Consider the following 144179-nt stretch of genomic DNA (forward strand, 5'->3'; position numbering starts at 1 on the left):
CAGGGTGATTGATATAAGTGTGCCAGCCGTTTTATTCGAAAACTATAAGAGATATCAAAAAAAGTTAAATGGTAAGTGCCTTGGATTTTTTATTTAAAAAATTGTAGTCAAGTCAAAAAAATTATTTTAGCCGCCATTTTTCCAATATGGCCGCCAACTTTGATTTTTCTTATAGAACACCCTGTATTTTATGATGTATTCTGGTAGAAAATGTAATTTTAAGACGATTTTATTATTGTGATTTTTTTCATAAACCTAACCGTTTCAAAGATAATAATGGTTAAAGTTTTGAAATTTCTGCATGAGAAAGAGTTTCGATAAAGGCCTAAGCAAGCATGCCAGCTGTTTTATTCGAAAACCATTCAAAATTTCACAACTTAAACCATTATTATCTTTGAAACGGTTAGGTTTATGAAAAAAATCACAAGAATAAAATCATCTTAAAATTACATTTTCTACCAGAATACATCATAAAATACAGGGTGTTCCGTAAGAAAAATCAAAGTTGGCGGCCATATTGGAAAAATGGTGGCTAAAATAATTTTTTTGACTTGACTACAATTTTTTAAATAAAAAGTCCAAGGCACTTACCATTTAACTTTTTTTGATATCTCTTATGGTTTTCGAATAAAACGGCTGGCACACTTATATCAATCACCCTGTATACTAGATAAATAGGTTTTATCAATCATGTTTAAATAACAGCCTATAATTTTTAAATTCTTTAATTGAAAATGAAATGAAGTTTGAAAAGTACCTATTAAAATATGTAAAAAAATATGTTTATTGTACAGGTAAAGCATAGCAATTAAATAATTCTTCTTATAAAGAATTGTTTTTAAATATAATACAATTTTTTATAATTTCATAGTAGTTATTACATTATGAATATTGAATTACTTGAATAGGTAAATTCATAATGCATAAGTTACCGATGACGTTAATTGTGATAGTTGTGATATTAGATACAGTGATGGAACACCTTTTTAACATATAATAATAATGCAAATATTTTTTTGTTGTTTTTTTCAGTTATTTGAGCAAATTTTTAGTAGTTGAACTATTTAAGAGGGGGATGAGAAATTAATCATGTAACAATAATTATAATAACATTAGCAATGTTAATTAATTCATCTATATTCAAATACCAGTATCCTCCTCAACTCCCAGAAAATCAATTCAACAACTTGATGCCTAAACATAATCATAGTATCAAAAATATGAAGTTAAATAAAATATGAAATTAATCATATAACAATAATTATAATAACATTAGCAATGTTAATTAATTCATCTATATTCAAATACCAGTATCCTCCTCAACTCCCAGAAAATCAATTCAACAACTTTATGCCTAAACATAATCATAGTATCAAAAATATGAAGTATTGCAACCATTGCAACTGTCCGCTCCTCTTTGACTGATTGAAAACATGTAATGTCAACAACCACAGATAGCTCAGAGGTAAGGTAAGAGGTTCACAATCTGGAGGTCCCGGGTTCAAGGGTGGGGGAAGATAATTTTGATTCTAGTTTTTTCTCAAAATTTGTTTTTATGAACTATTTAATCAAAATGCTCAACTGATATATATGCATTTCATACAAACTCTTTATTATTTCGTGTTTATGTAGGATATGCCCATGGGATGGTTGGTCCTATGTGAAAACTAATTTTAACTTGTTGCAAAGTCAATTTTAAAATTGTTGTAAAAGCAGTTTTTAAATTGTTGTAAAATTGTTGCAATATAGTTGTAAAACAATTTTTGAACTATTTTAAATTTTGCCGGTTGTCAACTATACTCATATTAATAACAGTTTTAATATAAGTTGAAAATTGATATCAAAACAATTTTTTTCTCGTTTTTCTGCTACTTGTGTCAAACAGATCGCGGTATATAGTGAGTTAAATAGTGTTTTTGCTGGACAATATTCTTTCCCCAGAACTGATTACAAACGAGTTTTAATTATGATTTTGTATTGATCAATATTGACCAAATGTTGTTTTGTTAAAAATAATTGGTTAGTCATGACATAATGATTCATCCAGCGGAGAGGAAACTTTTCAACTTAGTTGTGTGGGATGCTGCTATCTTTCATCAGCAATCAGCGCTGTTCATTATTGTACTTGGCTAACCTGCCTTTTTCCCAAATGAATCCTAAAATACTCCCACATATTTAAGAAAACATTATAAAATAAGTTTTTAAAAAGAAGTTCTTACTAAGTTTAATTTAATATTAATGCTGTCTTTTTTCAGACATGAATCGCATACTACTCTCGTATATTCATGTACAAATTTTATTTAGAAATCCTTCATTTCTTCAGCTTCTTAAGATGTTGAAATATTTTTGAAATAGTATAATAAAGAATAGTTTCTCCAATTTAGTAGTTGGACAAATGAGAAAAGGGTAAATTTAAACATTTTGTTACAAATTTTTCAAAAGAAGTTCTCATAAAAGGAATTGATTCAATTCGAAGGACAAAATATGGCAAAGCATTTCTCTTTCAACTTAATATTTGGACATGTGAGACAAGGGGCTTTGATTCAATGAAGTTTAATCAACAAAGTGTACGTTAAAGTTGATATTTAACCAACAACCAAATTAATTACAAATGTAAGTAACTAATAATAAAACAAATTATTATCTATGAAGGGAATCCAATAAAACAAAAAACAACCCCGCCGCAGCAAACCTGCAGACTAAGCGAATTTCCATTAACCTGATTGGATTTACACTAAAATGCCTCCATAAAAATAGCACATTTATTTCCTATTTAAATAGAATTAGTTTAACGAGTACTTAGGTTTGCTGCAACAGGGAGGGTAAAAAAGATTTTTTCATAAAATAATAATAGTTTAGTAAGAAATAAAAGTATTTTCCAAAATCGATCAAAATATGTTCATAAACAAGCAAACTACAACAGTTGACTTATTCTCCATAAGAATAACATAGGAATTTTAAAATTAAAATTTTTTTGAATTTTCTCAGTAACCATTAGGCGCATAATAACGCTTCAATATACTAAATTATTTGTTTTTTTAAGCTCTACAGAATGGTTTGAAAAGAAATTGTGAAATTTTGTGTTTTTAGGGTCAAAAATGGGAAAACCCTATTTTTACCCCATAAAACCCCCCATAAACCCCCGTTCCCATAGTCCGATCATGCTGGTTCGCGAACTCATTCAAGTTTATCCCGCCTTACACCTTCAAACCAAATTTTATCAAAATCGGACAAAAATTACTCAAGTTATCGTGCGAATGGACACACGTATATATATCTATATATATATATATATATATATATATATATAGATATATAACAATTTGAACGAATGGTGTTTTAGGCCTCTAGGGACATCAAAATGAAAAAGTAAATCGGTCCCGGGCTTAGGTCTTACCATGAGACCTACGGTAATAGCTACTTCCCTATAGGGAAATTCGCTAAAACAACAATCAGTATTCAATTTAATCTATTTCAAATTTCTTTATTTTATTTTATACAAAATGAAAAATACTTAGGCATTCATATTACTAATTTTGTTCATTAAACTGGCTTTTGGGATTCGTCTGAATAAAATTTGTCCAAAAACTTTTTGCTTAGTAAACGTAATGTGAGGGAAATTTTAATATACTGTATGTCAGACCAAACATTTTCAGCTTCACCATATATTTATATACTGTACCTTACACAGAATGTACAGCTTCACCATATATTTATATACTGTACCTACACAGAATGTAAAGCTTCAACCATATATTTTTATACTATCTACAAGAATGCACAGCTGTACCATATACAGTATTTATATACTGTACCTTACAAAGAATGTACAGCTTCAACCATATGAAATGAAATGAAATGGAATAATATTTAATTTCCCATTAATTATATACATATAATTACATTGTATTTTTTTTTCTATACTTAAATATATTTATATGCTGTACCTAAACAGAATGTACACCTTCACCATATATTTATATACTGTTCCTTGCACATAATGTACAGATTCACCATATATTTATATATGCTGTACATTACACAGACTGTACAGTTTCATCATAATATTTATATACTGTATCTTGTACAGAATGTACAGCTTCACCTTATATTTTATTACTGTACCTTGTCCAGCATGTACAGCTTCGCTATATATTTTATTACTGTACCTTGTCCAGAATGTACAGTTTCACCATAATATTCATATACTGTACTTAGACAAGATGTGCAGCTTCACCATAATATTCATATACTGTACCTACACGGAATGTACAGCTTCACCAAATTTGTATATATTGTACCTTGCACAGAATGTACAGCTTCACCATAATATTTATATACTGTACCTACACGGAATGTACAGCTTCACCAAATTTGTATATATTGTACCTTGCACAGAATGTGCAGCTTCACCATAATATTTATATAATTTACCTTGCACAGAATGAGCAGCTTCATCATAATATTTATATAATGTACCTTGCACAGAATGTGCAGCTTCATCATAATAATACTATACCTTACAAGCGAGAGAAGGGTTTGATAGGTCTATTTCCTTCCTTCTGTATGTCATATGTAGAATATGGGCCCGTGAGTTTAGCGTGTGCTTCCCAACATTTTAGTTTGTTATAGAATAACTGAAATTCACAAGTAGCTCAAAAAGAGATCGTATATCCCGACTTAAGCAACAATCAATTGAAACAGATGTTTTAACACATTTATATTTGTCATAACATATTAGTTCATTTCATTGAGGAATTCGATGCACAACTCCGAGATTCGATTGACAATACATACAATAGATGAGATGAATCATTCAGAATAAGAAGAATAACAATCATGATTATCCTACAACTAAAGTGGAAACTTCATTATATTGAATTTGACATAACTCCCGCCCATTCACGTCGTGTCGTGTCCCGTAGGCCTACAGTTTTCAGTATTTTCTAGCCTTAAATGTTCTTATTTATGTCCGTGTACGTGTTTGTGTTTTTTTTATTTATTTATCTGTTGACGACCTTCGAATAAAGCGAGAAGACATCCCAACTGCCTGAAGATGACTCAAAATGACCGTTGAAATGAGTTGAAACCGGTAGCAACTCAGCTACAAACAAGATCGCATAAATGCTGGTATTTTACACCAATTTATAGTAAAGTGGAAAGTTCGTTTGGACTTCAAAAATTTTTCGAGATCTCAAGTGTTGTTCAGAAGACAAAAAACATCACATGACAGTTATAAACAGCTTTGGATCGATTTCAATATTTATATTTGAAAATTCAAAACTAATTTTTAATCTAGTAAAAAACAATAGAGAATTGTGTTCCTAAAAAGTATTATATATAATTTAAAGTTCTAAAAAATATAATTATTTAGCCTATTTTGGTCTGTTTTAGCGAATTTCCCCATAGGGAAGTAGCTATTACCGTAGGTGGCATGGTAAGACCTAGGGCCGGGACCAATTTACTTTTTCATTTTGATGTCCCCAGAGGCCAAAACACCATTCGTTCAAATTTTTATATATTACATATTATGTATAATATACGTTCATTTGAAAACTTTTCATATCTGTTGTGTGCAAAGGTAAGGCTTTTAACACTGGTTTGATCTAATTTCTCCCTAATTTGGACATGAAAAATGCAATAACATTATTTTCAATTTTGAAAAATGCCCCAAAATGGCCCAATTTGGGGGGTAGGGGCGCTTTTTGAGAAATTTTCAAATGTAAACATGGGTTGTGTGATACATCAATTTAAAGGTCTAATCACCCCGATCATTTTAATGCAAAAAATTAATTATGTTTAACCGTATTTACAGGGTGTGTCAAAACGTTTTAAAAAAGGACTTTGAAGTTAACCCTATTACCCTAACTACTGAATGGAGCAGCGCCACATTTTTTCCAAGCCTATTCTTGAGCTACTCTTTAAGATAACTTGTAGTAAGGGCATTTTCCATGTTATTTTCTAATTTAAAAAATCTCAAATTTGAAGAATAAAAGAAAGCTGAAAACTCAAAATTCTGAAATAGCAAGGTATAACAAATTTCATATAATGTGAATGGTCCTTTTTAAACAAACATTTTACGTTTTAAGTTTTCTTTCCATCTCTTACCATTTAAAAATTACAGTGGAAAAACAGAATTTTCTATGGTCAATGGTACTACAGAAAGCGGCCCACTTTTGGGTTTATGTCATCAGCTATAAGACTTGATTTTCACAAAGTTAAACATAATAACTTGTTTGTCTATCAATAATCATGCTTTGTTTCCTTTAGTTAATGCACCATTAAATTAAATTATATATGTCATTAAATTTGTTTGTTAATTTTGTCTATGTGTTACGTTTTTGGACCATAGCAACCATTTAGATTAGTTTTATGTCACATCTTAAAATTATTATTTCCTTCCTCGTAGAGCTGTTCTCATTATTAAAAATCCGGAAATACCAAATGAACAAAATAAATAGGCTACCAATTAAGTATTCAAGCCATGATTTCAACAGGTTATGGTGGGTTATAACACAGCTCCCCTTCCTCATAGAAACTTCTAACTTTTAATGCAGACCTACAAAATGTAAAAAATTAAATCAATAAACAAATAATTTGTTTACATATTTTTGTAAAAGATTAGGGAAGCTAACACACCTCAAAATGTTTGTTTCCTTCCTCGTAGAATTGTTTTCACAAAGAATCAACTAAAATGTTAATAAAGATTTAAATTAACTACGTTTTTACACATTGCAAATTCCATCATGACCCAAACGATGCTACGTTTCTGAGAAATACGCGAAACGCAGTCAGTTTAGAAGCGTGGCTTAACAGACTCGGGTTATGTTTGTGTTGTGTGTACCCGGAAACTGTTGTTGGATGAATAGTGATACACATGGACTCTGGTTCTGACGCACTTGGTGATGTTAAGCCACATCAGACGATGGAGAACACGACCATCATCAGCCATCAAATGCCAGACGTCTACCCGACGTGGCCATCATATTAATCTATCAGCGACACTGACGTGTAGCCAACAGGATAGGCTTTTAGATTACAAAATATAATTTGCTACATAAATAAACAACGATTATCAAGGAAATATTCAACGTTAGTTACTACAATGTTTTGCCTGTCCTGTACCTACAGTATTTTATTACCATATCTAGGTACATTTCACCAGTATAGGTGGCATCTTCAAGGGGTCTTCTTACATCACTAATACGAATGTCTATAATATTATAAAAAAAATAATTGAACACGATGATTTAATTTAAGAAAACCTCCTAAAGATGCTATACATGCTGGTGAAATGTACATTGTGTGATAAAGAGCACTGGCAAAATAGATAATAACCAATATAATTTAAGTTCTCGAAACTGGGAAAACCTAAATAATTAATGACATTTCTGACTGATTCAAAAATATATAATTTTTGAGTAGTGGAAAAGTATACGATTGTAGTTGTTCGGTATTAATTACCATAGTCTACAGTTGTATTGAAAAGTGTCATTTTGTACACTGGGATCACTTTGGAAATCAACTGTTTTCTCACCAGTTTACTTTGTATAGGTGCATTTTGTTTACTGGAATTAATTTGCAATACAGCTGATCCATCAAAATTTTACTTTGCTTACTGCTTACTACGTTACCGCTTTTTTTCACAAATTTGCTAACTAGAATGACTCCTGACCAAATCAAAATTGTTGAGTTGAGTATATTTTGAGTTTAGATGGGGATTTTGAGTTTTTGATTTTAGGTGGTTAAGGTTAATTTTATTTTTAATTTGACGATAACATATAAAAAATGGGCTATAAGCAGATTAAATTAATTCTTAAAAGTAAAACGTTATAAATAAAAAAATCTACGTTTCAGTAAAAAAAAACAAAGTAATTATTAATTTATGAAAGATATAATAGTATGTAAAAATCTAAGACACCATTTACAGTATGTGAACGGAGGGAATTTTTTGTTTGTCGTGTTTTGAAGTTGGCAATGACATTGTTTATCCTGCCAATTCAACAATGCAGCTCAGTTATGAAACCTTCATGTTGTAATAATAACGTTTGTGTTTGTACTGTTGAACACGACTGTACTAACTTAACTTTTTATAGAATTTTGTCACGACTGAAGTAAGATTCTTTTAGCGAATTTCCCATATAGCAAATAAGCTATTGCCGTAGGTCTCGTGGTAAGACCTTGCCGAAAACTCCCACCAAAAACCGTACAAAAGCACTTTGATATACCAAATTATTTTTTAATCTTTTTAAAAAGTCTAGAGAGAAATTGGAAACTTTGTGTTTTGAGGGTCAAAAAAGAGAAAACCCATTTTTACCCCATAAAACCCCTTGTAAAACCCCGTTCCCATGGTCCGATCATGCTAGTTCGCGAACTCATTCAAGTTTACCTCGCCTTACACCTTTAAACCAAATTTCATCAAAATCGGACAAAAATTACTCAAGCCAAAAACACCGTTCGTTCACGGACGTATATATATATATATATATACAAATTTGAACGAACGGTGTTTTTGGTCTCTAGGGACATCAAAATGAAAAAGTAAATCGGTTCCGGGCCTAGGTCTTACCGTGCCACCTACGGTAACAGCTATAGGTAACAGCTCTATAGGGAAATTCACAAGAAGGAGTGAACAAAAAGGAGAAAGAGTACCACAAGGAAGACGATCACTTGGAAGACCAAGAATGAAGTTGAAAGACATCTCCAGACTGGTATCTACATTAGAAGATCCGGGAATAGAAGAGGGGATGACAGAATCCTCTCAAGGTTTCGTTGGCTACGGAGGTAAGATAAGACACAGCAAGTGATAGTATGCAATGGAAGGTGGTATGTAGCTACTGGACTTAAAACCAGAGTGTGTGAATCGGCCGTCAATATCACTTCAAGGCTTTTGAAATTTACACAATTGCTGTTTTATTGGAAAATTATCGGATTTAAAATGTATATCGTATCTGCCTATAAACGGATGAAAGAAATATGTGGTCACGTGATATGTGTTTACAAGTTGATTTTCCCCATTGAAGCTGCCAGAGTTTATCTTTAAGCGGGTACTGTTCTGAATTATATTCAGTTTTAATTGACTACTCGATTCCCGTACGTAGGACGGACCAAAAGCTCGTTAGTACAGTATTAAACATATTCATAAATTAATTTTACTTGATATTTACTTTAGAGAAAAATAAGTATTTACATTTTGAAAAGATAATATGAACTTTGACGTGAAATTAAAACTGATTAATCTTTTTTTATTACTTAGAAATTGAAAAACTTTTATATTTTTAGCCACGCGAAAGCACCTGTTACACATAGTTTAATCACGAGATTAAAATTCGTAAAATTCATAACTGTATTTTTTTTTATTGAACCTTTATGATTGAGATTAAATGCTTCTAAGGTAAAGTGGTTCAAACCCCTAAAATCTTTCTGAATAAACCGGAATCAAACCTGTCACTCTAAAACAAAACTAACTACTAGTCTATATAACACACCCCAAATAAAAAGGTCATATTTGAACAACACGAAACATTTGAATAAATAACTACGATTTTAGGAACAATTAATGTCCATGAACAAATTTGAGCAGTAATGTGATAACATGTAAAGTTGTAACATTCCTCAATACCCAGAATGATGGGGTGCAGTCTGGCGTTAAACTGTTGGTGACTAACTTTGACAATCAAGTAGCCTGTAACATGTTCCTAGGAACGTCACGTGGTTGACATTGGACAGCCTTTTCATTCTGTTCATGATATTTTCGCAGAATGCAGTATTACAAAGGGTCACAGACACATTGGTAGGCGGCTGCCAGTAGGCGGGTTCGGGCAATAGCTGTCACCCGTCATCTAAAACTGGTCAATATATCAACCTGTCACTAACAATTAATAATTCGCCTAAACAAGGAAAGTGATAGAGATATTTATTTTGCGATGTATTTGGGAAGTTTTGAAGTTGTTTCGAAGTTTGTTTCAGATACGTTGTTTTTAAAGTTGATAAACATCTGCACAGATACTTATCTGCTATCTTAACCCTATAAATTTCATTACGTTTGGTCAGGTCAAGTGATGTTAAAGCTGCTTACTATATATTTTATGAAGTATAAAGTATTTATCTAAGTAAAATTTTTGGCCAACAATGAAAAAACTGTATCAAAGCTGAATGAACACGGTTTGGAAGTTTAAACGATTCAATATTATAGTAAACAAGTACAACCAAACCAAAAAGTCTCCAAACCAAAGGAAATAACCCACAGTTTGATGTGTAAAATTGGAAACTTACTTTTAAATATAAAACATCTAAGTTAAATAAAACGAATTTCGTTGGACGGCAAAGTATCAATCTATTTTTATAACAGAAAATTTTTAATTAAAACTATCGTTGAATTCGAGTGCATATAAGCCTTTAAGTGATATGAGCTTAGTTAGTTAATCAATTTTATTGAAATAAGTAAAATCATACCAATGCCATGGTTTGAAAATCAAACAAAAGCCACCATCCGGTTCTTTCAATATTCAATATTCGTATAACGGGCAATATTTGTTTGATATCGGAGGAATTAAATCCTTCAAAATGAGTTGCTGTCACCGTTTTCATTATCACCTAAGCTTCTTTTCAAAGTTGAATCTCAGCCGCAAAATGATCAAAGGGCCAAACACGCATCGTCCTCACCAGACATGTGAGGCTCTTGTCGTAACTGTAACACACAACATACGAGTTAATTACTATTTCACTTTAAACTAATACCTTTCACTGATACAACTTATTCAAGTTATTATTGCGTACATTTTATATCACATTAAAACAATGATTCACGACTTTTCAGGATGTGGAATCTGATTTCATCCTCAATCGAGAAATCGCATAAAACCATAAAAGATTACCTAATCCCGGATAAAGATAGAAACTCACAAAAGAAAGTGTATACAGAATATTGTTCGAACAAACACTATACTACTACTTCTATTCTTTTTATGTTTTTTTTTTGTACTTCGTCATCTGACGACGAGACCAGATTCCACACACGAAAACCTCGTTTTTTACAAATCATGATAAACATCTTCCCCGATAATAACTTAATAGACCTCGGTGCCATTGCAAGTATCTTTCTACACAATGCCAACAACTTCAAACATAGAACTGTATCGAGGAAATTGAAGAAATGAGATGTCTTTAACGGCCACTTTGAAATTCGTGTTATAGACTAATTTAAACTCAAATTGTTAGATTTTTCTTTCTGCTAAACATATTGATTTAAATTCAACAATATAATCGTGATTCTTCAAATGTTTGAATCTCCTACTTGTGTCACATATATTCCGTTTAAAGATTATTATGAAATTCATTTTTATGTATGAGCATTTTTAAAAATCATATTCAAGTACGATATTTTTTTATTTAACGTTTTATTTACAAAAATAATAATGTAATTGACAGTTTTCCAGTGTAAGAAATTATTAATTTGCATTTTTCAAATCAAAGTGTGAGCTACTTCAGGACAATGAAACGTATTTATGATAGTATAAACCCCTAAATCCGACGACGACATCAATATGAATATCAATATCAAGGAAAGGTCCCAGGCCACACGCTCGAGTACACTGTTTGCTATGTGTCATGTGTATTTCGCTCAGTGAATATAATGCCAAGAAAGATTCTATCACAATTGAGAATAAAGATTATATCAAAGGGGAAAATGTCGCATATGTATTGTCACCCTTTATTGGATAAATATCTGAGGGAAGAAAATCTAAATTGAATCCTGTCAAATCTCTTTTGATATATCTCGGTTAGTTTCCTTTCTTAGCATTTTAAATGGATTAAACATGTTTTTGTACTTTTAGCGAATTTCCCCTATATGGAATAAGCTATTTGGTAATAGCTAGTGCTACGGTAAGCACTCATGGTAAGATCTGGACCCGGGACCGATTTACTTTTTCGTTTTGAGGTCCCTAGAGTCCAAAAACACCATCCGTTCAAATTTATATATATAATATATATATTTATATATGTATCCATTAGCACAATAACTCAAGCAAAAATCATCTGATTTTGATTAAATTTGGTACAAACGTGTAAACCTACATTTTTTCGAACGAGTTCGCGAACCAGCACGATCGGACTATGGGAACAGGGGTTTATTGGGGTTTTATGGGGTACAAATTGGTTTTTCCCATTTTTGACCCCAAAAACTTAAAATTTAGCAATTTTTTTCCAAACCATTTTGTAGACCTTAAAAAACAAACAATTTAGTATATTGAAGCGTTATTATGCGCCTAATGGTTACGGACAAAATTCCAAATATATGTAAATTTAAAATTCCCATGTCATTCTTATGGAGAATAAGTTGTTGTATTTTGCTTGTTTATGAACATATTTTGATCAAATTTGGAAAATTCATTCATTTCATACTTAACTATTAACATTTTACAAAAAAAACACCCCTTTACCCTCCATGTTGCAGCAAACCTAAGTACTCGTTAAACTAACTTTATTTAAATAGGGAGTAAATGTGATATGTATAAGGTGACATTTTAGTGTAAATCCAATCAGGCAAATGGAAATTCGCTTAGTCTGCAGGTTTGCTGCGGTGGGGGTATTTGTATAGTTTGGTTGAATTAAAATTGCGTTATCAATCTGCCGTATATGCTACATTACTGCCTGGCCTTAACTTAATTCGTTACTTTTTCTTAATCTAAGAAAAAAATGTGGGTGTTACGAAACGATATATTTCCACCATCCCACTAAAAATTAATGGGATTAAAAATTATTAAAAATTTAAAAATATAAGGATAGTTGATCTGGATTACTTTTGTAATGTATTGTTTCTGCCCTTAAAGGGCTTCATCCAAAATTTGTATCAAGCCTAAGCTGAGTATAGTGTCAGGAATTAAATGTTTTAAAATGTGTGCACGATTTTAGAATATCTTTTTCAATATAAAAGGGTTTGAACACGACGTTAACTTCTAATCTTAGTATTTCATCTCAAGTAATAGCACTATGTGGGTAGGAAAAGGTGGATATGTGAAAAGCATTATGCAATTGAAAAATTACTACACTTACACCAAGCTTCAAACTGAAAAGCTCTCTCCTTGCAATAAATATTTTACCACCCGTCCTCCTCTGTAAGATTTATCCGTTTGAGTATGAACCCGAACACAATCTATAATTTGGGTTTCTACTTTCGCAGATAAATATAATAGGAGGATTGCTGATAAGAGAAAGGCAAGAGCAGGAATGTAAAGGAGTTATCAGCATGGCGCAGGTTGCCTGTCTGGTGCAGTACTGATAAAGCAGTCTCACAAAACCACATCTCATGTGTTCAGCAAATGTTCAGATTGTTGTTGCCATCTTTCTCTGATCGAATGGTCCTTTCCCTACAGTCATTGAAGAAATAAAAAAAAACGCTTAGTCTGTTCCATAAAATTTGAAATATCAGATATCTTAGCCTAGAAGATTCTTAAAGATTGTGGGGTTTTCCTTTCACAATTATTCACATGGAAACTAACCTTATACTGACCATCCAAAATATAGACTAACAAGCTTTTCAGTATAACTTTTAAACTGCAATTGCAACGTACAACATTACCACAGAAAAGAAACTTAAACGCTAATTCTGGTCACCTGACTCAATTAAAATGCATCAAATTATTTGTCTTTATAATGACACGTTTTCAGGTATTCTTCGAGCATCGACCGAAATTAGGTTTTTTGTTATTTTCAAGAGGAGGTGAAGGTGAGCAAATTTAAAAATGTTTATCGATCTAATTACATGATTCAATTATCTCAAAACTTAACAGGATTCAATAGTTTTCAACAAAATATCATTGGTGACAACACTATTTATATTTTTTCCGTTATTTTATAATCATAACAACAAAACTTAAAACACTGAAAAACCAACGATAAACAAAAATGCTCTTAATAATGTTCTCGACTACGTCTCAAACTGCTTGCAAAGTCTAATTTTCTTGGTTCAAAATATATCATTCCATGATATGTGTGATGGGTTAGTTTCCCAACCAAAACATTATGAGAATTTTGTATCCGCATTGAGTTTGCAAAATCATAATTAATACTCTGTTATTCATAATTTAGTTGATAAATAGCCGTAGTAGGTAAAGCTAGTTTTCAAATAACATTAACCTGATTTTTAATACCAACCAATCGATGATTAACATTTAATCTTAAATAATGATTTCGAAATTATAATACATTGTAGGCCTATATGTTCCTTTCAATTCTACATCCAAACTTAAAGACTTCAAAGATAAACATTTAAACGATCCAAATAGATTAAAATGAGTAAAATTTATCCTTCGTGCTATTTCACTGAGTGGTCAGTTTTTATTTACAACGAAATAATTGTATACTTTAGGATGGAAATAATACATTTATTGATTCATTCATGTATTCATATTTAAAATAAAGTTAATAGAATGAAGATAGTATAGCTAAAAAACAATAAATCAAATTTTCTTTCTTCATGAGGTGCACAGATAGTATTCTAAAATAATATGTACATTGTATATATAGGATTATTATCCACAAAATAAAATAGATTATGCCCTAATGAATGGTTACAAAACTAAAATAGGTCTTTCATAATGACTAGGTAAACGTAGGTAGGTGTAGACTAGTGGAAACTTGTACTTACTTTTGTTTATTTTGAAAGTTTTACTGAATTCTTTACTTATAATTTAGCTGAGAAGCTGCTTAGAACTTTTAGTAATACTGCAACAAAAACAATAACAATGTGTTGCGGGTATAAAGTAGCTCTTTTTATCTCAAGACTTACCGGTCGATGTTTTACTATTGTTTGTTTTCGTTTCGGCCCCGATGTGGAGTGCCGTTTTCAGGGTGACTTGAATTTCACACAGGTCATCAAGTACTTGATCCTTTGGTACTTCAACCATGCGCAAACAAGTGACCCTAAAGATGGCACTCTATTGTACATAAAAGCCGAAAAGTTGGTGGACAGTGTCTTTAATTGACTTTTACACCAACGTTGCCCGAAGACCACGAACTAAAGTACATGTTCTGTATTACATTGTACATTGTCAAATACATTGCTCTGAGTGTGTTATCGGGGGAGCTAACAGCTTTTCAAAATTGCGTATATACAAGTAACCACTGTTACAGAAACTCGGGACTGCATATCATGTATTCCCTTCATCACGTGTTGTGAGTGTATCAGCACAACTGTGGCAGTACCGAGTCAGCACTTCCTGTTTGTGCCGATATAACAGTAGATGGAGGTAAACTAAAGCACTCACCAAATTCATCGAGGTTGGGTATATAATTTTGGAACAAATGATCCAAAATCGCCACCGATCTATCAACCGGAGCAAGTTTATGTGATGATGGAGGCTTCTGGAAGATGTATACTCTGATCCTTGGGGACTGGGCTACAAGATTGCAGCCCAGAAACTCAGCGCCCGATCACCACCTTCCGTCATGGAGGGCACCACCATGGGCAGGATCGTCACCATCCTGTTTCCGTCTCATCCGCAGCGGCCTTTTTTCGATTATGGTATGGTAGGGGACATTCCCTATAATAAACATAATAAATAAATAAACACCATATATTACCGCATAAATTTATATTTATATTACTTCATCTATGATTCCACTCTTTAGCATCGAAGAGTTGGAATCATCTGTTCTCTCCCTGACAAATAGAAAGGCTCCTGGTCCTGATGGGATTCCCAGTGAGGCCGTTAAGATGGTATTCTCAATCGACCCCCTGCTCCTGCTGAGAATGTACAACACATGCCTGTCCGAAGGGGTTTTCCCACCCCCTTGGAAAAAGGCTAGTCTTGTGCTACTCAGCAAGAAGAAAGGCGACCCGGATAGCCGTCATCCTACAGACCTTTTTGAATGTTGGACATGGCCGGAAAGCCTTTTGAAAACTGATCCGCTCCCGACTGACGCCTGCCGTGGAAGCTACCGTGATTTGTCTCCCCGTCAGTACAGTACGGCTTCAGAAAAGGGTGGTCAACAATCGACGCGATATCTGAGGTACACAGAGCAGTCGAACGTGGCGAGAGCTTCAAGAATGTCTCTAACTCGGCGAGATGGCTCGATATATTGAATGCGTTGAGAAACAGCTTTCGCGTACGAGCATATTTGTCGAGGCTCATCAAGGACTGCAGAACCTGCGCTGCAGAACACTTATTTACGAAACGAAAGATGGTTTGCGGACGATGAATGTCCCTTCCGGTGCCACGCAAGGTTCAAAGATTTGTGGAACGCTGCCTACGACAGCCTTCTGAGATCTGAGATGCCAGAGGAGAATGTTTTAGTTGGGTAAGCCGATGACGTTGCAGCCCTCATTGCAACACGTAACGTTGAGCTGGCCCAACTGGAGCTAAACCAAGTCATGCGCGTTGTAAATTCTTGGATGGCTTATCGTAGGTTGCCGCTCGCTCTATGCTTGACAGAGATTGTTATTCTTACGAAGAAACGGATTAAAACCATAGCCCCACTACGAGTGGGAAACGTAGTTGTCCAAACCACGCGAACTGCCAAGTAAAAGTTGAGCTGGAGGGACCAGATCTTTAGTACGGCGGACAAGGCTGCTAGGAGTGACATTACTCTTAGTAAGCTTATGTCCAATGTTGGGGGTCCTCGGTCTAGTCGTAGAAGACTCAATGTCTGCAATCCAGTCCGTGCTTCTCTAAGGTTCTGTGGTGTGGGCAGACGCGTTCAACAAGGTTGAGGCTCGCATGAGTGCAGCGGCAGGGGGTGTGTCCGAACGATGGGATATGCTCCGCCGGGAGGCTACTCAACATATTTGGGTGCTGTCAGTTGAATCGATTTGTGAGCCTTGATAAAGGGTGAGGACAACTGGGACTGCTGGTCGCATTTTGATCGGAATATCCTTCAAGTTAAAAAGAACGATCTAGATCGGATCACAGTCTAGATCGTGTAAGAGAAATGATCGGCTAGACGCTGAGTAAGCCCTTCGGGCGTAGGCAAACTCGGCCTAGTTCTGATGAAGTGTGACAAGTGTTCCCAGGCTAGTGTCCGAAGAGTAGATGAGGTTTTTCGTGAGTAGTCTTTGGGTCTTAAACCCGTTTCAGTCCCACACTGCCAGCCCCCTGTGTGCGTAAATGCATTTTCCCACCTCTCCCTGAAAAAAATGGTGGAATATGCAGTATGTAAATTAATTATAAAAACAAATCTGTATTTTTCAAACCGAAATAGATAGAAATATTTGTTAACTCCCTTAACAAAGTAGGAGGTAGGTGGTGACTTTTATCAACTAGCAACCCCTATTGAGTTACCAACCCCTCATTTTGAAGGGTTTGTCAAGAGAAATACAATGACGCAAATCCGAGGAGGATATCTCAACCCTTGTCAAAATGACAGGTATTTCAAATTCTTATTTATGTGAAAATGCATCAATTTCACAAATTCAAAATTTGGAATGTCATATAAGACCGAATGGCTAGGGGTGAGATATCTACCTCGGGTTTGCGTCACTGCATTTCTTTAGTCAAACCCTTCAAAATGAGTGATCACTCAATAGGGGTTGCTATCTGAAAAAAGTCACCCCCACCCCCACCTTTTTAGGAGAGTTAAAAATATTGTTGACGTAAAAGATTCCGGAACCTTTATTAACAATCAATGCCAAAATAGAATATTTCAACATATTTCCGTAAAAAAATTCAGACTTGTCTCCATATCTGTAAAACTGGCGCCTTTTCATATAAATAAAATTTTGGAATACCTACCATTTTGGCTAGGGAAGAGATATCTACCCCGGGTTTGCGTCATTGTATTCCTCTTGAAAACCCCTTCAAAATGATTGAGGGTTCACTCAATCGGGGTTGCTATTTTAAAAAAATCACCCCCTACCCACAACTCTGTAAGGGGGGTTAACAAATATTTTTTATGTAAACGATTGCGAAACCTTTGTTAATAATCAATACTATAAATTGAATATTCATATCTATGTCGCTTTTAAAAATAAAGATTTGTAACCATACTTAATTTACACACTGTATAAGGATAGTAGTAGTATAAGGTATTGCGCTAGTGATAGGGTGTACAACAGTTTAAAACATGTGTTGCAAAGACCGTTGTTAATGCGGCTGAAGAGTATACAAAAAAGTCATGATTTTGGAAGCATTTCACACCAATTATGCACAATATTGTGCTTAATTGGTATGACAATGCTTCCAAAATATTTGCTAACTATAGTTAGCACATATTAGTACCTCATGCGTGAAAAATCAAAAGCTTAGTGCAGTAAAGAGCATTAAAGGTTTCGCTCGCTCCACTCTAGTGTGTTTGCAGACCTTATCTCGCATCAAGGTTTCTAAATATTTGATAAAATGATGATGTTTGATAGTTGACCTAAGTATGATAATCAAGTTGCTTTCAATCTAAGTTCATGAGGTGGTTCGTCCGAAACTTCACCAGAGTTAAAAACACAATAAATTTACATTCTACAATATACATTATAAAACAGTCATGGTATTCACGGTAACAAGTCAGTTAATAGTTAGTCTTAGTAAAGTTGTTTTGGCTTAATGCATGTAATTGTCAATTTGACAAACTAAATGTGCTATTGAGTTTTAGTTACGTCTACAGTATTGACCAGCATTGTTGTGATGCGTTAGCCACTGGGATCACGGAAGGGATAGTGGAACGCTGTGCCTGCGCCGACACGGTGTCAACTACAACGTCCACGGCTTTTCTTTTTGACTCTTTGTTCAATATTAGTGTATAATTTTTGGTGTGAAATACTCGTACTTAAACTACGAGGACTTGTACTGACGTATTTATCCCATTTCTTAGTGATAAGTGTGTTGTATGCTCAACGGTAATCATCCGAATTTTCTTTTCTTTGTGCCGTAATTTGTTAGCTTTGGCTAACAATCGAATTTGGCGATCGAATAAGCTTGGTGATCGTTGTGAATCCACAGCTTCACAAACTGGAGTTCCTTGAGTGTGAAACCTGCGAGTTAAGTACTATACAAAGATCTCTCATACGAAGCACGTCAACAGCATCACGAAAAGGTGACAAATGGTCTCAATATATAGGTCTATATAATTTGAGAAAATATTGTTTTCTTAATAGCAAAAGTAACAAATTTAACAATACCAATAATTAGTAGGGCCTGTTTTTAACTATTCATAAAAATCACAAGAGTCTTTGCGGAATTTTTGATCAGTAGTTTTTAAAACATTTCTACTTATATACTAATCATTCTAACCCAAACAACAAGTTAAAAATGTAAACTAAATTCAATTAGGTAATAGTGCATTGTAAAAATTGCACACACTAATTAATTTACAATATCTCTTGAATACATTTTTCCTTAAAGCTCGGAAAGATTTTGAAAATCAATCCGTCACGATAAGAAGATAGTAGATGACACGGTGCCTACACAATGTAGCAAATGCACTTCCGTAGCTCGAAACTGGAAACTAACTTGGCTGTTGAAACTTCCAGTTTCAGCGCCACTGCCAACTGGGAACTGTTAACTCTCTATCTAGACAGACGGCGCGGCGCTGCGCTGCAAAATCCTCCCATACAACACTTAAGTTTGTACATTAGTTCAACTAATGATATATTCCGAATGTAATGAAACGAATGTTTTATAATGTTATTCAACTATCGTATCTAACAAATAATGTAAAGTTAGAATTTACCTGTACACTTTGTTACGAACTACATGAGAAATTGTGTTTACTACATTTCACAAGTTTATTACATTAAGAAATTACAGAATTTTAATGTACTGCGGTTAGCACTTACAATAGGTTTTAACTTGTGGAAGGGTGAATAGAATTACTGTATCTATATTTGTTTTGTAATTACTAAACCTAAAATAACAAATTGTTGTTGCAAGGCCAATTATTGATTTTTGATACCATAAAATCAAGGAGAAATATGTATCGTATTTTATTTAAGTAATTTGAAAATATAATTGTTTATTTATCATGATTTTGAGCTGCGTACATAATTCATTTTCAAAACTCATTTCACTTATACCACAATCATAATTCACTCACATTTAGGTAAAAAAATATGTTATCTTCTATACGAAAAGAGTAATATATGTTCGAGGGTGTGACAACAAATATGAACGAAGAACTTAGTTAATTTACAGTATATTTATTGAGTTTTAATACTTTCGTAATAGAATGGGGTATAATCTGTATTAACCCTTAGATATAAAACAAATATCAGTGGCGCAAAGAGAAACCTTTGTTACGAGCTACACGAAAAACTTTTTTACTACATTTCACAGGATTATTACATTATCAAGAAACTACACAATTTTAATGTACTGCGGTCAGCACTTACAATACATTGATATCACATATTCGTAGAATACAAATGTAATAATTTGTTTCTTATTAATCGTAAAGATATGTTCAAAGCTCATGTATTTGTTTACAATATTGGAAAAAGTTATTGGGAGTATATAATTATTGCTTTATTTGTATCAGATTAGATTTGCATTTATCTAAATTAACCTTTTTTACAAGCAAAGGCTTTCTAACCTATCAAAGACAGAGATCTTGGCAAATTTAACACATAGCACTTACATATACAGCAACTAGAAGAGGCAAATCAAATCAAATCAAATCAATCAATCTTTATTCCAAGACAACAATGTACAAAAATCATACAATGCTGTATAGGTTGCGTCAATATGTAAACACTGAATTAATCAAACATTTCAAAGGTTAAAGCAATTGTCAAAATATTCTTCTAAGCCATAAAAACAGTATTTCAATAACAAATTCTCAACAGCTATTTTAAGTTTATCTAATGGTAACTCTTGCAAATAATTTGGTAGATGATTGAATAACTTAATCAAGGAATATTTCAAGCTTTTTTGAGTAATACTATAAGTACAGTAATAATTTCTCAGTTTAGCACCGTTTTTTGGTCTTATAACACAGTGGGAAGACAATGTGATAAAGTTCTTTTTACAATACATGAAACAGTGAAAAATATTTATATAAATAAGAGGCATGACAGATAAACAACTAAAAATGGGCTTACAATGAGTTTTCGGTGGAACACCGGCAATTAATCTAAGAGCTCTCTTCTGCAAAACAAATAAAGATTTTACATATCCACAATTAGCCCAAAGAATGGTACCATAGGTAAGATGACAGTGTATGTAGCTATAGTAAACAGTAAGCAGAACTTCCATTGAAACACTTCCCTTGAACTTCCCTTGCTTTGCTGGATACGTTCCACGCACAGATCTGTAGTCTATGTGGACGGTCAAATGCAAGGTTAATAGAGGCCGCAAACCTCTTAAAAAAAAAACATTTTTTAGTTTTCTTAATATAAACATACCTTTGGATATTTTAACAGATACAAATTCTATATGTGATTCCCACTTCGTTGCTCTGAATTAAGATACCTGCAGCGCTGGGTGGCTATAATGTTCTGTTCCTATATCAGAAACATACGGGAATGGAGCTTAAATGGATGTGATATACTGATAATACACATACTGTGTCTTAAACATAGCTTATCTTACACTATACTGATGACATACACATGTGTCATACAAATAGCTTAGCTTATCTTATCATGATATATTAATAGCACAGTTTCTGTCCCTTGTACACATGAATGAATGAATGAATTAATATTTATTACGGCAGTATTGTTATACAAAAACTTATTCGATGAAAAAATAAATAAATGTGACAGTAAATTGCAAGGGAATATGTAAATTAGTTTGAATTTGGTAAACGAAGATAATTACTACTAAGAATTAAGCTAAGGCATTCTATAGACATAATCCGGTGCTGAAAAATGCAAAATAAACAAATAACCTGTTGATTAAATGAATTTGCATTCAAACAGCTCTTTAAGAATGGAAATTTACACAGACCAAATATTAACAGCTTTTGTGCAATGAGTATTTATTGTTAATGTATTTATTGTTAATGAGTATTTCCTGCTTCGATGGTTACAACATTGGTTTATTCCCCATAATATCATATTTAACACTTTTAATACTATATTTTTGTACTAGTCGTAGATATAAACGTTAATATAAATGTGTACTGAGTAAAAAAGATAGTTTAAATTTTTACAATGAATAAAATAAATCCGCCCAAATGAATTAAAACCCGTTTTAATACTCTTTGCTATGATTTCTGGTTCACGAAATTAATCTGATGCATGTCGTTTTACCTGTTCAACCAAAATTTAATATGTACCAGCTGAAATTCGACTATTTTATAAGCTTCTGATACCCTACAATGAAAATGAACAATGCCCATGAATCTCTGATATACTTTTAAGGATATACGGTACGCTGATGGTAAACTTGTGAGGAAATTCGATAATACTTAGCAATTTCTTTATAACTTATCCACATATAATATAAGTTATAAATATTATTTGGCAGCCCCAAATTTTTAAAGGTAAACACCTATCATGTGACCCCTCATTTTAAAGGTGTTATCAAGAGAAATTGAATGGTGCAAACCAGAGGTCAATATCGCAACCCTAATCAAAATGGCAGCCATAAACCCATGACCCCATAAACCCTTTAATATGAGGGGTCACATGATAGGTGTTTACATTTGAAAATTTGGGGCTGCCCCCCAAAATACCCCATTTCGGGGGCTGGGGCAAAATTGTAACTTTGATGAAAAAGTGCAATATCTTATGTTGTTAATATGTGGCGAGTTTGGTTTTCCTACTACAACGTGTTAAAAAGTTAACTGGGGGGTTCCAGACTTTTGCCCTACCCTATATAATAACATTTACCTTTTGCACACATTTTGTGCATGACCCCGTCGTCTCAAGTCATTGAAAACCATTGTAGACCTAAATAAAGTTGCATTACTGACAAAGCAAAAATTTACTAAAATTAAAAATTCTGTCTTAAAAAATTTAATCATTACAGTATTGTCATTTTTAAAGCTGAGCCATTGTATAAGGCTTGATGTTACAGTAGTTTATCTTATATTTTACAGGGTATTAGTTTACATTTGACATTTGGTTTCCTCTACCAATTAATTGACTTTTATTGAGCGATTAAATAATTGCGGTTAGACGCATCGTACAGATTTGTGATGTGCTTAAGAAAATGTTATTTTTATTCAATACTAATGAATTCCACTGATTGATCTACTCTTAGAAATCAGTTAAAGTGTAAACATAAAACGACATTAATTAACTTGTAAAAATGCAAATAAATAGTCCGACTACTCTAAAATGTGGTGTTCTGCTGTATAATGTAGTTCCAAAGGCTAAGTTTAAGGGTTTGCGAGACAAAAATTGTCTCTTTACTTTATTCTCTAGAGTCTAGATAGAGCATATTTTTTAAGAGTGTGAAGATGTTAGTTTTTATCCCGATTCACATTTAAAATATGTCTAAATAAAACAATCATGTTAAAATTAAATAAAAAATAGTACAGATTGAGCTGTAGACGAAGGTAAATACCTATTTTTAATTAATATCACAGCTCAGGGGCTAAAAATGGATTTTAATTAAAATTAAACTATTAATAATTTGGAACTCTAGTTTAACGTATAAAAACATATACCTTATTTGTTTTACCCATAAATCATCTCCATCTTCAATTTTTACCACGTTTAATTAAGTTGTAAAGCCAATTCCTCTTCGGTAGACGTACCCTCTTTATTATTAATTTAATTAACAATCATTTCCATACAGATGAAAAATAAATATTGAAAATATCTACACTAAAGTTTAATAACAAACTCGTGATAATATTTAACATCTCAGCTGTTTACCAGCATTGTTTCGAGTTGCGAATATTAAATTGTAAATATTTGTATTGTTAATATTTTTCTTACTATTTATATTGTTACTACTATTGTTATTGTTCACTATTTGTACAACTATTACTATTTTGTTTTCTGTCATTTAAAGTTGTGAATGTTTTTCATTGTAAAGTGGTTATGCCGTTGGGAAATAAAATAAAGTATTATGCCCTCTCTGGTTGTGACCATTGAGATGAATAGATTATAACTGGAGTCACTACTCCCTGTTCCCTGATTGAACATTAGAGAAAAGCGTGCCATCAAAATGGCCACTTGTTGCCGAGTTTTGTTGGTCACTTTGTCTCGGTTGGTTGGGATTGTCAAAAATAACCCCATCTGATTGGTTTGAAGTTGACAGCTACCCAACCAACCGATCACAGGCCAACATAACAACACGAGAAACTGAAAAAACCCCAGCAAAACAGTGGTACGCTTTTTATACACAGTTACGAGTGGTGACTCCAGTTATAATTATAGCTCAGTTGTTGCGAAATGATAGTCATTGGATCGCGGAACGTCGCAACAATGGGATCGACATAGGATATTTGAACAGAAACTGTATGGACCAAAAACATCAATAAAGGGACGTAACTGGATCGCTCTAACACTAATAATCTCTACGTGTGTTTTGGAATTTTTTTACAGTTGCATTAAAATAATAAAACAAATATGTATATTTTCTGGTAATTTGTTTGAATGATTAATATAGTTTCTATTTTATAATCCGTGGGATCGTCAAACTACACGCCCATTCCGATGGTGCATCGTCAAAAACTACAGAACGTCCTTGGATTTTTCTCTATACTCTTTGTTCGGCATTAGTGTATAATCTTTGGGGTAAAATAGTCTACCAGTTTGAACTGAACAGCCGTAACAATCCTATTGCTTGATAAAATACCCCAATATTAAATTTTCATTTAATCTTAAACGAAAGACGCATTTTTATAGAATAGGGGCTAGCATGGATATTGTTTTTAGCCTGAAACTAAGATATTCCTAACAGAGGAAATCATAGGAGCCTTTTTAATCATTGTGCGCAAACGTTACTCGTATTATAGTATAGGTTAACCCTATTATAACTAAGATATTCATTCATTGTGAGAACGGATGCTGATATTGACGATACGTACACAATGTTGCATGATACGGACAGGATGTTCCATGCAGGATGCTGTAACAAGATGCAAGTGCTGATGCGTAGACGACACGGACGGCGCTGCAGCGGTCAGCAATGGTCAGCATAGTTCCCAGCCTCGCCAAGATTCTTAGAACTGCTTCAGCCAGTATCCACTAACATGGTGGACCCACGCTGCAACCGGGGGATTGTGGGACAAATGGTGATCACTCTAGACTATCTTGTACGTTCGCATTCCAGAATTGTGTACAAATAGCGGTGTGTCGGTAAACCTTCTTCGATGTTTTACCAGTATCGTGTTCTGATTAAAACAGATTCACGATTCCTAACACCAGTAACACGAGTACTCAACTGAGAAGTACCTTCTTTTAAAATTAAGTTGCAAACAGTAGAATTTTTCAGGCGACGTATTATTTATGTTGTAAAACGGTATTGGTTTACTGGTACTATCCTTAAGGAGGTACCGAGATTAGCCTTCAGGTACTGACACATCAGTGTCAAAATATATTTATGAACCCACGTATTATTTTTTCGTGATACGATGTGGAGAAGGAGGTTGCCCAGTCAGCAATTAAAAGCTAATTTATCTGAAAAATCAATTCAATTTATTTATTAATAACAAAAATTCACAATACAGTGGCTGAGGATCAGCAATGAATATGTGACATGTCAATACAAGTCATTCATTATAAATCATTTACCTATAGAATGAATATCCTGATACAAGAGTATTAAAGCAAGCATTTCATATTATACCACAAATTTGGTAATTTATATCATACACCGTAAGATGCTATGAAACAGATATTTGGGTATACTTCTTTTGCAATATGCCTGATTAGCGAATTCCCCATATGGAGAATAAGCCATTAACGTAGGTCTCATGGTAAAACTATACCAGGGCCGATTTACTTTTTTGTTTTTATGTCCCCACGGGCAAAAAAACGCGATACGTTTGAATTCGTATCATATAAGGTGGTCAAAAAAGTTTTGGGACTTTAAGATATGATTTGTCATTAAAAAATAAAATAAAAATGCTTGTCCAAGAATGCACATTTACCCAAATACCCATAATTCTGTTTTGTTATACATAGACATTTTTCTGTGAATTTTTCCAACTGATATTTAGAAAACTTGGTATGTATATTAATGTTGAAAAGACCTATGCTAGAAAAACTAGGTCCAAGTTGGTCCAATTTGAAATTTCCAAATGGCGGCCGTTTTAATTTTTACAACTTAAATTCCTTAAATAGCTTAATTTAACAGCTTAATTAATAACTTAATGTAATAGCTTATTTTTTACAACTTTATTTCCTTAATAGGAAAATTTTAATTCTAAATTAAAGTGTACTTGAGGTGTCTTAATTAAATTGTCCATTTTTTGTAGTAATTTAAACATAGTAATTTAAATAAATTATGAAATTAAAACTAGGCCTATAGGGACTATGGGATGAGAATTAGTTTTATTTTTATTTTTTTACCCTCAAAATATTAAATTTAGCATATTCTGTCCAAACCATTTTCTAGAGATTAAAAACGAATAATTTGGTATCCTAAACCGTTATTGAACGACTAATGGTTACGGGGAAATAACTGAACATCTAAAACTTGTATGTTGTTCTTATGGAAATAAAGTAAACTGCTGCAGTTTGCTTGTTTAAGGATATATTTTAACAAAATTTTGCAATAGTATTCATATACTACTAAGCTACTTACATTTTTATTAAAACAAAATTTATTACCTTCCCTCTAGCAGCAAACCTACGTGCTCATTAAACCTAATGTTATTTAAGTAGGGAATAATTCTGACAATTTCAAGGAAATATTTTAGTGAAAATACAACTAGGCAGTTGGATATTCACTTAGTCTGCAGGTTTGCTGCGGCAGGGTATTTTAAAATAAAGTAGGTTCAGTTTACAAATATTATAACACACGATAATTTTCTTAAACCTGTAACAGAGGGTAGGGCTTAAAACAATCAGTAAAGCTCTGTTTTATCTGTAAAGGAAAATCTGTTTGCTTTACAAAACGTTTGCAGATAACACGGAGTTTTACCGTTATTTTCCCCTGGGATTACGTAGATAGTAGTTTTATTGAGCTAACACTGCTAACGTTGTACATAAGCATTTGACAATATGCTGCTTGAGTTCCAGTTGACGCAACTATTTCTCATAGTTTTAACAAATTCAAAATCTGAATGATAAGTGAACAAATATCAAACGTTTGATTGAAATTGCTCGGTTGTGATAATTTGATCACTTGATAGAGATGCTAAACAAAACTATATTTGTATTCATGCCATGATATTTTTCAAAATACGAGAAAATACTGGTTTCTGAGTATCTGAGTGGTTATAGTGCTCGTCAGTATCAGTTCATGATTCTGACATGCCCCAGCTATCCTTCAACTATGTCCTGGCTTTAAGAACTACCTGGTCCGAAAAACCTACACAAGGTATCTTACTCCATTATATACTCATACTTCACTTACATTCATACAAAAACACACTACGTTGCATTAGAAACTGAATATAACGTTAATGAATTGTTGTGACTAGTGGTAAATGTTATAAAGATTATAAGAATCAAAGTTAGTAGTTGTATTCTATACCAATAACTTGCAATTTTTCTACGAAAGGTGAAAGGTCCTGCAATGTGGTTTGGTGAAGGAGGGACAGGATATTCCTGCAATTTTTACGAGTCCTTGGAGCCTAGACGTTCTAACTGGTAAAACAATTAAAAAACTACAAAAAATCCTAATCCCACAGTATACTAGATATTTAAATTACAATCACTTTGGTGTTTGAAAAAATATTTTTGGACGATAAATAACTCTTCAGCAGCTGTTTGAAACTATCCAAGATGGCCGCTGGTCTCCAAGGACTCTTGGATCTCAGGAGGAGAAATGTGACTCAGCACCGAGCAAGAAAAGATGAGTAGGCATTGATGTGTCACTTACTATTCTCAACACTCTTACTACTCACACTTCAGTCAGTCAAGAATGCAATATTAAACTGTGGAGAAGAGTGAGGAAAAAGCTTAAGTATGAGAAATGTATATGCCAACTATCAAAGACTAAATGCTGTCCACACGTTTAACTGAGTTCAGGTTAAAGATTCGTGATTTTTGATGGTCCAAAACTGATCCTGGCAGTCCTTGATCATTGGACATTTAACTAATGGCCTTGGCTGAAGTAACAGCTGATAATAGCCACACATATAATCAACTACATTCTACACTCTTCACGAATTAGTATTCAGTTTAATGTATAATAACAAAATATGGTGCTGTCTTAGCGAATTGATTTAGATATTATGTAAACAGAACCGTGAATCATAATTATCAATGTTAATGTAATCATATTGTGGGTGGATGTTGAAATTTTGATTCTGAAGTCAACACTCGATCTATTTTGGTCCATCCATTTTAGATAAAAAAAATATAGTTCAGTGAGCCAGTCAAAGATGATACAGTCTTAACTTATATTTCACCCCTTAGTTTTCCCTACTTTTGATAGCTGGAGGGGTATGAAAGAGGTCATTGTTTACAGTAAGAGTTTCTTGTAGTGTATTCAAGAGAAATCAGTATTTACATCAACGCTCTGTCTGTGGCTCTTGAACTATTTTCAATTTTACTTTAGAACTCTCTACAGTTTTGACATAACGTCTAGTTTCACAAATAGGCAAGTGTGGAAGGTTTACAGGAAAGTAAGGGATGAGCTGGCATAGTGAACCACGCCCTCGCACCTGCACCCAAGCAAACGCAATGGAGGGCGTGATCCCATGTGCATGGACGAGGAGCGGCTCACAGCTCTACCTAACAACAAAAACAAAAAAAACCCGTGAAGGAAAGGTTCAAGTACAACTCGCTGTTGTGAGAGGAAAAAGCTGTAATAAACCATTTCAAAACAAAACAATAACAATAATACACGTCAAAAGTTCCTCACCCATCCTACCAGCTCGCAGCCATTTCGTTAATTAAGAAAAAATCAGTTTCAAAAAATAATTTTCTGAAAAGGGTCCTTCAAAGTTCTTTAAATATCAAATAGCGAGTGCAAAAAAAACAATAAACATTTTTAATTAAATAAATTTAAACTATGTAAAATTTAACCTTTTAGTTAAATTAGGCTAATAAAGTGATGGATCGTTTAACTTTATCATAGTTAATTAAAAACTCTCTTGCAACTTATTGGTGTTGTACACCCTAATAATTAAGTTACTATTCCTAAGATGAAGTGATAGTAAATCAATAAAGGAAAATGGATTATCAATGACAGGCCTAAAAGAGAAAGTTGTTTGTTACTGATAGTAGGGATTCCCACTACAACATGGCATTCCAGATCTACAGGAAACAGCAGTTGTTATTAGTTGCATTATTAATCGTTAGTCAAGGTAGAAAATAGCAGTTTGTTGCTTCATTTGTTTTGAGTTGTTGCTAATTAGTTTTTCCTTGGCTTTGTTATGGCTCTTAGTGAAAGTGAGAGAATTACCTTATTAATAATGCGTGGTTAAGGAGACTTAACATGGTCGTACAGTGAAGTTAAAAACCTATTTAATGATACATTTCCTAACCGAAACCCAATAGTGAGATCAACAGTTGCTAGTACAATAAACCGTTTTCTAACACATGGAACTGTATCAGACCTTCCTAGAAGTGGTTGCCCACCGAGTGCAACAAACGAGGTTTCAAGTGTGGAAGTTCTGCAATCATTTGTTGAGAATCCTCATGAAACTCTGAGAGTGACCTCAGCCAAACATGATGCGTCCCATCCGACTGTGTTAAAAGTGTTGCATAAAAGTGGCTTCAAACCATACAAATTTACATTACATCAAGAACTCATCGAAGACGATTTTGTTAGTCGTCTTGAGTTGTGTGAGACAATGATGAACAAGTTAGATTTAAAACAAATACTTCTAAATAACATTGTATTTTCAGACGAGGCGGCATTCATGTTAAATGGCCATGTAAATAAATACAACTGCCGGTTCTGGAACGATAGTAATCCACCCTGGATGATAGAAGGTCACACACAACACCCACAAAAGTTGAATGTCTCGACTGGCATCATACGAGGGAGAATTGTGAGGCCGTTTTTTATTGATGGGAATTTGGATGGAGACTCCTATCTTGCTCTACTCCAAACCCGTACTTTACCAACGCTTCAAAACATTCTTGGTGAAAACCTATTTAATATTTGGTTTCAACAAGATGGAGCGCCCCCACACTACAAGAAAACTGTTAGGGATTACCTCGATGTTACGTTCCCTCAAAGATGGATCGGAAGGAGAGGCACGATTGAATGGTCAGCTCGTTCGCCAGACTTAACCCCTTTGGATTTCTTTTTCTGGGACTTTCTTAAAGGGTTCTACAAAACAAATCCACAGGACTTGGAGGAAAGTCAATAATGGCACAGGACTTCAAGACGCGATAGACGCCTTCTATCACCGATTGGCTCACTGCTAAACAACAGAGGGAGGACACTTCTTCTGTAAGTACTAATCTAATAATTCTAATTAAATAATCCATTTTCTCCTAGATTATGCCAATAACAAAGACGAGTAGTGGCTCTTAGTTTTGCCTATCACGGAATTAAGAAATTTCCTGGGACTTTATTAATTGAACTTTAATTTGATGTGCATATCAACCTTTGCTTCCATTTAAGATTTTCTTCCAACTCCTAGTGGGCCGTCCCCCTGAAGAGTTATTATATCACTGAATATGTGTTAAAATAAAGTTTTATACCTTGTAACTTTGTACCAAGTATTGTAGCTCTATCTACATTATTTTTTAATATAATTAACTGTCTTCGGACTTTATTACCACTCTGTATATAACATTTGAATGCCATTTGCATATTTACTATGTTTGAAAACATTGACACACTTTTGGTGCAAATACCAATTCAGATTAAATTGATCTATAGTGTAAGAAAAAATCTCTTTTCAAAATTCACTGAACGAGAGAGAGTATGCATTGGTGATTGGTACGATAATAATTTATTCGTACTCTACTCAACAACGTAAAATGTACATTTTATAAGCAACCCTACTAATTGATCGTTTTATTAAAAAAAGTTATCTAGTACAGAGATTTTTCGTCTTGCTTGAGAGATCTCCTTTTTTTCTAAATAGGCAAACTCACGGCGTTAAGTTGGACTCCGTAGCACCCAACGAGCATGTGATATAAAAGTAATAAAAATATTACTCACAGAGTAACTTTTTGATATCAAATCTATAATTATAAAAACATCACATTAGTTATTGTTATATAATTTAAAAGTAAATTCTTCAAATACAATTAAAATAGTACTGTTCATGGAAGAAGGGCCAAAACTTCAACTGTGAAACATTTGAAAATTTTATCTGCACTCTAAGGCACTTAAATCACGGTTTATTCTGTGTGTGTTCAATTAAATATTTGTTGTTCACTGCAGCGACCCAATTCGAGCTCCTTGACCAATTCAATATGGCGGAACTGGTGACACTATAAGCAGAGTGGTATAGCCCACCCCCCTATTTATGTATTCGTTGGTAGCACCAGGTTACGAAATTATCAACCGAAACCCATTTGAGATTGCCGGGATTTGAACCCAACCCATTTTACAACAGGCCTGTGTTCTAACCAATAGGCTAGCCAATCCCCGATCGGTGAGGAGATGCAATATTTATGTCATTGTCTGATAATGCGTTTACAGTTTTACATTAAATTATTTTATGAAACTCTTGACGGGTTTTAAGTGCAACTGGATTGCTTATGATTCACAATGATAATAAAAAGTAAATGACAAAGAGAAGTAATGATGAAAAACATTGTTCAATGTTTAATTGAAGTTATTATCGTAAGTTGGTGCGTGATTCCTGTTTTTTTTTTTTTGTAAAATCTACAACCAATTAAGTGATATACTAGATACACAATTTAACTTTATCTGAAATGGCATTTCTAACCAAAGTTTAATTTTGTGTACAACATGAATTATGACGAAATTTATTCCAATCCCAACTTATGATGTTAATATTAACTAGCTGTTAGCCCGTCCTACGTACGGGAATCAAGTAGTTGATTAAAACTGAATATCATTCAGAACTGCTAGTTTACACGCATAAAGAAAAATTCTGGCAGTTTTAATAGGGAAAATCATATTGTAAACTAATACCACGTGACCATCTACTTCTTTCATCCGATTATAGGCCTATAAGATATGCATTTTAAATCCGATAATTTTACAATAAAACAGCAATTGTGTTGAAAAGCCTTGGCCTTGAAGTGAGATTGGCGGTCGATTCACACACACACTGGTTTTAAAGTAAAGTAAGCTACACACCACCCGTATTTGCTTATTATCAATTACCATACCTTATATTATCTCAGTGGCCACTGAAACCTTAATAGGATTTTGCCCTCCCATTCTCTTTTATCCCTTGCTCTGCTAATGTTGATCCCAGTCTAGAGAAGTCTTTTTGGTCTTCCAAGTGGTCGTCTTATTTGTGCTACTCATTGGAACACCATTCTAATATCTGTGATTATTATCTTCTCTCATTGAACCTATGCACATCCTAATTTCCCATATTCATTTATTCAAACTATGAGTTATTTAGTTGAAAAATTAAAGTGATATTTTGCCTACATCAGCGCACCCAAATGTAACCACACATGAACACACGCCAAACAAGGTTTTAGATTTTACAAAAGGAGAGTAGGTCTACTTGAAGTATCCTAGGGCAATGATAAAATTGTGTTTAATCTATGTAATCCATCTGTTTATCTCTAAATGAAACCCGTATAATAATTTGCATAGGCTTTTCTTTGAAGACTCGTGGGCAGAGCCTCGATTTGTATACGGCAATGGTCATGTATTGTCTACTTATCTCTACAAATTTTACTTATTTCCTATACTCAATGACTAAATTAAATGACCTCATAGTTCTATAGAATATTTTTATATCCATCCAGCTGTGAGTTCATTCAAATTATATTGCACTAAAACAAACCCAAGATTTTAAAGATTGCTCTTAAAAATAAATTAGATTATCAAGTATTTTACAATGAAATTATTAAGAAATATAATTATCGATATCAGATTACAATTATAATTCATTTTATTTGTCCTAACCAGTGAATGACCGAACTCTGTATCAAAGTCATCTACTTATTTTTCTAGTAAACATTTGTCATTGAAATGGTTATTGATTGGTGTTTTATTTAGACCAGAGTTACTATTTATTCCAAACGAATGTCCTTTTTGGCACTTTAAGACGTTTTTCCATCAGCTAACCATGCCTGCCTATGTTTTCCTTTTACATTAGTACATGTAAAATGTTATACAGGGTGATTGATATAAGTGTGCCAGCCGTTTTATTCGAAAACCATAAGAGATATCAAAAAAAGTTAAATGGTAAGTGCCTTGGACTTTTTATTAAACAAATTGTAGTAAAGTCGACAAAAATATTTTAGCCGCCATTTTTCCAATATGGCCGCCAACTTTGATTTTTCTTATGGAACACCCTGTATTTTATGATGTATTCTGGTAGAAAATGTAATTTTAAGACGAATTTATTCTTGTGATTTTTTTCATATACCTAACCGTTTCAAAGATAATAATGGTTTAAGTTGTGAAATGTTGAATGGTTTCCGAATAAAACAGCTGGCATGCTTGCCTTTATCGAAACTCTTTCTCATGCAGAAATTTCATAACTTTAACCATTATTATCTTTGACTTGACTACAATTTTTTAAATAAAAAATCCAAGGCACTTAACATTTAACTTTTTTTGATATCTCTTATAGTTTGCGAATAAAACGGCTGGCACACTTATATCAATCACCCTGTATACTTCTGATAATGTTTTTATATAGCATAAGGATTTTTCTTTTAAACTTTGTTAACATTTTTAAACAATATAAATCCCCCTTTTTTGTATATTACTGATTTTATAAGTGATTTACTAAACCTCCCGAAATCGGTCATTCGCTGGCATAGGACTGGTCATTCACTGGCATGACATCGGTCATTTACTGGACTCATGACTTTGGTGTATAAAAAAACAATTATTACATGCGTATTTGATCTTTTATGGACAATTTATGATATAGGGCAAACCCTTAAATAGCAACCAAGAAGTAGGTATAATAATATATACAATTAATACTCTCATTTAAGAGCATTGTTAAGTCAACAAAGAATTTTACCCTTAACCGGTCATTCAATGGGTCACCCTATACATAAATAATCTGTCATCCTCTTACCAAATAAAAATGAATGTATCAATTATTATAACATTACACATATAAATAAGTCAACACTACGCATGTCAATATTCATTTCTATCCAGATGCTGAATTTGTGTCACAAACTCTGAATGTTTACGGCTGTTGCATTAAGCAAATGGTTTTATACCAGCAAAAGCTAATATAGAATGTTAGCGTCGGCTGCTAGACTTTTAAAAGAATTAAATCTTATTTTCTAAAAAACTGAAACCCTAAACTAAAATTATGGCTTCGACATTACATAGTTCTCAAAATTATCTTTCTTTTAACACAAAAACCATGAAAATCAGAATCGTGAAATAAAAAAAACCCGTCACGTTTTAATATATATGATGTTTGAACCGTTCACTTACAAAACAAATAACAGGTAATTAATAGTGTATTACGTTACTAGTCCTGAAAATAGGTGTTTACCGAACGAGTGTGGTTGTTCCCATGCGAGACGAAATCGAGTACGGAATTACCATACGAGTCCGGTACACACATTTTAGACGAGTGACGTACGATATTTTACGCCATACTACTAAATCTGTACAAATCCTTATATACTACCACCGACTAAAGGACTAACAATCACTAGTCATGAGAGGTTATGTTTTTGTTTATAAACTAACCACTCTCACTCAATGGCAAATACAGTATAACCAGCTGGTTGGTGTCCGGTAAAACTAATTACAGTACAGTAGTACGTAATGAAACCCCATTTGATTAAACTGACAGCAAACAGCTGTTTCTGGACTAAATTCTTGCGTGAGAAGTTCGTCAAAACAGTGTAGTGTTACGTAAAAATAAAAATGCCGTAGATAAACACAATATATAATAATCAGTCCGTGCGGAAAGATAGTGTGTACGATAACCTAAACCTACATTCCACCAATATTAGAACATTTTTTGGGCAGTTTGTGTAAAACAGAAAATTATTGTTCAGTAAATGATTAGAAATATTAGCACCAGAATGTTGAAAATGAGAAAATCTCTTGTTTCATTAGAAGCGTGTACAGCATTTTATTATAATCGCGATCAATATCACAGCCAAGAGGCACTCGTTAATTAATCGTAATTACCACAAAATGCCTTGAAACAGTAATCAAGAATATTACAAACGTGGGTGGAAAATTAAATTTTACACTAGGCCTACACCATTACAGAGATAACGAACTTTAAAATGCAAAAATTTGAAAACAAAGCTAAAGTTTTAATATCAGTGTTAAGTTATTTATTAAGTCATTAATAAAATAAACCCGTGATATTCTTAGGTACAGCTAAAGTATGCGAGGTAGTATTAAAAAATTAAATTTACAATAAAGAGCAAGTTTGAGAAAATAATTTGCTAAAAGTAGTTTAGTTGTAAAGTTTTTGATTACAACTATTATGAGTGGAAAGTGTTCTTTCATAGATTATAAAGCACATAGTTTCATCATATAACCCTGCGTGGCTTTTAATTAACACATGGTTTTGTCGAAAACAAAATTACGAACTTAATATTGTATCATGTTACTTAGTATTAATATACCAATTGGACGTAGTTTTATTAATTTTCCACGATGCTAGAAGTATAAAATGATTAAAGGAAAATTAAACCGAGTTTTAACTAACCTAAACTAACTAACTGTAACTGTAACGGTTAGTTACAGAGCCAAGACTACAATTTATACAGTATTAGTTGTTGGATAAAAAAATGTGTATAATATACCAAACACTGTTGTTTTGGGATAATATAAACTGCATCAAAACAAACCTCCCCCTTCCCATCCGTTACCTCTGATGTATACGTAATTGATTTACGTTGTTATTACGACATTAATATAAATAGATCATGTAAACAAATAACATTTTGTTGTCGTCAAAATTGAGAGTGACAACACCAAGTTTAAAAATGTGCCATGAAATAATACAGTTTTCACCATTTTTTCAACAAACTCCTAACCAATTAGATTAAGTTTTTACTGGATAAAATCACTAAAATAAAAAAAAAATATTTAAAATATGAGTACTTATAAGGGATTGTTGTAAATATTCGAAAAACTTGTTTAGTTTTGAGAATGCATGGTTACAACAAAAAGCAATGCAATTGTATTTACAAGAGATAAGCCTGAGACAACTGATATTTTCCTTTTGTAATTCCATGGTTCGTTGCAAGCTACAACCTTACTTTGATAACTTGTTAGCTAACGTGGAGTTTGCAATTTCCCTATATTTAATTATTTTGTGAATTGTGTTTGTAGAAATAATATTGTAGCATAAGGCATACTTTTAACCAAACAGCTAGGTATCCCAATCAGAGATGTGATTTTTGAAATAAAGTCGGCATGATAGTTACACCAGATCAAGTTTTTAAGCAATTTACGTGGTAGTCTCTTTGCACTTGTATATAATTATTTTTCCTACAGTCACCCGACAAAGTTGGCTTCCCTGTACTGTTTATAGTACAGAAAGCTGCTAATTGCTGCATATTTATACTTTGCCGTACGGTTTATACTTTGCCGCACGGTTTATACTTTGCCGCACATCAGGATTCCAACCAAACAACACAAAACAGCGTGGTTTTATTATGCACGTAATCCGTGTACGCTTGGAAATAGGTTGGCAACACTTAAAGATAATAATACTATGAACAGCTGATTGACTATTATAACTACGATTTAACCTGTCATTTCGTGTTTATAGTTTCGGTATTTCTGAACTTTCTGGACTTTTCTTTTAAACGTTTTTAAAACATTCCTTACGGTCTTAATAAACAAGAAAATACCTTTAAAGCATTTTTTTTAGGCGCGGAAACCACTTCATATTACAAAAACATACGGAACTATATTCTCAAAAGACGGAGCACATTTCTTGCCGAGGAAAAATAGCGGAGTGATACGGACCACGGGTACTACTTTCTCCAGGGCACCATTTGTGTAATTGTGTTGCTAGCTGAACCTAAAAACGTGTTGTATAGTGTTTGAAAGACTAATTATTTATGTTTTATAGTGACTGTAGGAAAAATATAATGTGTAACACGAGTGAAAAAGGCCTTTGCTGCACTCGAGATCATTCCGCACTCGCCTGCGGCTCGTGCGTAAACATTGCTCTCGTGTGCAGCAAAGTGCCACTTTCACCACTAGTTACACAAATAACTATTTGCTTGTTTTTGCATTTGTTGTGTAATTTTTCTGGACCTTTTTGCAATTGCATTAACATCTTCTACTTTATACACTATTTGTATTTATGTTTATTTTTAGTATGTGGCCATGTATGCATGCGTCTTAATATCTATTGGTATTTGCCGTTGGAATGAAATAAATAAATAAATAGTTCTTCTTGACCTTTGATATTTTGATAACTAGGGGATTAAAAACCAGGCATTCTTAGTTAGTAATCATAATACTTTCATCACTTATCATTACCCTTAATTAGCACTCTGGCGTAATTTTATTTCACGCAGCAATTGTAATTTAATGCAATTTTACATTTAATTAGAAATAACGTAAAAACTGTAGGTTCCTCCCAATTATGGTTCCTCCAAAATGTTTTTAAGGATTGTTTATGGGTGCATTATAAATAATGTCATAATATAATTATAAGAATTACTGTTTCTTTTGGTTTGAAACAAACATGATTTGAAATCAGTGCAATTTAGACAGGTAATACCACAAAGGGTGCACTAAGGGTCGGTAAGGGATATTAATCATCCAAGAGAGAACAATTAGAACATGGGAGTACCTCACCCCCCCATCACGTAGAACAAGGGTTGGTAGTAATAAGCTTCGTGTTGACGAGCATTTCAAACGACAGACAAAATGTTCAAACAAACTTTCATTTAACAAGTGTTCATTTTGTGTAACAGGACATCAGTTTAATATGCCAAAACTTTCTTAATCCTGATTTTGTAAAAGTGGTTTGCATTGTATTATGCATTTTGTTATTAAAAAGTGTATTTACATGCTGAGTAAAATAACGTGGAGTGTGTACAGTTTTACTTCTGTTTCACAGTTTTGGAAATTGTGTTTGTAGAATTTTAGTACCATAAGGCATAATTTTAACCAAATAGCAGTCCCAATTTTCCGATTTTTCCTATACGTAAGTAATTATTACCATAGGTGGTATGGTAAGACCTAGGCCTGAAACCAATTTGGTTTTTTATTTTGATGTATCCAGAGGCCAAAAACACCATTTGTTCAAATTGTTATACCTATATGTATATATATACATTTTGCCTATGTCCGTGAACGCGATAACTTAAGTTATTTTTGTCCGATTTTGATGAAATTTGGCTTCAAGGTGTAGGGCGGGATAAACTTGAACGAGTTCGTGAACCAGCATGATCGGACCATAAGGGTTTATGGGGTAAACATTAGTTTTTTCCTATTGTTGACACTCGAAACATGAAATTTTGCAATTTATTTCCAAACCTTTTTGTAGAGCTTAAAAAACACAATTTCTTAAATTGAAGTATTTTTATGCGCTTTAATAGTTATTTTAGAAAATTCCGAAAATACTGTAAATTTAAAATTTCCATTTCAACCTCATTGAGAATTTCACATAGCTTAAAAACAAATAATTTTGTAAATTGAAGTATTTTCATGCGCTTAATAGTTATAAAATAACTGTAAATTTAAAATTTCCATTTTAATATAATGGAGGATAAGTAAACTGTTGCAGTTTGCTCGTTTATGGATGTATTTTGATTAAACTTGGCAAATTTATTTATTTCATACTAAGCTATTAATATTTTACAAGAAATACACTTTATTTATACTCCCTGTAGCAGCTAGGTACTCATTAAACCTAATGCTAGTTAAATAGATTTAAGTGAAAATCAAATCAGGCAAATGGAAATTGGCATAGTCCGCAGGTTTGCTGCGGCGGGGGTATTTTCTATATAAAGTTGGCATGATGGTTACACTAGATCAAGGCGCACACCTTTATTTCCTTTATATTTTGTGTAGATATGTCAGTTAAACTGTCGTTTGGTCCATACACTTTAGTACAAACTCGCAAATTAAGAGTTGTTCAATGCATATGTTTGTGTATATTATAATTTGCGACGAACCAGCTTGCAATAGATCAACTTACAAAGTTATTTTTTCCAAATCCCAATATATTGGAATGTGATTGAATATTTTGAAAATTTTTTCTCTGTCATTAATTCTCCAATACTTGAATTTTAAGTATTCTTCGTTTTTGAATTATGACAAATTTAGGTTAGTCGTCAGCGATAGGTGCAAATGTTTGCTTACATTGTATTTACTTACTTTTAAAATCTTATTCTATAATAAAATGCATACATTATATATATATACATATATGGACAGAAATAAAACAATACTTTATGTAAGAGTCGTGGGACGAATTCAATGATCAAAGATCGTATTTACTTTAAAATCATTAAACTATAAATCATATATATATATTTAGAAACATATTTTGGTTTAGAAAAATAATATTCACGGAAATTATTTTTTGGTATATTTTATTATTTTAGCTCAAGTTTACTTAGAACTAAATTTCGTTTTTATTTTCATTATTTAATATTCTATATGAATATTTCAACCTTGAATACAGTTTAAAATATTAAAAAAATGTTATAAAATTTTTCGTAAAATGTCCTTAAAAATGTATGTAGACTTTTAGTTCTCACAAAAGAAAAACAATATAAAGCGAATATAAAAGTTAACTTTTATATTCAGAAAAAAACGTATTTTTATAGAAAATATTGTACATTACCAGAATAATTCTTATATTAATAATGTTATGTTAATTCGTTAAAATAACAATAATGAAAGTATCTCACCGATCAATGTAATTTAACCTTTTTTTAAATACGTTCAATGAAACATCGAAATCAAAGCACATATCTGATTTTACTCGTCAATCAGACACAATAGAAGAGTAAAAAATGGTTTTTAAGAGTTTAACCTTTAAAAATACTATTCCATAAAATAGTGCAATTTTAATACAAATGTAATATGTTTGTTAGGAAAATAAAATTATTAAATTGACATACTAACATATCAATTTAATTTCGTTTACTAATGGAACATTTAATTATTCGTCAAAAGTAATGGAGCTGTAAGGGGACATTAGTTTGGTCGGTGCAATTTGCCCCGTGTACTCCGTTAGGTCAAGTAATTTTGACCACGTCGTTGCTTAATTAAATGTCTCTCATAAAAGCCAAGAGTTCGTCTGCGCAGACCCCCCAATTAAACCCATCTCAATGCCCATTGTTTAAAGTAATGCTTGTTGTAATTAATTAAATGCATCTTCTGTTTGAGGATAAAAATATACTTGCATACGTAAATCCAATTTGAGGAGTATTTACGCAAACTGTTTGATGAGTTGAACTGTTGTTTTGAGTGTTTGATGAGAGGTAAAATGAATCGGTTAGTTGAGCGCAGCGAAGCTCTTTGAGACCGGACCTTATGCAAACTATGTAATCAATTAACTCATTAACGGCTGAACATATTTAATCCAGACTCTCCAGGGTTATTTTGACAAACAGTGTTCATGCTATTAAACAAACAAATTTCCATTTTGTAATGTCTGTACAATTTAAAACGATCATAAATGGTTTTAGCATTAACCTTATGAGTTGCCATGATGGTTACGAGATAACAACGTGGATGTAAACAAAGAATCATAGCATATGCTTGTTCGGTTGTTGGCAAACTAATATACGATATAAATACAGCTCAGGTGACAACCTTTGATCAAAGAATACAGAGAAAGTATTACAGATTATTTGGAAACTACGGCTGTATGGTCTGATGCAAAACTAAAATACTATGGGGAGGGAGGTTAACAGGCCCACGACGTAGGAAGTGGGGAAGGAAGTAGTAAAGGCTGGCATTGCGGAGTGTGGTATATTTTAAGGATATTTTGTTTTCATAAATGTATAATCCTATATTCTTATATGAGCAATGTTTGCTTGTATGTATACTTGTATGTATGTTTGCACAAAGATCTTGAAAAAGGCTTCGACAATTTCCTTTAAATGTTGTAAATAATTTATTTCTAGCCTAAAAACTTAATTGACTAATGTCACTCCCTCAGGAAAATTCATATTTCACTACACAACTCATTTAAAAATTTAACATTAACAAATAAATTCAAAATAAAATGTAACATGGGTTACCAAGTAACTATGTTGGTTGAACAAAATAACAAGGAAAAATTAATCAAAAGACTTGTTACATATTGTGTTTATAACAAGCCTACCACAGTGTACTAGCAAATTACAATTTACAGTACAAAGGGAAAAACATTAGTCGTTACTATTGAGCAAAGATTACACTGAATATCAATCTATATAGGAGAAAATAGGTCCCCTATACGAGTGATTTTTACAATCGACTGTAAATTAAGATGTGTTGTGGATTGCCAGGTTAAATTTTCCATCATAATAAATTAAAATTCCACCAAAAACTTAAATAATTAGGCGCAAAATTAGTTGCAAATAAAACTAGAGTTTCCTTCATATTGCTTTTACAATCGAAATCAACTATACCGAGCCATGGCCATAGCTCGGTCCCCCGGTACTAAAAGATTATTTGTTAACTATTTTGTTCACTCCGCTCAATTGGCGGACCTGAGACAGCACGCCTTGTATTTCAAGTGGTCATAATTTTAAAAATATTTAGTGAGTTTGGTGAAAACACCTACCATTAATTTCAAGCTATAATTTTTTTAAGAATAGGAAAATGCCCGTGTCCTTTCCATTTTCCCTACTGGTTACCCCCATTTAACCTCAAAAATGAGTTAACTTATTTATTGATTTATTCTTCCAACGGTACATACCAATTTATATAACACTGTGTAGATCTTTTTTGCAAAAAATAGTTTATAAAAGCAGCACTTGACCATTAAGCATAACAAAACAATAAATAATATTTTCAGCAGCTGAGGTAATCATAATTAGACTCAATGATGTTATGTAGCCATTTAATAAGTGACTACAAACCATTTTCAAGCAGATTCTTAAGTACTATAGTTTAATTCAATAGCAAATTGTCCTATCACCTTAGTAGTTTATGTAAATCATCATCATCAATCATCAATCATCAATCATCAATCATCAATCATCAATCATTGAGATGGGGACGCCTACTAGGTGCGTATTTTAACCCAAATATGAGTTTAAAATGGTGTGTGATGATCAATGTAGCTTTGTTACTGACTAAGATCAGCTGTTTCATTAGCTAGGATCATTTATTTAAAGCCCAATGATCAGGATCAGCTGGGTCCAGTTTCGAACCATCAAAAAGCTACTGACTTTTCTCAGGATCGAACCGGCGACCTTTTGATTACTAGGCGAGCACTATAACCACTCAGCTACCCAGTCAATTTATCAATAAAACAGCTACTCATTCAGAGACTCGCTTTCTATACCTCAAGAACGGCCAAAATAATTAATTTCAACTTTAATATGAAGATTTCACTTAGGCTCATGGTGCCAAAAGAAGCTATATTAAGAAGTTTTGCATACAAACGGATTAATATAGAAAAATTAGGAAACTATACTTTTTTTGCTAAGTATAAAAAGAGCTGGGGATCTAGAATCTGGAAAACAGGTTTAAAGCTATAAACACCAGGTTTCTGACTGGAGGAATAGAAAATCTTGAAGCTGGAATTCGAGACCATACAACGTCGTTTTCCCAAGAAAATATATTTGATACAATTCAAATCAAAACATTACTAGGCTCATTATAATTGGAATGTAACTATACAAACAAATAAAAGTTTTTGTTCGAGAAAGCTTTAAAACGTAAAATTACACAAAGTTTCACTCATAAAAAATAACATTACTCCTGTGAATGGGAGTAATAGTTTTTAAGATTTGTGTATTTTTAAAAAGCAACGAAATATTCCTAATTGTTCTATTACGTTGGATGATCACGGTACGCATTATTGACAACTTTAAACAGAACAGACGCGTAGGCTACGTTCGAACAATTTGAGAACTGTTATTTTATGGAAGACTACACCGAAATATTGAGTTTCAAGATTACCTTAAGGAATAAGATGGGCGGCGAAATCTGTCTTCCAAGCAAAAACCCTTGTGATCACAGTACTTGCCTTTCTGTGCCTTCCCACGAGGATCTAATCTTTGTAAACTCGAATTGGAACTTCTATGAAATGCTCTATGAATATTATCTCATAAATACGAGTTTTGCCTTGCCATAAAATACATTCTGAAAAGCAATACATTTAAATATAATATATTTTTACTTATCGTTGATTTCTAGGTAATAGTATTAGGTAATTTGTTGTTGATTGTATGTCAGTTACTAAACTTAGTAATTAACGTATATGTCTCTGCACTGAAATAAAATTTACAACTTTTATAGAATGATTATAGACATAAGTGGTTATACAGGGTGTCTTGGAACTGTGTTGCAATTGCCTGTTATTTTCATTGCATCCAAACATAATTTAACACCATAAATATGAGCTAAAAGTGCTTCGTTACTCTCTCACAAACTATAAATAATATTTACCTAGTCTCTAATGTAACACATTCATGGTCTTGAGAACTAGTAATCTTTTTGAAAATTCAGGTTTGAAGCTGATGAAAGTACAGGGAATTTTCAAAAAAATTCTATTAGTATATTCCTTGATAATGTGTATAAATACTTTATAACATAATAAGAATTGTTTACCTAGTTTTAAAATATGTTTGCTCGTTTGATGAGCATACTAAAGTCGGCAACTTTCAATGTTATTTCCAATAAGAGTAACATCGGGGGGGGGGGGGGGATTCTAAATTTAGGGGGGTCGGAATTTTAAAAAGGCAACTTTATAGGATTTTTCCGGGGGTTTTGGACCAAGGCACAATCGTGCCAAATTTCAGATCTCTAGCTATTCCATTAGTGGGTAAACATTTGTATCACCAGTGAGTGAGCTACATATGTGGGTGTGTAGTATTTAGAAATATTTACTGGTTAAATCCTTATCCATTCTCATTATTTGTATGTATTGCTAGCCTATTTTAATTCTTACTATCTTGAGTATTTAATAAAATTCTATAAATCGTAAGCTGTATCTGTTGGATGATAAATAAATAAATCTAGTTCAATATACAATTATTGTATTGACAAGCAGTTTATAATAGTTATTTTTAAGAAATAGAACGCGTTGACCTATAAGTTTGGAACCCCTATTCAGCATGAGATTGATAGGATATAGAATGATCAGGACCCGAGTAATCCATCTTCTACCGTATTCGCAGGAACCCAAACATCCCATCACCCACGTCGATTTAAGTGTTTGTGCATCAAAAGGGATTTTTAACACTAAAAAGTTTCCCTACTCGTAAATACTTGTTAAATTTAATTTTTGAAGATGGTGAAAACTTGTTCATTGTACGAATTTAAATGCAATAATAATATGTCGGTAACTAGGATGCCAACATTTTACGTTTTATAAGAAGTATATTATGGAATAATTATAACTGAATTCATACAATTCATGTCAACACGTTGAGTTGTAGAAACATATCGTCACATAGTGTCAAGCGATTTTTATATCCATGGCAGTGTTTTTTTTTATGTAAAATACTGCTTTATGCTCAACGCCAAACTTAACTATACCCGTCACTCTCGCACCAAAGTTCCAAACAACCAATACATAAAAATATAAATAATAGTTCATACATAAAAAAAGTAATATGTGAACTGATTTCCAGAGAAATTGATTATTTAATTACTTAATACCAACTAATAGCACATCAACGGTTAATTTTTTAAGCTTACGTAATGAATTTCACTTTTAATTTATAATTTAAGCTGGGTTTTCCTAGGCGCGGAAGCGGAGAGCGGAGAGGGGAACGGGGAGAGCGGAATTTAAATTAACATGGCATTCCGCTCCGCTTCTAGGAAAACAGTAACATTAAATTGCCTAAGACAAGTGGAGTCCACTCTCCGCGTTTCTCTCTCCGCTCGCCGATTCCGCGCCTAGGAAAACCCGGCTTTAGAGTAACTATCCAGTTTCCGCAACCATGCCACTATTCACTCATGAAAGTAATATAAAGTAACGCATCGTTTTATCGATTATAAATATCTTATTCCTATGTAAACACATTCAGGTTCACTCCAAAATAATTTACAATTAATTTTAATTACCTCTTAATTAATATCACAAAAGTTAACACAATTTCAAAACTTTTAACCACTATGAGATCACTTTAGTCCAGTTTCCATGAAAAATTGCTCTCTTAAAAAAAAACGTGTTTTACGTGCATATGGTCAACATGTATAAGATATTCGTTATTGTCATGAGTTTCAAATAACATTCAGACGAACTCCAATATAATAAAATAGCTTTCCTAGAATGTTTAAGCTGGTGGTCAAAGAGGAAAGGGCATTCAAACACGTGCACCTTGGGGACTACTTAAGCGATATTTAGTGATAAGTTATCGCTATTACACTCTGGTTAAACAGATATTGAAGCAACTACAAACTAGCCTGTAGCCTATAGCCTGAGGGTCTTAATTTGACTCGGACTTCCTCTGTGGATAATACGTAAGAATTTGATTCAAATTTAATGGTGCTTTTAGAAAATGTGAACATCACGTACGTGAATATTTAACAAGCTTTACCGGTACGCAGTTTTTCAACACTCATGCGTACAAACATTCATGGGAAACTGAAAAACATTTGTAGGTATTGGAGGTTAATTAGAGGTCCCATAGAGGCGGGGAACGGCTAGAGCAACGATCATATGACTAGAGTAACAGAAGATGAAGTTTCGAGCAAAACGTTGAATTATTTGACCAACTCGCTTGGCTGCGGCGGAAGTCCTGAGCAAATTACGGACAATACTAGAACAAACTGTATTATAAACAGTGATGTGATTTTGAATGCTTAGCGTGGACGAGCCAGAGCATGTATCCCTGGTTAGTTCTGAAATACAATGATCATATTTTCCAATTGGGCTTGTTGCGGCACATGATGGTACTCCAATGTTATGGAATAATAAAAACGCCACTTTTATGTATTTTAAATAAGAACTGCTTATTAACACTTGAAATTAATTTGATATGAGTGGACTGTATAATGATGACCTAAACTAAATACGATTGCTAATTCAAACTATACTATGATGAAATACGTGGAGGGGTCTGCCTCACACGTCCTTTGAAAGTGAAACTCGATCAACACGACTATGAGTTCTGATCGACCCCACAGACCACCCTTACCCACGGTCCTAGATAACAATTGTAAAGACAGACAGAAAGGTTTACTTGATGTGACCGTATTTGTTCCTTACGCAGAAGGACGGACTCAACTGCTATGTTAAGAAGCCGACTAATTGCCCTAGCTGAACGAATGGGTGGTTGATGCGATCGTAAACAACTCTACGATTTCGGTCGTACGACACTGCGTCGGAACGACAACATTTCAACAGTGAACCATTGGATCTTATGAGCGCTCGCCCACTGTACGATAATCTCACGACTACGACAAACTGTCGTCAAGTAGTCGTCCACTGCCACTGTGATACACGACTGTCGTACGACTGTCTAACTCGCATTGGCGTGTACGATCAAATGGGCGCTCGTCCACGATACGATTTTTTGTCAGATGTTGTGTGTTCTCCCCAAGTCCTCTTCCAACAAAACTTATCAAATATATAATATAATCTTACTAACCTCAATGTAATAGCTAGCATTTCTTTAGAAGTGATGCAGTTCCTCAGTTCAGTATTTCGGTAAGCAAATGCAGCTTTTATTTTCTGGCGTAATTCATCAAAGGACGCAGCAGACATTCTGAAGTAGTTGAAAAACTTGTTATCATCACGCCGAAGTTCATCAAAAGAGTTTGGAACGATCCTGTGTGATCCCTACTTTGATTAATAGGGTGAATCCAATACTTTTACTATATTTATAAGCAATTATCTATGGTCTTTACAAACAAATTTTATCCCGTGGATTGATTTTCCAAGCCCTAAATTCTATGACCGCAGTGAAAAAGCTTTTATAGTATTAAACTTTGGGTTGCTTTTGAGATGGTGCTATTGTAATGTTTGACAATATTTGAATTTGGATAACGTAACGATCTTGTAACAACATAAATTTAAAGATGCACAATATATGAAATAAATCAAATACTCTCTTCCAACATGGATTATTTCAAGTTTTCAAGAATTAACGTTTTTATGGTTGATTCTGTGATTGCAGTAAAATGTTTATCATAATTTAACATATTTTCTTTCTAGGAGTAAAGCAAAACAAACAAATTGGAAATCTCATTAGAAACTATTGGTTTCCACTGGAGCGAGACCGATCAACGTTTGTTTGTACGTCCAGGCGGTACCAAACAACAGTCGTTTGGGATGGCAAATGAATCCTATACACTATTAGGCAATGTATGTATATCCACCTAAATCGCTTCGATCGCCATTCTGTTTACTTCAACATGTTAACCAAATGTATTGTAGATATATGAATGTTCACTGATCATTGGTTCTACATGTTAAAATACAGTGGAAATCGTGCCAAATAACTGGTATTTCAAAACATTAAAAGGTTAAACATTTCAATTTTCACTTTTTTGTTTCAATTCGACGACGTTAAAGTAAAAACCTTAAATCAAATACGTTGAATCTTCCAAAATGAACTGAAACGTCGGGCTCCTTATTAGGTATTATGTATTACCTAAATATAAATATGATATTATAAATATAAATATGTATTACCCAATTATAAAATATACATTTATTTTAGATACGTGTAGGCCTATAGTATATATGTATTATGTTATATAACATCATGCAAATAAAATGCTATAATATTACGACAATACTACTCAATCATTACGCTTTTAGCGAATTTCCCATACAGGGAAATTTAAAATTTAGGTAATAATTATAGATTTTAATTATATTTGTAACTAACTTTGCTTTGGCAATATCATGTTTTTTGCTTCGTTTTTTCAAATATAAAAACTTCCTTACATACTGCTTAGGCCAAATATACCCCAAGTGGTACTTGGCCTCCTCCAACTGAATGCACCCTTTTTATGTTTTCACTGAAAACTCAGAAAAATGTGGTTATGTGGAGTTTCATAGTGGGGCTCGAGCCTCCCCCCCCCCCCACGAACGGTCCACTACTTGTCAGGTGGACTGATGCTGCTGGTGGCGAAGGGAAGTCTGACTCCTACTTCTTGCATTTTGAGGCTGAGTAGTATGTATAGTAGAGCCAAAATGTATCAAATAGTCAAGCTCCCCCTGTAGGCTATTGTGAGCGTCGTAAACAAATTTTTTAGGTTATGTCAGATCACACAATAAGTCCCCGGGCAACGGCAATGTAACACAAACATGGCCTTCTCATCAAAATATCTTAATCCATTCCTTAGAATAATATTGAAACTTGAGCTCACAATTTATTTAAACTTGTATTTAATCTAATTTTAGAAATCTAAGTCTTAATCGATAACTGGTTGCTAATACAGTATGCCAGAAAGCGAACTTAAAATAGGTAACGAAGATCATCCATTGTAAACAAATTTGTCTTCTCACTTTATTTAAAGTGTTTGAATGTCAATACAAATTAGTCAACGTTGAAGGAAAATGGACAAGGGCAATATACAATGAGAATATTTAATGAGAAGAATCATGCGTTATCGGAGAGACAAATGCTTAAACAAGTTCATAATCAAATTATAAGGATGATATCTATAAGGAAGCTAAAACCCCTCTGTGAAATGGGCGGGTACCACCTACGTACGAAAAGATTCAATTGACTAACTTTGATATGCAGAGGAAACCTATATTCATTCACCCTACCTTAACAGGACGTTCCAGAACTTACTACTGATAGCTTGTGCATGCTTACTGGTTCAAAACCAATAGAAAATTTTAAAACTGTGTAAAAGTCCACAGTTATTTACAATTAGACAATTAGTTAGTTCATTCAATTCAAATATCCACCCTCCAAATCCTATATAAATTTGGTTTTTATAAAAAAAACTACTTTTTTAGTCCCACCTTCCTTCTTTGTACAAAACTAAAAACCAAATGACTATCAATTCAAAAATAAATTTGAAGAAAAACGTTTATACGATTTATCCATAAATAATGCCAAATATATTAGTCACAGTTGTGTAAAAAGAAAAAAACTAATCCATTAATCAACATATTATTTTTTTTTGTGTAACATTAACATCAGTTATGGCATAATACTTGTTCTGATCAATGGGTTTTACTTGCTAGCGTATTTATAAGTATTGTTGTATTAATTGGATCTTGAGGATACATTTATAAAATAAAGAACGAAACGTATAAATAAACATCTGCCGCAGCAGCTGCAACCTGTTTCCGATCAATTGGTTATAGAGGAAGAAGCAGCAAGAGTCATCTCCTTAGGAAATAGCTATTTATTATAATGTATCATAGAGTTACCGGTATTACACAGAACAAATCTAATTTCAACCGTCAAATCAAGTAAAATTTCAATTTTAAAGATCGAAACCTCAAAATTGGCCTCTTCCTAGCTTCCAGTATATATTCATTTTTTTCTTTATGCTTTATTTTACCATAAAAGTTATGTACAAAACAAACATCTGAAGCAGTCATACACCTTTAAAATCTGTAATTAAAATGTGAATTTCTTTGAGTATTGAGAATTATTATTGACTATGGTATTACATATTCAAGTTTGAAGGATGGTTCAAGGCCTGTGCTAGTGGTAGACCGTGGGTCTTCGGTCCCCAAGGTTCAAGTCCCATTAATCATCAATGTTTTCTAACTATTTTATGATAAGCTGTCTTGAGGTTTAAAGCCTGAATTAAGCTGTAGGCTCCATAACAAGAGGAAAAATAAGAGTTTCCCAGGCGAGGAGCATGATAACTTTTAAAATTCAAAACTGCCCTAATCCATTTCCAGCAGACGCAGTTTCCATTTATTCAATACATAGATTTCGTGTTGTTTTTTAAATGTATCATCCATCAAATATACAGGATAAATAATTTTTGGCAGAGTCAGAACATGTGCCGCAAGTTTTTCCCTGGCCATTAGATCTAAACTAAATACACAAAACAACAAAATATTTTTTGAACAAATTAATTTTTTTTTGAAATTATTGGCTGTTAAAATGAACTTTCATATGGAGACATTGAAATACAGTGTACGACTGCATCGCACCTTTGAAAAGATGTTAAACACAAACTTTTTAAATTAAATTCTTGAAATTCTCTTGTTTTAAACATCATAGTATTTAAAAGCTAATAAAACTGAAGAGACATTCTTTAATAATGTTGTCTCCATTCTATAAAATGTTAATTAAAGAGTATAAAATTAAAGTTGAAACTGAAAAACATACTTGTTTATTTTCATTCCAGCAAATACTTCAGCATTATAAAATCAGTTTATGTATATATATTTCTTGGAATAATAAGAAGCTAAGCTATACAATATATCTAATAAAATCCATACAAACAAAACGAAACAACGAAGTCAAAGTTATTTCAAGAGTTTGATCTCAAACAATAGAAAATGCAAAACATTCTGAAACTTTGAGAAAAAAAAACTCCTGTTAATTCCTCACCGACGCAATAATATATGTTGCTGAGTCTAGCGGTGGTCCCCATGCGATCCCCCAACCGAAAGCTGATAAAGAAACACTTAAAACCCGTATTAATACAAACTTTATATTTGATAACGATTACTTTGTGGCTAATGTGATATTAATGCAAACAAAGTCTCAAATCCTGCAGAGTTACCTTTAATCATACGTATTTAGAGTAGGTATTTAAGTGGTTGCTTGTAAAGGGTGTCCCAGTAAGAAGGCCGGATTTCAGGAGCGTCTTATCCTTATCTGTATTTCTTTAGGAATTCCCAAATTATCAGCGATGTTATCAGTATTAGGTCCCATTTGTAGTCATGAATCGCTACACGACGGATCAATGCGTGGTCATAGTTAAAGTGCACTACAAGTACGGAGAATGTTTCGCTGAAACGGTGCGGAAGCTGCGCGCTATTTTCGGCTGGAACAATGCACCAAATGAGTCATCTGTCCGAAGATTGATTTCTAAGTTTGAATAAATCGGCTCAGTTTCGGAATTTTAAAGACCAGAGTGCAGTGTGCAGTCGGGAAGGTCGCTCCCTTGAAAATATTGAGGCTGTACTTGGTAGTGTAAAGGACAATGCAAGAACATCGACTCGTCTGCGTAGTCAGCAGTTAGGCCTAGCTCGGAGCACAGTACAAATAATTTTGTTAAAAGACCTTCAAATCTTCCCTTACAAAATTCAACTCACACATGAGATCAAGCCAAGAGGTCCCGTAAAACGGCTTGAATTTGTAAACTATTCAAGAAATTGTTCACTATTGTTTGAAATCAAGATGAAAATGACATGTTTTTAAAAACTTTGCTGTTCAGCAATGAAGCACACATCCATCTAAGCAAGATCGAGCGATTTAACACCGTGTGACTACTTTCTTTGCGGATATTTAAAGTTGCTTGTTTACGCCAATGATCCTCAAACATTCCAAAATCTAAAGGAGATAATTATTCGTCCACCTAATGGAATTCAACAGGAAATGTGGGAAAAAGTTATGGAAAACTTTAGAGATGTCGGGCTTGTCAGCAGGCAGCAGGTTGGCACTTGCAAGACATAATATTCCAATCAGAGATACTATGCTTTAATATTCATGTTTCATATTGTAAATTTAGCGTGAATATATATGGTTTATTGACATTTCAAATCCGGTGCTCTTATTGGGACACCCTTTATGTGGTTGATGGAATTGATAAAATTAAATAAATAAGTGAAACTCAAAGTGGCAAAGTCATCCATCCACGGCGACAATCCGTTTAGGAGTCACTACTGGCCTAATCTCGTTTCAACAATTTGTTTCAATGGTAATCTTGAAGGCTCTGGTCTGCCCTTGCTTGGCCACTGGTCGGTTCCAGTAATGCTGAGCTTGCTGATCCCACAATAATCCCCTCCCGGCTAACCTCCCTCCAGGCGCGTCTACGCCTCTGGCTGTTTGCAGTTCTTCAGATTCTCCCGTCCTGGTAAGTCCCTTATCTTGGATTCCATTTTAATAGTTCTTAATGATTTTAATCGTTGAAAAAGTATTTTCCAGAATAGATTAGCCTTTACATACATCTTCATTTGATAAATAGAATTACATATAAATAATTATTTAAGACCTATTGACCAGTGCGTTGTTCTCGTTCTCTACAAGGGTCCTTAGTAATAATTGGTTTAAGCTAGATGATATTTTTACAGGAAATCGAGCAATATAAAGATAGAAGGTTTCAAACATTTTTTGCAAATACAAACACAGAAATATAATTTTGTTTCTATATTTGCGATTTTTGGAAACTATTTCCCTGGATAATTTCATATTTCCATTGAAAGTAATTATAAGGCGTAGCTATTAACACATTTTGAAGCATATTTCAGGAACAACGGGTGTTAAATAAGCGAGACTTTACGTTACAGTTTATGTCATGCAGTTAATTAACGTTTTATTAAACTCTAGATTGTAATTGAATTTTTTTTTCGAGAGTTTTGTTTATTATAACTTATAGATGTGCATTGTAGTTTCACAATCATTGTTTTTAGAAATTATTTTTTTATTGGTGACTGTAGAAATATTTATTCCCGTTAATGTATTTTGAAATTAAGTCGGGATTCCCGGTATAATCAAACAATCCTTTTAATCACCGTTTTTTTAGAATGTTGGTTATTGCAATTATTTCTGTTGCACTCTATGGTAATTTGTGTCGAAACTAAGGACATTTCATATTAATAGAATTACTTTAAAATAATAAATGAAAATCCTTTAACAATATCGCATAGCAAGATAGACATCTTAGTAAAAATCGTTTAAAGATTTTTTACAAATTGTACGTTAAGCTCCATATACAATTTTTGATTTTCTTTGTGTTCGTCCTATTCGGCAGTCATTTTTCTGCTATTTAGTACTCGATCATTCTAAACTTTATGTCATTTTAGATGTCATTACAAATGCCAAATACAGTAAAACGCTTTTGCCTTTTTCATAAAATCAGACATCTTTACTAATTTGAATTAGAAAAGTTCAAATGTCCACCATTTTAAAACCAAAATATACTTTTAAATACTGTTTCCTGAAAGTTAGGTTTTTAACACTTGTACCATGTCTCATAAATATATATTCAGTAGTTTTTGATCCGTTTTTCCCGATTAAAAATATAAAATGGCTGTTATCCTGTTTTCAATGTTTTTTCAATAAATGTTATTCTCATTACCTGATTCAGAGGTAATTGAGATAGGTTTCATAAAATTCTTTATAATTTCACTTGCCACGTGATCTCTAAAATTTTTTAAGTGTTATAAGGGATCAAAATAAATCTAATAAGTCTTTTGTTTACTAAGACACCTATAAAAATGTGAGTCATATTATTTTAATTCATTGATAATTAAAAACTTTAGAATAATTAATAACTCGTCCGCAGAAAACAGGGATGGGCCTTAATTTGAATTTATAAATGAACAGTTAATTCAATTTCTGAGCATATTACATCCTCTCGAAAATAAACTAGAATAATTTATTACATATTTATTTACTGGATTCAGCCCAAACTTTCGTTTTTCCTGGAGTTGGCAGACCAACCTTTTTGTAAAAAGATTGGGCACAAGTATGGACCACCCAGATTGACAACTGAGCAGTATTCTCCAGATAAGAATATTCTCGCTGTTGAAGACAGATGTGTGTAGATTGACAGATGTCTTGTATACCATGATAAGATATTGTTGACACAATGGGTGGCACAATGATTCTTGGGGCGGGATGGTGAATTACGGTGGCCGTGGACACGTACAAGCAGAATTCTTTAGGTTCCTGGTTTTACTTATTAACAATTTTTATTTTAAAGGTATTAACAGTTTTTTGCTGGCCGTGTATTTGTCAAGAGGAATATTATAAATAATTACATATATACATACAGAACGTTGAGTTCAAGTTTATAATATTTTGGTGAGCATTAAGCAAAAAGTAATAAAAAATCAACTAAACCTTGTATTCACATAATCCATTATCCATTCGGATTCGATAAATAATGCTATTAAAATTCAATAATCACGATTGAGCTGGCCAATGTATAGCACCACAGAAAAAAGTATAATTCATCACTAAGCCTAAAGCGACTCTTTTCGAATCGAGTTCTTGGAAAATTACCAAGGATCGAAAGACATTTTGACTCGTGTGATGAACTCTTTTCGTTACACTGAATGATTCTTAAGGCTAACCTATTAGTCCAGTATATATGTAAAAAATACGGGGTTGCTGAGCAAAAGGTCGGGTAGTTTTGATTTTTGGATGTTGTTAGTTATGGGTCCATAACATAAAATCCAAGTTTTCCACCTCGAGGTGCCATGGTGCGCCACGGGGCACGCCAGTTTTGTTAACGAAATACCAAAAATGTGACCATTCCTATGGGGTTTCTCTAGCCGAAAAACAGACCTTCAAAATTAAATGTACTAAAATCAATTTAGTCCAAGCAAACTAAAAAACAGACATAGATCCCTCTGTCTGTATTTTGGTTGCCTTTTCTTTTGTAAGAAAAATCAAGAAAACATTTTATGATTTATTTTTTAGTGTTGGGTAAGCAGAGTTACATACTAAAAGTTGTCTAAAATCGGTCCATAGGAAACCCCCTAAAATCATGATAAAAAATTGCGGCTTTCTCCAACATTGGGAAACTTTCGAAAAAAGGTTTCCACTTGAATTTGTTATGCACATCTTTTAAGTAATTTACTTGGTACCACCGCCGACATTTGTTGTGTGGTTAGTACTTTTCACTCAAGAACGCGTTTTTGACCACCATTTTGGATCCGCAACATTATTTTTTTACTATCGTTACCATATATACAATTTGTATATATATAATATATACAATGTAGTAATAGTGTTGTAACACATCGTTATAAACTAGACTTTCAGGCTAATTTCAATTCCAAAATATTTTTTTAAATATCTTCTTTCGTTTTAAAAATGAAAACTGACCCACATACATTTTTTATGGGCATTTCGTACTTTGAAAATTGTTTAAGATTATTTTACTTATATCTTCAGTTCGTATTAATGATTGTAGTTTGTTCTAGCCTTAAAATATCCAGTAAGGGCTTTCATTAGAGCTATTCATTCTAATCATTAAAATCAGACAAGTTAGGCACCAGCTACAAACAGTCAGAGAAAAATAGGACTTTTATTTAATTTTTAGCTAATGGTACAAAGACAAGAATAGTAAAAGCAGACAAAAATGGGGCAAATATTTGAGGCAATAACACTATATATGTAAAAGTGTTATCAAATAAATCAAATTCTCTTTAAAATTGTAAATGAAGCTGAGTTTAAAAATATTAGTAAATTATTTACATTACACCTATTGTTAAATTAAAAATGGTCACAGTTTCCTTAAGATGTCAATTATTTCCAGGCCTTCTTCATCCGAAACCAGCTCTTTAGTCGTATTTTCACAGTTATCAAACTGACATTTACATAACCTCTGGTGCACTCGAGTCCAAGATTTTCTTATAGCTGCATCGCATTGAATTGCATCGTCCGGAGCAAGCCCAAGATAGTAATATTTCAATAAAATCAGATTTATAAAAAGTTAAATTGAATATTGTGTTTGGGTTCGTAGCTCGTTTCTAACCTGCCCGTTTTTAATGATCACATCAATTGATCATTGATATTTTAAATAACTGTATTTTAGAGAGTAGTTATCAAATGCTATTATTGGTTGTAGTTTATTACCACATCGTTGTCCAGTGGATTTTAATTGTTTACTTTTGTACATTAACACAATTAATTGTAACGGACCAAAAAGTTAAATGAACTAGAAGATTGAACCTCGTAGCAAATAATATAAATGTAAAATAATGTAAAAATGATGTGGTAAGTCAATGTTAAAAGTAGTGTCACAAGAAAATTTTTCCCTACAGTCACCTAAGAAAGTGGGCTTCCTTGCACAGATTATAATTCAGAAAGCCTTACTTTGGCACACGGTTTTTACTTTGGCGCACAGTTTATACTTTAGTGCACACCAGTATTCCAACCAACAACACAAAAAGCGTGCTTTGTATTATGCACGTAATCCGTGTATGCTTTAAAATAAGTTGGCAACACTTAAAAGATAATGCGACTACGATCAGCTGTTGCAGTGTTTTCCATTTCGGTCAACGCTTGGGTTTAACCTAACCTAATACGTGTTGTATAGTGTTTGAAAGACTAATTATTTATATGGTTTATAGTAACTGTAGGAAAAATTAAATGTGTAACACTAGTGCAAACTGCCTTTGCCCACTTCTTACACAAATAACTATTTTCTACAGTTACTTGACAAAGCGGGCTTTCATGTGCTGATTATATTACGCAAAGTGGCTAATTCCTGCATTTACTTATTTTCAACACTTGTTTTACTTTGTCGCACTCATTTTACTTTGACGCATTCCAATATTTCAACTTAACAACACAAAAGTGTGATTGTATTAGGCACGTAATACGCGTTTGCTTGAAAACGAGTTTGCAATACTTAAAGGTACTACGCCTACGATCAGCTGTTTATACGTAACTTTGTTCGTCATTCCATTTGACTATTGATAAAACGACTTGACTCAAGCTATAAACCTGTTGTTTCGTGTTAAAAATAATTGTCGTCCAACGCTTGTATTTAACCTCACGTAAAACGTGTTGTATTGTGTTTGAAAAACTAACTGTTTATAAGTTAAATGTTTGGAAATATAATAATTCTACCCTCACTCATTTACCATAAATCTTAGCTTGTATTGAAAAGAGTAATTTTAAGGCTCTAGTGGTCTTCAAGTAAAGAATGCGTTTAATAATAAGAAAATTTAATCAGCACAAGTATTACAGGTTATAACGAAAGAATTTAAAAAATATTTAATAAGAATAGTTCTTTATAATTAACATTTTGTATGACTAAAGTATGCTTACAATTTTTATTTATGTAATAAGTGGGTTTTAGAACGAAGATAATTATCCTGAGATTATCTCTCGGAAGATAACGAACACAATTTTCCTCAATTTTCTTATTTTTAAGAAAAATACTTGGAAAATACTTGCAGCTTAGAAAGTTTACCTGTTGTATTTTGTACAGGACTGCATGCAAAATTAATATTTAATAACTATGCACCAGGTATAATCTTTAAATTATGACTATCTTACAATAACTACTTTTAATTTACGTGTTCAGCTTGGTAAATATTTTGTCACCAAAAAGTGTGCAGAAAATATGGGATCTGCGTATGTCTCTAAAATTTGATTTGACTAGTTATAATTCGTAGTTATTTTTATATTCTTGTAAAATAATGCATGGTTTTAAACATTCGCAGCCTTTTATGTCCTGATATGAGAACACTGACGTATTCGGTTAGGCTATTGACATAAAAAGTCCAAATTAATATTAATCTCTCATAACCATAACGAGGTGAGTAGCACAATTTCTAAATTTTAAAAGGAACTTAAAACTTTATAATATTAATGGAAATGGAGTTTTTTGACGATTTTCACAGAGGCTGTTTTACAGTTACCACCATCTGGGAAGGCCGTACTAAAAGCAATGGCTACACTTGCCCGATTCGGTCCAGTTCGGTCTGGCCCGGTACTCCAAAATGCGGAACAATGCTTCCCATGTTTTTAAATGGAGGCGGCTACACTTACCCGATTCAGTCCGGTACGGTCCTGTTCGGCACGGAACGATTCTCCAGGGAGCATTCGTCCGTATTTAGCGGAAGCGTTCGGGGCGGACCGGACCGAATCGGACAAGTGCAGCCACTCCCGAAATTCGGATGAGGATCGGGTGGTTCCGTGAGCACTCGGCTATTTCCGACGTCTCGTGGTTTCCTCGTGCCATATTTTAAACTAATTTAGAAGATGAAAAATAGATTTTTGTGTTAATATACACTGTTAAATTGAAATACCTTTTTAAATTTGTCAAGTTCTGTTAAAAATATATGACCAATGAATAATTAAATTAAGATGTAAATTATTGATGTATTATATACTTCTACTTCATTGTTTGAAATAGGAAGGGCCGAATATCACGGTCTTGAAGATTGTGTTTAAAGTTGAAGAGGTACTTATCAAGAGTAAAAAAACATTTTATATGAGAAAATATGAGATTAGTAAATATCAAATTATTTTATAACTGATTCCAAAGCTCACTGCCCTATCAAACCGTGTTATTTCAGAAGAACCTGAGAGAAGTAAGAAAAGAGTGGAAGTTTCGATTACCGTCAGCCGATCTATCAAGCAAGTCGATGTTGGTCTCAAACAAAACCCTTTCTATCAACTACTTGTCCAATTTTCGACCTAGATTTAAAATGTGAGATAGAGGTTTCTTTTGTAATACTGTAACTCTAAAACAAGTAAGGTAAATGCACCAGTAGCTGACAGTGCTCCAGAAGCTGACAGTTTGAGTTTCTTAACATTATAATGTGGTTTCTTAAAAATATTTAGACATTATTGCATTGTTAGAAGAACATATGTTTATTCTTGATTTTTTTACAAACAAATCAGTGAAATTTAGCCCATACTCGCTGAATGGTGGTGGTTTGAAAGCGACCCTGTCTGTACACATCACATTTAGTCGATTCCCTTAATGAAATTGTTAAGAAAGTAAGTTGGGTTTTTTGTCATTTCGCTAAATTTCTTAAATAGTATTAATGATTAGGCTCATTATTTTTATCAATTATACCTTTGTTGACAATTTCATGATAAAATTGGGGTGTTAGGGGTTTTGGATTTAAAATTATATCAATGTCAGGCTTTGGTACACAAAAGCCATACAAGTTCCACTAGCTGACAGGGGATATTTGTTACTTGCACAATATTAAATTGGTTTTACCCATCGAAATTTGCATGCTATTTATAATTTATGTGATCTCACATTTTTATAAAATGATTTTAATTTTTTAATTTATAAGCCAAATTATCTTAAAAATATATATTTTTTTAAATATATATAAAATTAAAATATATTTTTAATGTAAATATTTTTTATTTTAAAATATGTAAAATAAATTTTCTTAATAACGTTTTACAAGATTTTATAATTTAATTATTAAGTTAGATTTTATTCGTCTTATAAATTATAAAACCCTTATGTTTAGCAGCAAGTACATTTATAGTTCCAGTGTCAGCTACTGGGACAACTGACTGTCAGCTACTGGTACAAGCACTTTTTCCACTGTCAGCCACTGGAACACGTACAAAGGTTGAATTAAGTTTAAAAATTTTATAAGATATATTTAAAAAACCCTTTTTGTATGACAAATTTGAAAACTACACTAAATTTAGAATCACATAAAATCAGTAATATCCCTTAAGTTCCTATTTATTCAAAACCACGGATTATTAAGTGCTTATAGTTTCTTATACTGTCAGCTACTGGTGCGTTTACCTTACTTATTTATTATTTTTAGGAAATATATTGTTATTTGTGTAAGCCGGGATAAAACAACATGCAGAAACTTGAGACAGAAATGATGTATTACTTTACCTGCTAATTATTTTATTACAAAACATGCGTGTTCTTTCTGTAATAGGGGCCTAGCTCTATGCAGGTGATCAAGACCTCAGTGTTTATCATATAAAACACTCATTATGACACATAAAAATGCATAGAAAAAAAAAACAATACATTGGAGGTCACGAAGAACCACCACAAAACAAAAAACCCACAAAAAACCACTCTCGTGGTTTTGGAGGTCACGTTACTTCCTGGGATGCTTATGGGGATCACGTTATGAAAGTACGCAATTGTCTGTGAAGCAAGAATCTATTACTATAATTTGATCAATATTAGGGTGGAATACTTATAATACACTATACAAATTGAAATATTAAACAAAGTATACCAGTTATTATAAATCTAATGACACATTTTATCAGCAATACAATTATTACATTACATTTCACGTTCTTACTGAATTTAATCAATATCAGGTAATAAATATTATTTTAATTAAAACTCCAAAGTAGTTTGTGTACTATACTCGCAAAAAATGCAAAAAAATCAACCACAGTTTATTTGGGTATACTGAATTTAAAAAATCATAATTAACTGTTTCTAATGTTTATAGGCCTACCATTGAGTTTTTGGTAAACCACAAATATCCTGCACGTATAGAGACATTCAAAACTACTTAAACCTCACCGATGGCCCTCTGAGGTTATATTATTCAGGCTATATTTGTTCTCTGATGGGGGTTTGCTTAAAATTTCAAAATTGTAAACTACAAGCTGATAAAACCTCTTTAATAATTTGAGTAAATAGAGTCAATCAATAATTGCCGAACAAAATTTGTTTAAAATATGTGTAAGCTTTGGATAAAAACTTAAAATTGTAGTACACTTAAGAATGTAACAGATTTGTTCTTGACAAAGGAAATCTAAGATCCTCATGGGTTCTGGACAGTGTGATGTGTATGTGGGCTTTCTGTTACACCCAGAGGCCCGCCTACCCCTCACAACTGACCAGGAGTACCCGATTCAGCAAAATGCAACTTCTTCAGTAAACAACCTCTTCAGAGCATCTGTAAGAGATTACATCCAGAAGGCTGAGTGTCTACATCCTACACAACTGCACGTGTGTTTGGCTGCCCTACTTACTGCAGACATCACATCTATATGGACCAGCTGATGCCAAATTTGTATTAAAATATAACTACAGTAGACTACCTCTTACCCGGACACCTTATAACCGAACATCGGGGTAACCGGACTCCACTTGGAAGAAGTGGCATTTCTCTAACGGGATGATTTTTATCTGAACATCAGGTAGAAAACAGGCGGTACTGAAACGATTTTTCTCGTTTGAAAGAGTTGAGACCAGTGATCATGTGTCTGAATACTATGCTCTCAAGTGAAGTATTTGGTTCGATGGATTCCCGTTTTAGTTGACGTCGGTTTAACCCAAAAACCCGTTATCCGGACTGGCCTCATTCCTGAGGAGTCCGGATAAGAGGAAATCTACTGTAGTAGAATATGTGGAGTAATACAGTCTAAAAGTATATTTTCTTCTTGTTTTCTTTAGTTTCAGTTACTAAGTTATTGATACTAATGTTACAAGATACTATAGCTATAGTAAATAGTCTAACTTTCACTTTTCTTGGCGAACATTTTGGCCCATACGACAGAAAAAAGTTATTTTTACCACTCTTTGTCTTTTTAAACTTCGTACAACTATCAATAGTTGGATAGACCTAGTTGTAGATAAGACCACGTGGCTTTTATAGGTAACTATAACGTGTTTACAGTAGAGGTTTTGGCAAATTTGTGGTTGAACTATATCTCCTATAATATAATGATACCAAGCCCCCTTGCCTTAATGTCTTGAACATGTTTAAAGATGCTTTAAAAAAGATAAATTGAGAATCGTCAAAACTCAAGTATTTATTTTTACTTCCAGAAAGAGTGAACATTGAGGACAAATTTCCTTTGAAAATGTATATTTATGTGAATAGAGACATGTGTTCTACCTTTATCGAGTCCAACAGAACATAGAAACAATAGAACAATAGAAACATTGCACCAAGTGAAAACGGTGTTCTGTTATGCACGTAACCTCCAATTATACACATTGCAGTGGGTAAATTTCTAACGATAGAATTGATTTCTGATAAGGCTAGTCTTTTATCATAGCATTCTCATTACTTCTGAAACTATTGAGTTGCATACTAATGTTTAGCCTATTTTATGTTTGATGTTATTATTAGAGAGTTTAGTCTGAGCTAAACTGAAAAATATTAGGTGCCATGCACTATAACTATGCAAGGTATCTGCAGAGATAGTGTTGAAATAGATTGACATTTGTCCTAGTAGATCTGCTTTATTCACGCAGTGGGGGAGGCCATGCAATAGTTGATGTATTTTTACCCACAATTATCCATCATCAGGTGTTTATTCTGATGGCTATTTATACATAGATAGATTATATTTGTGATATAATGATAATCTTTTATCTTTTTTAATGATAATCTCTTAAATTTCGTTAAATTTAAGTTCTGTCATTTTATCATAGGTCATTTACAGGTTGGTATATTTTATTCTGCAAATTTATGAGAAATGTGTTTAGTCAGAAGGGATGTGATGTGTTTGTGAGCTTTCTGAACATTGACCAGACAGCCACTCGCACATCACCTGCCCTTCATCTTGTTCTTCGCAGAATACTTCAAAAATTCTTCATCTCCAACTTTGCAGTTTACTTCACCTCATACTAGTCCCAGCTAACTGGATAAATTGTAATTGCTGTAATTGTATTTAAGGTTGTTCATTTTTTATGCACGAGATAGTTTTGGTAGGATAATTAATATAAAAAAGTCATATTAGGTCATTGTATTAGGTATTTAACGTAACCATTAGGTTTTTAAGAGCATTGCTATTGGCATTTTAAATTAGATTATACATCTCCAGACATTGTGAAACTTGCGTATGTTACTGATGGAAACTATCTTCTTAACAACATAAACTTATCATCGCCAACAATGAATCCCGACGGTTCTCTTAGTGTTTGGCTCCATAAGTATAAAGATTGATTTTTCCTGATAAAATTGAAAACTGTCAGTATAGAAGTCCTAACCTTAATTAAGCCGTCAGTCTCACACCCACTTGATGTATGCAGAACATCTCTAGGGTAACTCAGCCTACGCCAACTCTTCTTATTTATGACATGCAACACTTAAAGTTTTAACTGGGTCCTTAAAAAGATATTTCGAGCAAAAAAAAAAATAAAGATTATATTATCACTCTACCTGTGTTTAAGTTTATGGTTATATATTATAAATTCATTAATTAATCATTTCACAATCACACTTTAATTATTGGCTATGGTTACTGCAAGTAACAATCTCAGTGTAAAATCTTTAGCCCCTTTTACATTTTTGAGTCCGGTTACACGTGAGTAAGCTGAGAACTGAATGTTTGTCTCCTAAACAGAGTAAATATAAACTAGTTGCCTTATTACAATGACAATAATTTTTTTTTTCTAGGACGCTAGGCACGAGCCTGGGATTGTTTTTCACATTACTTCAGGCTAGACCTAGGGGTCGCGGCATTATCACTTAGATAAAATCCATTGGTGACTTGGCGGGGATCGAACCCGGGACCTCGGGGACTGAAGTCCCGCGCTCTAATCACTACGCCAGCTCGCTCCCCAATGACAATACAATAGAATCATACTACTTGGCCAAAGTAGTTTGAAATTGTAAAATACAATATAGATATAGGTATAGATTTTGTGTAAATATTGTGTCTAATTTAAGCTTGTATACTTAGTTAGGTTGTAAATAGGTTCACTATTATCATTTTAGGTAAAAATACCCCTCTACCAGGAAATAATTCCCTAAGTGGTGAAACTTTGCACATGGGTAGTACTTGTACCCAGTAACAACATATCAAAAATCAACATTCGTGGATACTGTGCTACATCCGCCATCTTGGATTTTCACTTTTTCACCCATATTCCACTAACCGTTGGAAATACAGAAATCTAGTCCGAACATAAGTTAAAGAACACACAAAAATACATATTTTGCTCATTTACACATTTGTCCTATGTCTAACGGTTATCGAAAAAAAAATAAAAAAAATGTGCCTGTATATCAGTCAGTCTGTCTGTCAGTCTGTCAGTCTGTCTGTCTGTTTGTCTGTCTAAGCGGCTGTCACGGCTAAAGTAGTCAAATGCTTATTTCACAATTTCAGACAGCTGATCCAAACAAGTTAAATATAATGTTTTGCACAACTATGTGGTAGGGTTGGTTTATTTGTTCTAGCATGTGTCATTGATTATAGAATTAAGTAAGATTCCATAACCAATGCTGTATCAACCTAGGCTTTGTTACCGAGTTTTGAAAGAGAATATTTTATTGATATATCTTTACAGAAACAATAGAAAAACTATAAGGTGTACATGTTTTGAACTAATTTGATATTAGTTTAACAAATCTAACTGCTTGGTAGATGTTTGGATTAGGCTTTAAAATAGGTATCTTTTTTAAAAACTACATGAATTTACACTGTTTACAAATTCAAAATTACAGATTCATGGGCATAATGGGTGAATAAAAAAAATAAAATGTAAATAGCTTATGGCATGTAGTATAAGGAATTTTGTAAATATTTTATGTATTACTGTTGACATAACCAATGCATGTAAATTATGTAAATCTGCTTGAATAAATGACTTATGACTTAAGAGAATTACTGTAAGTTTGTATTATTTGATTTTTTACCGGTATACGGTTTTAAGTGATAGTAATTGTAAGTACTAACACCATTTTTTATTCAAAGGTAGCTAGCTACTACTACCTACTTATTTTTTATAGTTGTCTTTTGTTACTTCAACGATTAGAATATTTGCATTTAGGTGTACATTTATTCTAATGAAAATTAGAATGCCTTTTTTGAACTTTGTTTCATTCATGGGTTACAGATTGAATGCCCTTATGTGGGAATACTTTTATTTTATCTAGCTTGCACTTCACATTATCTTTAATACATTTCGGTAAATTTGTTTGTCTTTTGTTACACCACTAATTAAATTAAACCAAGGAAAATATCATAAATTTTAAAGTTTATTTAAAATATTGAAGATACATCAGCTGATAGATTTATTTTTGTTTTAGTTTGTTTATTTTACCTTGAGTTAACCTTTGGATTCAACCATGGATTTCTATATTGCATCAAGAGAAGTGAGAGTAAGTTTTTCTTATAATGTGCGATAGTGTTCAAACCTTTGAATTCTGTTTCAATTGTTTACTTTTAATTTCAATATCATATATTTTAAAAACACACCAATTTAATATAGTTTCAGACAAATTTTGTGTATATAATTAAGTAAAACAAGAACAATAGAGTTTGGAAGAATCCTTATGTGTTGCAACTGGGAAAAACGCATCTGTAGAGCATTTTCCTCGAGACATGGTCAATTGGTCATTGATAAAATTAATTTACATCATGCGCTTAATCATCCAGCAGTTTGCATTGCATGAGGCAGAAAAGAATCAACAAATATTTTTGTTTCTATCAGAACTACTATTATTAATCAAACCTGGTTGTTTTGGCAAAGTAAATGTGAACATCAATAACTTAAAATAAGTTAAAGTCAAGATACAGGCAAACCTCGTTAATCCAAATACCTCGTCCAAAGCATTCGAATTATCAAAATGGTCCAGTCAATGAAGGCGTTAAAATCTAGCACTCCCTGAGTATGATCAGTTAATTGTAAAGTCCCGTTTCCAAACATTTTCTGCTCAAAACATTGTTGTGAATTAAGCTCACAGCAATGTTCAAGTAAAATGTTGGAAACGCTTGAAAAATGTTTTGAGCAGTGTTGGCAAACAAAAAAGTGTTAGCAGCTATTGCAGCTCACAACATTGTTGTGAGCGTTAAAAAGTGTTGGCAGCTGTTGCAGCTCACAATATTGTTGTGAGCGTTAAAAAAGTGTTAGCAGCTGTTACAGCTCACAATATTGTTGTGAGCTGAGTTTAAAGCCGAAAGGAAACGGTGCCCAGCTGCCAACATTTGTTGTTAGCAGAATTTGCAACTTGCTCTGTGAGTAAGTGGAAATTACAGAGTAAATGCGGCCGAACGCACTTTTGGAAATTTGGTGTTGGTACATTATACAGTACTACTGTAACTGTCATTGTTTGCCAAGAAGCTGCTAACATTCCGCCAGCTGTTATGGGACTGCACGCACTATGTTTTGTAATGTAATTCGAGGGGCCACCAAGTTAGCTAGCTATTCAAAATCTCTTGTTGTCATTAGTACAAAGTTTTTAAATCTAGTCTGAAGCCTTTAATCTCTCATAAGGGAGTTGTACGCACCTTTAACGGCTCTTTAGTCAAAAAATTTTTAACCCACCATTGCGGTCGCTTTTGTACGTTTTAATAATTAATAAATTGGTGATATGCACCAGCCATTTCAACAAAATCAGCAGCAGCGGTCTCTTCACTCTTCATGATGTAGGGTGCACTGATGTAGATGTAGTACGTTTAGAGGGCAAAGCCGGTGCTCGTAGTAAGGAGGGGTTGGCTGAAGTTGCGGGAACTGCTTGGAATGGAAACAGCACGCCATCAGTGAGCTGTGCTCAAATCAACATGTTAATAGAAACGTGGCTTAATAACAACAGAACTGCATTATCGGTAAAATTAATACGATAGAAAACGGATTTGTGTAAGAAAGGAGATAATATTACAACTTAATCAATTGATTCAGGAAGTGCACTGACGTGCACGCTTTGCTTTCAAAATCATAAAATTTCCCAACAGAAGGGATCGGATTTTAGTGGCGTTCATGATACAGGGGTCTACTTGGTGTTCAGAATATCAAGATTTGTTTTTATTATATCGTAAATTATAAAATTTGTTAGTGAACAACTTACAATATCTTTAAAATTAATGGAAGATCGGTAATCCTGTAAGTGCAGGTAATTAATCAGAATTTTGTCCAGCCAGCTGCTACTGCTTTCATTGTTGCATACATTGTTTACACTCAAGTTTCGGTCTTTTGCTAGTAGCAGTGAAAATCATAGCTTATACTAACAGTGGATATGCAGTTATAGTATTTATTTACGGATCTTATGGTAGAAATTCAAGATCCTAACATGCTTTAACAAATTAAAGAGCAGCTACATCATCCCTGATGACACGTGCTATATTGTGTGGGTCTCAAAATGGAGGTCATTTTGAAAACTTTATTTGTAGTTAAAAGAACTTTTAATCAAACAAAGCACATTTAATGTTATAGCCACAGCTTTTCTGGTTAAAATTTGCAGCATGTTAAAACTATTTAAAATATTTGTAAAACATCATTAATATTTAAAACATGCCACAAAATTGTATAACTGGTGGATAGGCCTACTAGGTCAAAATCCTGTAGTTCTCAACTAAAAGAAGTCATGCGAGCTATCGTATTTTATTTTTTACCCATAAGGTTAATATCGGAATGTGAGTATGCTTATTTCCAATTAAAAATGAAAAAGAAACCTAAAATAAGGGCATTTTGGCCAGTATAAAATATTACTCAACTAGGAGAAATAATATACCAACTTATATTCTGACATGTTTCAAATTAGAATATTAATAACTAAATATTAATGTTTGTTTATTTCACCTAATTTAATTAATATTTAATATTTTACAATATTTTGGATTTTCACAAACATAATCTACATAACAGGTAGGGTACCTATATAAAAATTCATATCAGCCTATCTTGTTCTCCAAAAAATTCTAAATTTTTAATAAATAGTATATTGCAGCTTATTAGGGAGCTCTTTTCTAAGTGTGCTGATCCCTCGAATGATTAAGTTATACAGAAACTTATTTGTTATCTATTTTAGTTTATACTTTTTGTGTAACATATTGTGTTTTTTTAAATAATGCATTTTTCATTTATGCTATGTGGAATTATTTCATTCATTCATTCAATGCGATTACGACGACTCTCATTAACTGCATATCGAGTGGTAATAGTGTTTACCTTCAATCTGAGGGTTGCTGGTTCGATCATCATATGCGGAGTCAGTTCAAGACACACATACCATTTGTTATTGGAATATCGAATGATGCTACTACAGTATCTAACAACAGGTCGTCATTAGATTATATCAAGACCAAGGTTTGGTTTGGTAATAGAGGTCCGACGATAGAAGTACTAAATATTGTATGTCACCTGTCCATTTTAAAACTGTGATGCAGAGTAACATTTCGATCCCTTAAAAGCCTTTTTCAATTTAGGAAGCCAAGAATATATAAAGTGCAGCTGAAGGATAAACGTTTGTCTATTCTAAAACTCACATTTAACATCAGTTAATAAACAATCAGTTTGTTTAAATTTTATTTGACCATTATTTAAAAACTGTTCTAAGAAATGTTTTGAAGTTTAGTTACATTTACACGTTCAGTGTGTTCCTCAAACGAGATATGACCAAATTTATGAGATGTCTTAAGTCCATGTTCTTGGACAGGACCCTCTACAGCCCAGCGCTACAGCCCCCCTGAATACTTCAGTGGTCAATCAAATATATGCAAATATGTTTATTTTATAGTTATTTATAGTCTGAAGTTGGGCTATATTTATGAGGAATTCATTTTTTTTATTTGACTTGACTAATGCAAATTTTGTTTAAATAGCCCAATTAATGACTTATTGACTAATATCATAAGTATTATTGAGCAACTATGGTAGGCCTATTCCATTGCGGGAACGCTAATTATTGTCGTAGAATAAATACGAGTGGCCTATTAACATATAGGCTATTTGGAGAAAGTAGAATGAGAACGCAACTTTCACGAGTTCCCACTACACTACATCACTGATTTACCTTAGATTAATTCTGACATTTTCCTTCACTATAAGTAAAACAAGTGAAAACCCCCTCTTTATTTACCTAACAATTCTGAATGTAGTTTTAATTCATGATTTCCAGCCTATTCTAGATTTATACATTTTTCTTGTGTTTTAGGTACTTTATTACCTGAGATCAGATCCCGAAACGACTTGGGAACCTGGTTTCTACCAATCGTACCCAATAGAAATGGCTGCAACGAAATAAGTACATTTATATATTGCCAGTAAATTGTCTGCTGTGTTTAACTCAAATTGAGGTTAAGTTATAGGATGACATGGATCAAGCTCCATATAATCATAATCTTTAACGTACACCAGTTTAGATCCTATAGTAATAGTTTTGTATGTTAGCAGTTGTTTTAAGAAGCTGATGACCCCTAGCCAGTTTGCTGATGTAATGTCGCAGTACATGCTGATCAATCGCTGACTCACCGGCTGAATGGTAATACGTTTCTATTTCACTGTCTCTTGGTTCATTGCAACGACTTTTTTGTTTTTTGGTGAATGTATAATCGAAAACATACTTGTCAGAAAGCAGTTTTACATCCCGTGTTTAATTTCAGCAGTGATTGTTTTAAACATGCATTTTTGAGTATTGTAAAGATTTCTTTGGCACTAATCAAACATTAAAGATTTTCTTATGAACACGCAATTAAATATTTAATTTCGTATTTTTATATTTGGTAAATTATTATAGCAGAGAAGACAGGTTTACTTTACATTCTAGCAGACATTATTTTGTTTCGAGTAAATAAAACTTGATTATCCTCAATATAATCTTTGAAAATATTGAGACTACACGATAATTGAATATAAGTTAAATATTTATTACGTAAAACTAGTATATTATTGAATATACACTCAATAGCCTGATTCAAACCTAATTATAAATGTAGAAAATGGGTTGACGATCGTTCAATTTGCATATTATTTCAATTATGTTTAAACACTGGTGTATCTAATACTGGCCCTTGTTTAATACAGCAGAGGAGAAAACTTTCAAAAGAGAAAACCATTTTACACGAATTATTTTATTTAATTACACGCATAAGTGACCAGTTCAAGCTCCACAGCACAAACAAAAATGGATTTAAACAGCTTTCCATAACGGCAGTGATTCTCTCATAAACTCTACTGATGAAGGTAAAAACTAATAACAACTCAAATAGTTTTATAAGAAATTATTTTGGGGGATTTCCATATTAGAAATGCAACACAATTTTATAGGAATGCATTTTTTCAACTACAGCTGGTAAACAAATTAATCAATAAAATATTCTACTAAGAACAAAAACCAAATAAATACTATATTTAATGGAGGCTAATTCAATTTTAAGATATCGTAACGGATGCTCGAAATTTTGAGGTGAAATTTTTAAATATAATAAAATTAGCTGCTCAGTTTAGGTCACAAGCTTGTATGTAATTGGATGATCATACTCAATTATGGGCAATGCCATTAGTATCTGTTGTTTACCAGAATCTATCTCAAGTTACTTCCATTTTGGAGGTTATGTTTGAAATTCTCATTTGAAAACCATCGGCCTATATCTAACGTATTTTGACTATTCTAATTCATGTTTGTGTGTGTTATGCAATGTAGTTTGCGTTGTTTAAGGTTTTTGTTAGTTTACGGTACAAGCCCTGAACGGTTTACTATAGTTCGGCCGCTTAGAAAACGACCTGCGCGCTAATGCTAAACCAACGCTAGAGGAGGTCGCTTTCTAAGCGGCCAAACTATACCTAAAATCAACATTTGGTACCAAAATCCTTGCCCAATATATTGTAAGATAGCATCATTAGTTGATTGATAATCTGAAAACACATATTTTTAGTTTTTATCTAGCGGAGCGAAGGAAGGCTTTTTAGCATTGATTTAAATACAAATCTTTGTTATATCATTACGCAGCTAAAATTCCAGCAAGACTTACATGGTTATTGGCGAACCGCGGATACTTAATGAAGGAGCACATTTCAATTAGAAAAATAATAAATAAATAAAAATGCCTTAATTTCTCTCTCTGCGTCTCTCAGTACAATATAACTGTTTTACAGAGTAACTCAGATCAAATACTAACTAAAAATACAATACTATTATAATAAAAGACATCGTGTGATTAAATACAAATAATTCCCTATTTCCTAAGTATTAAAGAAATCGTTAGATTACTTTAAACCATATAAATGTAGTTATAGTTACAAATGTTTTCATTAAATACACATATCAAAAGTTCCGAAAACAATTGTAAACAAAGTGGTGAAAAAAATTTGTATAGTAATTTAGGCAGAGTTTTAAGAAAACTCAATTCAGCCAAATAGGCTTTTCGTATATTTTGAATAGCCATTCAAAACTTGGCTCAACATATACGAAGATAACATTTTTAAAATATAGTAATATCTTTGTGGTTTTCACTTAGTTCACAATCACTTTATATAATTTTTAGTAAAGTTAGTATTTTCTATAAATGTGTGTTGCTAAGAATTCGCTCGAGTAATCACAAAGCATTGTGGAACACTTTTGCAATCTCAATCTGCCTTTTCAGCGTTCAAAGCTAAACATTTTTGGAAGGGAAACAGACGATTGATAGCAATAATCTTTTACTTTAACGTCACCCGATTGTGAAAAGGCAGTGTGAATTTGGTGGGTGGAGCGTAGGGTTTTGGCGGGCGAGGGAGGGGCAGCCACTTTGACGGATACATTGAGAATAGCAGGAAATGTGTGTTTTAATAAATGGACGGATAATTCCAAGTAAAATGTTTTAGCCTTTTTCATTCTAAGTCTGTTTCGAAAGTCGTATTTTGATCGTAAGAATTTTAAATTTAAAAAAATAACAAAAGCATAGGGTTTATTCACTAAAGCTGCAGAGCTGCGACTTGTAACAGTAGGGGGTGGTGACGTAGTTAAGATAATTAGAGATTATCTTTTGTGTAGTTTAGAAACTGTGTCGGTCTGAGTTGTTCTGTGGCTTGGAAGTAGATCAATATTTGTTGTCTGATATAGATGTGAATCCAATTTTTACTTCCTATTTTTAGAGATTGTTTACTCCCGATTGTTTAAAGATCTAAAGATGGATTTTTTTTCTGACGACAATCCAAATTTTGTCCCATGTCTTTTTGTTGTTTTCATTTACAATATATATACTTACCAGCATAGTTTCTTTGTAAAATATTATTTGCAGACAAGTATGAAGAACAACATTTTCCAAACTATAATTTATAGTTTTGTGTTGCAAAAATAATTATACAATATTCATTAGATTAAATACTTTATTTAACAGCTTTTCGTCAGTATACAAGAGTTAATCCAAGAGATGCTAAAGAAACGTAGTTGTAGAGGTTAAACTTTGTCAGGATGAAATCAAAATTTAACAATTAAAAATGTTTATTCTGTTTAGTTAATATGTTTTTTTATTATATTACAGAAGTTGCATAAACTACACAGATATGCGCTAGGGTTGTTTATGTTGTAGATACTTAACAAGAGACCTTTGAAGATGAATTTGTATGGATAAATTTGTATCAGAGTCGTCAGTGAGAAGAATGCGACCGCGGGAGATGATGACGGATATCACCTAAAACTATCACGGCGTTGTCGTGATTGAGGAAGCAATGTATGTCATTTACAGTTCTCTGTATATGCATTGTTTTATTTTGTTACGCAATTTCTGTTAATCCGAACAGTTGAATAGTCAATATCAAGAACAATCATAAGGTTGTTCAGTAATTAATTTTACGTACACTACCTGTTTCCCCCGATTTTCCGGACGGCTGGACACTCTAAAAGTAGTATAACAGAGCAAAAGCTGATAAAATACCTAAACTGGAAGAAATTCTGTCGACTCAGTTTCCATCAATATTATCGACGTAATTTTTTTTAGAAAACAAGTTGATTAATACTGTTAAAGTGATATTCCTGGTTCAAATGAAAATACAATAGTTTGTTTTTGTGTTACACATAACTTTTACGAATATCTAGATACTTACGTAACTCACAATCGATTATGAGATTGATTTTGTAGTTGTAGTTGTGCAGACTCTTACTTCCAGGTTCTTTGTGGGATTTGTGTCTCTATCGCACCTGTTCTAGTGTAGATTTTATTAGTAAACCGTGTGCTGTGAGGCGGCAGGTCTGTTGATGTGCATGACACAAATAGTTTACCCATGAGCCCGACCACCTTGTAAATTTATTTAAAATATATATTTTAATGTAAGTATTAGTTTCAAATTCCACTGCATGTATTTGTTATATGGTAATTTACTAGCTAAGTTCATAGAATAAATATATATTGTTGTTACTTAGATTTATTATATATCCCTGTTAAATTAATATTAGGTTTTTTAATCCACATCTGTATTTCGTATTTACTGGGATTTAATAAACCATTACAATAATTACGTTAAATGACTCCAATATCGCATTTAAATTGCAAATAAAAGTCAAATATACGTACTTTAATATTGTGGTCTGCTCATTTACAAGAATTCTGTGACTGTTAATTTGAAATCCAAACAAAGACCTTTTAACGCGTGCCTTATAACAAGGAAGTAGGAGACAGAGATTTCCTTCTTACTACAGTACTCCAACAGGAACTGAACAAGACTCGGGGAGGACTGAATGAATGGCGGATATCGACCTAGAGTATGAATGGGCCCGGAACACGGGGTCCAAATATTATTGACCCAGCATACGCCATTCAGGCGAAGTAATTGAAACTAGGGAATAAAAAGGATAAAGAGGAGTGCAAAGGGAAGCGAGGGAAAGACGGTGGGAGGAGAGGTCGATATAGGGGGTGAAAGGGTGAGAGAGGGAGGCTGTGGCAGAGTATGCGCTGCGAACAGAGAGAGAGAGTCAGCAGTAGACTCATCAGCAGGCAGCAGCACAGCAGCAGTGGCAGTCGACGACGACCCACGAGACGAGGCGCAGTGAGCAGTGAGGCCAGGCGGTGAGTAGTGAGTACTCTCTCACATCACAGAGAACTATCTCATAGCGGTGGACATCTAGTCTGCACTACCGCTCACTTACACCACATTACTGTTGTCATTTATTGCACTTTACACTTTAAACTTTTTTTTATCCTTTAGAAAACAGTAAAAAAAAGTAATTTTTTAATATTACACATTTTAATGTATGTGTAGTAAATATTTAATCTAATATTAATTTTACTGTATAAGTCTCATTTGTGTTTGTTGTAAACTGTATGAAAATATAATTACTCATATGAAGGTAAACTATAACAACAATTTAACTGAAGAAAAAGTGCACTATAATATTTTGGTGGTTGATAATCTAAGTATTGCATTAGTAAAATATAAAATTTCTAAAATTATACCAAGGAGTAGTGTTTTAAGTAGTATAGTAGATATAATGTGTTGTAAAATTCATTTACATTGCAATTTTTTCCTCGATCAAAAGTTAATAAGAAAGCCTGAACATTTATGTAAGCGTACTACAGTATCTCACTGGTGAAACAAATAAATATTACAATCGAACTTTTGTGTTGCATCTTCTTATAAACATAACGTGTTTATATAAAATATCAAGGAAAAGAGTCCCCGCATTTCTAGGAAACGAGTAGTACGCTCACCGTAGTCAATCGCTTCTTCTCTTTCATTCATTACTTCATTTTATTTCAGTGGCTTTGGTGGTTGCTATTATTTTAACTTGATGTTTAAAACAATTTAAAGTTTGTCATCCACTTTGGATGGTGATTCTTCATAAAATTACCATTGAGAACCTCATACGTAGTTTTAAATTTTGTATTTTAAAAAGTTGATATCAGTTTATACTATCAATACATTATTATATATATTTTACGTATTTCCTGTGAATTTTAGAACATATTTTTAATGTTAATACATTTAAATTATAATTGATTGATAACGTATGCCTCCTCAAAGCATGAACAACTAAATTATCAAAAATTGGCAGTCTTTAAAATATAGTGGTTGCCACTACATCCCCAGAAATGTTTTCAATAATCCAGCTAAGTGTATTTTTTTAATTGGTGTACATATGTATATATATATATATATATATATATATATATATATATATATATAGCCTACATATAAGGTCATAAAATGAATGTTTTAAATCTTAATTTCTTTTTATTTAAATAATTTCCGTTTTACATAATTAACATTTTAAAGTTAACATTTGCTTTATCTTATAAATTCGTAATACAATTTACGAAAACAATTAAATACATTTAATATTGGTCCAACGAATCCGTATTTTTTGTTATAATGTAACCACATACAAACGGACGTCTTTGGTTCGATAACATAATAACGTTATAACATAAACAATGTTTTAACATTTGGCAGTTACATAGTTGTTGACTCATTGTTAAATAAAAAAAATTATACATTTCCCTAACTCTAGTTAAATACATTTTACTTATAAACACAGCCAGTTCAGAATAAATCACTAACAACAAATATGAGTGAATCATTTTAGAATTGATAATATGAGATTGCAGTATTTTTCTATTTCACCAGTCAATACTTCTTCGGAAATAGTGCATTGTGTAAAAGTAGGACAATTAGTAAAGTTTCCTACAAAATACACTGTAATATCCACAATTTTATACAGAATATTAATTTAAATATGACATAATAAATATGTTACAAGAAATTAATAGTATGTAAAAAGTAGTAATGCAATTTAATTGAGGCTTGGTTAGTTAAATGCAAGTAAATAAACAAACCTGACTTTGTGTTCAGAAACAGTTTGGATGTAGAGGAGTTGATTAAAGGACTGTTTGTACGGTCGGATAATACATTTGTCTTTCACTAGTCCGGAAGAGTTTCGATCCAGAAAGAAAATGGAAACACCAGAAAATTGTGTTCCTGTTGATGATCTCATGTCACTAGAAATCAAGAAAAACTTATAATACATAAATAATTAGAAAATAATTCCAAACTTTCATGTAAATCTTATTTTTATGACTAGACTCATAGTTTTAAAACGATTGTTTCTTCAAAAATTCGTATTTTAATATTTGTTATCTTTATTTGTTTGTTTGACTATACAATAATAACATTTAGGATATTTTCAATTCTTAAATCATACAAGTTTTACAACTCTCGATAATGTTTGCAAATACACTACAAGTTAATCTTTATCACCGATTCTATTTAAGCTGGACGATGCAAGATAGTGGTTAAATTCTGTACTGGTATACCTTACCCTCAAATAATGATTGTAATCATAGTTTGTTGCAAATACACTACAAGTTAATCTTTATCACCGATTCTATTTAAGCTTGGACGATGCAAGATAGTGGTTAAATTCTGTACTGGTATACCTTACCCTCAAATAATGATTGTAATCATAGTTTGTTGCAAATACACTACAAGTTAATCTTTATCACCGATTCTATTTAAGCTTGGACGATGCAAGATAGTGGTTAAATTCTGTACTGGTATACCTTACCCTCAAATAATGATTGTAATCATAGTTTGTTGCAAATACACTACAAGTTAATCTTTATCACCGATTCTATTTAAGCTTGGACGATGCAAGATAGTGGTTAAATTCTGTACTGGTATACCTTACCCTCAAATAATGATTGTAATCATAGTTTGTTGCAAATACACTACAAGTTAATCTTTATCACCGATTCTATTTAAGCTTGGACGATGCAAGATAGTGGTTAAATACTGTACTGGTATACCTTACCCTCAAATAATGATTGTAATCATAGTTTGTTGCAAACACACTACAAGTTAATCTTTATCACCGATTCTATTTAAGCTTGGACGATGCAAGATAGTGGTTAAATTCTGTACTGGTACCTTACCCTCAAATAATGATTGTAATCATAGTTTGTTGCAAATACACTACAAGTTAATCTTTATCACCGATTCTATTTAAGCTTGGACGATGCAAGATAGTGGTTAAATTCTGTACTGGTACCTTACCCTCAAATAATGATTGTAATCATAGTTTGTTGCAAATACACTACAAGTTAATCTTTATCACCGATTCTATTTAAGCTTGAACGATGCAAGATAGCGGTAAAATACTGTACTGGTATACCTTACCCTCAAATAATGATTGTAATCATAGTTTGTTGCAAATACACTACACGTTAATCTTTATCACCGATTCTATTTAAGCTTGAACGATGCAAGATAGCGGTAAAATACTGTACTGGTACCTTACCATTAAATAATTAATGTAATTATAGTTTGTCGGTTGTGTTGTCAATCTCTCTTACCGAAGATAGAACGATACCCAAAGACCACCTGTACGCAATCAATGCCTTTATTGAGAATTGAGTTTTCAAGTACAGGTACAACTTAATGGAAAATACCTGACTAAGAATAGTGCGTAATTCTTACGAAGCATTTTACTTTTGAGTAATAAGTGGCATCATAAATTAGTTTTGAGTAGTATCAAAAATAAAACAGATGATGAAAACTATACTCGCGAATTCAAATACTAGGTAATTCAAGTATGTTTCAAATTGAAGTGAGGTTCCTCAATACTTAGACGATGTCAAATGAGGATGTTGCAACAAAAAAAAAATAAAAAAATATTAATCAGACCTTATTGCAAGAATGTATATTTTTATAGATATGGTCTTAAAAAAATATACTTCAAGTGTAATTTGCTAATAATATTAATAAGATCAGTTAGTTAGGAAATAGTTTAAATTGCTACAGAGAAGAGTGGTAAAATTAAAACATTTTTGGAGTTCAATTTGGCAAAAGTCATAATTTTTCATTAGGATATTGATGAATAATAACATACTACATGTTGACGTTAAAAATACTTACATGAAAGCGTTTTAGTTTCTGATATCAAAATATTTAAGCTACAGCAAACCTACAAACTAACAGAATTTTCCTGATTGGGTTTTAACATTTCCTTAAACAGGTCAAATTTATTCCCCGAATAAATATAACATTAAATATAACATTGGATATGAAGAGTACTTAGGTTTGCTGCTACAGGGGAAGATACAAGTACTTTCGTAAGGATATACTGTAATATGAAATACATACAGTTCCGAAATTTGATCAAAATTTATTCATAAACAAAGTACAATAGTCCACGTTTTATCCTTAAGATCAAATTTTCGTTGTAATCTTTAATCGTACAACAACGCACTACACTATTATAAATTATTTGGTTTTTAAGCTCTACACGATGGATGTATTGTAAATTTGGAACTTCTATGTTTTAAAGGTAACAATTTGGAAAAGAAACAAAATTTGGAAAATATAAAAATTTGAACGAATAGTGTTTTTGATCTCTGGGCTTATCAAAATACAAGTAAATTGGTCTCGGGTGTAGGTCTTAACATGCCAATAGCTACTATACTATAGGGAAATTCACCAACATGCTAGTGACATAAAATAAAACCAATTTCGTGAAATGATTGAAAAATAATAGTACAAAGACAAAACATTCGCATTCTTGAACACTTTAGATGATTGGTCGAAAAAATAATCTCTTGTAATACGTTATTGTGTAAAATGATATAAATAGCTATATTTGATTTTTTGCATTATAAAGATATAATTCAATTGAGTTCTTAAATTTATACCATAGCAAGTGTATAACACATTGAATTTAATTATTATTATTCATATATACGTCAACTGTGGCGTAAAAGCTTTCACATTTTGGGAAGTAATAAATTCACACAATAAAGATGGCTTTGTATGTTTTGCGCAAGACAGGTGCAGTTTGTTCTCCTTCACTAATTGGTAACATTCCTTTTATGTAAGTAAAATTAAGGCATCGCTCCAGGTCTTCGTGTTGTCAAGCAACAAGAGATTGGACTAAATAGGACATAGTCCTAAAACAGCCTCAGTCCAGTAGCGCTTCAGCTTCCTGTATTGAAACGTCACGAAGAAGGAGAGGCGCAAAAGAGGTTTATTGGAGTGGTAAAATTTAAATTCGGTCTTCCGAAATCCGAAACACCTAGCATTGCGTTGCTGTGGTCTATTATGATCTTCATGAGGAACTGGTAAAATTGGTTTCAATAAAATTGTAAACTTAAACTTTCGCCAGGTATACATTAGACACATCACAAAAAAGTTTTGCCATGGCAAAAGGCGTCATAAAATAACTAAAATATTTGTTAAGTTGTTATTTGAAATGTTATGATCTATGACGTGTACATCGTAATCTGATGAAATTTTCTTTAAAAAATATTTTTATTTTAGGGCAGAATGTTATGGAATTACAATATTTTGATCAAGCACTTCACGTTTTATAAAATGATTTGATATCACGATTACTGTAATAAGAAATGTTGACTATTAAAAATACCATTCCTAATGCTCCTTTTCAAATCAAAGACTATTGTCACATCTAAAGTGAAGTTGCAGTCTTATTGTGGTTCATGATACTATTTTAAGTCCTTACTTCAAAAACTGCTATGGACGAGTGAGTCAAGTCTGAGTCAACTCGGATTGTATCTTTTGTCCCAGTTAAAACAGCAAATAATGGATTTCCAGCTAGTTGTTTATTTTAAATTAAAATTTATATAAAACGTATTCCCCTCTTTTATGACGCACATGAATCTCTAGTCTGTGCGAGGACTTTGTAAATAACATATTTGTTAAGTCATCACAACAAAATAGTTGAAAGAACTGTTTAATATTAGTACAGGAGTACGAGTTCGAGCACAGACCAGCATTGTCTTTAACGGTTTTACTATCATTTGCAATTTTCTTTTCCACAGATTTTAATTTATCAGCCCTATGTACACCAACTAAATAGAATACAACAGGATCTTTGGAGTGCAGGTACCACGATAGACGTAGACAGATATTGATTTAAAATCCTTAAACTAAAGAAAGAAATAATAAAAAAAAAACTCTTAAAGTGGCCGAAGCATGGCTAGTAATGTCCAGGGCCTAACGCTTCGAAATAGATTCGGACGTTAAAATGGGAAAATTTTAGGAAATTATGTACCGATATCATCCATAGCCGTCTCTAGTTTAAGGCCACGGCTTTCGATGTGGCAACGCCGCGACTCATCCCCACCCTCACACTGGTCCAACTCCGGGTATTGCCGCCAACGTTAAAACGTGCAACGTTTCGCCAAAACTGCACTTATTCACATTGTAAGCTATGAAAATGGAACCAGTTCAATAGATTCATTTTTAGAATGATGAAATGCCGCTTACAATGTTTCAGATTGTATTACGAAATACTAGTTAATACATGTTTATATAAACTTATATTCACCACTTAATTCCAACCCTGAATATTATGCACAAGTGATATACATTTGCAATTAAAAACGGAACCATTTTGGAACCTAATGAGTGTATGAAAAAAATACTATTAAAATAGGCCTAGGCTTCCCCTGACATTCTTTTAAATTTTATTATAAACTGGTCGTCCTGTGGTCGAAAACTCGGCCAACAATATTTACGTCTCTATTTTCAACCCACGCTGTAAATAAAACATGTAATTAGAATTTCTTAATTTTTTTTTATTTCCTGTTTATTTCGTCACCAGAATGGCAACCCAAAAGGTCCATATTAATGTTTTAATTTTAATTTAATTTTTTTGCTTATTTTTGAGTCAATTTAAATGTATAAAGGAATTCTGTACATCTACAGGAAAATATCTTTCTACTACAGTATGCGTAGATTGTCCCTGCGATGCACGGAAGCTGAGAAAACAAGGTTTTAAAGTAACATGCTTGCCTATTAATATAGATAATTATTATAATTTCAAACTCAAGTGCGAGATTTGAAAGCTGTTTTATATCTTAAATTTTTGTCATTGAATGTTCATGCAGAACTGAACTGTGGTAGAAATAAACAAATATTACTACAACTCTGAACTCTGCATAGGAAATGTATGCAATACATGTATATTAAAATGCACAAAACATAACTGCGCAAGACTTTGAAAACATCTTGTCTATTTAAAATATTTCAAATTATCAGTATCAATAAATAGAATATTGAATTTTTATTTTTATAATACATAAGAGGCACAAAACTGTTTGTTTGTACTATATTAATATTATTGATATTAACAAACAGTTTTGTGCCTCTTATGTATTATATAAATGAAAACTCAATATTCTATTTATTGATACTGATAATTTGAAATATTTTAAATAGACAAGATATTTTCAAAGTCTTGCGCAGTTGTGTTTTGTGTATTTTAATATGCACATGCAACTAACTATTACTATGCATATAACTATTGCTATTTTAGTTTTATATTTTTTATATCCAATATGTTTTGCGTTTAGTTTTATTACCTTATTACCTTATTACCTCCTCCTTGGCTTGATACCAGCATAAGCTGGATAGGCTGCGTCAATATTTACAAAAACTATTTACAGTATATACAGACTTTCGTATGGTCATTAGACCAAAAGAACTTAAAAAACTTTATGGCGGTAGATTTAGAGTCCTGTAAGGTCGTCCTCAAAGAATTCCTTGAGTGAGTAATACGGCCTAGCTTTTAGCCAACACTTTAACCTTGCTTGAAACTGATTGTGGTTTAAATCCCTTACTGCAACCGGCAACTTATTGGTCAGTCTGAGGGCCATGACAGGGAAAGCGTCTTTTGTCCTGCTGAGCCTACAATAGGGTACGTCAATGTGATTTTTGCGTCTGGTGTTATGCGCATGCACCTGCTGTCTGGTGGTAAAGGTATTTACATTGGAGTGTACGTAGCTGACACATTGAAGGATGTAGTTACTATGAATGGTGAGTATGCCCAAGTCAGCGAATATAGGCTTGCAGTGCTCCTGTCGCCCGCTGCCAGTCATAATTCTCAGAGCTTTTTTCTGCTGCTTTAGGATTCTGGAGACATTAGCTGCATGACCCCATAGCTGGAGACCGTAAGTAACGTGGCTGTGGAATAAAGCGTGGTAGACCACAACTAGGTAAGCTTTATCAACTAGTCTCGTTAACTTCCTGAGAAGATGTGTTACTCTCGACAACCTCTTAGCCACGTTATCCACATGGTCTTTCCAACTCAGCTTTGGGTCAATCGTAAAGCCTAGCAGATTTACCTTGACAACGTCCTGAGCCAAGTTTGAATTAAGTGAGCACAGGATTTTTTGTGTCTTGTCTTGGTTTAGTTTGAATTTGTTTGTCTCAAACCAGTCCTTTGCTGCCCTAAACATCACTTCAGCTCTTTCTGAGGCAGTTCCTGGATTGTTACCAACAGAAATTAGGGTAGTGTCATCAGCAAACCTGAGTGCATTGCCACTTAGCTCAAGATCGTTTATGGCTATCAGAAAGAGGACAGGGCCCACAACCGATCCCTGAGGCACCCCGTGAGGAACATTGAGAGCTCGGGACTTAGCTCCAGCTATCGAGACGACCTGCTGTCGGTTCTCCAAATATGTCACAAAGGTGTCGTAAACTGCACCACGCACCCCATATTTATTTAATTTGGCAAGCAGAATGTCATGTGAGACGCAATCAAATGCCTTGCTCAAGTCACATAATGTCAAGGCAACAGTGTTGGTATCCTCAAAGGCTTGTTGAATGCGATGTACGAGCTCAGAAACGGCAGTGACAGTTGATCTGTCTTTACGGAAGCCGTGTTGAAGATTGGACATCAGGTTATTGCGCTCAAGATAAGAGACTAGCTGGAGTTTGATGGCTGTTTCAAAGACCTTAGCGAAGGTTGGTATGATAGATATGGGTCTATAGCTCTGTACACTTGCTGGATCTCCTTTTTTGTATATGGGGACAGTTTTAGACACCCTTAGAATTCTAGGAAATATTCCGGCACTCAGGCAAGAGTTCAGGACCTGGCAAAGAGGGATGGCAACAGTATTAACAGTGTGTTTTAGGATGACAGTAGTCATTCCATATATGTCGGGGCTGTGAGAGGTCTTAAAATGGCCTACCATGGTGACAAGGCTCTCTGGTGTAAGAGGTTGCCAGGATGAAAGGTTGGCATCAGGAGACTGTATGCCTTTGACTACTTCATTATTATCTACAGGAGCGGTGCCTACAATGCCTGCTACAGTACTGATGAGATGGGTGTTAAAGTCATCAGGGCTAGCAGAACATTTAGAGGCAGGTGACGGCCCTTGACCGGTATTACGGTTGTTGTTGACCAAGTTCCAAACCGCCTTACAAGGATTTAGCGAGCTTTCAATGAGCCTCACATTAGAAGCTTTCTTTGCCTGGTCTATTTTAATTCTATACAACCTTTTGGCTCTGGTGTAAAGATTAAAGAAATGCTCCCTATTGGCGGGGGTCTCCGCTGTCATGTACCTATCCCTGAATGCTAGAACAAACATTTGTATCTGCTTCAGCTCTGCAGTAAACCAAGATTTGTCCCTAGGCCGGAGTGGGGTTTTTTTGGTTTGAGGGTTTACTTTTTTGCTGACTTTTAAGGGGAAAAAAGTATTAAAAACTGAATTGTATGCATCAAAAAATGCCTCAAAAGCCGATTCGGCTTGCTTGCCAAATAAGACATCATCCCAGGGGACCTGTGAAAGAGCATGTTTAAAACTAGGAATAAGATCTTCATCTAATAACCTATAATGTCTAGTATAGAGATTTAACCATGCAGGAACTGTTAAAGAAGGACTCACCATACTGGAGTTGACTTCCATGAGAACCGCTTGATGGTCCGCCACATACGGTTCGGTTGTCCAAACCTGATATTCCCATATGTTAAGATCTGTGGCCACTGTATCAAGGCAGCGAGGTCCACGCGTAGGCAGAAGACTAGTGATGAACAGTCCATGAGAGCGTAGAAGATCTACGAAGTCATTGGCCATTACATCGTTGGCATTGAGGGTTATGTTGAAGTCTCCGCCCAAAATAATGTTTTTCTTGAAACCAGCAAGGTAGTCTAGACACTGGTCGAGCAGATCGAAGAACTTCAGAACCTGCCCATCAGGCGAGCGATATATGCTGAGGACGATGAGGGATTTGTCCATCAGTTCTATACCAGCTATCTCAATGTCGAGTTCACTGCAATACTGCACAAGATTAATAGGCCTAGACCTAGTGAGCAAGTCCTGTTTCACATATATAGAGACACCACCATTCTTGTGCAGGTCACAACAATAACTTGCTACTAGTTGCAATGAGTTCAGTTTGCTGTAAGCGTGTATCTCATCGTTTCCTAGCCAATGTTCACAGGCACAGAAAACGTCTAATTGATTTTCTTCGCAAAAAAGTGAGGTGACATTTAATTTAGTACGCAAACACTGAATGTTAAGATAGCCAAATACCATATGATTACTAGTTTTAGGTACAGGAGCCACATCCCTGGCCAAGTCGGGCTTCCTAGGCACATTTGAGGTTAGAGGATTTTGTATAGGCCTATTGTCTGTAAAAGCTAAGGAATCCGAGATGGGCACTGGGACAGCAACATGTCCTACGTCACTGCACTTTTCCTTGGTTCCCGGAATAAAAAACGCTTCAATGTAATGTTCTTGGGCCACAATTTGCCATCCAAAACTTTGTCCTTGTGGATAAAGTCACAACCTATCTTGAAACTATCAAGGTAGGAACCTATTAAGGTAGGAAACGTGTATTTTATTATAACGTTTTTATAAGCTCGTTTTATTGTCCGGTACAAATTTTGCAATCAATTTTAAACTATTTTTCTGATGACCTAGAGACTTGAAATTTGATACATAGCTCACAATTGGATGACAATGTACTATTATATCATTTAATTTTCATATTTCCCTTGTGCTAAGCCCTATAGGCTTCCAAAACTTCCATGTTTACATTTTGGAAGAATTTTAACATACAAATTTAAGCCAGCTGTAAATACTTAAATTTGACATTTCGAAGAGTAGAGGTTAAGAGGCACAGGTTTTGCTCCAGATAGATTCTAAATATCAAACAAGCATTTCAAAGTAAAGATAAAACATCTGATTACAGATAATAAGGTTTTGGTTATGTATTAACAGGTCATATAAAATTGATTTAAAATATTTACACATTAAAGACTAAAATGTAGAAAATAATTTATAAATAAAAATATTTAAAAAAATGCCACTAAACGCACTAAAAAGTAGAAAATAATTTTTAAATACTTGGAAAGAATAAAATATAATTGTAAGATTTAAAACGAAAAACGTGGGACACATTCAATAGATAATAATAGTTCAATAGGTGAAGATAATTGTAAATTAGCTATTGCATGCGCCCCACTTTTTTCGTTTTAAATCTTACAGTATTTATTCTCTCTACATATGTATTAATTATTTTCTACTTTTTCGTGCGTTTAAAAACGTGGCATTTAAAAAAAAGTATTTTTTATTTATAAATTATTGTGAATCAGAACGCGTTACTTGATCAAGTGTAAATGTGTAGCTCTTAACCCACTCATCTTGACGTGGACCTTCTAGAGGGAAGTGAAATAATAATTGTATACATCCCTCAGTTTTTAATGCTTTTGTGTGGTTACTTTGCACCCCGGCACGACACACTTATGAGACATAACACACTGTCGCTACGAATACCATAGTGTCCCTAATTGTGTATAACAAAAAGGTTAATCACAACCGTCTAGCAGTGCACTAATGGTGGGAGACGACTGGACTATGCCTCTGATGCGACCACGAATACTAGAATAAAACCCGGTGTGGATCATAAACATAAACAAATGACGTTGTTGGCCCGAATCCTATACTAATTGCGTTAACATATGTTTTGGCAGTTCCATTTCAGCATTGTTAAATAATGTTTATTTTCGGGCCAAAAACGTCATTTGTTTATGTTTATGATCCATACTGGGTCTTTTCAAGTATTCGTGGATGCGACGTTGCCAGATTTCAGTCGAGCGGCCTTATACTAGAGACGGCTATGGACCATCTTCAAAACAAAATTTTCTCGATTACATGAAGATAAGAAGACTACAAACGTCATAAATGACGGACCAAATATAGATATGTTTCAAGGTTGGCTGCTGAGAATATGAGGAAAGAATAAAATAATGACACCTCCTAAATACTCGTATCTTGGTATCCAGCGAAAAAAAACAATCTATGAGCAAATTTTGGATGGGAATATACGAGGGAAGTTAAACTTGATTTCGCGAAGAAAATCCTTGCCTCAGGTAGGGTTGAGAGGGTTGTGAGATTTTAAAACCCTTAAAATCAGTAGTTCATTGGTAGATAAAATCTTCCCAGTGCTTCTTCGGGAACGGGATACAAAATATATTTTAGCTCACAGTGCTGCATTTGCTGCAGTAAAGAGTCAGGTTTAATAAACACAATTATTAGCTTCAAGATTTTTCCAAACCAAATGTAAACTTATCGTGAATCGGGAAAAAACAACGCCATTATGGGACATTCCGAAATTAAGTACATTTAAGTGAATCAAAAACAAGAAATATATCTCTGCCGCTTCTATTATTTTATTGGATAAAAGCAAAGCCGCAGGAGTTCTGCATGAACAAATGATGCACGTTTGGCCTACTGTTTCGTAACAATGTCAAAGGATTACATATTCACAGAGTCATACCTTACACAAAACATGATTTGCTAAGCCGTGTTTTCACGAGGCCAGTAGAGCAGGCAGGTTAGGTTATAGGTCAGAGGGTCCCAGAGCAACCCAGACAAGGGTCGGTCGTAAAATATTTGAGCGAGTGCGGTCAGAGGGTCCCAGGGTTACCCCTCATTAGGTACTTGTATAGGTAGATAAAAGCTACCTATACAATTAATTGTATAGGTACTTGTATAGAGGCAAACTGGCTTCGTGTATTCGCAGCTTTTTAGCGAATTTCCTTAACAGGGAATAAGCTATTACCGTAGGTTTTATAGCAAGACCTGTTCCCGGGACCGACGTTTTTTTACGTTTGGAGGTCCCCATAGGCAAAAAAAAAAAAAAACAAAAAAAACAAAAAAAAAACACCCTCCGCTCAAATTAGTATAATATACAATATACTGTATGTAAGCTGTCGGTTAGCGCGATAACTTGAGCAAAAATTATCTGATCTTGATGATATTTGGTACAAACATGTAAACCTACGTTTACTCGAACAAGTTCACGAACCAGCATGATCGGACTAAGTGAAAGTAGGTATACGTTGGGTTTTATAGGGTAAACATTGGGTGTCCTAATTTTTGACCCTAAAAACGAAATACTTTGCAATTTATTTTTAAGCCATCTTGTAGAGCTTAAAAAATAAATAATTTTGTATATTGCAGCTTTGTTATATGTGTGCACTGTTATTAAAAATGCCCATATTATTCTTAAAGAGAACAAAATAGACTGTTGTCGTTTGCTTGTTAATGGATATAGTAATCAAATTTGGTTTTTTTTAAATAAACTATCAACATTTCAATAAAGACACCCCTCATTACATTCCCTGTTGCAGAAAACCTAGGTACTAAAATTAATGTTTAAATAGGAAATAAATATGGCAATTTTTCTGGGAATATTTTAGTGGAAATCTAGTTCGCTTAGTCTGCAGGTTCGCTGCGGCGGGAGTAATTAAAGTGACTATGATACTAAAAATAGTAGATGGTCAAACTATGCAGCTTTACTGTGAAATTACCTGTTTTCGTTACATATTTATCACTTGCGGAAATTCATCATTACATTGTTTACTACGGAACAAGAATGCTTACTATGCAAAAGTAATGTTTATTATCTTTTTTTGGATTTTGCCGACGTAAACAAAGATTTTTATTTTGTTGTCAACTGTTTCAATTTTACAACAACCAAAGTCAATATTAACTTTAAATTGAAGGCATTGCCTAAAAAATGCTATGAGTTTTGTAATGTTCCTAACTGTAATAAAGACATTTCCAATGTCCGTTTTTATCAAGAAAACAATTTGTCTTTGTAGTGTAGCGAAAGGTATCGTTCAAAACACGAGTGAAAGTGGGTCCTACATATTCTCGACCATTTAAAGTGCTCGATAAATCTAGCACATCAAACATGGTCTCAAATATGTAATGACCCAATTTATACTCTTGTTAAAAAATATACTATTCCAACAATAATAAGTCAACGGTATTTATAGACTAATAAAAAATAAATCTATATTTTTTCTTGATTGCATGCTTTTAGAAATAATGGATGAAAGTAACTTTTTCCATTATTTGTGTTCAAATCAGGCTTTAAAAGAGGGAGACTTTGTCGATTGATTGTCAACTACTTTGGCCTTCTCTTTCTCCGCTCTCTCGAGTAAATTTTCTATCAGAAGATCTGATTCGCTGAGTAAAATTTTATTTATAGCTTTTTAACATTGAATTCAATCACTTAATCACACTTTTACCTATTTTTTTATTAAACTCAATTTGATAAATAACAAGAAATTCAATGATGACATTCAATTAGTCTTTAAATATACACACAATATATACAGGGTGTCCCGGAACTCTCTACCAATATTTTAGGGCATTGATCCTGGGTGAGAAACGTACCTAAATATCATATTTAAATTGTCTGGAAGTCCTTAGTTACTCACACAGCCGCCATCTTGTTTTTTCAGTCATTAATTTTTTTCTTAAGAATGGTTAAACATACGAAATGAAAACTTTGAACAAACATTTATGACAACTAGACAAAGCTACCAAAAAATTATGACGATTTTTCAAATTCATAAAACAAAATGGCGGCCATTTAAAATTTTCTTTCTTAAATAACTCAAAAACCATTGATTAAAAAAAAATTAAATGGCCGCCGTTTTGTTTTATGAATTTGAAAAATCGTCATAATTTTTTGGTTGCTTTGTTTAGTTGTCATAAATGTTTGTGCAAAGTTTCCATTTCGTATATTTAACCATTCTTTAGAAAAAAATTAATAACAGAAAAAAAACAAAATGGCAGCTGTGTGAGTAACTAAGGACTTCCGGACAGTTTAAATATGATATTTAGTTATGTTTCTTACCCAGGAGCAGTGCCCTAAAATATTGGTAGAGAGTTCCGGGACACCCTGTATATATACAGGAAACTAATCTTGACAGGCAAAGAAGTATCACAAACACACACACGTATATATATATATATAGCTATCTCCTGTAACATGAATTTAAAAATAGTTAGTTTACGTCAGCTTGAGTTTTCTTTATGTAATGTACTCAAAAGATCTGAAGGATATTGAGAATTTGTAGTTCTTTTACGGGCAGGAGTATCTTTATGCGACATATTTATAGAGATACTTATACCGATACGTTCTAGGATACTGGTTTTACGATTTAAGATCTACACAGAATCCGTCTTAAGTATTCTAGATCACTAGTAAAACTGCAAGTAAAACTCGTGAATAAAATAAATTTTATATTGGGTTTTCTCAACTGATTTAATAACATTTACAATTAAATACAACTGGTGTAAAAAGATTCTAAGTATAGCTTGCTCACAGAAAACTTAAATCATTTTTCCAAGTATAATATGAGTGTCCTTAAACTGATTAATACACATAAATGTAAAACTATGTATAACGTAGATATAAGAGTTTATTTTTTTTTACAACATTAATTTCTTAAAAGATCGTGCACTTGGTATCAGTTACCTAACATTTTGAAGACAACTTTAAACACTTATCGCAAAGTGAGCTATGAACAACAAAAATGGAACCACTAGCCTATTTAAATATTACTTTAAGTAGCATTTAATAATGCTCCACACAACATACGATTTCTCTTTGTATTTTAGCAGTCGCTTATATAACGATGGGTTCTTATTGGGGGTTTATATTTACTTTTCCAAGAAACGGGTAAAGGATATTGTTTACATACAACTTTCCTCTCGTTGGAAACCCTTATGTCACGGTTATTTGTTCAACACCACATATGGGTTATACTGATATCGATATGTTTGTCGATGAAACAACCTACGGCAAGTCTGCCCCAGAGTGTATGTAAGTAAATTACGATATAACCGTAACTATTTCATTCTGAACTAGAACAATATTAGTAACTATTTATGATTTCAATTTTCTGAAAATGTTAAGTGATCAAAAACTTTGTTTTTAACATTTCCTTTATCTCTTAATATTCGTATAAATCTAAGAACTATAAAGTTATAGTGATTGTTATAGAGTTCGACTGCCAAAGTGCGAATCCAGTCTAAAATTGCCAAATCAAACGGATGGAGATGATTCAAATCTTTCAGCCCAACTGCTGAACGAGCGTTCACTAAGTTGTTGAAAGCTTTATTTTGTTTGAGTTTATTTTCCGTCCTACTCAGTATCCAAAAGTTTATACAATTTACACATCGACATTTTCATCGCCAACTTTTCACATAGCATTTTCGATGTTTTAAGATGAATCAAAATCGAATTAACATTCAATGTTATGGTTAGTTATTTATCAATTTGAATCGATGTAGACTATTGCCTCAACTATTTACGTGTATACGATTCAAATTACAAATATAATGAAGCTCACTTAGTAGTTTCTCGGTTACATAATACTTGAATAAAAAAATGTAATGCCACGTTTGTAATCTAAAGATTTTGCAGTTGACTTTGCCACCCAATCAAACATAGCAACTTCATTAAGATTGGACATTTTCCGGCGAAATGTAATTTTTCTGTAAAACCCTCTTAAGAGCACGTGCCAAATTAAAGGGCTGCATTTAATCTCATTTAAAATACTGCTTGTGCATCATCTGTTAAATCTGTTAATATTTATTACGGTATGTTTACTTTAGTCCTGGGTTAACCTAATGATCCTTATCACAGTTATATTTCGATGAAGTCATTAGTTATGATTCTGCTATAAACCAGATTTCAATCACACAAATCAACAAGATATTTTTTGAGATATAAATAAATTTAGTGTTGTATCCATTACCAATGATTGGGGTGAAACTATATCTGCAGTAGAATTAAATAACCACTACTGTATTCTGTTCTGCATCCACACTTCGTTGTGAAGCATGGGTATAAACAACTAGTTTTGCCTAAAATTGTTATACTTGATCATTCATTAAATCGCCTAATCAACGCGGTATTTTATTAGCCTATAATACAAATGCTGTCGATTCACTGTCTGTAAACATAGTGTGGGTAATCGACAAGCATATTTCAATATAGCAATAGATGGTATAAATCTAGTATATGCTCGTATAAAGGGAAATTTGTTAAACATTAAAAAAAAAAAAAAACGATATACAGGATGTTCAAAAAAGGTGGGGACATAATTTACGTACTGATTCCTTGGGTCAAAATAAAGAGAAAGTCAATAATAATTTTTTTTTTTTAAATCACTTCGTTACCCAGATATCCGCCATTCTGTGTTTTGTACATAGACATTTTTTCCTTGAATCTTTTCAACGGATCTTTATGAAGCTTGGTTTGTATGTTTAGGTAGAAGAAACCCATGTTATAAAAACATTCATCTTGATTCAACTTAAAATTTAAAAATGGCAGCCATTTAAATCTTTTAAACTGAAATTACTCGGAAATGACCGATTTTATGAAAAAATGTCAGGTACACTTTTATTTAGCATTTTTAAATACCTATCAAAGTTGAAAAAGATCGAATAAGAAATAGCTTAAATATTACGTATTATAGTTGTATATACTATTTTATTAGTTGTAAAATGGGGCAAACCTGAATAACTTCTGCCTTATTATACCCCATGTTACAACTAAAAATCTTAATATTTCAGCTATTTCTCATTAGATCTTTTTCAACTTGAAATCGTTTTATAGTAAATTAAAAATGCTAAATAAAAGTGTACCTGACATTTTTTCATAAAAACAGCCATTTCTGAGTAATTTAAGTTTAAAAGTTTTAAATGGCCACCGTTTTGAAATTTTAAGTTGAATCAGATAAATATTTTTTACAACATGAGTTTCTTCTACATTAACATAAATACCAAGTTTTATAAAGATCCGTCGAAAAAATTCAAAGATAAAAATGTTAATGTACAAATCACAAAATGGCGGATATCTGGTTAACGAAGTGATTTTGGAAAAAATGTTATCCTCAATTTTCCCTTTACTTTGACCCAAGAAATCAGAACGTAAATTATGTCCCCACCTTTTTGGAACACCCTGTATAATTGACTTTGTCTGTTCTTTTATAGCCTAATGTCATATGCAATCACAAATCACGTTGTCGAGTTAAAAAAACGGAACGAATTATAATTATAAATTTTCAATTCAATAAACATTCAAATGTGTGAATTGCATAAAACTATATTGCGTAGTGGTTTAACATTTAATCTTCATTCAAATATATTTTTTCAAGCTTTAGAAAGGAAACACAGGGGTTTAGGCCAGGTAAAACAAAAGCGTGGACTTATTTATTATCAGAGAACAGATTGGGACGAGTTTTGCCATTATGGCAAACTGCCCAATAGAACGTTGGAATGTTGGGCGGCAAAGATTGTTGGTCAGTGTTCTTCTCATTGACACTAATGGTCTTTACTTTCTAACTTAAGCTTTTAATATTTTATTTGATAAAGTCACTAAACAATTAGTATGAATAGGTTATTTCCTACCCAGAAAATAATATTTAGTAAATGTAAGCTTGTTGATGCAATTTTGGGACACCACATTTCTGGATGGTGTTTCCAGTAATGTATGAGATTAAACCTTACATTTTGAGGTATGTGTTGAACTTATACATTCAGTGGATGGGCAGGTAATTGGATATGGCTTTATCTGAAGGTCAGTCCGTTTAGATTTGTCTTTAAGTATTGTTAGAACGAAAAAGCTAAGGAGACATAAATAAATACATGAAAAAAATAAAGGCAAAAAACTCGTACAAACCGAGATCAAAAAATACTCTCCTAACCTATCAAAAATACTAAAGTGCTGTTGTCAATTGTGTAAACGTATGGATATTTTGAATAAAATAATTGTAATAACTGCATTTTTTTGCGAATTACTTCTATGTGTTGTTCTGTGATATTAAGTACAACTTATGATACTTCTTAAGAGAGTGGTATGTATATGATGGATATTTCATATTGATGGTCACACATACATACTGTATGTATTTTATACATACATATAAAATGCTCAAATATTATGTGGATTTAGTTTTAATCCTTTCATATCTATCTATCTAAACATATCTATCCTTATATTTCTATGCATTTTTTTAACTAACTATACACTTTTGTTTGTTGTTTTGGGATGTCCTTAAGGAGACCACTTTATATTATGAATCTTTCTATGACTACGATTTTCCATATGTATATCTCTCTGCATTGGTAATCATTAAAATATATAAAATTAAAGGCAAAACAATATTTCCTATAGTTTATGTCCTGCGAAGGGACACTTGACCTGTAAAAATAACAAGGATATTTAGTTCAAAGCGTTTAGTATATGGTACTCTTTTGCAGAAGTTATTGTTTTAAATGATTGAGAGTCTTAGTAAATTTTAAAGTTTCTGGTGAAATCCTACTTTATTAAAAGTAAGAACGCGATGTGTTGGTACAGTGTATCTCACGCAAGCTTACGAATAACCCGCAGTTAATTAGGGACGAAACCCGCCGGCGGAAACAGTAAATTTTATCTTGGTTTGAGCTAAACGTGTCTCGACTCCAAACAGGGGTTGATATATGAGTTGTAGGTGCAAGTAGATAAGGTTCTATTTTCCTGATTACAAAAAACAAACGCTTACGATGATTTGTGGACTTCTTGCCATCAGTTGGTTATGCAAGTCATATGGGGTTGGTTTCAACCGTAAGTTGAACTTTCAATGGGCCAATAATCAACTGCCTAGGCTGTACACCACAAATACCTGGTAGGTTATACAAGTGAAGGGGTTGATTTCAAGGGTATGGATAATTTTTTTACGTGTTAGTGATTTGACGTGTTACTTGTAATGGAAAACACATGTTCTCCACTATAGCGACGACGAAGGGATCATATGAATGTTGCGGTAATGTTATATTTTGCAAGTAGTTTATCTTGTTACATCAAAGAATTTTTTGCTCAGATTTATTTTTATTTCAGATTGTAGTAACTCTTAAATTCATTTACCAATATACGAAAAACTGCCACTGACATAGGTACTTTATGAAAAAAAAAACAAGTTCGTGTTACTAACGCATAAAATCAGTAGGTGAAAAAATCGAACAGCGTCAGAATGTATACAAGATGAATTCACACTACTCTCGTGGCCCCTTCCTTATTAGTGCTCATACATAACCCACTGTTTACGTTCACTTCCTATATAGATAAATAGTGTATTTATAGATCTAAATAGCAGGGAGCACACTATTCAATCTCTTCTGATTTCACTACCAGTATGTTAACATGGTAAGACCTGGACCCGGGACCAATTTACTTTTTTGTTTTGATGTTCCCAGAGGCGAAAAACACCCTCCGTTCATCATAATCATATACTTGTCCGTTAGCGTGTTAGCTCAAGTAAAGATTATCCGGTTATCATAAAGTTTGGTACAAAAGTGTAAAACTAGGTCTTTTTGAACGAGTTTGCGAACCAGCATAATTGGACTATGGGAACAGGGGTTTATAGGGGTTTTATGGGGGTAAAAAGATATTTTCCCCATTTTAACCTGAAAAACATAAAGTTTCACAATTTATTTCAAAAACATTTTGTAGAGCTTAAAAAAAGAAATAATGTTATATAATATCCAAGCTATGTTGTATGCCTAACAGTTACGGAGATGATTAAAAAAATGAAAATGTACAATTCCAATATTATTTTTTGGAGAATAAATAAATTGTTTTAGTTTGCTTATTTATGGAATACTTTAATCACATTTGGCAATTTTGTTTATTTCATACTAAGAATTCAACATTTCAATAAAAAACCATACACCTTCCTTGTAACAGAAAACCTAAGTATTCATTAAAACTAATGTTATTCAAATAGGAAATAAATCTGACAAATTTTAAGGGAATATTTTGGTGTGGAAATTCGCTCAGTCTGCAGGTTTGTAAAAAATGTAATTCGAAAGAATAACACACACCAACTTGCAAATCTGGAAATACTAAAATACAGAGGAAATAGAGCATTTTTGTGCAAAGTGAAAGAGGTGTGATTATTGGAAAAGGGTGTGGGAAGTTTTCTCTCTCAGTCCAGCCTTTACAGAGAAGTGTCGAAAATCACACAGTAGGCAACTCAATAACTCACACAGACACTTTGCCCGTTCGGAATAAAATCCCTCGAATCAATAAAATTAAACTCTGTTTGGCTGACTTTTCTCCACGTTTCTGAGTATATTCTATTTCAGCCCGTCAAAGCTTAAGTTAACAAGGAGACTTTCAATGTATTTTGCAATGAAATTTACCTCTTTTTAATGGTAACTATATTCAGATATTGTTAGAAAATATGTTAGTGATTGCACTAGGTATACACCAAACGTTTCGTTATTTTTTAAATTTTCAGTGCGTTGGACATATTTTGATATTGTGTATATTGTATTAATGTTATTTCATACTGTGACAAGGTAAGCAACATTTGGTTCTTTTCGTGTTGTAGAATACATATTTTGGTTCCCAAAAGGGGAGACAACTATGAGGGGGATCCTAAAGATATTTCTTTTCTACAAATCTATATTTGAAAATGTGAAAATCTCCAGACTTATGATGAATACGCAAGGAAAGTAACAAACAGAGAATCTGTTAGGGACCAGTACATCATTTAAAATACAACGTTTTAAAGTAAGTTAATCGAATGCAAAGCAATAAAAATTAAGGTAAAAATTTAATAACCATACTTTATTTTCAGAACTAAATCATGGCTTTATAGTCTCTTTTCTTTTACTGTACATCTTCATACATTAAAACTATACAGTTGGTAGTAGTTCCTCAATTAAAAATATATTCAGGATTTTAGACATTAATACAATAATTACAATCCCATCTCATACTTTCCCCATTGCCTCATATTTGTCGTTCATGAGAAGGTGTGGTTTACGAATATGTAGAAAAGTTATAATGTATTTTTGTATATAAAATTTATCATCTCTTTTTTTTAAAGATATATATATATATACAGACTATAAACTGCAAACAAAAATTGAGTTTAAATGTATTTCAAGCCGTTCAAAGAAAACGCTCCGTTAAAGGAATATACCAAAATACTCGCTCTCTCTTTATATAAATAAGATAGGGATTTTTAAGAAATGCCAAAAGGCAAGCAACAGCTTTTTACAGGGTCATAAAGCATATTTGACTTTCCTTGAAGTCCGTCACGTATCTTTAAATAAATCGCCTACTACAAAAATATGTTTTCTTGATAGGATTTTTTAATAACAAAAATTCTGCACAAAATGTTTGGTTAACATGCAAGTCAATAATATAATGTTATTACGTATATGGCAGAAGAAACAAAAATTTCTTTTTTTAAATCCTTAAAATGACGCAAAAAGACCAATATTAGGCTATTTGATTGCTAAATTAAAATATAATTTTGATTGTGAACTAAAGTTCTACAGTATTGGAAATGCCGTAAATTCATAAGTATAAAAAAACACTCAACATGTTATACCTGCCATTGACTATTTTGAGTTATTGAAAACAGTATGAAAATAAAGACAATTTAGTACAATACATTTTGTGGTCCACACTGCATATGTTTTTTTGTTTGTCAAAATATTAAAAACTCTATTTAATGGTTGGATAAAAAATAAAATCGTTAATAACTAAACTTTGTAATATTTTTTAATCCCAATTTAAAATCGTTTGTGTAGTCAAACATTTCACATTGTCAAACACTTCGTAAGAGCTTCGAGGTAAATGAAAATGTATGTTACCCATCATGATCATTTCCAGATCTTTTACTTAAAGAATGTATAAAATATCGTTTAAAAAGTACTACAGCTTTGAACAAGTTAAGCCTACAAGATTATTGAACAGCTAGTTGTCAGAATAGAATAAGCTTTTGACAAAACCAAAGTAAATCCCTCTTTTACAAGAAAGTGGGAAACCTTAAAGTTGGCCGTTCAATTTTCAGATCGATAGACCACTTCGAACCTACCGCAGCAAAACAGTTGAGAGGAGTAAAGCCGACAAGAGTGTCTTTGAAGAGTCGGTCTAATCTCAGTAACAAAAACATTCTACGTCTGATTAATACGGTATAACTTATCTAATGAATATTTTATGACAATAATTTTCCTTTAAATGTATATCCTTTCAGAGAATCCCTTCAAAGGGCTAAGGTACAGTAATAGCTTGAAATATATTAAATAAACTATGTGCTGTTTGCTTAAACTCTTAGCAAATGTAATTACATAAGCTTCTTTGTTCACAGATTAACATGTTATTTATGTTTCAACAAACGTATTTATAATTTAATCAACAATGTTTGACCTAACACAAAGTTAAACTATGTGCAGCGGCAGTACGATCTCTTGTTTGATTACACTTGTTTATAAGCATATTCTCAACTATTTAAATACCTTTTTCAAGGAAGATGAGGGAAAATGCTTTTACACACACAGGTGACCATACTGCTGTATGACACTACTGAATTGATTGGACTACTTACTAAAAATAACCCCTCTACCATGAACATACATACCTAAGATTTATGTGACGTTTCTTTTGGTCAGGTCAACATGTGACCTAAGCCCTCAGGGCTCGCAACGTTTCTGGCATAAGAGCCTTTTAAGACCTAGATCGTCAACCGGTCAAGGTTGAGCTTCTTGGCACGGAAAATACCATGCATGAACCGTGACAAATGGCTAAATCATCTCTACGTCATCATTGGGATGACCGTGTCCACCGGCAGCAGTCTTGGTGTTGAGCCTCTAGGTGGGGCCTTTCCCAATTCGGGCAGCGGAAGACCGTAGAGTGCTCCACATCACCGGGAGTGACCGGGCATTACATGCAATCGAACCACATGGCCTTGCCCAACCTATTATCTTTTATCCAACAGTCTGTGTGCAACCTTCCTGAACAGGTATGACCGAAAATAGCCGTGGTCTGTCGGACTGTCTGAAACTGGGTGAGGTAAAATTCGACTCTCCGTATCGCCAATCAACCCGTTGGATTTGCTGAATCAGTTGCCTGTTCCAGCATCCCCACATGTTCCTTTGCCAGCTGTTAGCGGGTGCACTTCTCTGTTCTTGCCTGGTACTCGCCACGCCACTGATAAATTATCTTCCTCTCCACTGCCAAAAGTTTAAAGAGGATGTCTCCAGCAACCTCCATAACTGCGAGCTCAGACACTGTTCGGGAGACGGATAATACCCTTGATGTTGCATTGATACTATAGTGTATTTTTTATACATAACATAGACAAGTTAGATCTCATATATCCAGATTAGATATATATAGTTTTGGTGATCGTAGTCGTATTACAACATACTACAGTTAACGTAAATTATTATTAAGTTAAGAATTAATATTACTTCTTTCTTGGTTACATTTCCATGTTATTTACATGATTGGAACGATTTTACGTAGAGAAAATACGAATTGATGTTCACGATGTATGTTTAACCGAGGAAATAAGGAATTACGGTAGCAATTAAAACATTGCTTTAATTATTACAATTTGACAACCGAACTTTTTTAACGTGCCGATTAAAATTATAGTTAGCTATTAATAATTGAGTTTAACAAAAAAACAATGTATAAACGCTCTTCCCCGAAAAGGGTATACATCTTAAATTACATGAGTAAAAGTGGAAACCTTTTTATCCCACTAGGGATTTTCACCAAAATTGAAACTTGACATGAGTTGTGAAACAATAACGCCGTCGATGAAGTGATCCTTGAGGCGATTAATTCTCCAATTTTCACTCATCGACTTTCATATTTATAGCAAACGAGTTTTACAATTGATACATTGGGATATTATATCATCGATGGGTCTTCCAGATTCTTTGTTCGGCCGATCTTTTCAAGTAAAGTATGGTTTGTTGTCCAAGCGATTATGCCTGGCATGGACATAATTTAGCCCCAAACTGCCGTAATAACCTCTGTATACTTCCCCCTTCTCGTGAACAAAATCTTTAGTGCGCCATATCCTCCCCATCTTCAATACCCCTCTATTTTATCTTTATTTTATCCATTTGATAGGCTAAACCATAGCAGAATACCAATATTGATGGAAATTAATAAATTTATTTCTCAAAATTGTGACTAATAAATCGCGTTATGCAAATTAACTATAGCTTAATTTAATGCCATTTCGTTTGATTTCACGAATAAATATAAAAAAACCTAGAAAATAGACTTTGGAGGTGAAGAAATTCGTAATTCCTGACAGATATCTAGATTAAATTATATTTCTTATTTTTCATTGTTTATTTATTACCATTTTTAACTTTACATGCACAATATTGGGGGCTCGTGGTTTTTTTATACATCTACATAGCTTTCCAAGATTGAATTTTCAAGTCTTCACAGAGATTTGCTGAATGATAACTTTTTTGCAGCAATTAAATTCAATTTTTTAGCCCCTGAACTGCTTAGTGTGGACTAAAATAAAACATACCTTGTCTTGCAGTTCAAATAGTGTTTTTTTTTAAATCCACTACATGTTTCGCCATGTTGACATTGCACCGCTAGAAATATAGACGAAGCTAATAAACCTCAATTCAACTCAAATATTTGTTCAAATTAAAAATCATTACTACAAATCAAGTCAATGAACTTCTCTCAACAATTTATTATTTATTTAATAAAGATAATCAATTCTCCAATGAAGTTACCTAACACGAGGTTTACACTAAGCTAAATCAGGCATCCTCTCAAAGGAAAGGTCATTTTGGTCTCTTTTGATGTTTTGTGTTGCGTTTTACGTTTTGTGTAAAACATTATGTTGAATTTTATAAAACTACCAAACCGTTATTTGATGTAGAGAAAGATAATTTATCCAAAATAAACCGTAAGAACAAATACAATAAAACTATCTGAAACTTGCTTCAATCAACTAAAAGGTCGTTCTATTGATCTGTTGGTTATCAGAAAAACCTAATCATAATTCCACCCCCAAAGATACTATTTTACTAAACAGGAAGTTAAACGTTTTTTACACTATCAATTTAGGAGTAGTTTAGGTTGGTGTTAAAATAACAACACATAGAATAGGAAAGCTGTATTCATGAATTACAAAATATATTACACATACAGCAATAGAGACTGATAATACAAATAAAACATTTTAAATTTCAATAATTTTTTAATCAATATTGCACACAGTAGATAACAGCAGTTAAGACATCTTACGATGATTTAACAATACTATAGGCCTACAATTTTAAAAGTTTAAATATATGTAACCAATTACAGAACAACAAAGTATTCAAGAGACTATTAAATTACTTAAACTACTGGACTGTTGATAATGTGACTGAATGACCATTTATTAGTTTTCACTTATCACCAACAAAATTCTCATGCTTTATTTGTCCATGACTTTTTTTATAAATGTTGGTGCCATTCTGGTGATATGCTATGGAATCACAGTTGCACGATATTACACCCTCCCCCTCACCTCATCAGAAAATCATATCCACCCCCTCCCTTAGTGGCATAACGCCCACGCTCACACTCCTAGTCTACTTTTAATATCCGTTTTCCACAAGTTTTTCAATTACAAACATTTATCCTTCAAAGATTACCATAAACTTTTATATTTTTGCAGCTTGTTAATGGTTGAATGGTTGAGATAAATTGTATTTTTTAAGCTAATAATTGATTTATTTTCAAATGACAAAAGTGCAAGGATACCACCATGGATTAAGTAATATGGAAAAGTGTATATTACTTTATTGATAGTATTATATTGTAAATAACATTGCTAAGTATAAAACATATTGGTAAATCTTCCTCAGCCTATCGAAAAATTTTCAATATTTCGGGGTCGCTTTTCATCGGAAGCGTTTGAGTTCCTCTTAATGCATTGCTACACTACTTTGACATGAATATAAAATACAAAATTTCTTAGGGAAACTATTTGACTATCAACAAACAAATCATCTATTCTATAGTTCAAATAGAGATCTACATTAATATATTCACACCATCTTTAGAGTGAGCTGTCCATTTTTTCTTATATTACATAAATAAAAAAAATAATGATAAAATTTAAATCCTTTATTTCAAGTGACAAAGTTAGGGAAGTGAAATGGGTAAACATTTGTTTCTTCATTTTGAACCCCGAAACATAAGATCTTAAAATTTTTCTAAACTATTTTGTAGAGCTTGAAAACAAATAATTTAGTATATTGAAGCGTTGTTGTTCGCCTAATAGTTACGAGACAATAAAAAAACTGTAAATTTAAAATTCCCATTTCATTCATACGAAGAATACAAACTGATGTCGTTTCTTTATTTAGGGGTATATTTAAATACTATATTTAATTACCAAAATTACTCGAGTTCTTGCGTTTACGGAAAAACACACAAACCTATACCTGTATGACGTAAATAGGAAACGGGGAGGCACATACCATCATTACCAAATGAGGAGACTGGGTTTTTAAAAGTCGGGTGATTATGAAATGTAATGCGTTATACCAAAACCACAGCATGCCATCAACGGTGCCATCAAAACCTCCCAAAAAAAAGTGAATAAAAAGTGATAGTAAAAAAAGTAGAACAGCTGGTAGTTTGCTAAATCTGTAAGTAAGCTGCATTATTATTTTGTAATAACATCATTGTAAGTAGATTTTCAAAAGACTTTACAGATAAGGTAGCGAAATATATGTCGAACCTAATGTAGCCCATATGTTTCTTGTAATGCTTATCAATTCCAATGGGACTACATTTCCTGTAATTTTCTTCATGGAAGATGGTGAATTCACTGTCGAAATAAATAAATTGTCGTTTGGAATGTAAAGCAAGGGTACCTAGAATCGTTTTTATTTTAGGTTTGAAACGGTGGTGTTAATTGATTTTTCCTACATCTACCCAACAATGTACATGTTCTCTCACTGATTTGAGAAAGCAAAGTGGCCAATTCGCTCATCAGTAAGACAATGTTAACATTGTCTCATTTTAATTACTTTGTCTCACTCCAGATTTGCAACGTGAAGGCACGAAATAATGAGCACGTAACATGCAGACAAGGTCGTATGCGCGCGAAATACGTTGGCAGCACTGGCTGTAAATCAGCTGGTCAGCTGTTTTACTGTTGTATCATTAAATGTCATATTAAAAGTTCAATTCTGTGTAAAAATATGTTACGTTTCTTTACCAATTTATTTGTTTTATAGTAACTGTAGGAAAAATATAATGTGCAACTCGAGTGCAAAGTGCAATTGCCTCAATCGAGAAACCATTCCTCATTCGCCTACGGCTCGTGAGTAAGGATTTCTCTCGAGTGAGTCAATTTATCACTTTGCTCACTAGTTGCACAAATAACTATTTCATTGCAGCACAGTTGTTTACCTCTAAGTTTTACATGAATTTTGTTTCCAGTTCCAACTATTGAATAATATCCCCTGAATGTCACCCTTGGAAACGCTTAAATACTCATCGTTTCGGTTAACAATTAATCTTTCTCCGTGACGATGGTTGTGGAGGATTGAAATTGGTATCAGTCTTTTATCATGTCATTCGCAAAAGGTAGGGTAGTAAATCTTCAAGATTAGTATTCGATAGCTTATTTCCGCTTTTTGAATAAAATATCCATCATAACAGAGAAAGTCGATCCCGATTCAGCGGACTTTAAGAAGACGTTTATCAGTGTCAGGACTTAAAGCAACACTTTCCTCCCCCCCACTCCTAAAGCCCCCGGTAAACTATTTTACTTTCGTCATTTACATAGATGAACATTTTCACTTTGCCCTTTTCAGACAAGTTAGCTCGAAAAACGTGAAATCAAATTGTTTACTATGTTTAAAAATGTCCCTTTAAAATTCATAGCTGGAGGTAAAAATAATACTGTAGTTGGAAATCCAAAATAAAACATAAAAAATCGTGTGGTAACAAAATTCGTTTAAAATCATCAATGGTGTAAAAAGTCCGATATGATATTAAATAATAGTAATCGTTACCGTGTTCCAAATGTTTGCTACGGCTTATGTTGTCTGTTCAATACCAGCCATAGCCAAGGATGTTAATATTGTTGTCATTCATCCACATCACCCACCAAAAATAAATGCAAGTTTAACAACTATGCGTTTTAGCGAATTTCTCTATGAGGTAGAAGCTATGACCGTAGGTGGCACGGTAAGACCTAGGCCCAGGGCCGATTTACTTTTTTCATTTTGAGGTCCCTAGAGGCCAAAAACACCATCCGTTTAAATTCATATATATATATTGATGAAATTCGGCTTGAGAGTGTAAGGCGGAATACACTTGAATGAGTTCACCAACCAGCATGATCGGACCATGGGAACGGGGTTTTACGGTTGGTCTTATGGGTAAAAATTGGGTTTTCTCTTTTTTTAGCCTCAAAACACAACATTTCCTAATTTCTCTCTATACCTTTTTGAAGAGCTTAAAAACTAATAATTTAGGATGTCAAAGTGTTTTTGTTCGGTTATTGTTAACGGAGAAAATTAAAGAAATTGTAAATTTAAAATATCCACATCATTTCATTTCATTTCATTTATTCATATCAACGGTTACACCATTTACAAAATATGTGTTTTAAGCACATGAGCAGAATGAAAAGATAAAAAAAAACAAGATAAGTTACATTATGACCATGAAACAAAGCAGTATTGCAACAAAAATAATAACAAGAAAAGAACAACGTGACAAAAATTACAGATAATAACATTAACAAAGTATTGTGCAGGTAATAACAAAAAAAATTTAATATTAATTTGGACTTCAGAAAAAGCATCATTCTTACGGAGAATATTGTAAAATATTGAAGTTTGCTTGATTATGGATATATTTTTATCACACTTGGTAAATCTATTTATTTAATACTAAGCTATTAATATTTTACAAAAAAAAAATACTTTATTAGTTTACCTGTAGCAGCAAACACATAGGTCTAGGTCCTCGTTAAACCCAATGTTATTTAAATAGATTTAATTGAAAATCAATTCAGGCAAATGGAAATTCGCTTAGTCGGTAGGTTTGCTACGGCGGGGGTATTTAAACATCGGTGAGTCTTGTGGAAGCAAATCATTAGAAACTTTCTATTTTCTATTCAAAGTGCCATGAAATAAATGTCATTTCATTACACTGAGAAAGTTCAGTGCTACTTTTATTTGATAGAAAAATGTAGTCAACATAATTAAAATCGATAGTAACGAAGAATTGAGTTGAAAAGAATTCAGTATTCAATATTATAATCTACAAAACATTGCAAAAAACCTCATTGATTCACGAAAATCATAAATAAATCCTCGCAAAATCAACCGTGACCGGTGTATCGTCAGAGCAAGGGATTAACCAGGGCTGGAACACTTATGCTAATCTGCACTCTCCGCCCTCTACTGCGCTGGGGCGATGATGTTATATTTACATAACACGATGAACATTTGTGCTGGCGCTGGTATCTTGACAGAATGAAGCCATCCTATCACCCTGTACCACCCTCATGGCCCCTAGCCCGCAACCAAGCCCAGATGTAGTAATGAACTGTTCTAAGAATTATTAGTTCCTACCACCTTTCTTGGGTAAGCATCACTAGTTGTTCAACTCGTAATCGTGTAGAATCTGGACGTTTTGTGTCTATTTACCTTTCTCGAATAATTCGATTATACCATCTTAATTACCTGTTGTAAATGTAAATACGAAAATTGATTTTTTTCGAATCTTCTAACATTAGTCTCAGTTACTAACTTTGTTGTTAACATATTTATATAGTCTAAGTATACGGTGATTGGTTTAAATGAAATCATTGTTTTCTATTCATTATCTGAAATTATGTAGTCATAATCCACAACATAGGTAGGTCTCTGACACAATTAAGCTTACTTATTGTGAATCTAATGTTTGAGTTCAAGGGGGATAAAGAGTTACCATCATAACAAGGGAGAGTTTAAAAATTGTACTGCTTATTAGGAAAATCACGCTTAACCTTCGTAAAAATCCACGTATATAAAACGTATTCATATATATATGTATATAATATAGGTATTCACGTATTATATTTTTGTGTCTTAAAGATAATTTCAAGGAATGTTAAAAATGGTTTAAATACTATTTGAACATTAATGTTAAAGTAATTTTTTATTCAGTTTAACTCCAACACAGCATGCTCAAAAATGGAATTGCCCGTTGACTATGAAAGGTTTTCCTTTGTTCACTCCGCTTCATTGTGGTTATGTAAAGAGAGAACTGTTTAATAAAGTCGGATTTTCTAACACGCAAAGTTTTGTATTACGACTGTAAACAATTAATAAATAACGATTATTAATGAGTCAATGTAGCTTGTGTATAACGGTATCAATATTTGTTTCAGATTACGATGCGTCCTGGTTTCCTGAACACATGTCTGGCCAGTCTATATTTTTTGATCGCGTCAGCGGCCTCCCCCCGTGACAAGTACCGAGATGCGGCAGAGCATCTTCCCGAGGTAGTCAAGTCCGTGACACAGGACCTGAGCAAGGAACCTAGCTGTGACGAGCTGAGAGCAATGTGGAGATTCTCCAAGAGGCAGTCCAGAGCCGCAGAGAGCACCAACGAGATCCCGACATATCGTGACCCCTTCGCGTACAACGTGTGGGAGGACCACGCGAGCATCCGGAGCGTGGGGGGCGGCAAGATGAGGAGGCCGTTGGTGTACGGGCGATTGGTGCACAACGGATACCAGAGACCGAGAGTGCAGGAGGCACCGGTCCCGGAGAGGATCAGAGGGTTCGAAGACTTTGCAAGGATGTTCAATGCAGGACACATGCCCAAAGCGCACACCAGGAGGAAGCCAACCACCATCAGACTGGTAGGCGGCAACAGCCTGGGACAGATGCAGATCGATGATGCGCAGCCCACAAGCTTCCAAAAGCTGAAGCAGATGATACAGTTGGAGAGAGCGCGAGAGCTGCACGAACAGAAGTTGTCGGAGGAGTCGGCGGCGCGAGAAAGCGCTCTTCAGTACCAACGAATGATGATCCAGGACGCGAGTGCAGGCGCCACTGGACTGGTGCCGTACAGCCATGGTCATCGCAGACCTCAGCTGGACCCTGTGGTCAACTTCCCAGACGTCCTGGCACCCTCGAATGACTACTACACCAACTACAACAACTACATGCAGAGATCTTCATACCCAGAACCACTGGTTAGTATATTTTAGTACATCTATACTTTGTTGCAAGTTGTGTTGTTGACCCATGATAGTTAAGTACGCTTTAGATATTTGACCTAAATACTTTCATGGGAAGCATTTTACGTTGTTATTACTTAAGCTAGATGATTAAGTCTCCTACTACAGTTATAAGAGTTTTTTTCGCTTGACTTTATTGTTATGATAATAATAATAATATCGAGATAATAGTATAATAGTAACTGTATTAAAAGTAAGAATTAAATGTTTTAATTTTTTTAACAAATGTCCTCAAAGTTGTCATTTTTAGGATATAAAGTTCGAAAATCCCAATGGATTATCATAGTATTGTTTCATAGTATTGGTGGTTCACTATTTGTATAGCCTTGTCGTGCAATTCAATATTTTATAAGTCGTCGTGTTTTAAAAGCTTGAGTTAGAACTTTCCAAACATCCTCTTACAAAATATACGTTTGCCTAGGCACTATCAAGAAGTAGTTTATGTTACAAAAAACTTTCTTATAACCAAACTTGCGTTAGTAATATATATCTCATACGTCGAACACACTAAAATAACTCAAACACAAAATTTACTATCCATTAGGTTCAAGATCTCAATGATATTCGTTTGAACCCAAATATTTAAGCGTGTTACTCCATCCAACTAGACAATTGTTGTTTGACTTTGAGGGTAAAATTATGATTTATAAATCAAGAGGGTAATCCGGCACGCCGGTACTACTCTAAACACAGCTTTGTATGGCTTAGTTATACAATGGCCTGTTTTGCAATTAACCTTGTTTAGAAAACAGGTCAATATCTGACTAATCCTCACACAGTTTAGCTAATTGTTTTGACGTTACACAATTGACTATGTTTGAAAATCTCTCCGCTCTACGAATATGACATTTAAAATATACCACATTATTTTACAACAATCAATTAATTAACTATTAAACAGATTATTGTGGACATTTTCTATAGTTCAGTTTAACGTAGAAAACCTATGTAAAAAGTTTTGCATTTTTCTCAAAAATCACAAATTCAAACATCCGTTTCAGAATAAAGGCTTATACAGGTGTTTCATGTCAACGAGTCTGTAATATTGGAAATTTAATGACGATTCTGAAAATGACAATAAAGTCTAAATAAAAACAATTGTTAGTGCACTTACGGCCATTTTATCAAAGCAAATACACATATTTAGAACAAATATTAATTTGTCTGCTATTCCATACCTGTGAGGGTTTAGAAACCTAAATAAGTGCCTTTTTGTCACCAATACTAATAAGTTTAAGACATAAAATATTTTAACACTAACTTCGTTCCACCCTGTATAATGTATAATATAATATATAATACGACACAATTTATAAGTTTTGTGTAAATGATGCATGAATTTCACTGTGCAGCGTGACTGTGATTAAAGGTACACAATTTTAATTTTTTTAAGGGTGATACATAATTTTAAATCTTATTTGATAAAACATATGACCTTATACATAACCTATTTATATTAATATAGATTAATAATTAGGTTATTAACATAACCTTATTTGATGAGGAAATATGTGATAATACTTGATACTTTTATAGCGGAACTCAGCAACCTAGAAACAATGATTTTAATGTTTATTAAGTCTTTGTCTTTGTAAACAATTTTTACTTTGACGCTGAAACTTAAATAGAATCTTATTCAACACCCCAAAGTTCATCTTTTATTTTTATTTTAAATTTAGTAAGAATAAAAAAATGCCTTTATTTTAACAATACGTGTCATTCGGTACTATAAGTTTTTTTAACTATCATTATTTTAAAATCATCTTAATTTACATTTAATTTTCTTACTGCTTGAGTTGGAAACCTCAAATATGCATAATTTATTTACCATTATTATTTAGTTTGACAGAAAATTTTATTGAACACTTATGACCAGACACCCTGTATATACTAATTAAGTTTCAAGACTGGGCTCAGGAAAATAAATGTATTAAACATTTATGAATAGCGGACTAAAAATCTTAAAAATAGTTTCCTCTTGAGACGACACACTGCTGTCAGCGGGTTTTCCACTGTTGGAAGGCTTCCTGGAACTCAACTATCGTAATGTTGTTCAGAATATTGTTCGAACCGGTTTGAATTGCTGCAAAAGTGCCAAATTGCATTCCGTTCAAGTCCTTCAAGCACCTGCCAGTCGCTCTGAAGAGAAGGCGGATATATCCGCTTCCCGTCCGGAACATCAAAACCCATAAGCGGATATATCCGCCACGCGTCCTTTATCACCAAAGACTTAGGCGGATATATCCGTCACCCGTCCGGGAATGGTTAGTACGGGTGAAAAAGTAGTTGGAGACGAGATCTGCGACCGAGGATTGCCGTGGAAGCGTTGCCACGTTGTTTCGTGTCGAAATCTGTGTGACTGCTCAACTGCCACGTGCCGTTGTATCTGATCCCCCTCGAACAGTTTTGGTAAAGGTTTGCCACAGACCTTACTCATCGTCAAATCTTCAGAGACCAAAGGAAACACTGTACCGTAGTTTGAATCCATTCCATCCGCGAAGAGTACAATGCTCAAACACTATATTAAAAAAACTATTTTCATAAAAAAGTACAACGAAATACATAACATAGTGAAATTGCCTGTGGAGCACAAATTTCCCTACGCCATGCCAGCTGGTCAGCGCCCTCGTACAGAACCATTTACATTCTTTCTTCCTTCCTGGTTTTAATATACATAACTGTATATAAGTGTATATCAAAATATTTGTAAAATGATGGTCTACATTATTTAATTCAAAGTATTTTTCATAATACCACCTACAGAAAGATGATACTGAAAAACCCACAAGTAAATATTAAATTTACCTATTCTCTTGTGTAAAAAAGTCTGTAGATAATTAATTATTGTGTTTAGCGTAAAAATGTCAAATACAGAAAAAATAAAAATAGAGTCAATATTGAAGGTGTACGCGATCCGATTATTAATTACAGAGAAAATAGCAAATTGGTAATGATCGACACTTTGAAACTTAAAGGGGTGCTTGGGGGGGGGGGGAAGCTCGGGGGATTTTTGGGGACTTTTGTAACAATTTTCCTCTAGTTTATATATATATATCAATAGTGTAAAATTAAGCCTTACTCTCATTATTTCCCATTCTAAACCTTTATTGACTGGGCTATTCGTAGCAGTTCAAAACTTACCCACTCTGACCAGATTTTCTTGGTTCCAAGACGTCGCAGGCTTCACAGCACGATCGTCTTTTTGGAGCCTTTAAACAGCTTGTGCCACATGAAAACCATGGCATGTGACGTTGCATCTTCTTGATAGGCTTGTTGAAGCAACTAAAGCGTTTCCATACAGCTTCTATGGAATGATGTTGATTCTTAACTCGCTGAATCTTAACTCTGACGGTGTTTTCGTAGTTTTGTGTAATCACAAAACACATTCTATCTTTCCTCTTGACGCTTTCACTCTGGCGTCTTGCCGGCAACCGGGGTGAATTACTCGAGACGTTCCTACACCCAGCCAGGTCCTCGGGACCGGTCTGGAAGCTCCCCACTACACGGGAAATAATCAGTCTTGAAACTTAAGTAGCACATCCTATATATTATTTGGTTAAGAATCAGTACTTAAAGCTCTTGGGTAAAATCATAGATAATTTAATACTGAATTATTTGTGCTTATCCAACTCAAAAAGCTCCATCTTAATTAATTTCATATACATGGACTTACTACAAAATTGTTGACTTTGAGTTAAAAATGTACCAGCTGCAGAAACATATTGGCAATCAAATATGCAAGAGGGAAATAAAGTATAATAAACTCCTCCAATAACCATAAGTGTAAAACAATTTTTTCGTTTTTATTTGTATCAAACTTGCTTGATACAAAAATATTTTAATACATCAGTGTTATGAATAGTTTGTTTGGTTAGTCTGCTACGTTTCTATTCTGGAGTACTTGGAAACCCCATGTCATTTGACATCGAGATATCTAAGTAAGCGTTTTAAAACTGTTGGTCGGTAACAGTTGCCGATATGTATTGATTTACATTCTTGATTGTAATCTTTTCGCGATGATAGGTAAGGAAGTGTCGTTTCGTACTTAGGTTTAAGTGCTTTAGGTTATTAACCAACCATGACTGCCTAGGCTAGGATATTTTGTAAAAAAAAAATGATTTCTGAGATTTTTGTATTATAATTATTAACCCCCATGTACCAGTAGTCATATAGATGTTATAATGCTGCTTAATGGTGAGTACGATTAAATGTCTTGTTATTTCAATGACATCTCTCTAACAATGTGTTTTATGTAAAGTTAAACCTTCTCATGTAGCCTTTCATATTGATTGGACTAAACATTATACCATCGAATAATTCAAGCAAAGAATACTTACAGTAACAATTTAATTTAATGTAACTTCTTAAACCAGACATGAGAAAGTTTAAAAAAATCTTGTTCTATCTTCTTTAATCTTACAAATTCGTTGATTCTATCCGTTTCAAACTGCATGATATCCTACATGTAAATTATTGGATGGACCTTCATTATTTTATATACTCTAGTCTTTCTCTCATTCAAAAAATATGTTATACTATTAACTATCCAAACAATAAATTACTAAAATATTTATTATACATATGATAATAATTTGGACGAATAAAAAAAATATCAAACAATTTTTTCATATTTTTCTAAATTTAATGTTTTTTGTTGAGATAACAATTGGACGTTCCAATTATATGGAGGAGCAATAGTCGAATGACTCAAACATGGTATGGTTTTTTCTAAAGCTGGTTTTTAAACGAGTGGACCTTAGCTTTGCTGGTAAGAACTTAACCCGAATCATCGGTAGTCAATTATATTAAATCAGATGCGCTATGTGATTCTGGTCACTCACCTTCTTGTAATTAAAACGAATTTGTACTGGTGATTGAGTTCAATTAAAATTGACAACAACATTAAAATGCCTAGTTATAAATTTTCAACTTTTCTTGTAGGATACAATATGTAAATATATCTTTGAATTATTATCCAATGCTCTTCATTTAATGTCGTATAATGTGCAATGTATATTAAGTTGATTTCCCTTGTTTGCATGGTTTATACTCTATATTACTGTCTGTGTTCATTAATTGTCACTTATAAAATATGATAAAATATGATAAAATATAACGTAGCTGTCAAAAATATAGTTAACAAGTTTTATATGGCCTTAGTCAATTATGTTTAACGAAATTAGATAGTATAATTCATTTTGTAATTGCTTTTAACAGTTTAATTATTCGTTGAACTTGTATAATCGCATGATAATAATGCTGAAGATGATGCAACAATATAATTCATTTGTTATATTCACTTTAAAATGATTTAGTTTTCAAGACCTTTTACAAGCACGTTCTTTTAAAAGAGTATTAGTTCAAACAAATTGGCAATTTCATGAATTAATTATTTTTTAAATTCTAAAACTTCAACCTCTCAAATACTGCAAAGTTTTTGTTCCCGAGGCACTGATACCGACAATGCTTTGTGCTATACTTCCATTGTAATCTGTTTCAAAACGCAGTCCTTGTGTCTTCCTTTGTGTTGCATGTTTGTGGTTCTATGTTTCCACTTTTGAAACTGACTCCTTCTCACCTCACGAACCTAGCAGACCTTTTATTCCCACGGAGAAGGACTTTATATATAACAAAAAGTCAATGATGTGTTCTGAAGGATATCTAGTATCGGGTTTAGTCTTGCAAAAAGTTTTGTTCATGAGCTAGATCTTTTGGAGACCGAATCCTTTGGCGCAAGAATTACATTTTTCAATTTTTAACCGTTTTAGTGAAAACGTTATCGTCATGTGGTCAAATAAGTACATTAAAACACTCTGTTAATCCTTTAGGGGATAGGTGGTAAATGTACGTGTGCTTATATGTGTACTTGTTGTTAACCCGTTGCTTTTTTATGTTCTTGATGTTGTCCCGGATACGTGGGGTGGACAGGTCTGAACTCTTCTCCCCAACAAGCTTCGGTAAGTAGTTACATATTTGTATAGTTCTATTGTATAAAAATACAATTTTCGTCATACTGCAGCAAAAACGGTTGTTTCAATACACGATTTAAGGGTCTAAAGTAGATATCTTTCTCCTTTATAGAGAAAGAGATTCAGCTGGAGTTGAATACATCTGCTGAATATGTTTTATAAAACTAGCCCTTTGATTTTGACTAAGAAAATAGTCCTTAAGGACTGTTCACACCGGCGTAGCCAGACGTATTAATACTTTTTCGAAATACGTAGCTGACGTAGCTTTTAATGTAATTCATAGAGGGTGTTCACACTGGCGTATTAATACGTGAGCTACGGAAGCTACGGCGCTGCCGCTACGCCGGCTAGCTACGCGTAGCTCGCATCGCCGAATACGCGCATGCGCACTAGCACACCGGGCTGTCACCGCCACCCTCCCTACACCTCATAATTAATTTATTAGTGGTAAAATGTTGGACTATAACATAAAAGTTCACTTAAAAATTATTAAATCGCATTAATCTATCACATGGGCTATTATGGTTCATATAGTGGGCTGACATTTATGAAACATTAATTAATTATATCTAGACATAGGTCTTACTTACACCATAGACTATTTTATAATGTAATCCTTATGGATGAGCAAAATTATTGCATGTTTTCTGGTAATATGTTTTAATATTATAATATAGCGCAAATCTTATAGCCAACTATATACGGCCTAAAATTAGAGTGAAATATTTTTGTCAATTCAGCGTACTATAAAAGCTGCAATTTAACCGTGGCAATCTTAACTGAAATTCATGAAACACGAATAAAAATAAACAATAAATTAACAAATATAAAATAATATAATGAAATAAACAAACAACAGCCGGCTCGCCGGCTACGTAGCCGTCAGACGTAGCTGCGGTGTGAACAGTGCACGGGCGACGTATTAATACACCGAATACGTCTGCAGACGTCTTGCTACGCCGGTGTGAACAGGCCTTTAGACTGTTTTGAGTTCACCATCATGCCACAACGTAGACTATATTTCACAGCAGTGGCAAAATTTAGAAAATTTGAAATGTAAAAATACATCAGTGATTTGGATATTGATTTATGTTTGCGTTGGCGGAGTGATACATTTTGTGTCTTATATACGGAATCAGCTGTTTGAATACGCGTATAACGGTATCACCAGATGGTGAACAATATACAAAATTTACTATTTCGAACTAGTTAGCCTAAAATAGTGCAGTGTAATAAAAAAATAGAGTTCATCAAACTGGCCAAAATGTCTTTTCGACCTTCGCTCATTTTCCTACCTAGTTTTTTTTAGCTAGGTTGTTAGCTAGGGCTCGTTAAAAGAGTCACTTAAGGCCCTAGTGACGAATTATACTATTAATTAGTTTAAGAATGTTTGTTCTCATAATTTGGCTAAGGTTTAGAGGTATATTCCTGCTCTTAAATTTTATTTAAAAATCATACAAATATTAGCATGTCATAAACGTTATTCAGGGCGAATAATTCATTGAATGTACATATATGAACCCATAAGAGTATGCTAGTGGACAGCCTTGAAAACAGACTCGACTGAAAAAGAACTCGTGGATCACTTCCCCATGGTAGATGCCGATGCAGCCCATACACTCACCTTTATAAAAACACCTTTTGTAGATGCTGCTCTGTTTAAATATAACATAGAGATAAAATATTGTTAATTCATTTCAAACTCTTTTTATTATTAAACACTTTGTCTGTTTTGTTTCTTGCAAAAAAATAACCCATTTGAGCTCTAAACTACACACATATTTTTAGTTTTTAGACAACTGACATTGTTAGTTCCAAATAGAACATTGTGGAATAATAAGATATTGGAAAGAAAGGATAGTAAGTACAATATTTGTAATTTCACACTCATTTTATTACACTAAAACAACTTACACATTACGCATTTCTGAATAGAATAAGTTTGGTGAGTTTTTGCCGCAGACTTATGTTTGGCGTAAAAGTGATACTGAATCTTTCAATCCGTGTGATGACAATATATCTCACAAAATAGCTCACAAATGAACTTAATGAATTTTGATTCACGTGTGTCCTCCCAAAAAAAAATATTCTCAAGGTCTCCCTGAAAAGTAGAGTCTACAAAATAGCAGCATGTGGCTGCAATTAGTCTTTTAGTGTTAAAGTTTCCTTTATGTTGCTTTTGACAAGACAATACATTGTAAACGCACTTCACTATCTTAAATACATCTTCATGGGCCCTTATAAGCTTACTTTGGTCACATAATCAGTCAGTTGAGTATATAACTCATGTTATATTTTTCAGATCGGAGGACAGAAATGCGATCCCGACATTTAATCTTAGGTATAAGCTTTCTTACGATGAAGTTACCAATGCAGTATAATATTATTCTTACAGTACGATCGTTCTGTGCTTTGAAATAAAACAGTAACTACATCCTCGTTCTCTTTATCTTTGTCATTGTCACATTTGATATCACTACTCGAATCGGACTATGAGAGAACAAATTGGTGAAAATCTGGATCACGATCCAAAAATTGCCTTGAGCAGAAAGTCTAACGTTGTTCAGGCCATGTAAATTGCTGGACATTAGGGCTGATGTTGTTACCACATCTACTGCGAATACAAGAATAACTCGTTCTAAACGGTCTTGCGGACATTTCTATGATAGAGAGTATTTTAACGTATTTGTGATTAACCATTTAAAAGTCTTATAGCTTTGATATCACTTGAAATCCCTAGTCCAAATGCTTTCCTTGGATGATCAAGTAGATTTATACCATTAGATTTAAGGCTAGATAAGCTTCGGTTGACGTGCTTGGACCATGAGTCCACCCTCTTACAATCAATCAATCAAGGCTAGATAAGTTCTTTTCTGCTTCCTACTCTCATACCTGTCCAAGTTATCTAGTTTTACGGGCTCTTTAAAAGCCTTGCCAAGTGGGTCCCTGCTGTTCAAATATTCTAACAAGCTATCAATCGTTTTAATATATTTTACAGTCGCAATACAACCAGCAAAATTCGGATGGCCCTTAAAATATGAATATTTCAAAGCTTGTGCCACACTACTACTTAAAGTCTGAGCTGTAATCTCTTATTCATATATAAGGGGTAATTTTATTATTCTCATTCTGAGGTAATTTCACATTAATTCAACGATGTTGGTAAAATACGTGTTATCAGAGAGAATATTTACTAATTTTAACCCCTGATTCTTTTGTAATTCATTCAAAATTTTCAATGTAGGGTTTTTAATGACATCAAATTCAGATTCAATGCACCTCATGTCAGCTAAGGTGTTACGGCTTTATTTTAACATGTGGGGGGGGGGGTCTAGCATCACAGATATATTATGGTCGATTCCAACATGGTTTATCGGTAAACCTACAACCTAACTTAACTAGAGCACTTAGATTGGCAAAGGCTTCATCAACGGCCTTGTAGTACTGTACGCCCTTCTTCTTATAGGCTTTGAAAATTTCAGAGTTTGTGCTGAATTCTGTTGTCAATAATCTGAACTTTTTCAAGTTTACATTTTGTTTACATCAAAACAGATGGCCATGATACAATTTTACTTTCATCCTTACGAAAATTTTGTTATCTTACAGCTGATGACGTTATAGTGAATTTAAGTAAAATGTTGTAATTTAAATGGCATAAAAGGTAAATGAGAATATGACTTACTTGATTTTGTGTTTTGATAGGATTTTGTGTTTTCATAGTATGTTTTATTGATGTTTCGTTAATTTAAGTAAACTATTGGTATTTGTTTAAAATGTAAATAAGAAAATGACGTTGGATATTGTGTTTTCATGTACGTTTCATCAGTATTTGTATTTTTTCTAAGATGCCTGGAAGAGATCGCGTGCTCAATGAAAATAATAGGGCAAGCTTACAAATAACAGGGATGTGATGTGAACTAATAAAAGTCACAAGACAGTGATAACTTGATTATCACGTGAAAAATAGATTTTCATTTTAACTCAGAGCAATAGAAAATTGTAAATTAATAAAAATATCACAAATTTGAAGTCACGAAGTGACGCTGGCTGCTAGTAACTATTAATACATTTTTTAAATTTAATAAATAAAAGAGTTTACATTTTACGTCAAACAACAACTGAAATGGATGACAGCTAGCATGCACGTGAGGTAGGCCTACCAGCCGGGAGGGGGGGGGGGGGTTGCTAGACTGACAGTGCCCACTACTCCACTGAGAATGCTACCCAGTTCTACATTATTTTTTACAAGTGTCCATTAGCAAAAAATAATCGTTTAAGAACCCTACAACACAAATATGCCAAATTTCTGTGAATGTATGAATTTTATTATAGTGTAAAATGTACTCATAGTTAATGGTGGGATTAATATTGAAGACGCACATGAAAAGAGCCCAAAAACTCAGGCCGATGCTTGAAAAGCGCTTGGACCTCCAAGGTCCCTCCCAGGACGGTGCGAAAAGAGCCCGGGCTCTAGAACTTTCACAACGGGTCTTTAAAGGAGAAAGAACCAATAACACAGTTAAAGTATATGCATTTATTTGCAATATTAAAAGGTACACTGTTAAAAGATACATTATTAAAATATTGATTATTAAAAGATATTTACATTACTAAAAGATATAGTCTGTTTACCTAACCCAACCAAACACAACACTCTTTACTAACACACTACTACATATACACACAATTTAAAAATTATTTTAAACAGAGACTGCAGAGTATGTAAAATTTAAAACGACGGTACAAGGTACTAGGAGTGGGGTGGCTGGGAGACCCAGGCTCATTCCATGCTTAAGATTAGTGAACCTTTTTGGGGATTAAAATTTCGGGCTCGTTTCATGTGCTCCGAATATTGTTTATAGCTTAAGTGGTTTGAGCTAATTTCACTATTGGTTATAGAGGTTTAATTTTAACTTTAGATTACATTATTGAGTTACCCATAGCATATATGTTGCCATGATTCGATATTTTAGTCAGCGTGCTTTACTTTAATTTTTCATAAATTATAAATACCTAGAGATCAAATAAAACTTGCTTTAACAACCTTTAGTGTACGTAACGTTTGTTTTTATTCTGATACCAGCCAAAGGCTTTGTAGATCAAATTGAGGTACTTTGGTATTATACCGAAAACACCTAAATTTGGTTAGGTTAGAATAAGAGAACCTGATACAACCGGAAGATAACCTAACCTAACCAATTCTAAGGGTAACCAATTAAATACAATTACTGTACAAATTTAGTAATTTTTATACTGGTCGGTATAATACTAAAGTCCACAAATTGATTTTGTTTTTGAATTCTAAATCCTTAAAATGATTGTATTTTAGCACTTGTACAATAAAATACAACATAAACGTATATGCTTGTTCCCATGGTAAACTTTTCTTTCAAATACCTCGGGTTTTACCACAATTAGAGTGAAAAGTTTGTATTTACAGCATGTACAGGTTTCCTTTAAACTGTTTCTATTTGCCTATCTTGAAACACATTCATCTCCCTGTAGGCCTGTAAGGCGTCATGAGAATTATGCTGACGCAAATAAACAAAATTTATACTTAAAATAAGTTATATTAAACCATATGTAAATGCATATACAGGGTGAATACACATTTAAGACACCGTCCCATCTAATATTTTTCTAAGTAAATATACAGAGTTATCCTTTTAGTGATCGTGCAATCTTAGTAGGAGGTTTCATTTTATGATTTTGAAAACTTTGAGTGTCTCCCAATAATTTTGGGGGCAACTCAAAATTTTAAGTGAACGCCCTTCAAGTGACAACTCATTTTGAAGTGTTTACAAAAACTGGCGAGAGAAACTGGTAAGGAATGGTGAAAGCCAGAGTTCGTTATGTATCTTCTCTGTCCAAAATAGTAGCCAATATTACCATTACATTCATTTTTCCTTATCTTTTTAATGTGTAGACTTCAATACATTTGACGGGCTGCCATTTTGGATAAAGAAGAGATAGCTATCTCTGGTTTCCACCATTATTTAAGTTTTTGTAAGCACTTCAAAATAATGTAACTTGAAGGGGTTTACATTAAAGGTTTTGAGTTGACCTTAAAATTCCTCATTTTTAGGGGACACAAAAAAAATTTCAAAATCATAAAATTAAACTTCCTTCCAATTTTGCACGACCACCAAAAGGATATCTCTGTATATTTACAAAAAAAAATTTTAGATGGGGTCTTGACTTTTTATTCATCTTGTATAATCACTGTGCCTTCACACAATAAAATAATATTTAAAAGTAAATGATTTTAAAGATACATTAAACCTCGAATTGGGTGTCTTGATAGCCAACTGACTAACTTTGTGCACTACACCTCGGGAGGAATGGGTTTAATCCCCTGCATATCCACAAAAATGTGAGGGGTGTGGAATTTTCCCTTAAAGCTTTTCAGTCACTTTACATAAAAAATTCTACTAGGGTATACACAAAATAATTTAAAATGCTTATATTCTATATAAAAAAACGACGAATTAGGTATGCAAACCAGAGGAATATCATTCTTGATCTCATCCGTTTCAAGTTCTGTATGTTTTAATAGATGTGTTATTATTTTGTTACAGAGCCGGCTCACTGCACCTGGCAGATCCCTCATCCCAGTGGCCAATCCGCAGTTTCTGAACACCGAGATCGAACTGTACTCTTCTCCGCGCACTGTGCGATCTTCGCAACAACAGCCATCGCCATCCTCCATCTCCAGCTTTATCGATGAAGAAATCTCCCGCCTGGTGAAAAAATCTACTCCCTTTAAAACGATCGATATGGTATTATCCTTTAAAAAGCGTGGAAGTTTCAATCTTCCTCTCCAGGAGTATACAGAGGATGACCCAGATCCTGTTATAAGAGATTTACCTCCCTTAATATTTTCCTTGCTGCCTAGTTATCCTATTGATCAACAAGAAATGGCCTGGATTGAAGATGGTACTTATGAGCCAGTAGATACTTTCTTTGTTGAAACAGAAGGCGATCCCAAATTGACCCCTGAGTTAGATGCTCCAATAAAAAACAAGGCTGAGGAAGTTGATGGTGATTATAAATCAGATGTTGAAGGCTGTCCTGACTGTTTGAAGGATTTTGTGAAGGCAATGGGATATATTATGGACCCGAACGATTCCGAAGCTCGTGAAACATTTTTTACGGAAAATACAACACTAGATGGGGTTGATTTGAGCAATGATCAAGTTGAGCCTGTATACCAAGACGATAGAGAAACAATGTTGGCCTCGAAACCGGAAATTAGTAATCCAATGACGTTTGAACGAGATGTTGGCAAACAGCAGTCGTTGACTCAAAACTCAAATGACGACATCAATCATGGTTCGAGTACGATGAATATGAAGGATGAACTGAAAGAACGAAAAGAAGTAGTTTCCCTTCAAGAGAAATCTGAAAATCCTACATCTTCTTCTCGGAGTAATGAAATTAAAAACTCAGATTTGCGATCACATGATGTAAGGGTAATGGATGAATATGGACTTCCTTTGCGAAAACAAAAAACGGATTTAAAAAAGATTACTCCGAGGAAACCAGCAGAAATTGAGAAATCAGAACCACCTACTTCAACCACATACTTGATGAAGTAAAACATTAACGATATTTTAAATATAAACTATTTTCTTAGAGAGCTTAGTACTCCACCTTCCCTAGTAATCTATACTTCCTAACTGTATTTCCTAATATATGTATGTTCGTGTGTATGGACTGATAATATACATAAAACTAAATATATATAAGATACATCTATGGTGCTCTGACTGATATTATGACTGTTAGAACAGATAGCTCAACTGTTATGCACTTTTGTCTTGGTAATGTTAACAAAAATGTAATTATTTTTAGATGTCTTATTGTAGAGGTGAGTTTCTAAAGTGAAATGTTTATAAGAATACATAGTTTGTCCCATGCTTATCTGTGTGTTCTTTGACCTTTTTGGCATTAAAATTCAATATACGTACCGTCTCAAAAATAAAGTAAAAATTAATTTTTTAACTTGAAAATAAGTATAAAACGTTCTCCTTCAAGTTTTTTTGTGGTTAAACATAGTTAGATTCGCCTATTGGGTCTGATGATGATTGGAGTGTCCAATCGAAATCGATCACCACTTACCATCTTTTTTGTATATTTACCGTCTTGTGAGTAACAGTATAAGCGTAAATATATCTTTTAAGACGTTTCTCTTATTTACTTTCCGTTAATTTAATAACACGTACAATGCTGATCAAGAAGTTATTTAAACATAGTCACATGCTGATAAACAACTGAATAAGTCTTTACATTGAAAATACATTTATATCGCAGCTGCACCACAATGCAGTAGAGTAACAAAGAAAACACCTCAGGAGGCAAAGTGAGAAAAGGGAAAATCAACATACTCTGTGGGTCTTTGTGTGAAATGAATGAGTTTTCAGGACCTGTAGCTGCGTTACCCCCCTCCCAAACCTGCCAACGCTCTTCGAAAATCTGTAACTAAAAGCTTTTGCATTACATCTGGGTCAAGAGACACAAAATGTAGGCGAGGGCCATTAAAGCTGCTAATCCCACTGATGGCACAATGTTCTGCATTATAAGTTTAAAATCGGTGTATACAATTACTGTTAATTATCTTCTCATACAATTCACGTTTTATAAGTATCACTTGTCAACTATCTGACAATTTTTTAAATAATTGATCAAATGTTTATTTACAAAAAGACAATGTTTGAGAAATTTTGTTAAAATAGGTTTTAATGACAGGCAAGTCAAATGGCGACCACTGTTTAAAATACATTTGATGAATATAATCTGTATGAAATCAGTAAATCCAGCTCTTTATAGCATACAAATTATGTTAGACCATGAGTTAAAATGAATGTTTTTATTTTTAGAAAAAATATGTATCGAATAACATTTCAAAGTAGATTTTAAAGGGAATAATCAATTTCTGGAATTTAAAAAATCACTCACGTAGTGTGAACATTATTTACACATTTCCATTAATTATAGAAAATGAATTTTTCTGTGCTACGTTATTGTGCCTCTAGTTTGATGGTTTTACTAAAACATTATAATAAAAATAATTTGATTGTAGATTTAAGTATTATATCAAAAAAGTACTGGAATGCAAGAAAACAAATTGAAACTATATATGTTAGTAGCCTTCTACACAAAGATTTATCATCTGAGTATAGGAAGACTAACTCGTTTCACTACCCTAAATACACCGAAACAATTGTAAAGAGCGAAAAAGGTCTTTCAAGCGAAACAAAAATTATAATTTAAACTTTAGACTAAAGAGCGTATTGCTCAGTAAAATAAACTGTGTACATGCAGTGGTCTGCCTGAAATATTGAGCAGGGTGACGAATCAATTGTTCCCAATGAGCTTGGTCGAAAAGAGTGGCTTTAGGCCCTAGTGATGAAATGTACCAATGTATTAACGCCAGTGATACAAAGTATATACAAGTTTCAAACATATGTTGCAAATTTTAGTGCAAATGTGGCTAAAGAGTATGCTAAAAAGGTTAAGCCATAATTTGGGAGCACTCACATACCAATTATGCACAATGGAAGACGCTTGAACATAGTTAGCAAATTTAATTTGGACCTCATGCTAATCAAAAGTCTAAGTGCATTTACATGCATTTACTCTAGGGGGGGTATGGGGGAGCCAACCCCCCCAAATCATATTTGAAAATTGTAAAAGTTGGGAATTTTTGGTTATTTGAAGGTATGGCTTGGGATTTTGGGTAGTTAAAATCTGTCGTTAAAATGAAGACTCAATGGTTTATTTTCAAACTAAAAAGACGTCAATATATGACTTATAATTAAAGTAAAAAAGTGTTGGAAATTTCATAGGCTGAGTAATTATGGTTACGTATAGAATCTTTAAGTAGGTACATGGTAATTCAATGCTTTTTAGAGAAATTTCTTTACAAGCTGCGCGTGGAGAGCTGTATTCACTGAATGTTTATTGAAAAATTGATTTTAAGAGGCTGTGAACTTAATGTATTATTGATCAGTAGGCCTAGACCAAAAGTGTGAACATTTGTTGAGACACTTCAGACACAACCAAAAATTAAGATAGACAATCAAATCAATAGTGTAAGACAAACCTTCATTTCTTGTTATTTGTGTATGTAGCTATAAAGAGGCTCTAAAGATAAAATAGGCCTATCCTTCTTACTGTTAAAGTTTAATATTAATTGGTTGGGAAATCTGAGTAAATAGTTAGACAATTCAAGTAATATAGTTGGGCAATCCGTGTAATAGGGTTGGGAAATATGTACAACGTAGTTAGGAAATCCACGTAAAATAGTTGGGAAATTCAATAGGTGGAAAATTCGAGCAATATAGTTGGGAAATCTGTCTAATAGAGTTGGAAAATTCGTGCAATATAGTTGGGAAATCCACGTAAAATAGTTGGGAAATTCAAAGTCTCTCACCCCAACATTTTTTTTCGTGCGACACCCCTAATAATATATAGACTATGGAGCAGTGAGAGCTTAGCTCGCCTCACTAAATGGATATAGTGCTACTCCATGAACCCTATATCTCATCAAGGTGTATTAATAACATGATAATCAGGTTGTTTATGAGTTCATGAGGTAGTAAATTTGGAATTCCATCGATGTAAAAAGGTAAAATCGAGTAAAACTCAGGTGGAAATTTAAGAGCACAATTTAAGCAATTATGTTTTATTGGTTAGCATTCAAAGTTCACATTCCCGTATTCCGTGGTTCGAATCTAGTTTTTCAAGAATTGTATTTTATTTAAAATCGTGTGTTTGAATTTAAGGAATGTTATTCCACCTACAACCAATAATTTTTTTAAAAGAAAATAGCCTCTATTTCTATAAACAATTTTAATTAAGAAATCTATTGTATACTACACATCTCTTTGGCTAACACAAGCTTCATCAATAAGTGAATACTATACACTCAAAAGAAAAGGAGAAACATTATGAGGTATCACATTCAATTTATCATTAACACCTAAATACGCAGTTTGAGACATATTTTATCACTAGGAAACCTTATTTTACCTAATTGCTAGAAAATGTATATTTTCCAACTTACCTGTAAATCAAGAGTACGTCGTATTTTTGTAACTTGTCTGTAAATCATTTTGGTGTATTTTTTAGGAGGACCTAAATGAAGTATTTGTAGTCTCATAATTAATCGGTTATTCATTGTTTTAAAGGGTACAAAACAATTAATGTTAACTGATTAACAAAAATGTTCCCATGCTATAGTATATCTGGTACACATAAGTGGGATGTCTATTGCAGTATCCAAAGTCAATGATACATCTGATTCACATAAGTTGAGATGTCTACTTGCAGTCTCCAAATTCAATGCCCCATCTGGTTCACATAAATGAGATGTCATTCAATGCTACATTTGGTTCACATAAATGAGATGTCTACTTGCAGTCTCCAAAGTTGTTGTTAACGTGAGTGGGATGTTTACTTGCAGTGTCTAAAATCAATGGTGCATTGGCCTAACTGGTTATTGTGTCTATTGTAGTATATTATGCTCAACTGTATTAATCCGATTGTTCATTCCTTTATTCTTGAATTTGTAATGTGTGTTGTATAAATGGCTTGTTAGTGATTAATATGTTACGAATCTTGTGTTTTCATTTTTATTCTTAATTTCGGTTCACACACACATCAGTTACAGCACGTCACATTAGAAAAAAATCCTTTAATAGATTTTCTATCGTGATATCTACATTACAAACAACGGAGGTCCGTCAGTTAATATCGGGTTTCTTCCCACCGATATGTTGGATGTTCGAATGCCTGACGGACGTGTCTGAGGTTATAATAGTACATTTCGTACCTAGTGCCAAAAATGAGGTATTGCTGGCTCGAGATAGTTTTTAAGTTCGAGACGAAGTCGAGAACTTTAAACTATCGAGAGCTGCAAAACCATTTCGGATCGTGCTACTAACGCCACACTATTCCCTATTACCACTATTCACCACAATAATAATGTGCACTAACAGCCAACACAACTACAACTTTAAGATTATGTGAAGAAATAATTTGAGGAACCAGCAAAATATAATAATAAACAGTTGCTAGGCAACGGTGACAAAAAACAAGTCTACCGCAATGCTATGGATGCAGCTTGTGTATTTAATATACATTGTTGTTTTAATTAAATAAGCGAACAGCTGATTTTTATGCCCTAGGGATGTAAAAACCCGCTCGGTCCCCACAATGACGATGACAGCTGGCATGGCCAGCAAAACGTAACTTTCAGCCACCAATTTACGTATGTAAAACCGCTAAAAACACCATAGTGCGGTGAAAAAAGATTTGTTGCTATTTAAATTATTGTGTTTGTATTTTGTAAAACTACTGTTTGTAAAATTCAACAAAATGAAAGATGAAAATGTAATAGAGTATTGTGTTTTAATTGCAATCTCTTGACTGTAACATCACTGTAAATAAAGTGATGGAAGACTGACTGAAACCAAATGACAGACAGATGACTGAGAAATTGCGGATACAACTGAAACTGAACTGTACTGTAGTGGAACTGTGACTGGACTGAGTACGAATCGACCTTTAGCGTGCAAATACGTCATGGTGACTATCAACGCGTAAGACCTTTGTTAAATTTCTCACCTAGGGTTACGCCCTGAACTCCGATTTGACCCAAATTAGATTGATACCTTCCCATAGTTAGTTACTATGACTGTGCTGAATTTCGTGCGGATCGCTTCGGCCGCTCAGGAGGAGTATTTGTAAAAAAGCAGGAATGTAGTATAAGAGCTTTGCTGGCTCCGCTCAGTGACAATTACAGATATTTTGTCAAAATCTTTTAGTGATGGATTAGTCAACATTATACAGGGTGGCTGGTCATTAGTGTTACACACATTTTTTGCTGTAAGTACAAAAAAATTGAAGTGTGATGATGCATATAAGAGGTCCCAAGTCTGAAAATTAGCTTCCCAATGAATTATTTCAATTCTTTGTAAAATAACCATCTTTTTAAACACAATATGGCAATTTCTCAATTACCTGCAAAACGGATTTGAGTAGGTGATGCTATTTTCGTGTTCTACATTAAACTTTGAAAATTATGGAGTATCAGTTGTAAAAACTCCATTGTAAATAGTTGCAAAGATTAAAATGGATGTCTATGATATATGTTCTAAAGTCGTTGGTCTATTGCTTTTTTCTACACCTGCATACAAGAAGGTAGCAAAATATGTTGACAACTGCACCATTTTATAAGCATTCCAACCATATGCTACACTATTGAGGTTTAGATCTGCATTTGTTTGTTTTAGTGGTTTGAATACTAGGAAACAAAGGGGCCTTTTGACTGTTTTTATGTTTTTACTGATAAAAATTAATCCAAAATATAAGTTTTCCTGAATGCCTATCTAATAATAGCCTACTATCTATGTTTAAAATGTAAAAACCCGTGTTTTGAGTCTTCAAACCACTACAGCGAACATAAGCAGATCTAAACATAAATAAAATAGTGTAGCATACGGTTGGAAAGCTTATAAAATCGCGCATTTTTCAACATATTTTGCTACCTTTTTGTATACAGAGCGTATAAAAATGCAATTGACCAATGTTTTTTCCTCTTTATAAAATACCTAAATTTTTATCATTGAACTATTTACAATGGAGTTTTATTATAGATTCTCCAACATTTTGCGACTGGTTATTATTCCAAATTTAATTTAGAGCGCGAAAATGACATCAAATACTCAAACCCGTTTGTAGGTCATTGAGAAATTGCTGTATTGTGTTTAAAACATGTTTATTTTAGAACAAAAATTAATTAATTATTTGGGAAGCCAATTTTTAGACTTGGAACCTCTTATATGCATCATCACACTAAATTCACTTTGTACTTACACCGAAACATTTGTGTAACAGTGATGACCAGACCCTGTATAACTCTTTTGGAATAAAACCAATCAAAAATTTTAGTATTGTTTACATAAACGGGATGGATAGCGGTTAGGTTTCACTAATTATTAGTTACAACACTTAAAGTGGCACGAATAAAATGGACAAACACATTGTTTTGAGTATCTTAGCATACAGTATCTAGCTTTTTCTCAGATAGTGAAATATTATAACTTTTAATTACTTAGTACCTGGGGACAGAACACTGCTCGGCGAAAATCATTAGTATACTCTGCGAGCAGTCTTTGGTAAATGCCATTTATCCTACACTTATTTTGATGTCTATTTGTAATCCATTACTATAGTGATCCTGTGGTTGACTTGGTTTAGGTAAAGAACAGTTTTTATTCTTAATTATTGCGTACATTTTGTTGATATTTTTGTAACTAACAAACCCATTAGTCAAAAAATTCCAAATACTAATAATAGCCTACTTAAAACAACATACAAATGTCCCAGAGTAAATACATGTTATTTTCTTTTACAACTAATGTAAGAATCTAAGCATTTTCAATTTATTTTGTGATCATAATTTATTTTTTACATTTAATTATTGTTTTTATTTATTCACATTTGAATAAAAACAATAATATTAAATATTAAATTAACTTAAAGCAATTTTTTTCACCTCAAAGTTAATTTTACCCTGACTAATATGCATAATTAATTTAGGTATTCAATTTATGCCTTGCCTATATTTTAATGAGAAGTATATGTTGCTAACCAATTTAATGTTTCTCTTTATCATAACAACGTTTATATATACGCGAGTATGCATACTCTAAAGAAGAGGTGAAACATGGAGGATCGCATTCCTTTTATGATTAACGCCAAATAAGCAGTTGGAGTAACATTGATCAGGCAATTTTATTTTGCCTAGTTCCTAAAACATTTTTCAACTAACCTGTGTATAAATGGTATGGTCAATTATAGTTCTAAAATGTTTCGGTGGACGCCCAAGTTTCATAACTTACATGCCTAATCGGCTATTCATATATATGTATATTGTGTGTACACAAGTTATTAATGTTGGGCCTAAATTTTTTGGATATTTTTGTACGCAGATTGGAATATCCAGGGGTTATAAATCATAAAACCACTGATAAACGATATACATAGACACAATATATTTTTAAAACTAACCTGTTAAATCAAGTGCGTTGTGATTTCGTTTTTGAACTTCACCTCACAACTTGCCTGGTTGGTAATTAATTAATTGTTATCTAAGTGTCCCAAAAATTGATATTATATCTTACGGCAATTAAGTTAGCTTATTCAAATATCCATAAATATGGTTCGAAACAATAAAAGAAATACCACCGAAAAAAACTATATTTAGGCCTAGATGATTTAGTTTTGCCACACTGAGTGGTTAACACAGCTTTGCACAAGTTTTGCAATAGACTACAACAATGCTATTAGTCCAAGAATTTTAGGGATAAAACTGCCATTCGACCTAACAAATTCGGACTAAGTGGAAACTTTGCACAGTTGTTTAGTAAGCATAAATAAATAAAATATCAAAAGCCCCCATAAATCCCAGCTGTGCTTCAGCCACCATCTTGGAAAATGGCGGCCAATTTTCACTTTTTTGACAATATTTCACAAACTATTAGTATTAGAGAATTTTTGTAAATACAAAAGTTAAAGAACGTCTAAAAATACATCTTTTTTATTCTACAAGGTTTGCTCTATCTCTAACGGTTGTTGAGATAAATTATAAAAGTTAAGTTACCACTTAGTCAGAATTTGTTAGGTCGATTTTCCTAATATTCTTCCACTATATATTCTTTCGACGAAGTATACATACCCACCTCTCATGAGGGAACGCCTCAGCCCGTTTAGACACGTTCGCCGCAACAATGCAAATACAGTACTTCATTATTGTAAATCACTTCAATTTATGAGTACCAGCTTGAAGAGTGTTGTGATCATTTACTGCTAAACCTATATTGGAAGATGCATTACAATAGATAATTTTATTTAATTCCCCATGAACTAATGGTCAAGTCGAAATAAATTAGCTCGAATAAGTTACGCGATAAATATAAAAATACCCTCGCCGCAGCAAACCTGCAGACTAAGCGATTTTACATTTACCTGGCTGGATTTCTACTAAAATATTCCCTAAAATTTGTCAGATTTATTTCCTATTTAATTAACGTTAATTTTAGTGAGTTTGCTGCTACAGGGAAGATATTTAGATGTGTTTTTTATTGCAATGTCGATAGCTTAGTATTAAATAAACCAAATTTGGTTTAAATATATCCATAACAAGCAAACTACAACAGTTAATTTATTCTCCATTAGAATCACATGGGAATTTTAAATTATTTTTTTTATGATCTCCGTAACCGTTGGGCATACAACAACGCTTCAATATATAAAATTATTATTTTTTTAAGCTCTACAAAATTGTTTGGATAGAAATTATGAAATTTTGTGTTTTCAGGGCCAAAAATTTGAAAAATCAAATATTACCCCATAAACCCCCGTTCCCATAGTCCGATTATTCTGGTTTGCGAACTCGTTAGAATAAACGTTTACACGTTTATACCCAATTTCATCAAAATCTGATCATTTTTGCTCGAGTCATCGCGCTAACGGACACTTATATATTAATTTGATCGGATGGTGTTTTGGCCTCTGGGGACCTCAAAACGAAAAAAGTAAATCGGTCTCGGGTATAGGTCTTACCATGAGACCTGCGGTAATAGCTTATTCTCTATATGGGAAATTCGCTAACAGGTTTGAGTTATTATATAGTATTTTGTTTTATCCTCTCATTAATTTCACTACTTGACTTTGACTTAATTTGTTATTAATTTTCTAGTATAATATGCTCTATGGTATTAATCTGATTGTTATTTTTTTGCTGTGTGGCATAAAGCAATAATACACTTTAATTTGTTACAATTATTTTAAGTAAGAAAATGTTAAACCTTCATGGCAAAAGGTTTCCCATAAAGCCCATGTTAAATTAGATTATTCCTTGATGTAACAACACTGGTATAGAATATATTATTGAAGCAGAACTTAGTTACACCGTAAGGTGCCGATTCCTAGATCGAAGTACTAAATTTTCAAACTTCACTCATATTATATATAGGATTACTTTTTCACTTTTAAATGGTGTATTTAATTTACCCTTACGACCAGCCAAAGTCCTGTTGCACTACTCTGATCAGGCGCCTAAGTTGAAGCGGACAAAATATTATTGAATGTTATTGTATGTTGTAACAGTTGCAACAATTATAAAACAACCTACACAATACACAAAACAAACAAAAGTGAAATCCAAATTTAATTACCGCAAATAATACTTTAGGTTAAATTACAAGGTAAGCTATTTAAAGATATTATCAAATCTTGGTCAAGGGAGGTGACAATTTCGAAGAATTGGACGTAAAATGTTTCGGTTGCGTCACTGCAATCCTTCTTTTATACTTTAAATACTACTTTTTTATGTTTAAACATTGTATGTTACAGCAATTTCTCTATTAGTAGACTAGTAACTATTAGTCCTTTGCAATGTTCGATCTTGTAAAAAGATTCTGTGCAATTGAAAGTAATGGACTAATTTATTGTTTAGTTAAACTAGATTTTTTATCAATATGGATATATAAATTAAGTTTTTCTCAAATACAAGCCATAGAGCTTATATATACAGGGTGTTGAAAATGTCTGGAACCAACATTATATCTGGTGAGTGGTTAAAGAAAAACAACTGATATTTTGTATACGGATATACTATGGTTTTACCTATCTTTTGGTGCCTTATGACATTTTTTACCACTTATAGGGAACGTCCCGTAGAGGATGCAGTAAAAACTTTTAATGGAAGCCTATGGTAAATGATACATCATTTTAAAGGCGATTTCTTTCTGAGTAAGGAGCCACAAGTTTCATCTCAAAAGGACCACCCTAGCAAAAATGGCGACTGTTTGAAATTTAAAAACCCACTTATAGGGAACGTCCTGTGGAGGATGCAGTAAAAAGTTTTAATGGAAGCCTATGGTAAATGATACATCATTTTAAAGGCCATTTTTTCTGAGTAAGGAGCCACAAGTTTCATCTCAAAAGGACCACCCTAGCAAAAATGGCGACTGTTTGAAATTTAAAATTCAATTATTTTCAAAAACTTCAAACAGTCACCATTTTCGCTAGGGTGGTCCTTTTGAGATGAAACTTGTGGTTCCGTACTCAGAATAAAATGGCCTTTAAAACGATGTATCATTTACCATAGCCTTCCATTAAAACTTTTTACTGCATCCTCCACAGGACGTTCCCTATAAGTGGTAAAAAATGTCATAAGGCACCAAAAGATAGGTAAAACCATAGTATATCCGTACACAAAATATCAGTTGTATTTCTTTAACCACTCACCAGATATAATGCTGGTTCCAGACATTTTCAACACCCTGTATATATTTATATGCTATTATCACAACAAACCACGATAACGTCTTAAGCGACCCAAAGTTTGCAAAGCAATTAAAGCAACCACAAGAACACGTTGAGGCAATCAAACAGCTTATCACTCGATAAGAGAGTGTGTGGGGAGAGATGCTTTAGTCTTAGATGGAAGGGATTAGGAATCATGGAGGTATGAGAAGAGGAGAAGTTAGAAGTTAGGTTAAGGGGTAACCAAAAAACCTGTTTAGTAATTTACGGTAGTGAATAAAGTTATTGTTTATTTATGCTGAATACAAACAGGATTACATCTATAATATTATAAAGAAGAGGTGATGTCTGTATGTCTGTATGTACGAGATGAACGTAAAAATACTGACCCGATTGGGGGAGTGGAATTTTCCCCCCTGGAATTTAACGCCCCTGGAATTTTAACCCCCCTGGAATTTTACCCCCAGAGCAAAACTTGATTTCACAGTTATAGGGGTAAAATTCCACCCTCTAACTTTTGAGCTGTACAACATGAGTGTAATAAACTATAGGTGGAATCACACGTATCTTTTCACGGTGGTGAATTTAATCAGATCAAATAAAAAAAATTATAAAACTTAAGTGAACTGGCCGGAATTTTACCCCATCATGAGTTCAGCTCAAAATGTACGACCAGGGATTTTACCCCCGGAATTTCAGCCCTGGAATTGTATCCACGATATTTTGACTCTGGAGTTTTATCGCCTGAACGGATATAGAATTTAGTGATAATAATTAATTTTGTACATAATATGTTTTACATAATATAATTTTTAGAGAAATACCATTAAGCAGGTAAATATTATTTACCACTGTTTATATTAAATTTTATGGGCAAATACAATTTGTAAACTAAATAGTTCAGAAGGACATCACCTCCTTTTTATAATAGTATAGAAGATTAGTCATAGTCACATATCCATGTTATTGTGTTTGAGTTAGGAGTTCTCAGTTTTTATTGAATCACAACAATTTTATTTTTAAGTAACGTATCTTAATTTAGTTGAAACCTCGACCAAGTGAACAGGTTTCGCGTTCAGGTTTTGAGATTCGAGTTTCGGTATTCAATGTTTGGGGCTAACTGTTTGTTCACAAGTGGCTAAAAAAACTAATTTGTACGTAAAATCTTATTTCATAAGTTTCACAAGTGATCGTATAATATAATGTGAATAAAACATAGGCTATGCAGGAAACATAGTTATTTTTGTATTTTTTAATAAGGTTGGACTTTATATTTTCAAAAAAAATCTAATAAAAAGGTTGAATGGTCAGGAAAAACTATTTAAAGGTCTTTGCTTATAGTGAGGAGTGCCCCTAACGCAATTGACTACAGATCCATAGCAGTGATAGAAGGGCCACTAAACTTCATCAGTGAATTCCTGTTCTGTACCGCTTCATCTCATAATTTGCTGGATACGTTCCACGAACATGCTCGAAGCTTATGTAAATGGACAAATGAACGGTTGAAAAAGCCCGTACACTTCTTTAAAAAGCGTATTGACGATGAAAATAGTCCTCTATTTACAATTATAATAAATATGTTACACTTATACTTTGAATACTGACTACACTAGATGTATATAAAAGATGTTACAGTGCTGATCGAACTCAACCAGTGACACCGGTCATCATCAGATCCATCATGTCCAATCAGAGAATCTTACCTCAGCATCAATCTAAGTAGTTTTATCTAAATACATGGTAATGTAAAGGCTACTTTTAATATGTGTAGGGAAATTTCATGGGCATGGGTTGTCAGGGAGTAAGTTTTAAATACAATTAAAGCAGATTCCTGCTTCTTCTATGTTAAAACTTGAATAATACTTAAGGGACTATACTCTTTAAATATTAATAACACCATAGTAAATGCCATGGACGTCACAATAGGTTTTCAAGTTAATGGTTTGATAGTTTCAAACCTTAGTTTTGAGATACATTTTTATGTTTTATCCTTTCTAGAATTTAAGTTTATACTGTATTAAGACACTTTGTAAAGTATAGAGATCTCACATTTTAATCCATAATCCTGGTTATTTTATCTGATTGCAGTCTTTCATTTATTTATTTTCTATTTTATAATGAAGGAACCCCCAAACAGGCTTTGGCTTGGGGGCCCAACATTTTCTCCCAATTACTTTCACAAAATATAAACATAATCTAGGTATAATTTTGTTCTTTATTATGTATATCATTGTGATTAAGCCAGTGTACTTTTTCCTCAGACTGATACGTGGGACATTTAGTTAAAAAATATTATTTCAAGTTCTTTTTCATGTATTGCATTGTAAATTACCTTATTTTATTATTATTACTGTCCGTTTGGTGAACTTCTAAGAAACACAAGGCACCACAAAATAAGAAGTATCATAGCAAATGCCTCCCGAAAAAGGAATAATGCATGGGAAGTGCAAGAAGAAGTACACGGTCTTTCTTCTAACGGAAGCACCAGAAGAGTAGATATTTTATTGATCGAAAGAGAAACTAACAAAGGCATAATTCTCGATCCTACAATTCGATTTGAAATAAACATAAATCAAGCTAACGAAGTAAATGAAGAAAAGAAAAAAAATTATAATTCTACCTTTGAATATTTCAAGCAAAATTTTAAAATTTCGAAAATTGAGGTGATTGGATTGTTTATTGGTTCTAGAGGAACATTATCAAAATTGTTTGTGAACTTTTGGAAACAATATGATTTGGACAAATCCTTTTTGAAAATTATTATTCATGAAACATTAAGAGGTTCATTGACCATAATGAGAAATCATCTATATGGCAAACATCAAAATTAATCAGTCTTATAGCTGTATAATCCTTCGATATTTTATGTGTACTATTTTTCTGTGTCATTGACAACCTTATTTTTTAAGGCAGAGGTATTTATTTTTATAAATAAATTCTTTTCTCTTGTATTACTGGGAGAAAATAAACAGTCTTAGACAAATAATACAACATTATTACGACCTTATTATCATTTATACAACTTCTTATGCATGTACTGATCACACATAACAAGCCTTTATGACGCGCCTTGCTATATGAGTAGTGAATCTCAACGCACGGTTGATTCACATCTAATTATTGACAAATATAAAGATTAAAGCTAGTCATGTACAATTCTTAGAGAATATAAAAAATAAAAACTGCATCAGCAATCTGACATATACATACTCCCGTTAGTTTGTCAACAACCCCTATCATTGGCAAGTGGTGGGAGTAAATATGATATTTTATGGAACATTCCCAAAAGTTGCAGTAACTTTTGAATGGTAGTTTTTACAGCAATGGGAGCTGTACAATTGTGTTTATGAGAGAGTTAAAGGTACCATAATATACAATTGTAATAAAATCATTCGAAAACTACCGAATTGTTAGAGTGAAAAGTGAATGATTGGGTGGACCGAGGAAAGAAGTGATGAAACACGGGGGAAAGGGAAGATGAGACCATTTACAGCAAGTTAATGAGTTCAATTACCTGTTCATTAGGTGGCTTCTTTGACTACAAATTATTTTATGAAATATGTTAGCACCATATAAAATACTAAGCTCCACATCATTTACTCACAATTGTTAGGTTTTTCCAACCAAAAAAATAGTTTGATCACTTTACATAAAAGCCGTTACGTGTCCTCCGTACTATTGAATGAAAAAATCGAAAATAACAAATGGTTATCTGATATAAAAATTTCTCAGGGCATTTGTCAGGAATTATTAAGGAAATTGACAGGAAAGCATGCTTACCTTTAAATAAGTCCATAGAGACACCATAGATCAGACACCAGTCCGTAGATGGAAAACGTGTCCCATCAACCCCCCCCCCCATGTTTTTCCAGCAACGCCACAAATTAAGTTTTCAAGATTCAAGGACACAACACCTGCAGCACCAGCAATGTAATGTATCAGCTTCAATGTAAGAACTGCCCAGCTCAGTATACAGGCCTAACAAAAAACCAGTTCCGTACCAGAATGAACGGTCATCGTCAAGATGTAAAAAATAATTATAAAGACAAACCAGTAGTCAACCATGCCTCATCACACTCCAAATCTGATTTCAATAGCTCCTTGTCTTCAAAAATAATAAAACAACTGCCTCCAAACTGCAACCCATAAGAACTGAGAATATGGGAATTAAGTTACCAATAGTTCACCCACTCTAGAAACCCACTAAACCTTAATATAAGATAAGCCCCATTCCTCACCTTTCATAGCAGGCTAGTGTATATATATATTTTTTATATGTGTGTACACATGTAAATAATAAAACAGTGGAAATATAGTGGATTATTCATGCTAAGCGCGCAGGTTCATTTCTAAGTGGTCGACCTTTAGTTTGTAGGCAAAGATGATTCTTGAATCGAGGCTTAATGTAACAATCAACTACTCCTAGAGATTAATGAGTTGTTGACTTAGAAGTTCCAATGATTGGAGTGTAGTATGGTGAAACAGGTAATAATAACTTAAAAGAGCATTCCTGAGTGATAAATGACATTTGACTCCCTGGATCACATAGGTGACCGTATGAGGCGGTGTGAGCTGATGTAGAACTTCAAGGTAAGATAATACGACTAATATTACGACTGCTGACAGTAGTCAAAAACTAGAAACACTGACAGGAAGGCCGTGTTTCTTTTGGTGATTCATGAAGCATAGTGATGATTTTTAGAACATTTCTTACATAAAACATTAGATTAAAAAAGGTTTAGAAGTATGTCCATGAGATAAGCAGTTAAAGCAAGCTTGTTTACTTTAAATGAAGGTTTTGCGTTAATTTACAGATAAAGCTTGAACATTACATTATTTAGTAATAAACCCAGTTTCAAGAACAGTTCTAATAAATTACCCTTTTGTTTTATGTTGCCTTCAAGTTCTTGGATGTTATTCAATCACACAACCTGTGGCGAAATGCGCATCAGGAATTGAATAACATAAAGAACTTCAAGGCAACATAAAACAAAAAGGTAAGCTATTACATTATTGGTAGATAGAATGATCTTTATTACAAAACAAACTCTGGTGCTTTGTGTTTCTTTGCTGTAGATTTGCTGAGTCATATGAATGTCAAGCAGCAGAAGAGAGAGGTGTAGCATTTGTACCTTTGATGTTTACATACCTTGTATTTTGACCTACTTTGGGCTTATATAAAACTCCGGAGGAGGTAGAATCTTTGATAATGTTGCTGCTTCCAAGGAGTTAATGTGGGAGATCGAACCCATGTTGGAGTTTAACTCGTAGTACCCAGTCGATGCATTGCCATAGAGAAAGCGCTTAGTTCTTTATTTAAAGACTTTATTTTATTTTGTTTCCCCTATCGTACAACTTCATATTACTGTAAGATTGACAAATTTACATTTTTTATCTCGAAATCGAAATCACAATTTATTTACCAACTGTGTTATTTACAATGGACTTAATTAATTTTTCTAAACAGCAAACATATTCTCTTTAAAATTATATTTTGTGGTAGGATAAAATCTATGTGGCAGATACCACATTTTCTGGACCAGGATAGCCATCTGTTGATTTTTCTTAGTGGAATCAAGACCTGCTTAACCTACTTAAATAGCCTAAGTAACATAATTTTTATAGCAGTAACTCACTACTGTATTAAACAACTAATCACGAATAAAAAAAAAAAAAATTATTTCATCCTGCATGTTTGCTACACTGATAGAATATTGAAATATGCTATAAACCTCTGCTTAGATTACGTTTTAATGTATAATCTGAAACACGTGTTTGAATAAGTCAGTAGATTTAATGCAAATAGTACGTACAATCAAATATCCATTACACTACTGTATTGATATTAGACTAGTTTTGGTCTACATAAATCTGTCGCAATGTTAAATACATACCATTAGCTTCCTCGAGCTTGATAAGGAATAATTTTACTAAATAAACACACTATTTTATGTAATCAATCATGTCGAATGTTCCCTGAAACCTTTGTACTCTAAAAATGGATCATAAATAAAATTAATGGATCCACGAAAGTCAAAACAATAGTAAAGATGACAACTACTGGTCACTAAAAGACTTTTCCTTCTAGACTTTTTATATTAATTGAATAATTTTCGCTGTCTACAGAATAACATGATTCTAGCCCAAAATATTTCTTTTGTAACGTAAAATATTAGAATGCTACTTTCCGTAAAACTACATTTACAACGTTTTCGAAATGTATTGAGGAATTCTTTTCCTTCAGTATTTTTGCCAAGCGAATAAACTATTCGTCTCCATATGAAGATCGATGAACTATCATAATACAGGCATTGTTGAATTCACGCTTACTTTTTTATAGTGTAGCAAATTTTAGTTACATTCTCTTAAGCCAAACGTTAAGGATTTGGTTTCCTTGTTGAGCATGCATTTATTAATGATCAGCTATAAGAACCGAGGATATTTACAAAATATACAATAAGGACTTTTCGTTTCCCAATAAATCCTCTGGAATTTAGAATGGACTCTCGAAACTTTCAACAGTAGGTTGTCTTCCAGGAAATACGTCAAATTTCTGATCTTGCTAAAACCAAACTTTTATTTTCGTCGAGGAAAAAAGAAACATATACTGTCACATAAGGTTGAACCCCTTTCCATTAGACACTTCCTCACGTCAAGATACAATGGTGGCTCATGGTTGGCTTTATTACGTATTCAAATTTTTTTATTAAAAATATGTCAAAACCCCTTAAACATGTAAATCACTAGTTACACAGAGTTTAGTTGTACTAATTATATTCTGATAAAGTAACATATTAGACATTTAAAGTAAGGTTTTACATAATGACACATAACGTGAGTAGATCAATGACACTACTGTAGACAATAATTAGGTCGGTTATAGGCCCGCCCTAGGCACAGAGTCGTAATTGTTTCAGGTTAGTATTGATCAAAACTAAAATTAGGGAAAGTTTTAGATAGTAACTGTACCATATCTTGTAGTTACAATTAAGGAAGAGTTAGCTTAGTAACTTGGGATAAAACAATATTTACATGTTCCTTTTCTGAACTTTTTTCTACGATTATATTGCCTATAGTTGCATTTGTCTTAAGACGTATATTCGTTTATTTACTATCGGAATTAGTTTTTAAAACAAAAAAAGTTTAAAAATAAATTGCAAACACTCTTTTTTTGGGGGGGGGGGGGGGTCAGGAGTGGAAAATTCCAATATCCACCCCATAAGCCCGTCCCCATAGTCCGATAATGCAAATTCACAAACTCGTATTTCGAATGAACGTTGGTGTACACATTTTTACCAAATTTCATCAAATTCGGGGAAACTTTACTCAAGTTATCGAGCTGACACATAATAATGTATATACATCTTATATATATTTATTACTATGAGGGTTTACCCTGTAACATGATTAAGTTGCCAATTTAAAGCTAATGATCTAGGTTAGGGTCGAATGATAATAATCGAAAAATATATTGAAGGAGTCCATATAATTCTTGCAATAAGTGAGGAATTTAGCTTTTTGACGTTAATAGAAGCAAACTGTTTCTTTTTATCGTGCTCAATATGAGATATAAAATAGTTGATTTCATTATCAGTATTTTTGCTCAATTAATAAAGATTGATTATTTAAACTAATATTCATTTTTTAAACTTTTGAAGTGATAGCCCTCCTAGCTTTATCCCCCCACTTACTTTGTCATAATGTCTCTCCCGATTTCATTGTTAATTTTGTACTGCAAGGTATATTTACTATATATTCTATGAATGTTTTAAAGTAATTGCATTTTATACTTATAAGAATATACTTAGATTGTCATTGCAGATTTTACTTTGAACTAATACGTCTCCATAACTGTTATAAATTGTTAACTCATAGTCTATCATAAAATAAGTTAAGCTTGTGAAACAGATAAAGCATACAATGGAAGCCTAAAAAGTCATTGCTTTTGAAATGTACATTGTTTTTAAAAACAAGCTGAATCGACCTCACTTATAAATTTATCTCTTATTTCCTAAATTTAAGTTGGAAACTCAAACTTCCCGGGATTTAAAGCAGACTAATGTAAGTGAAGGCCTCTAGTCGTTCGGTTCCGGAAACTTTTAATTAAATTGACATCACGCTTTCTCAATTTTCTTTTCTTTCTAGTTGTAGTAAAAACGTTGAAAAGTGTTTAAATAATCGTTCATTTAAGTAAATAATTTATTCATTTTTCTTAATCGAGTTCTTAAGTTCACTTTTGAAACCTACGAAATAATATGTTAAGTATACATATTACAATATACACTTGACCTAGCTAAATGCTAGATATTATGTCATAATAATTTATTGTAACAATATTAGTTTCTCAAATGCTATATATCTACTGATTTCGGCCTGGCTGGCTGATCAAATATTAAATATTATTTGATGGTATGGCTATTAGTAAGGGAGTTCCCCTGTGCAGTGAAAGATCTCATAGTTTGAGATACCTATTTTTTATGCATAAATGACAAACATATTATGGTGAGCTCCGAACCACCAGGTAACAGGATTTTTATATGGTTGAAAGGCATTTGTCATTGGCAGGATTTGAGCCTTCACTCTATAACCCATGGACTGGTCGCACACCAGTATCTTTTGGTGAGTCGGTCACGGGCCCAAGGCATCGATGTCGTGGGTTCGGATGCTGATCACTGCTACTGTACTTTTTATCAGTACAGCTCACCCTAGTACTGTACCAGCTCACTCCTTGCTTTGCTGGATAATTGGATATGTGGACGGACAAATGCAATGTTAAAAGAGGCCACCAACCTCTTAAAAAGAAATAAAAGCATCTAGAGTATTTAGAAACCCACACTGTATAGTATTTTAATTGTCATATTACATATCGTAATGTATTTTCCGTACGGGTGGTAAAATTTATGATTCGAAAAAATATGTACGACAATTTACTTTCTCCCCCTATACCATAGTATATGAAGAAAGTATTGTTTTCGTAAACATTTTTCGAGTTTGAGTGTATATATCTGTTTTGGGCCCCCTGGTTCCAAAAAAAGTGGGTCGAAGTGATGTCTGTGTGTGTGGGTGTGTGTGTTACAATCACTGTTTTATTGTAAAATTATCCGATTTTAAATGCATTTCGTATAGGCCTATAATTGGATGATAGAAATAGGTGGTAACATGATATTATTTGTTTACAAGAGTATTTTTCCTATTAAAACTGCCAGAATGTTCCTTTATGCGTGTAAACTAACTGTTCTGAATTATATTCTGTAATAATCGACTACTTGATTCCCGTACGTAGGACGGGCCAACAGCTAGTTAAATTTTATGTAAACTATTAAAACCATTTACTAAAGAAACCATAGGCATATGGCACATCAAAATGAAGCTCAGGTAGATTTGCCGAAAACTATTGGTATGAACCAATTCTCTAAAGGCTCCACCCCACAGGAGGTTTTCCAAAGGGATGCACTACATGTTTTAGAGGTTTACCTTATTCAATTAATTCTATGAACAACAGCTGGCCATATAATTCACAGCAGTTTGTTTATTTACATTTTTGTTTACTTATTTCATTATTTACTTTTATCTTAATAGTGGCGCATTAAATCAACATCGATGCTATATATAGCCATTGGATACTAGTGAGCGCCTGAATGTGTTTCAAAGACAATGAATGAGAGATAAACATAAAATATTCTCTGTGTTCGTTCAAGGGGTTGTCGTCTTCGTCAAAAAGAGCTGTGACTCAGGATATGACCGTACCCAACTTGGCCACCTCAGGACGTAAGGTATGAAATAGAGACGTAAGTAATTTTACTATGAGCCCCATACTACGAAGGTCCCGCTGCTTTTAACATTCCTTCTAATGTTCAGCTTCCGTATAACGTATATTTTTACACAATAGATTTTCAAAAATGGGGTTTGCCTCATGTTCATCTTCTACTTAGTGGTTTAAATTTCATCATTGACTATACACCAATACTGTAGAGGTGTAAAGTCAATGATTTTATCTTGATATATATTTTTTTAATGGTGGTTTATAAATTGTACCCCCGTGAATCAACGGGTAGTTGTACATATTATAGGTTACCGGTATACATAAAAATACCTCCGCCGCAGCAAACCTGCAGAATAAGCGAATTTCAATTTGTCTGATTACTTTTTTGTAATCAGGATTAAATTTTTTCCATAAATAAGATATATTTATTTATTCCCTATTTAAATAACATTAGATTTAACGAGTGCTTAGGTTTGCTGCTACGGGGAAGGTAAAAAGCGTTTTTGACCATACGTCAATAGTATAGGATGAAATAAATAAACTTGCCAAAATTTTATCAATATATATCCATAAACAAGTAAACTACAACAATTTTCATTTTCTCCATAAGATGTTATGGATGTTATGGTCCATGTTGATGTTATGTATGGTATTAAGAGGTAAAATTGTGAGAAATACCTTTAGATCCTAAAACTGAAGATCCATTAGGGTTTTGGTAGAACAGGAACAAGATGAGCAGAGAAGCGATGGCTCTGGCCAGAGTGACGAGAATCGAAGGACCACAGATGAAAGATGATGTTGAGAAATGACTATTGTTGTGTAGTATGTAATTCTTCACTGATTTAAATTAAAACTCTTCTTCATTAATAAAAAGAAAGCAATTCACTACTCATGAATATTCTGGACTGTACACGAAAATTTACAACACATTTACTTTAAATAAAAATATCTTCTTGGATCCTAGCTTGACACTTGGTACTATAAATTTGGAATCCATATTTAAATGAGAAATGATGAAATAATGCACTTGGAGCGGTAAGAGAGAAAGAGAGATTAAAATATTTAATATGAACTAAACCAAAAGGTAAGCACTGTGTACTGTGAGAGAGGTGAGTCTAAACTGAACTGACTAGTACGAAGTGCTGTAGTGAACTTTGGACAGTGATGTCATCATATCAGCTGTTGTATCCTTTCAATAACTGAACTAAAAACTTGACTTGAATGTTAATACTACTTGATTAATTGTTTATATTTGACTGTATATAGTTCATATGTTATTAAATAAATATTTTATTAAATGTCCTTAGTTGAATTACTAAATATTTAACATACCGGCCCCCCCTGAACCCCTGGGTTCTGAAAACAACACAAAAAATGAGAAAATCAATAAAAAAGGGGGGTGGTAACTCCTCTTCACTATTCCATAGGAAGGACAGACACCTTTGTCACAGGACGAGAGAGGTGTCCACTTGCGGTCTTCAGGTGCACGACCCGTACTATTCCATCAGTACCAGGTGAAACGGAGAGAACTCGTCCAAGCTTCCAGGAGAGTGGAGGCAAGTTGTCTTCATGAATGACAACCAAGTCATTGACTTCAATATTCTTCTTGGGGTTGACCCATTTATTTCTCTCTTGAAGAGTGTACAGATACTCTTTCTGCCAGCGAGCCCAGATATGTTGACTGAACTGTTGGACTAACTGCCAGCGTTTTAATCGGTTGATAGGAATGCTACGCAAGTCAGGTTCAAGAGGTGTCATAAGAGGACCACCTACTAAAAAATGACCTGGCGTCAAAGCTTCTAGGTCCGAGGGATCAGAAGAAAGAGGAGTTATAGGCCTAGAGTTCATCATTCCTTCAATACGGGTGATTAAAGTCGAAAACTCTTCCAGTGACAGGGTCTGTTGTCCAATGACTCTTATTAGGTGAAATTTCACACTTTTGACGGCCCTCTCCCAAAGGCCTCCCTGATGAGGTGCATGTGGAGGTAAGAAGTGAAATTTAATATTGAAATTCTCAGCGTAGCATTGTACTGTGGAATCCTTGATTAAATTTTCAAAGTTGCGTCTGAGTTTTTCGGATGCACCTGTGAAATTTGTAGCATTGTCACAGTGAATATCTGAAACGATTCCTCGTCTGGAGACAAATCTGGTAAGAGCGGCTAAATAGGCATCCGCTGTTAGGTCGGTTACTACTTCTATGTGTACCGCCTTAGTAGAGAAGCAAATAAATATACAAATATAAACCTTGATAGGTTGAACTCGTCTTAGTAGATGTTGCTTCACAAAGAAGTGTCCTGCATAATCTACACCAGATATGGAAAATGGCCTTGAAGGTGTAACTCGATTCATAGGTAATTCCCCCATGAGTGGAGAAGAATGAGGAGGTTTACATCTGAAACATTTTATGCATTTAAAGATCCTAGATCTTATTAAGCTTCTAGCACTGAGAATCCAGTACTTGTTTGCCAGCATAGCCTGAGTTAGAGTTGGACCAGAGTGCAAATATAAGACATGATGGTGGTCAATCAAAATATCAACTAACCTATGACCTTTAGGTAGCAAGACGGGGTGTTTGTGATCTTCAGAGATATCAGCCTTGTTTATTCTTCCCCCTACTCGAATGAGGCCATCTTTATCCAGATAAGGAGCTAGGCGTCTAATGCGTACAGAGCAAGGTTTATTGGATTTCAAACATGAGATTTCTTCAGAAAAATATTCTCGTTGAACCAATTTACAAATCAGGTTATGAGCCTCTTTTATCTCCTGAGAAGTTAAATTCCCAATTTGTTTAACTTTATTTCTGGTGTTATGAATGAAGCGCAGCAGGTATGCGGAAACATGAAGTAGTGTTGTCCAAGATGAGAAGCGAGTGAGGAGAGAAAATGGTTCATCCGGAACAGCAGAGAGAGTGTTAACTGTGAGAATCTTAGTTTCAGGGATAGACTCTTCAGGTAAAGATTTACAGACAGACTTTGGCCAATTTTCTTCAGAGTTACACAACCAGACAGGTCCATTCCACCAAAGTGTGTGGTTAATCAAATCTTGTGGGGCGGTACCCCTTGACCCAACATCCGCTGGATTTTCTAGTGATGAAATATGTTGCCAAAATGAAGGTGGGATGTTTTCCTGTATTTCTGCAACTCGATTTGACACATAAACCTTGAGTCGATAAGAGGGCATGCCAATCCATGAAAGCACGATTGTGGAATCGCACCAAGCTGTGTATGAACTAATCTTGCAGTGAGGTGAGAGAAGTTGTATACAGTAATTTAGGAGCTTAGACATCAGGTGTGCTCCGCAGAGCTCCAAGCGAGGTATGGAAATACGCTTCAGAGGTGCGACTCTTGACTTCGCTATCAGAAGATAAGTCGATATAATTCCTTGTGAATTTACAACTCTCAGGTAAACACAACTACAATATCCTGCTTCACTTGCATCAGAAAAAGCATGTAGCTGAATATCTTTAGCAGAAGAAAGTCCCACGTAGCGAGGTATCTTGAGCATTTCAATATATGGAAGTTCATTGGCGAACTTGTTCCAAACTGATATAACGCTGTCGTCTAGGGGTTCATCCCAATCGAGACCAAGTGTCCATAAGTATTGCATGAAGGATTTGGACCAGAAGGTTACAGGAGTTAACCATCCTGACGGGTCATAGATCTGTGATATCACACTTAAAACAATTCTTTTTGTAGGAGTTTCCTTAATATTTTGAGTTCCTACAGAATAAGAAAAAACATCTTCATTAGGAATCCATTTAAGTCCTAAAACACTATGAACTGGTTGTTCGGGAGCTCGAAAACCAATAGGTTTTTCTTTGTGATCTTCAGGGATCGACTGTAAGAGTAATGGATTATTCGAAGACCATTTTCTTAACTCGAAACCTCCTTTTTTGAGTAACTGAACCACATCATTTTTCAACAAAAGAGCGTTTTCTACGCAATTACTACCCAATAGGGCGTCATCGACATAAATCTGATCCTTTAGAGCAGTTGCGGCTAGAGGATGATTTTTTCCTTCATCAATAATGAGTTGTTGAATGACACGATTTGCCAAGTAGGGCGATGATGTGAGCCCATAAGTGACAGTCGCTAGCTGATAGATTTGAAGAGGCATCTTATCATTCTCTCTCCAGAAAATAAGTTGAAATATCTGATCAGATTCCTTTACAAGGACTTGTCGAAACATCTGCTTGATGTCGCATGAAAAAACAACCGCATGTCGGCGAAAGTTGAGAATGATGTCACATATGTTGTTGTGGAGTTTTGGTCCTTGATGAAGAATACTGTTGAGAGACAGAGATGTTGATGTAGGTGCTGATGCGTTGAATACTACCCTTAATTTTCCATCTTTAAAAATTCCATGATGTGGAAGGTAGTAATGAGGATTATTTTTAAGACGTGGTGACTGACAGAGTGTCATATGTCCCGAAGACAAGTAATCTCTCATAAAATCAACATAAGTTTCCTTGAAATCAGGATTAGAACGAAATTTATTCTCCAGAGACCAGAATA

The 144179-nt window shown here is 33.4% G+C and overlaps 2 protein-coding genes across 2 annotated transcripts in view; one reads left to right on the forward strand and one right to left on the reverse strand.

Moving 5' to 3' along the window:
* The first annotated feature begins 73381 nt into the window (after positions 1–73381).
* Positions 73382–119482, forward strand: LOC128998537 (uncharacterized). The gene is made up of 3 exons (XM_054424710.1): positions 73382–73474; positions 104737–105549; positions 118142–119482. The coding sequence occupies exons 2-3, from the start codon at positions 104743–104745 to the stop codon at positions 119159–119161; spliced, it is 1827 nt and encodes a 608-aa protein (XP_054280685.1). The 5' UTR covers positions 73382–73474; positions 104737–104742; the 3' UTR covers positions 119162–119482.
* A 21599-nt stretch (positions 119483–141081) lies between these two features.
* Positions 141082–144179, reverse strand: part of LOC128999076 (uncharacterized) — a 3978-nt gene continuing 880 nt past the window's right edge. Inside the window, exon 1 of the mRNA XM_054425433.1 lies at positions 141082–144179. This exon is cut by the window's right edge and continues 880 nt beyond it. Coding sequence (XP_054281408.1) covers positions 141082–144179 — 3098 coding nt within the window.

The sequence above is a fragment of the Macrosteles quadrilineatus genome, unplaced genomic scaffold (genome assembly GCF_028750875.1).
Source record: "Macrosteles quadrilineatus isolate MER2022 unplaced genomic scaffold, UCM_ALF_1.0 Scaffold_7__1_contigs__length_78375512, whole genome shotgun sequence".
Lineage (NCBI taxonomy): Eukaryota > Metazoa > Arthropoda > Insecta > Hemiptera > Cicadellidae > Macrosteles > Macrosteles quadrilineatus.

What these genes read in the sequence shown, in the direction of transcription:
- LOC128998537 (XM_054424710.1), top strand. Translation starts at nt 104,743, where the DNA reads ATGCGTCCTGGTTTCCTGAACACATGTCTGGCCAGTCTATATTTTTTG. An exon ending in CTTCATACCCAGAACCACTG is followed by an intron (nt 105,550 to 118,141) that starts GTTAGTATATTT and finishes ATTTTGTTACAG; the next exon opens with AGCCGGCTCACTGCACCTGG.